A 111,709-nucleotide genomic window follows, 5' to 3' on the forward strand; every position below is an offset into this window, starting at 1 on the left:
AATATACATAGATACGTGTTTTTTAAAAGGAGAAACTTAAAATTTCATAAAGTGCTACTGAAAATTGATAAACATGAATTGCTTCCTATTTATGTATCCCTAAACAATTATCATAGTTGTAAAACAAACAAAAACGAAATAGGGTAAAGTAACAATAATTAAATAATTGATAAAATCATGAGTTATTTATCAATGATAATCAAACATATTCGTTGACTACCACCAAAAACACAAAAAGTCTGAATTAAATGTGTTGAGTGTTAACATTTGAGACTATTACATGTTTCATAATAATGATATCATGCAATATCACATTACTCACCAAATTCGCTTTCAACTAACAGTTCAAATCCCCCAATGTATGCTCCTCACACATACATAGAGTCATGCATTAACTTTGCATCATGTGATCATTTTATGTATAATTCAATTATAAATTAAAAAATACCTATCTCAATATTCATACTATATTCAACGAATATAATATTGTCTCCATGCTAATAACTATTTCTCATCACTCACTTAATTCAACGCCATCATATAATTTCATCATGCATTCTCCATGTTTAATACATAAACATAAAACAACTTATCGACCATAATAATTTATCATATTATATATCAAATAACATTCTTAAAAGTATGATTAATAAAAAATATTTGTATTTCCAATTTGAGTGTTAAGAAAATATTTAATATTCGTTTTATAACAAAAAAAAATCCTTTGCTATATATTTTACCATTTTAAAATATAAATATTGTATATTTGTTAATTAAAATTTAGGTCCCAAAGGCATTGCATCCTTGCACATTCTATAGCTTATCAATTCATCTTACATTACCAGACCCAATTCATCCATCTTTAAAAAAAAATCAATTTCATTACATATTATAAGAAAATCATTAAATAAAAACCAATTTTAAAGATGGATAAATTTTTTGAATTGATTCTCATTTTAAAACTTCAAAATAGGTAGATTTTTTATATATTATTTATCTCTGTTTTCTTCTCAACCAAATAAAATGTTACAGTCTCCATGAAAAGGGTATTATAATAAAATTATTGTTATTATTGAGAATCGAGTTAAAGGTCATTTTATATACTACTTTTTTTTCCAATTCATTGTAACGTTTAAGAACAAAATCAACGAATTCTTCCTAGACATCTTTTCCACAAACAGTATCACTGTTTCGACTTCAAATTCAAAAAATAGCATTACTAGAGTCAATCACCACATTCGAAGTATTGTTCGTTTTGGATATCAATGTTTCGTAACGATTTTGTGAAGAAAGTTAGATATGGTTATTTGAAAATTGAAAAATTGAATTGGAGAAAGGTGAATATTAAAATTGAAAAATTGAATTGGAGAAAGGTGAATATTTGAAAATTGAATTCCATAAATGGTTTGTGAAGTGGTAGAAACATTGGTTTGGCATATGGAAAGGGCAAAGGGAGTTTTTGTATGTGTAGTGGGAATGGACCACTTGGTCTCATAAAAACAGTGTTGGCAACTAGGGAAGACATGAAGAAGGAAGTGAACAAGTGGAAGAATTGTGAACAAAAAGAGAGAGATAACATAACATGACAATAATTTTGAGTTTAGCAAAACAAAGAGAAAAAGTGTTGTGAGTTTGTGAAAGGGATAGACGGTTGACTGAGAAAAGACAAGATGAACATGTGCATCAGATACATATGTGGTGAATGAATGAATGAATGAGGATGACTGACTTTGCACAATCATCATCATCATCATCACCTAAATCCAAGCAACCACTACCTAACACCATCATGCCCATCCATCCATCCATCCACCCATCATGCTCATTATCCACACCACACACACACTGCAATAATATCCTTTTTATTATTAATAGTATCTGCTTCTTCATGTGCCTATCTCATTATTTAATCATAGACATCTCACCAAACTTTGTGAACTTTTCCCACCCGCTACATTTTTGCTAACATGCGCACGGTGCTCTCTTCTTCCCCTGTCCCTGTCACGGTTTGGTACCCTTGAGGCCCACCTAGGGCCCAACCCAATTAAAACACCTGCTCCACCCCAAGACCTAACCAACCACTAATCAATAACCCTCACTCCTTGGCAATAAAGCCATTCACTTTTAACAACACAACACAAACTTCTCTCTCCCTTTATTTTTCCAACTATCACCTTATCATCACCCTCTGCCACCAAACCAAATTAATAACCTTCTCCTTTTCAACCTTCACATCCCAATCACAACCAACACAACACACACACACATCCATCTAATTTGGATTACCTCAAACGTCTAAAATGCTTTCAAACTGCACCTTTTCTCGCATTTAATTTTCATGACTCTACCAGGGAAGGGTTGGGATGTTCCTTTCTGTTCCTCACCAGTGCCCAGGTGTTGCAGCTGCACATTTCTTCACTGCATCACAAAACTTTAACACTCTTCATTTCTTTCCTCAGTAAAACAACACAAACACAAGGCTGCTACAATTTATTCAGACCTGTCACTTTGCCCAACCACAAATTGCCACAACCTCAACCATTTATCCAACTCTATCTACACTTGTAGGGACTTGTAGGGTAATAGGGTATTAGCTCTCTCTCTGCTTCTCCTACTAATGCCTCTGTCCCATGCATGTCTTCAAAATTACAACTCAAGAATATAACATGATTAAGGTTTTCTTACAGACCACACTTTTCTCTTGTATTATTAAAATTATCTTGAATCCCACATCGATTAAAATTTCAAAATTAAAATATTTTATAATATATAAATAGATAGAAAATGTGAAAGCATCATTGACTGTCGTTGAAAATAAAATAATGAAATATTGATATAATTCATACTTAAGATCTGAATGAGTGAAACATTTTTTTTTCTATGGACTTTTCTATGAATGTTTGATCATGATGCAGTGGTTTGTCTACTAGAGATTAGAGAGAAGAATTAAGGATTAAAGCATTGAATTAATAGGGAGATTTTCCTTAAACAATATTAAATTGATTATACGGAATTGAATTGAAGTGTGTGTTGACAAATGAGTATAAGAAGGTTTAGGGTTTGGTGGGACCATGGGTGATTGACGGTGGTTTAGAGAGGACCCACCGCTGCAGCAGCGCACATGTGCCTACGTCGGACGGCTACCAACTACCGCCCCAAAACATACTCGAGTTGGTAATGTTGAGGGTCCACACCATGGGTAGGTTATTCAACTCAATAATGCTATTTTTATTATTGGATTATAATATCTCTATATCATTACTAACTTCTAAATATATTTATGAAACTAATTTCACAACAATTTAATCACAACACATAAACATTATAAGTAGCTATTACGTTGTTATCTTATAATCATCAAAATTAATGCCAACCAACTTTCACCAAAAAAATATAAACTTTTTATAAACTAAATTATTTACTTTTTATGTTCCCGATTAATTAATTAATTTACTTTTATATCAATTGTCTTGATTTTTTTTACTATAGGTGATTTAGGATTAAATATCAGTATAAAACTTTTATGTATAGTATTTTTTTTTTCTTCTTGGTTTAACAATTTAAAAAATAGTAATTCATCTTTTTATCACAGGTATGAATTAATTTGGAGAAGGAAATGATGAATTAGAATATTGAGCATTTAATTTCAATATTAAAACAGTATTATATATTTGAATTGAGGTTTAATTCTTCATATTCTCTATCCATTAGTGCGATCAATCCTTATTTATAATATAATATTGAAATAACTTATTTTTATACACGAGGAAAATAATTGAGATATGTGATTTTTTTTCATTTAAACAAAAATATATCTTCTAAAATTATTATTTTTAAATATAAATTTAACTTTAGTTCTTTTGAATTCTATGATGTAAATTGTACCGTTCCAGATTTGATCGGACATATATCGATCAAAGTTTAAGTTGGATGTATTTTATTTCAACCTAAATCGTGAGGAAACTGAGCATGTCGACCTTCTCCATTTTCTGTACCGTCCTGGGACTGCTAGGAATTGGGTTGAGTAAACCGACCCATGTAGCTCAATGAGGCTGATCGAACAGGCTCAAAATACGATAAAGTGGGTATAGACCCAATTTGGTGATTTTGTTAAATTAATGTAAAAAATAAGCAATCTCGTCACAACATAATTAATGCGTTTTTAATCCACAAAATCTTGATTTTTTTGAAGTGCTCCCTTATAATATCACATAAATGCCCCGCGTAATATCCCTTATAATATCACATAAATATTCCACGTAATATCCTTGATTATATCACATAAATGCTCTACTTTACTAATATCCCTTATTACATAATAAAAATACTCTATGATATTCAAGATTTTGTGAAAAGATATGACAAACAACCGCTTTAACACTTGGAGAGACCAGGGTCAAAGATGAAAGCCCATGAAAGCTTATAAATACATGACCACTTGCAGGGAGTACTATGGACTCATACATGCATAGAAATTTATGCTCTTATTAACTTGAGCGTCAGAGTGTTTTCTACATATAAAATTCTCCTTTATTCCTAGGAAGTTATTCACTGAAATTTGAAGAAAAACTATCCGCAGAACTCATCTAGATTTCGACATAACAAACTCCTTACTAACTCAGTTAAGGATGAGATATTTAAATTATATTCAAGTTTCTAATTAGTACCTACATTTCGAAAACAAGGTTGAATTTTTATAAACCCCTTTTACGTAATCAATTCTTATAATATTAGGTGGATATTCAAAAGGACTATTAATGAATATCTATCGATTTTTTAGATAAATTTCTATATTAATATTTATATAACTAAAATAATTATTTTAAAAATTTAATTTGTAAAAAGATTATATAAATTTATTTAAAATTAATTTATATTTAGAAAAAAATCTACTTCTTACAGTTATGTATGGAGAAGTTTATTGTAACTGATCTATGTTATATGATGTGTCTGTTGAGAGAAGAAAGCTTATGTTGAAGATAAATTGTCAAAGCATTGACGACATAATTAGTTCCATGTCTTGAGTCCATGCCTGCAAAAAAAAAAAGACTAATCCTAATTTCAGTGGAAGGTGGTGAATGGAAACCCCAGTTATAGCAAACTATACCTTATACATGCCAAACTAACACGTTCATCTCATGTTAATTTCGAAAGGAATGTGTTCCTACTTTTTGGCTCAATTTGAAGGACCAATCCTCACATTTTGTCCAACTCCTTCCCCCACTACACAAATGCATATTTTTCCTCATCCCAATTATAAATATCCCTTATGCTTTTCTAATTTAGGTCTAACTATAGATTTTATTTCATGAACCGGTTAGGTCTATAGGTCCAAACATCGGGGGAATTAAGAAGTCGAAGTCAAGAATAACGGTAAGCATTAGTGAAAATATTACGTGAAAAAGTATACTTACTAAGTGTCAGTGTTAATAAGAGACATGCTTGAAAAATAAATAAAATTAATTAAATACAAAAATTAATTTATTGGAGAAAAAACAGAAGGATTAAAATGATGCGACATACTCAATAGACCCATTAACAAGTAGTATAAATAGATAGAATGTTTAATTTTTTAGTTTTTCTGGAGGGTAATTAACGCTAATACTGATTAAGCTTTAGAGTGTTCCTGCAGGTACCACACCAAATATCAAGAGATCGGAAAGTAGCTCCTGAAACACGAGGAACCGATAATAGAAGTACAAAAGAACAAGGAGAAACCAGAAGGACGAAGTGAAGGTGAATTCAAAATACACTTTCCTATAGATTTTGTACCTATAGATTTTGTACAAGTACATTACATGAATTTTACTAAGTTTTTGAACTTGTTTTATCGAATCATTAAATATAAAACAGTGTTCGTGTGCATAGCATGAAGTCTTTTTATAGCATCATTCTGTGAACACATAAGTGTTTCACAACTACATTTTAACCTCTCACTTACATTATTGAATGAAGTTCTAAAGTACAAAAGATTTCACATTTATATATTTTTGGAGTGTTTGTCTGTTGCTTACACTGTATTTGGACCTGCAGTTTCATAGATGAAAGACAGATTATGAAGAGAAAGTGGATGATGTTTCAAGTTGTTCAAGTTAAAAAGAATAAAAGTTTCTTCTTCTTCTTGTTCTTTGCTTTAGCTTTAAGAAAATGACTTCATCACTAGCAAGGAAATTTCTATCTCCAAAATAACAGTTATGACTTTTGTCTGATTATATTATGCAAGTGGCCTAGAAAAGGAGTACCAACAATTCAACCCTTCTCATTTTCTTAACATTATGCAATGGTAATTTGATTACTTTACATTAATTGGTCATGGCAGTGAAGAAACAGAGTTTGTCCAACATTAAGTGAAAATGAAAATTGTGGTAAAGTTGAGTGCATGAAGTGGGAAAGAAAAAGAGAAGCAATAATTGAGAAAGGAAGGCCCAGTTTTACCTATAAAGGAGCCCAGGGAATGGCCATAAAGTGTAGACATGTGTGGTGCCATTTATCAAGTTGGTTAAGGTACTATCAACATTATCATAATTAATAATATGATGAGATCCATATCTATATGCTACACATGCACATCCAAGAAACAGAATTGGATAAAGTACTTGCACCAAACAATGGCTTATGTAAGGCATCCTTGTCCATAATTTAGTAATCTCCAAGGTGATGCAGTGAGGATCTAGAGATGAATCAGAATGGACCCACTAGAAATGATGCATGTGATGTGGGTGCAGCTTCAACCAATTTAACATGTATCAAAGTGGAGTAGAGAAGGAACAATAAGTAAGTAGCAATTGCTATTTCACGGTCTCAGAAACAGAGCAATAAATTTAAATCACAAAAACTCCCTATCTATCTCGGGCCACTTCATGGCTGCGCAATCAAAACAACACCATCATTTTTGTGAGGCTACCTTGGCTTGGGAGCAGTGAAGAAGAAATAAATATAAATAAAAATATCTCATGGAACCTTCTAATGTCTCTACCTAACACTTTTGAAAAAGGAAAAAAGGGATGCTTTCAAAAGGGACGCTCCCACCACCTCTGTCCTTTCTCTTCGTACTTATCTGATAATCCCAACACTGCTAATCTGCACAATTTTACTAACAAATCACAAAACAAAACACTCATTAACGTAATTCAATTTCTTTGTAACAGACACGAATGTCACAATCTGGAAATGTTATTAGGTTGGGGAAAAACATCCCCATTAATCCAATGCACCCAGAACTGGGCAATCGAATCGAATTGGTCTCTGACAGACCCCATGACATGACCCTCAGTTAATGCGGCAGATAATATTTGAATGGTTGGTAGGATCAATTTACTGCAAATTTTATTTTTGTTGCTCCCACTTTTTAATGTGATTTATGCCATTTACCTATTCTAATACGCAATAATGTGGCTACTAGCTACCTAGCCAGTATTCAGAAAGCATACTCACACCAAGCAACTTTACAAACATAATCACGCAACTCCCATTTCATCACCCAAAACCACCACAAAACATTCTTTAAATAACTAACAATCAATATAGATGTGGACTGAAAACAACATCTAGTTTAGGATTGCTGGGGTTTCATTAACCTAACCAAACCAATTAACTACCTAATTAATTGTTCTGTACCATCCTTCTCAGTTTTACCTGTCTTTGGTTTCTCTCTAATTTGATATATCACCAAATCTAGAAGAGCAGAGTTTGGAGTGGATCTCTCTGTAAGGTAAAATAAATGAAGTATGGGAAAACCTAGGTATGTTCGCATCTATACACACCAAACTTCAGAAGTTGGTTGGAGCATGGCCTATATAATTAAATGTTAATGAGGTTGGTAGAAGGAACATGTGGTACTACGGATTCTGCGAGTTCATTCACGTGTTTTACATATTATTTTGTTTCTACCTCTACCCTCATATCATTTGTATCAGTATTTAGCTAGCTGTATTCAGTACAAATCAGATTTACTACTTTTTTTTTTCAATTCCTACCAAACAAGCCACATGTTTCAGTTTCCTCCACACAGGAGCATGAACATGTGATTAATTAGATTAAAGAATAAATATGAAATGATGTGTAGATGTAGGGAGCATTATTTTATTTAAACATGATTAGGTAGCAGTGTGGAATAGAAGCATTAATTCCATCCAAAAAACTTCTCCTCCAATCCCAGCTTATCCACTCACTGTTTGAGTATACATGGATGGATATATCTATCATCTCCCTTTTCCTTTTATTTTTCTCCATAAAAGACAAGCCCAAAAGCCTCCAAAAAGAATTTAAAGAGGAAGAAAAAGGGAAATAAAGATCCACACCCACAGCCTCACTGGTGCCTGTGCTCTGTGTATGACGCATGATATTTATTCACCATGGCATAAACCCAAAATCACAGGATTCAGATATACCGCAATTGTTCAATGCATCCATGTGAAACCTCGAATAATTATTATTCATACTGATATTAAAAATCAAGAATTAGGAAAGAAAAAAGATTAACTATGATGACCTGGGATGTGATGATGCAGATAAAGCATTGAATATGCAGTAAAATATGATTAAAAGAGCTGTCATTACTCATCCCAATCCGAAGAAAATAAAAATGAATATACTGGTATACCATTATGATGATTCCAGATTAGAGAAGAGTAACAAGAAAGGGAAAAGTGGGGAAGATGTTCAACTGTACTGGAACTATATATTATGCATCAGCGACTAATTAATTAATTAATTAATTAATTACAGAAATCAGAGAAGAGAAGAAAGGAATAAGGAGAGAAAATTCAAAACTAATGAATTTCATTCTCTCAGTTCTCTCCAACAACACTAACTAATAGGTATGGCTTGGATTCATTTCATTTCCAAGGTGGTGCAATCCCAAACACCGTTGGTTTTCAAGCCCAAGAAATCATAAGCAGAAGCAGAAGCAGGAGGAGCGGTGTTGTTGGCAGTGACTGCGTTGGCCACGTTGCAGCTGCAATCCTTGCTCTTGGGCAAACCCAAACTGCAAACGAAGCAAAGATTCTTCTGAGGCTGTTGTTGTTGATGTTGTTGGCGAGGAGGACTGATGGTTAACTCGAGGTTCAGGTCAGGGCAGCGTTCTAAGATGGACCCTTTAACCACGCTTCCGTTACTCGAACTTGTTGTCTCTTGTTCTTGTTTACCGAAAGATATATTACTGGCAGTTGCAACCGTTACAACTGTTGCAGAAGAAGCAGCTTCGTTCAGAGGTCTATGAGTTGCAGGGTCGATTCCTCTGTTCAAAAGCTTCCTTCTTATGTGAGTGTTCCAGTAGTTCTTTATTTCATTGTCCGTTCTCCCAGGCAATCTTCCAGCTATCAAAGACCACCTAAAACAGCAGCAGCAGCAGCAACAACGTCAACCAACAACGTTGTGGTCTTGTTTTGATTTAGACAAAAAGATAAGATTTTTTTTCATGTGATGAGAATACGAGAATATGGGATACAAGATATGAGATGAGTTTGCTTACTTGTTACCGAGGAGGCTGTGGAGTTTGATGATGAGTTCATCCTCTTCTTCGGTGAAGTTGCCACGCTTGAGGTCGGGGCGGAGGTAGTTGATCCAGCGGAGACGGCAGCTCTTGCCGCAGCGGAGGAGGCCGGCGGCTTTGGGGAGGGAGCGCCAGCAGCCCTCGCCGTGAGCTCGAATGTAAGATATAAGTCTGTCATCTTCTTCTTTGGTCCATGCACCTTTGTTTGTGTGAGCCTTCTCACAGCAAGGGGATCTTCCCATAATTAGCTCAGAATTGAATTGTGTTGTCAAATTTCTGTTTTTTGCTCACTTTAGAGATATGATATGATGCGTATGTAATGTGAGTAAGGGTAGGAATTAGGATTGGCTTGCAGCAACAAAGAAGCCGGTTTAAGAGGGAGTTGGGGTGTGGTTTTATAGGCTTTTGACTCCAAAAGAAAGGGGACAGAACACACACATACAGAGAGAGAGAGAGGGAGAGAGAGGACAGAGAAGGAAGACCCTAATTGGTGCTTCTAGACGCGTGTTGGTGAGACAGGTTAAGGAGAGTGGCTGTTGGCTCTTTCTCTCTCTCCTCTCCCTATCTGATGATATATTTATACTATATTTGCATCAATGATATAACTAGTTAAAAGACATTAACAATGGGTAACCTTCAGGTTGGTGTAAAGTAGAATGTATTAAAGTATGGGCAAGGCAGGACAAGATGTGATCTCTTACCCCCTTTTTGGAATAAAAAGAAACATTTTTTTATTTCTCATACGCTTTACCCCTAATATAAAAGTTAAAAACCCCACACTTGCCAATTCATCTTCTTCTTCTGCTGAGTAAAAATTCAGTTCCTAATTCCTTCTTCAATAGCTGCTCAATGTCAAGCTTCAAGCTCTGAGCTATCTGTTGTTTAATCGTCTAGGTTGAGGATTAAAAAAATGTACATGTGACAGTGGAATCAAATTCAAGTTATAGAGCCTTTTATTATTCCAAATTGACTTCATTAGGAGGATCTACCTACCTTAACGCAGCATTTCAGTTTGATTCTTATTATTATCTTGGAATGTTACAGCCTCTCATCTTTCTAAACCTTTTTTTTTAATAAACATGTGTGTACACGCAGAAGACGGAGCCATGTTTTTTCGATGGAGCACATGACTGCATCGGATGGCAGTTTAATTCTGCATATATATATATTTGATCATTGATGATTCTCATTTCTGACATCATGAAACATAATTCTAAAAGACTCTAACAATAGTTCGTTTTCCGGGTCTTCACAATCATTCACTTGTTTTATTGTGGACAGCAACTAACGTAAGGATACAGTAATATAAGCAGAATTTACATATGAAGAAGATTTATAATAACCAACCAATACTGTGTGTTAAACATAAGAGGGTGGTGTGGGCTTAATTTCCCTAAAAGAATAGTTTACTCGGGAAAGTTAGTTGCAATAGGCAAAAGAGAATAGCGTGGAAAAGCACAGAGATGGTAATGGTAGTTGTGGTTCTTTATTGTATTGGTGCATTATCATGCATGAGAGAGAGAGAGAGAGAGAGAGAGGGAGAGAGGGATCAAATAGACAAGTTTCTACTTTCTAGAAGTGTTGGAGGCTGAGTTGAAGGAAAGATGTTGAAATAAGAGAAGGGGAGAATTGGAAATCGAAATGAGTGAGAGTGTGGTTGTGGTTGTGGTTGTGTAGGGGCTTTGGTTTACCTTCCACTTTTGGTTTCTCTCTCCCCTCAAACCTTGTGTTGCAAGTTTAGGAAAAGGTTGGGATCGGGGGCATCGTTCATCTTTTTGTTGTCATCTTATTATAGTAGTTATCCACTACCACACATATATCCACTCTTTCTCTTTCCCTGAGAACGTAAAGTGGTTGGTAAGGGTTAATATTCATGGGTACAGGTTGCTTTCAAGGAGGAACGGCACGATTGTAGGGAAAAGATTCAGTCCACATGGGTGAAATTATTTGGGAGTATTTCACCCACCTATTCATCTCTTCTGACTGTACTTGCAATTCTAGACCAAATCCTTCCACTGTTCTATGTTCAACTATGCCACATAACACACCACTTCCTGTACCGCACCCCGAGTAACCAAATCAATTTGTGTGCACCTAAAAACACGCACAACTTTTAAAAATTCTATTCGCCAAAACGTCTCATCTCGTATTAACTGCATTGGCTTTTAATGCACACTATTTTAGTGCAAAAGAAATTGATCCTCTCTTTTTAAAGAGAATGAACAACTCAACCAAGACCATTAGCATTTAGTTGTGTTCATTGTTATATGATATGGTATGATAGTGGGAGATTTTATTGGGGGAGACAACAGCGGAAGGCAACTAAAATTTCGTTGGGTAGCCAAAAGATGCAATGTGCGTAGAATAGTAAAGTTACGAATAAATAATATATGATTGAAGAAAGGCGAAAGAAGAGAAGTGAATGAGTTGGGTATAATTATTAGATGAGATGAGGAAACATATGATATGATATGATGGGGGTTTTTAGCTAACCCAAAAAGGAGGAGCAAGCTAAGGGTTCTTCCCCTTGCTCCCCCCAATTGTAAACACTGGCCAAGTCACATGGGAGGGGAAATGTGAATGTTGAAAGGAAAAGGGAGTCGTCTAATATACTACTACTACTACATATAGAGGAAGAGACTGTGGCGTACGATTTGCATTTACATGATTGATCATAGCCAGCACAGCACATCAACACGAGTTTGTCATGTGCTTAGGTACTCGTGGGAGGTTCTCCTAACTTCCAAGAGCCCTTACCTACCTCTTTGGCTGTCCTCCACATGTGTCTTCCTCAACTTCAACCTTTTCCCCTCTCAATATACTACATTAAATAAATACATTTATAAATTAAATTATTAACAAACTTCCTCACCTTTTTCTGTGCATTCTTCCTTTTACCGCTCCTCCATCCTATACATTTTCTCTATTGGCATATATTAGAGATAGAGGAGGGCAGGAAGACTCCAATTTTAATTCCTAATTGCCATAACAAACACTTTTCCTTGTCGCACCGTTATCTACTATACCTTCCTTGTATTCAACACTTGATAAAAAAAATCTTAATTATTCACATTGATAGGATTTATTATACAATACAAAGTTAAAAAATATAAATATATATAATTTGTAAGGAAACAATTTAATAAATTGCTATGTTTGATGGTGTATATTCAATTTTATAACAATTATGAACTAATCATTTCTTTATTTTATACATACAAATCATTTGAATATGTAAATAATTCTGTCCAACACACGGTAATATATCTGATTATCACTTAAACTAGTATTCTCTATGCTAGTGCAGCCTAACTAAATGCATGATTTTCATAATTCTCAGCTAGTGCAGTACCAGTTTTCGTAATTCTGATCTCCTCGCACGAAACATGCACAACAAATTAGCCTCTTTGATTTGAGCAGATGGGCACGCCTACCCTCCTTTAACCTTTCAGTGAATAACACGTAACTGGGAATGTTAACTTTTGTATTTACGCATTATGACGTTGCTGTCAAATTGAGTATTCAGGATATTTTTAGTCTATTCATATAAAATTCAGAGTGGCTGTAGCATTATTCTTTATTGGTTCCAAGTAAACAGAAACTGAAGCTGCAAAAATGAACCCTATTTTGCACATAATGGGTCGGGGTCACGCAAACGTAATATCCAAGAGAGATGAACAGGTCCAAGTCTACTTCCCTCTTTTGCGAACTTCGTACAAGTAACTGAGAATCACCACTGCGGCAGTAACTACAACTCCAACAGCACCTTGTGCCAGTACGGTCCCATCCTTAACAGAAATCGCCTTTGAACTTGGCACGAAGCCTAGCTCTGAAAGTTTCTTATGCGATTCAGCATAATCCCTAAAGAATGCATCCTCGTCCTGCCAGAGCGACACAGTTTAAAAATATAAGACAGCGGACAGATTCAAGCAATTCAATGATGCATTAACAGCAATCACAACTTTGCTGCAAATAGCTATGCTCTTAATTTTCTTTAATGGAGCAAAACATAAACTTCGCATAAATGTCTAAAGTTATTCTAAAACTCTACATACAATACAAGCGCTAATAGCAGGGCCACCAATTAGAATGGACTGTGCACGTATAATGAAAAAAAAACATAATTCAAATAGAATACCACTCTTTCACAATAGTATTACTAGACCATCACCTTTTAAATGGGAGGCTGAATTATTAGACAGTTTTAGTATAATTATTAATTATTTATAGCGTGAATTATAATTTATATATTTTATGATTTAATCATATTTATGGACTGTCAAGGAAGTCTAGTTCAGTTGGTTAAACAAAATACATGAAATATCGTAAACTCCTTAAAATGTGTTCAATTCTTACTGATACAAAGAATCATATTCATGGGACTAACTCTCTCCCTGATCTTTTCAAAATCCTTTTTCTCTCTTATATGTCGTCTCATGCAGCGTGACCTTATTTGAAAGCACATAGGGAAGTTGCACAACCCTCAAATTTCAATCCCTTTCCCTAATTATTTCTCCCTGGGTAAGACTGTGCGTCTGTGACAGAAATAGAATGAGGGACCTGTAATTTAGGAAACATCGTTTTCTTCTTTTTCTTTACTCTATAATTCAACCATTGATTTATCATAACTTCTAAGTCTCTGACATGATTTAATCACAAATTCACACCTATGACCTAAATTATTCTAAGGTTTTAAGGAAATGACCGTACCCGTCTATATTGTACCAAAGCCATGGACCATGGAAAAATAAAATAATATTTTTTATAATAATTTCAAAATATTTCAATTAATTAGGTACTATAATTATTTTAAAAGTTGAATGTAATGAAGCAAAAATTCGTAAGGGGTGCAACTCATTAGACAATTAAATTATAATTGTAATTCTCTTCTAATTTATGTAAGTATGGAAACTTAGAATTATGTTTTTGTAAAACTGTTCTACGGTTGGCCATCCAATAATCTACGTCTAGCTCTGTTCCAGGCTAACAGGCATGTTATTTAGTTTAATGTACAAATTAGTTTCATCATTATAAAAAGAAAGAAAACGAACGCCAAGGTATGGTCAATTGCCGGAAAAGTAAGTAGTTTTATTTATACCTGACCAACCAATGGATAAAAGGTTGATGTCACATTAAATAAGTTAATTTGTTGGTTTTGCCACCCAACTAACACAAAGGGAAAAATAACATTTTAACTTAATGAAGTGCCAAGATAGCCTAGTAAACTCCAAAGCACAAGGCTTATGGGTATGAAGGGTCCTACTAATCAATCACTACTTAATGAGCTCAGGCCAGAAGATTTTATTGTGGACAACGGTGACAATGTCGCAATGAGAGTAGAACCACCTACTACCTTATGAATACGACACAAATCCCTCACCACTGGACCAGCCCTAGAGGTAACTCAGGACAAAAGATTGGTCTAATAATTAATGCAATTAGCTCACAGGCTTAATGGTGCTTATACTAAACAAACAGACCGATAAAACACTACAGAGAAACATTAATTGGTAATTTGGATACGGCACAAACACATTTCCTATGGTAGTTATTTGAATTAATCTCAATTACCTTCGCATATAGTTCAACGTAACGGCGAAATTCAGGATCCTCCAATAAAGCCTTGTCTGTTGGAAGTTTGAGCAGTCCAGCATAATCGCCTTTCAAAAGTTCCCTGGTCAATGGTGATATTCAGTAGTAGACAAAAATCAAACTCTTTCCGTTTTCCGTATTGCCAGGCACTAGTGAAGCTCTACAAAATGTTTTTGTAGAAAAGCAAAAATTAATAATATCGCATACAACACGAGTCTTACACAAAGTATGAGTTATCAAACTTCAGAGGGTCTTCTGTCCAAGGTCCATCAAACCCTGATCTCTCTGGATGTGCTCTCCCCTTATAAGACCACAGAAATTAAGATAAGTATATCTTACCATAAACACAGTAAGTAATAAAAGAGACAATACACGAAAGGAGAATTACCAGCGTATGCCCTCCAGACAGTGCCACAATATCTCGATCAGTCAAGCCCATTCGATGAAAGATATCACGGAGATGAGGGACACCTACAAACAGCATTGGCATATTCTTATGCTTTCATTAACATTCTTAACCCTGTCTATTGTGAAGGGAATACAAAATATATAACATATTTCACAGTCCAGGGAAAGAGAATAGTTCTACAACTGACAAATTTAAAAACACACCTAGTTTAGCATCAGGAAGCCGCCCTTCTTTAGGAGATACTTTTGAATCCTACAAGAATAGAAAATTACGTAAACTAAATAAGATTCGGTGATTTCATAAGAATAAATATTCCGACTTTGTATGGCATAACATACCTTTCTACCAGGAACAAAATCAACTGTGGGACCCCCGGTAACCTCAACTGCAACAACGCCAGCAAGCTGGAAGCACGTGAAGAAAGAAATGATTTTTTAGCAGATTGTATAATATATAAGGCAGTTAGTTTAATTCTCTACTTGAGAATGTGAGTCTTGTTTTATACAACGTATGCCCCATGAGTGATAATCTTCTGCCTCTCTGTTTCAACAGAATCTGAATTCATGCACTCATTGGATTTAATTGACTTGTGCGTCATATACACAATCAAGAAACGCTTGATTCTGATATAAACTATTACAGAAACGTTAAGGGAAACTTTGATATTCAGAATTCGAAATTGCTGACATTTTCTAACCTTAAACATTAGTACATAAGTGCATAAGAAAATCCAGTCAAATGGTGTTCAACTTCGTTGCAGAAATCTTAAGCACTAACGTTAAACTTGAAACGCATCCCATTAACTAACAGAGGAGCTTGAGCTTTAATTGTACTCCAGTAAGCTTTTTAACTAGAAAATCTAGGTGTAGTATAAGTATAGCTCTTAATCCAAAAATTGACATAGTTCCCCATAATTCTTGTTTTACTGATTTTTCCCCTTTCTTTTGAGAGGGAAACATTTGTGTGTAGTATGGAACACGCCGTAAATGCCTTTAAAATAATACCTTTCGTTCGTCAACTTGCCAACACCCTAAAACTCCCCAGCCTTCAAAATTTCATCTAAATCTACCAAGTAAAGAGAAAGAATGATGAAAAACTTGTTTGAGAACTTTGATTGCACTTATGTTGCAGATCATTTTGTGATTATCAACCATATCAAAAGGTGTGATGTGGTTGTGAACACAACCACTAACCACAATATCACAGCCGCATCAAGGGTTGTAAGTTGAAACCATAAGTAATCAGGGTTGTCAAACATTATGAGAGCATGAGCCTTAAGTGTAACAAGGCACTGCGTCACTGGACTAGATAAGTCTGTAACTTTATGATTCATTCATCCACCAGATTTGCGTAAAAAACAGCGGACAAAAAGAGTAAATTGAATTAAAAGCTGCAGAAAATGGAACCCTGAATCAATTATCATATACATCTCAGACAAATTTAGAAGTTCATTTACCCCATTCTACAATTTTCACTAAACGAATCAGTACCAAATCATCAGATTCACTACAGACTTTCATAACAAATAACTGAAAGAAAACAGAATGATCACCTGGTAAAGATCTGCGTATGTAATTTTAGGATGTTTTGCCTTCACTTCCTCTGTGACATCAGAAAATAAGCCAACTCTCAGAAAAATAAGGGGACCAGCACAGTTACAACCAGCGGTACTATTTTGCTAAAAATATCCTAGGCAAGTTAAACTGGAATAGGTTCGAATCTCGATTCAACACAAGGCAGGACCACGCCAATATAAAATCAAATTCAAGCCTATATGTCTCGTTATAAATTCAATACTCAAATAGCACAAAGCGCAAATAGATAAACACGGAGAATTTCAATTCCTAACCACAAATATGTTGCTACCTGCTACCTAGCTAGGAAAATGAAAACGAGGATTGAATGATAATTTTAGGAAAAGATAAAAGCGAACGAGACAAGAAAAAACATACCGCAGAAATCAATAGCCTTCTTCAAGCCATTGTTGGAGCCGTGAGAATACTCTTCCTCGGTCCGGATCGAACCGTTAGGTCCACCGGTCTTGGTTTTGGCATCGTAAGTGCCGGCATCGTGCCAGCTGCACCAGATTAAGCAATTTCATGAACGGAAAAACGAAATACAATTGCACGATCGCGGCGTTGACCGTGCAACAAGCGAAAACTCTAAACCTAAGTATCAGCATGAAACTGTTTGGTTGGAGAAAATAAACGAAATAGAGAAGAAGAACATACGCGAGACGAAGCATGAGAGGAGCGCAGTTCCTGTTAGCGATGAGTGCACGGAGATCGCGGCGAGCCTTGTCGACCTCCTTGAGGTACTCCGAGTCGACCACCACCGGCAACGCCATACTGAAGGGATAACGGAATCTGTTTGAAGGGAAAACCAAACGACAAAGAAGCAAACCTCACTGCACTGCTAACTGCAAACTGTTAACTGAGAATGAATGAATGAGTGAATGGATGGATAATTGTGCTGTATGTATGGGTGGTGCTCCCAGTACCATAGCATATTCCCATGCCTTCCCACTTCTCTATCGCCACGTCACGTTTCTTAATTGGCTCACTCCCTCGCTTCACCACAATTCATAATCAATCACCTAAAAACAAATCAAAATTAGGAAGGGACAAACTGCATTCACATTTTTTTATATTTCTAAATAAAACTATATATTTTTCATTGAATAATTTGAGTTTTTGTGTGAATAAAACCAGGTAATAAAAAGGTACTGTGGAAGTTTTCAGCATAAATATATGAGCAAGTTTCTTATGCAAGGCAATAATGTTCAATTTGTTTCGGACCAGAGATAAACTTTAAGATTTTCTTATCCATCTGTCCAAAAATTATTTAATTGTGTATTTAAATAAATCCATTCTTTTTCTGTGCATTTATTTTACTCAACTACAAGAAAATCATGAAATAAAAACCAATTTTTAGAGACGAAAATAATTAGTTGCAATAGTAACTAAATTAGAGACCATTTAAAAACTATTTAACAATAATAAAAACTTTGTTGTTAATTAGATATCAATTTAGAAACTACTTAACAATAATAAAAATTAATTTAGAAACCAATTTTTCTTTTAGTTTCTAAAATGATATCTAATTTAGTTACTGTTGCAACTAATTACTTTGGTCTCTAAAAATTAGTTTTTATTTCATGATTTTCTTGTAGTATTTCATAATTATAAAAATTTAATATATATACAAAAATAATAATGTTACATAAATACATAATTTTTTTGAAAACAAAAAATAACATGTAAAATAATTATAAATTAATTAAACAATCTTTTTTTTCAATTAGAGTCTCTTTTCTTTAAGTTTTTTCTTTTCTTCCACTGATTATTTTGGAATCGAATAGTATGATGATGTTCACTTTAAGGTTAGGATTAATTTGATGGTAGATACAAAAGAAAAATGATTTTATCAAAAAATATAGTTGCTTGAAATAAAGTGAAGAGAATGATTGAAAATTGAGGTTATTTTATCTGATATGTAAGATTTTGTGTGGAAACGTGTGAGAGTATTCTCTTTTAGTATTGTTGCCTTAAGGAAGAATGGAAAGCATCATATAAAAACTGTAAATTAATATTAATTTAAAAATTAAAAATAAATTTATTTTTCAAATAATTTATATGAAATGACAAAATATTTTATTGTACTAATAAAATAAGATATATTAAATAAAGATAAAATCAGAAAAAAATTGTGTATAAAAAAAACAAACTATTATAATTGAAAATTCCTATATATATAAAGACGTAGATTCAAACAAACAATCTTGAAAACTTGTTTACCTTCTGTTTATAATTTTCGTTTAAAACTTACACGTAAATAAACACAATAAAACGAAATAAAAAAATGTTATGATGACAGTTTCTCTTACAATTTTCTAACTTTTAAAATCTTTGTAACATAAGATTTAAGATTTTTTGGTTTTTATGAAATGAATTGTTTTTATTTATGTAAAATTATTATAATTGTTAGTAGTCCTTATAAAAGAGTGAGTGTCAAGTTTAGCTTATGTAAAATATAATTTTTTTATTTTCATCTCAATAAATAATATTTTTTTAGTAGATTCTATTTTTTAAATGTTAAATATTGATACTATATTAAAAAGGCTAAAGTGTCGCGTGATATTTTATTCAACATATATTTACGAGTATCATTGAGATACAAAACAATTATTTTTTAATTCTAGAGCAACATAAGAAGAATATTTTATCATAAAAGATAAAATTCAAAACTTCGTAGTTCTATATATACTATAAAAACGTATTCAAGTAATTTTTAAACTAAAGCTTAGAGTTTAATCCTATGGTCATATAATCCTTTGAGGGTCACCTTTATGTCCATTATCCATATAATTTGCTTTTAGACAAATACTTAAAAACTAAAAAATCTATATAAAAATAATTGAATTAATTATATATTTGAGTTTTTGTTATAACTATAGTGTTTCATTTTAAATTTTGAATAATTTTTTAAATGAATCTAATCTCAAATTTTAACTATTGCAACTAAGTTATTCCATCACTTTTGTAAAGGTTTTCTAAATAAACTTTTTTTTATAAACACCATTAAATATAAAGTAAAATCATTTTTATAAGTTACAATTAGTTTATAAAAATCTTTCAACACGACTTCTTTAAAATTTTATTTTAAATTTATGTATAAGTTAACTTAAACACTTTGAAAATTCTCATTTAACTTTGTTTTTTCTTAAAAACGTTAATTAAAAAAAAACCTTAAATAAAAATATTCACATTTTTCTCAAAGTTGATATGAAATTTTAAACATTATATTCTGTATAAAATGTATCTTCAATTTAAATATTTGCACAGAAATTAATATACACTAACAAACAATGGAGGGAGAGAGTGTTGACATCTAAGATTGAGATGTTTTGACAATTTTTTTTTTACTCAATTTTTACGAAAGTATGCTCTCTTAAAATAAGAAACAAGGAACTACTATACATTCATATTAATTTAAAAATTTTAAAAATAATTTTATTTTTTAAATAATTTATATAAAATGACAAAATATTTCCTTGTATTAATAAAATAAAATATATTAAATAAACGTACAATAGAAAAAAATTGTGTAAGACGGTTATAATAAGGAATCCCCTAAGGAGAATTTGAGGAATTTTTATCAAAACAATTTCCAAATGATGGAAGCCACGGGTAGGTTTTGATGAGATATTAGCTCTTGTAAACTGAATCTTTCAGACCAACATGAATGGCTGCTTACGACTACGTAAATTTCGTGAGTCAAAAGTACCAGATAACAAAATTCTTACTACATTTCATTGCCTCTAGATTCATGATATATTGGATTGGGGCTAGTCAATTAATCTGGGAAGAAACCAGAAAAAAAGAAACACGGGGCACAGATCAAGAGACCAAATGAAAGTCGGTTAAGCATCATATAAATAGGTGGTCTTCAAACAAATAATGTAAACGTATATTATACTCCAAACCAAATCGTATTTATGCTTTTGCTATTTCAAACCTTTTTCACAAACATGTACATGATTGACAAATAAAACCAATATATCTCACGAGACAATTTTAAAATGAAAGGAGGGCGGAGAAAGGAATCAGAAATACAAATTGATGGAGAATTATTTCATCATGCTTGTGAGGTTCTCCACTGCAACTCTACCTGGAGGCGACCATTCTTGGAGTCTATAAGATGGTACCTCTCGTTAATTCTTTTGTTGGCAACAACATCCCCAAGATTGATGTCGATATAACCCAAAGTTTCCTAATGCCAAAAGGAGCAGCGGATAACTCAGCTAAGTCAAGTAACACGAAAGGGGAAAAAAAAAACCATTGGGCTTAAAAGAACATGTTTATGCAATCCAGGAATCGTCTGAGTGTTAAAAACATAAAGTTGAAGGTGAGCATATAAATATGTATTTTAGCAATGAAGGGCAAAAACTAGTAAAGGCATGGCCAAAGATAGTCATGACAAAAAACTAATGCATGAGCATATAGTTTACCGCAGAACATATAAAATATCCTCTCTACCTTCCTATCTCCCAAAAAATTCAGAATGAACTACCGAAGACAATTTCACATGTATTCAATTCTACAAACACGAATACAGTCATCATTCCCAACGTATATAAACCTCCCTTGAACTTTAGACACATGTGATTTACTTTCTTTGCTTCCAATTAAAACAATCAACTTCATAAATATGTAAACTCATAAAGCTTCCGTTAAAATAGAAAATAGAAAACTCTGAGCATGTTGCGGTAAAATAAATGCTTTAATTGGAAGCACATGCAGGAAAATTGAACAAAACATCACCCAAAGCTAAAGGCACTTGTGTATAATGCAACCTAAATTTTTTATATTTGGATTTGGAATCATTAATAATGTGTAGATTCTGCAAGTACTTCAACTTCTTTCAACAATTTGAGGTTCCTAGTCTGGCGGGTTTAGTTTTTTAGTTTCTACAGTATATATTCGTAACACAAGACTTGATATGATCATGTACCTTTTCTACAGCATACCATCATATTAATAATATTACATTACATATTTGGAACAGACTTGCTATGATTATGTACCTTTTGGTGGAGAAGGTTTCGTGATGACGTGCTGAGAACCTCCACGTGTAATCTATCATTGGTGGGAGGCTCCTCCACCATAAAACTGAACTCGTCTTCCCATCTTGGATCTCTATTCTTTTTAATGCGCTGTGATTATGACCACAGTATCATTAGCATTCCATAAAAAAACTAATACCAATCCAAATAATGTACATGCTACCATCTTCTTGGTCTTCTCTACTTTTGGTATAGTTAAACAAAATCAATGAATTTGGAATTTGACTAAAGACGTGAATCCATTAGATCAAATCAGCAATGTCATTATACAGCCGTTGTTTTAGCAACCTATTAAACTCACAAACCAATACCACATGGTGGGTTGAATAGCTAAATTACAATATGTTTGATTAAAAGCTCTGACGCTATACTACATTCCAAAAGAGATTTACCAGATTAGACTTTGTACCCCACCCCTCCCAAGTAGGGTCTATTATCAACAGTCTACAGGGATTAGTTGAATGTAAAGAAGTCTAAAAACTCATTAAGGCATATTAAAACCTGAGCGTTTTAAGTGGTTTTTCCTATCTTCCACAGGAAAGTTTAGGAAACCTGCTATTTTATTTATTGCGGATAATTCAGAAGAAATAAAAAAATGCAAATATTTCTTAGGATTATCTACCTTAGTTTTTTTCTCCTCCCCTCTGAAAATAAGTCGTACATGTGGATTAGTGTGATACTTTCCTTCGACATCTTGAGCTTCATGGACTATAACTACAAGCAAACCTCCACCTTCCGGGGTACCTTCAGGAGCTTTTGGCACTGTCTGCGTCTCGTCAAACCCCTTGGCCAAATCCTCCTCCTTGAAGGGTTTATATGTCAATTCTACAACAATCTGCCCACGTGACTTCTCATTTTGGACATCATTGGGATCCATGGTTTTTAGGAGGTCAAGAGTAAAACTTTTAGGCTCTTCAGGGGAAACATCTTTTAAAGATACCACATTCATACCCATCTTGTCATGTTTCCCAACCTAAACAAGATATAAAACCAACATTCAGTTGAGATATCATAAGAAGAAACTAGAAAAAACACTCAAAAAGTTCAAGAGGTTTACCTGCTCCCAGTCATAAACATTAATCTCTAAAACCTGGGAATCTGGATCTTTAACAATCAAATTAAATTCTTCATTCCATTCAGGATTTAAGTTCTTGTGCTTCACACTAGTCTTTTTCGATGGCAATTTATCATCAGTAAGCTTTAGCTTCACATAAGGGTCAGATGCACCAAGAAGATCTTTCTTCTTTAGCTTCATTGCATGAAGAACCTTTACATGTAAAATTCCAACGGGCCTCCTCAAGGCTCTACGATTTCCCAATAACATTTGCAAGAAAAACAGAAAAGAGTTGAGGCAATATAAAAATATATTTTGAAAAATATTTATAGAAATGAAGAAGCATACTTTGACATATCTAAAATTGGAACTTCCAAGGTTTTGGGCCATAAATACATGTTTGCAACCTGATCTTTGATAAGATCCTGAAAAGAACACTCTTTAAATTAGTTTAAAAGCACCGAATACTTCAATAAACCAAAATAAGCTTAGTAAAAAAAAAAAAATAGGATGCTACAAAAGAATAAATCACAAATAGCCAAACTAGAAACTGGCTTCAATAAAAAATTATAACTGCACACCATTGAACCACTTTAGCTAATAAGACCTGATTATACCCTCAATGAACTGTAAGATAACACCTAACAAGTCCACAAACCATTAAATTTAAGACCTCCACACTACCTACTGTATTTCTTCATGTTCACATCCACATTATACAAGCAATTTCAATCACTAACACACAAGTTCCAATTTCCCAAGCAATCAAATTTCTATCTATCATGAACAAACACCAAACCAGCTTGATGCAAGAAATGGTTCCATGATAATTCTCCCTTCATTCTGCAAGCAAGATATTTTGTGCAAACACAAAATCAATGGTCAAGATTGATAATATCACTCATTCCAAAATAAAATCTATTTGAGCAAACAATTCTTCATATCTACCACAGGTGACATGGTCTACTATGCAGGCAGCAGCCATTCTGGCTTAAAGGGTGGAAAACAAATGTAAGCAAGTCTACCATGCAAACACAAATAAAAACAATGGCATTTTTTACCTGAACGATCCTATAGACGCCTGGAATAGACATAAGATCAGCCCCTATGAGCTTTAGCCCAAAGTCAACATGTGGCTACAAGATAATGTACACCGGAAACAAAGAGAAGATAAGTACATACCATATATAAAAAATAATCACTAGTTGATATATCAATTTTGGGAAGGAAGAAAACAAAACCAAAGTTCCCTCAAACATTAAAATAAAATCAAATAACAATTCAATTATCTATAAGGAAGAAAAAATGTTGGAATTTCAACATCATAGGTTATCATAAAATGGCAATAACAACTCCAGATATCATTATAATAAGCATTAACTAAAATATACATAAAATCAAAGAACATTTACATATGGAGGAAGTCCACCCTAATCAAAGAAAAGCAGTCACAATTATATTTAAAGTTGCTAAACTACTAACATGAAGCAAGTTATTTTTGACAAAAGCTGAGAGTTTGATAATTAATCGTCACTATAAAAGGGTCCATTTGGTAATTATATATATATATAAATATATATATATATATATATTCAAACATATATATATAGGATTGCATATGATAATTATATATATATATATATATATATATATATTCAAACATAAATTTAAATTATAATAGCAATTAGATTTAGAATATAAAAAAAATCATATTATTCAAATTCTTTTAAAAAAAATGCATCATAATATTAATTTAACAAAACTTTCATAATGCATTTACAATTTTAAGAAAAAGTACCTATATAAATAAAATAAAATTCTGTATAATTTTGATAATATTAATTTATATCATAATATATATGCTAATTATAATTTTAAAATCTTTTTAATTTCTTATTTTATAATAAATAGTTCTATAAATAAAATATAATTTAGTCAAAGTTATTATTTTTTTTGTAATTTTCATAATTTGTAACAAATTTAAATTGAAATTCGATTATTAGAAAATTATATATAATTTTAATGAAAATTTGTCATTTCAACATAATGTATATTATATGCTATCTTTATTTAGCTTATTGTCTTGTCTGTGTGCGCTAAACACTAAATATGATTATACTTTATCTTGTTATAATATCATATTCCCTTATCCCATCGTATCACATGCCCTTATCCCATCATATCACATTCCCTTATCCCATCATATCACGTTCACGGAACAAGTCCCAACTGTCCTAGAATTTCAAAATATGTTGAAAGTCACCTTTCAGTTGTAAGATGCATAAATATCAATGACTATGATTAGTTTTTTCATTCTTAACATCACAATTGCAAAGGTTATCTCATTTAGGCTTACATTGTAAGGGAGTTGTGATTGTGGTTTCTAGAAGATAGTGATCCTTAATAGATGTGTATTCTAAACAGTAAAAACAATTATAGCTCATTCTTTAAAAACTTTCAAAGACATTACGGGGACAACAAAACAATTCAAATATACAAGCAACAAAATAATCCAGAAATATATCCTAAATTTAAGCATTTTCAATAGGATGACCATGATATTTGCCCACAAGTAGATCAGAATGAAAGACCTATCCCTGCTCCTCCTTCCTAATATGAACATAATTTCCAACCATCCAGTAAGGGGTTTCTACCAGTGTTAATTCCAACAAGAAATCACTCCTCCAGAGACAGAATTTGCTATCGAATATAGCTACTACAGTTGACGAAAACTAGGAAACCCTATCAAATATTCGTTGTGTCTTCCATTAAATGTTCAAGTGTGTATAAAAAGTAGGTGGGGGAGTAATACAACAATCACCAACCTTTTCCATAAGGGAGACATTTATGTTGGCAAAGCAAGGAAAACTAGGAACCAAAGGCTTCAAAGTAACGCGAGGCAATAGGAAAACTTGCAAATCTACAACCTGATATAGAAATCAGAGATCTCAGTAAGAAGGGGAAAAATCATCTACCCATTTTCTACTAACACACAAAAACACAACAAATTACCTGCACAGTTGCTTTCAACCCAAATGCCTTAACAGAAACAGTGACATTAGGGTTTCCAGCCCATTTTACAGAAGGCTCCATAATTAACTCCTTCTCATCAGTGACATAAACTTTCATTCCTATCAATGTGCGTTCAAGAAAAGAAATATTATGAATATAAATACGACAAAAAAAAGGTTATCTAGACAGAATCAATTATAACATATAGAATAGCAAATAACCCTTTAATGCAAAGATGAAGACATAAAAGAGTCATCTTTAAGACTTTAACAACCGACTCACACAAGAAATAAAACTCAACAGAGGTCTTCCAGGGAAATGCATCATATAAAACAAGTTTTCTTCAATTCCAAGCTGAAAACTGTCCTCTCACTTGTTGGTTCCAGTTCAAGTACAGAGCAATCTCAATTTCAAACCTTGAATTTAATAGGGGAATTTTGATTCTAGACCAACAAAATCCATGACGTTGGAGTTGTGCATACAGTGACAAACGAGAAACTTGTGTGTAAATGTTGGTTACTCTTTCTCTATCAATCAATTTTTTTCTGATAATGTCTTGTGTGTCCCGAAAAGACATTATCATTGCCAGTGTCTAAAAATAGCCATATTTATGGACCTAGACAAGCTGCAGTCATATTTCAAACAGCCAAGGGTTCACTCATCATGATCTAACAGCTATTTTTTCTTCTTACAATAGATTAACTTTGTAAGTTAAAAATATAATTGAAGGTTAACATTCGAAATTACTTCTCTCCCAGACAGCAGGAAAACCTCTTCCTATATTATCCCTTTGCAAACAATAGAATAGTAACTCCACGAAACAAAAAATTGTCAGCACAAGTTGTCTATTTGGGTTCCTTAACCAATGTCTGGGATTAAACTCTCGGTTTGGGCATAAAGTCACATCTAAAAGTCTGATTCGGGTACCATTTTATCCAAAAAGAATGGAGCGACCCGGTGGGACTATATCTCTTAGTTATACCAAAAAAGAAAACTCGATAAAAATAGCTGACACAGTTCACAAAACATTGTCAAAACCCTAAGAATGTCCAGATCTACTAACCTTGAAAAGTTGGCGGCAGTGAACCCAGCGTGAGTGTTTCAAACTCAACAGAATCAATTTTATATTTAGGAATCTGCTCAGCAATTATGGGTTTTGCAATGTTCTTGGCAGTCTTGCAAATTGCCTAATAAATAATTAAAAACATCACTGCAGTCAAACAAGACAAGAAACAAGGAGGATCAAAAGTCCAGGCAAAGCACATAAAAACTACAAACCTTATCAAGATACGGCCACATATACTCCAAAAATTTGTTGAGCCAGTCAAGCTGGAGAAGAAACGGAGAAACTTATTAGTTCAGTGGCCATCCTAAAACCAGAAAAAGAAACAATCAAAGCAATTGAGTAGTTGGGTTACCCGATCGAAATCCGGACTTTTTACCCAGAGAGGAATCTCTGGAAACATCCGCTGCAAAGTCTCTTGCTCTTGCTCCACCAATGGTTTGATTTCAGGATCCTGTCAAAGCCACAAATCAAAGTGAAACACGAAGACAATGCTTAAAGAATCACAGTGTATGGTGCCACACGCATACATACCTCAACATCAGTGGGTTGAAAGTAGATGAAGAGAAAATAGCCGGCAACAAGACCAATCGAAATTCCAACCCCGAATCCGAAAAACCCCAAAATGGCACTGAAGAAACCCATCTGAACTCGATCCTTATTCTTTGAGCTACACCGTGTCCCAGATCGCGATTCCTCTCCTCTACTTCACCATTACTGCTACAACTACTAAGCTAACGCAAACAAAAATTTAGAAGAAATGAAGATGAAACGGTTGCGTTTCTGTCCTTATAGGAGAGGTGGGGCAGGTCAACGAAACGGTCCAAGACCATAGGCCAAGCAATTGAACGCCCAGAGACGATGCAGAAAGCAAAGCATCCATAAAATTAATTACGAAATTAAATGCAAATAAAAAAAATATTATTTGTACACGTGGCGTGCATGGGAAGTTGTCGGTATGGGTTTTCGGCCGTATCACCTCTCGGTGACCCTCACGCCCAATGCCTCTCAGCGTACACACGACACCTGGCTACTTTCCATATGAAATAAGACAATAAATTATCTTTCAAACTGCAAAAAAAATTATCCGTATCAAATTTTTATTCAAAAATATATATTATTTATAAGAAATTATAAGATAAGTAAAAGACTTGAAAAAATTAAAAAAATTGTTTCACTGTTTTGCTTGAGGAGGGTGTTATTAGAACATGAGATGGTGTTGGTAGCTATTGCAACTGCAATTGCAACTACAATTCAGCAGTTTGACCGGTTGACACTGTTGTAGTTTTGTACTGTGTTGTGTTTGTGAGAAGTTTGAGAGGAAATGTCACATCAAATAAATATTTAAATAGATACAAATATACCAATTATTTAACGATATCAGATAATATTATGGACAGTGAAAATTATTATTGAATACATTTCGAATATTCAAAAATATCAAACCAAGCAACATCCGAATAGAAAAATAAAAAGGTTTAAAACTAAATAGAAAGTATTTAAAATTAAATTATATAACAGAATATTTATGAAATAACGTTACTTCTTTTCATTGGTAATAATTTGATCCCATATCCGGTGTTGTTGGTTCTTCTCGTTTTCTATTCTTTGAATATTTGTCCGCTTTATTTACCACACAATATACTGTAAATAGTAAATGAATAAAAATACATATAAAACATTTTAATTTAAACTTAAATAAATATTTTTTATAATTTATTTGGACGTGGGTTTGCGAAGTAAAGTCCTGCGAGTAAAGGACTTTATACAATGCACCGACCTAAACATATTAGAAATGTTTTATTAAACTAAAACAAACTTTGTACGTAACAGTGTCTACCCAAAAACATGGACTGTGTACAATGCACCAACATCTTCTAGGCCTTGAAGGGACTATGAGTTATACATATCCATAGAAAATACATATGTGTATGAAAAAGGAAAAACTTTGCAATCTAATAGGGTAATATTTTAATTATATTCATTTTACTTCTAATTCAACGTACTAATATGTATTATTATATTATTAAAATAAGTTATATCCTCCATGAGAGAAAAATTGGATAAACAATAATATTATATTGGTAAATTTATCTTAAAATATTTAAATATTGTTTGGTTTTGGTGCTCTGTGTAAAGGGAAAGACGAGGAAGTTACGCATTTGTATCTATTGAATGTTACTGATTTACCAGCACAAAATCGCGAGATTCGTGATTTTTTTCTTTCCCATTTGAGGGCAAAGAAAGCATAAGAAAATCATATTGGCATATGCATTGTTCATAATGCCACCAACTTTATGTAAGGAATTTACATTGTTCATCTTGCATGCAAAGATTCCTAATCATGCACAACTTTGATTCCTTAACACGTGATTTTTTTACCGTTTGAATTTGGTGACCGGGTTATTGGTGGAGTTCTTAAATACTCATCAATGGAGGTAGATGAGTTCATTCACAATAATAAGTGTGATTGTTGTGAACTCTTAGGCTTTGTGTGTTGTTGTGTTGAAATTTTTTGGTTGTTAAGTTTGTGCTTTCCTGGGGCTTTGATCCATATTTCTCTATGCTTTTATGGTTTTGCAGAACATATTTAGTGGTTTGATGTTGGATAATTGATGTAAGAACAAAATTCCAATGATCATTTTTTAGACAAAAAACTTTGAAGGAACCATAACCGATTATATGTTTGATTATGTTGGTATTTCCAATTCATAATCGATGTTCAATTGCATTTGAATACTCACAACATCGATTACGAGGTGTTTTTTAAGTGAACATCAAATCTTTGGTGTCTATAATCGATGTTGGTGTTTTTTTCACTCGCATAATCGATGTTCTCGTGCCTTTGTAGAGATAGATAGTCAATTACCTTTCGCTTTTTCAGTGAAATTAACTACCTATGTTTTTTAAATGGATAATCGACCCATGTAATCGATTATGGTTTTCACTTTCTATGAATCCAATTTGGTTCATTTGTTGCATGATTGGATGCTTTCAAAGTTCACAAGGTTATTTCTTAGGTGCAGGTTGAATTATGTGGTTTTGTTTGCATGAAGTGGTGTTTTTTTCTTTGGGTGGTTGGTTATCCTCCTCATACTTGGTCCAAACATGGTGGATTTGTGGTGGTGGTGGTAGTGTCTATGTTGGTGTGGAAACAAGTTGATGGTCTTAAAAAATCACATTTGAGGAGTTTAATACCCCTATCATGTGTGTAAGCCTTTAACTTTCATGGGATGAAATTGGCATTAATTTTTTGTATGTTCTTATATGTTATGATGATGAAGTCATTTTGAAATGTAATTTTGTTTTCTTTTGGTTTAGTAAAACATGTTAAGTTACTCATTTCATTGTTTAGAAATTGAGAAAGTTACAGAAAAAAATATGTTAAAAGATGTGAGCAGTATTTTTCTTATTCCTAAGAGTAAGATTATGTGGTTGAATTGAGTTATGTTTTACATTATTTTTAATTTGTGATTTAATAGTCTTGTATAATTAGTTATAACTTGATCATATAAGTTTTGGGTAAAAAAACATATTATATTGGTAAAATTATTCTAAAACATTTAGGGACTGTTTACTTTTATGAATGTACTGTTCACAAACAATTATGTGAAAGAATATCAATTATCCGGATGTATGGTTTTGTGGGGGAAGAGATGAGAGGATATTAGTGTGAAGAATAAATATCATCTCCCCTTAAAATGAAGGTAAACAAATGAAAAGTCATGTCATAGTGTTATTTCCAAATTTATCCTTATTAAATAAATTTAACTAGCATAAATATATTAATAAAATGAAATAATAATAATTAATAATAAAATAATTTTTTAATACAAACATATATACTTATTTATGATAAAAAAATATATAATAATTATTATATATAATAATACTATTTATATTTAATTCAAAATAATGTTATAATTACAATTCTTAAATTTATGAATATTTAAATTATTTATTTCTATATAACAATTGACAATTTTTACAAGTATTCAAAATTTTACGTGTAAATTATTTGTTCATCAAGAAACTCGTTTTTTTCATAAATTAATTATTGAATTATATTGGATTATATTACTAATAATTTTAATTCTTCCAAATTTACACAAAAATATATAGTATTTGATTATTCTATTTTTTTAAAGACAATGGTAAATTTACAATCTTATATTACACCTTTTAAAAAAATATTCTCACAAACTTCAATCATTTTTTCTCACAAATTCACTCTAACATACCTCAATCCAAACACATTAATTTTCTTCACATTTCCATTTCAAATACTCACACATCTACTCGCTCAAATCATCACATTTCTACTCCTCAATCCAAACACAACCTTATGGTGTTTGGATTATGAAGTGAATTTAGATGACAAAAAAAAAAAAAGCTAAGAGAAAAAAAATAAAAAAATGCTTGGATTAATTGATGTAATGTAAAATTAAATAAAATATTTTTTATATTAAAATTTATATTTATTCATTCTCTCTTATCAACACTTGTTCCTCTAAAATCTCATGTTTTAATAAAGGAGAGTGCACATCTCTTCCATCTTGCCATTTCTTTTAAATCATTGGAAACAAACCACAAATCCATCCATTTTCATCCAAAACATCACTACATCAACGAAAACAAAGAGGGACGTAGTCCTTTATAAATACATTTTGTGTCTTACATCTTGTGTTTTTCCTTCCCTTTTCCTTACGGATCAAGTGTTATATGATTTTGTAGTGTAACTAATTTTTCTTCTATTTCCAACTCGACATTTCCTATGCTATCATTTTTTTTACATTACATGATTAAAATATATATAAAAAAATTACAATATTCTCAACAATAGAACTATTGTATTCTTTATTTTTCAAAAACATTTTTGTTTAACATTATATTTTCTAAATCTTTCCGAACTATATTAACTTTTGGTCATCAAAGCATATTAGTATTTCAAATAAATTGCATTCCATCCATGAGATGTATTTTATAAGAATAGAATCATGAAAGCAAAGATATGAAATTTTTGAAAGACTATGTTTTATTTTTGTATATTGAAAACTTTTCAAAATAGTCCAATTAACAAGGTGAGTGAAAACTTTGATTCAAATGAGTTAATACCTCAAAGACGAGTTTCAAAAACATATAAGTATGGTTTTAGAACAATTTAAGAACACATAGATTGAGTTTAGAAACTCCCTAACACAATAAACCGCCTATTGTGAGAACGAAGACTATATCATTTATTGTAAAGACAATGTCCAAACTGTCTAATGTGTGTTCAGTTTAAATGTTATCTAACATGTTGTAATCCATGAAAACGTATAGTAAGTCTAACATGTTTAACTTTGCGAGATCATTCGTCATGTTGTTGTACTCTAAAACCATCTAACAAATTTAACCAGTTTGAGACAATATAAAAGGTTAATATTTTAGATTGTTTATTGGATTAAAATTTATACCTGCACACTAATAAGTTTGGCTATATCTTTAACACATATTATAGTGTTTGTTATCATAAAAAATCATATACTCCCTTATCATAATATCATCTAACAAGTATTAGATATTCTAGTAGTGTCTATATTGTATAACGTCTTAACGAATCCCCCTTATTACAAGGGCATCTCCAATATTTGACTTCATGTCAATTTTTTCGTTCAACTCCTTTGAATTTAGAGTAGTCTAAACCTTCTTAAGTTTGTGTTTGGATTGGAGAGGGGATGTGTGAGAATTTGAGGGAGTGGATGTGTGAGGATTTGAGAAAAAGTGTAAAAAAAGTGAGTGCAATTGGATTGTGGTATGTTAAAGTGAATTTGTAAGAAAAGTCTATTGAAGTTCGGGAGTGATGTAATGGTTGAGAGAAATTTTCTAATTTTTTTAAAAGTTGTAAAATGTAAGTTTACAAATTTACCATTATATCTAAAAATATTTAAATAATTAAATATGAGGTATTTTTGTGTAGATTTGAGTTAATTAAAATATTGTAAATTATTTTCGATACTGTTGAATAATTATTTTTGAAAAAATACAAGTTATTTAACATTGTCGAAACATGAAAATAATCATAAAAATAATATTATATAAGAATATACAAATTTACCGTTATATTTATTTATACATTTTGAAAGATTTTCCCATTCATTGAAATGGATTATATGTAAATACACAATCATGTAGATATTTTATACGACATTTTATAATGAAAAATATTATATGTGAAGTGAAATGTAAAATAAATTTATTTATAAAGAGAAAATATATAGAACAAAATATGAAATATCACACAATATGATGGAAAAATAATATAAATAAAAGATATCATGATATATATTATTGCATTAATTAGTCGTTGTTGTGTCATCCTAATCTAATATATTATTATATTAGTTATTGATAATTAATACAACTTTTTTTTAACCTTCCAATTAGTTTAAACATTTCCTTCTCAAATAGTCACCACTCTCTATCATCCAACGATTCAAAATCACTAAGATCCAAATCTGGTCCCTAAACTTGTTCCATGCGAAACCAAAAACAAAGGGAAAATGGTAAAACACCATTATCCTACATGACTTTCCCCTCCAATCTTTCTTTGCATCTGAGGAGGGGGAAGAGAATTCACTGTTCATGCGGATCCACTCTCCCCCCTTCCCTGCACATCTATTGATCCAAACCATGTATATTTCCCCCACATCCTTCCTTTATAACAGGGGAACCCTTGAAGCAAACAGAGCCTAAGAGATAGTCTTTCTTCCATACAATAAGGTTTCCTTCAAATGATCATGTATCTTAGGCAAAGAACACACAATGAGTGATTAATCTTTATCATCATTGTGAATGTCGATATTTTTAAGATCAGTAATCAACTTATTGAATCGATTCAACTATTCGCTAAATGTCTTTTTCACTACTCGTCTTGTACGAGTACAATGCTTGCTTCATATAGGACTTAGTTATGTACAACCTTTCAAGCTTTATCCATGGTCTCACTACGATCTTCTCCTTGGATACTTGGCTTAACATTTTGTTCAAAAGACACAAAACAATCGCGTTACGAGTCTTCTCCGACAATGTTTTCTCGTCTTTCTCATACATGGTTACATCAAGCTTGGAATCAACTTTCAAAGCTTCAAAGAGACCTCGTTGAACTAAAAAAGCACCAATCTTCAACCATTGCAACCCAAAATCATTAAAGCTATTGAATTTGTCATCCTTGTAGTATGTGAAAGTCATGATAATTAAGTTTCAATGCCCACTACATTAGTTTGTTGAGGAATAACTCACAAACTCACTATGTCATCTACCAACACAAACGAATACCAAACAATAATAAAGAAACCCAGAATAATACTTAAACAATTAAACAAGAAAGAGTAACAAATAAAAGACATAGAGAAATTTAACGTGATTCAATTGAAGTGTTAACTAACTTCAATATACATCTATGATCATAAATCCATTCTAAGAGGTATTATAACCTGAAGTTTCTCTCAGTGAACACTCAACTCTAGGTTGGTTACAACAGTTCATACACGGTCCTATTTATAAAAAATATAACTTCCATAAATCACACAAAAATTGTTGAAGAAGACACATGAACATACATTGTTTCATTAGCTAAACCTCAACTAGAAATACTATACGATATCATACAAAGGAAGTTACAATTAATGTAGAATAAATAATTTAATACCCTCTAATGCTCCAATGACATATGCATGAAAAAAAGACAAACGAATTAATTAAGACAAAAATCTTGTACTATAAAGCGATGTACTGCATTAGACACTTTAACCAATATTTTACTAAATCAATATTCACAACTTATTTTTAATTATAAAAACATAGCAAACTTTAAAAATTTACAAGACTACAAACTAATATAAAATATTTATGTTTGTTTCATAAGTTTTTTTTTATCAAGAAGTTATCCATCTTTTAACATGTTTTTAAAAGCAAAATGAAGTGCTTAGAAAATAAAATCATAATACACAATTCTACTGTTTTTTCTTATAACTAACTATTTTGAATGATAATGTTTAAAAATGTTATTGCTCCCACATGTATTTAAATTGATTTACATTATATTAATGTCGTTTTTTTTAAATGAGAATAACCATGTTTTAATAAAGGTATTTATAAGAACAACATATTCACTTTTAATTTGTTTTCTTAACATTTGCAGATTAAATATTATTTCTTAAAATAATCATCAATAGTTAAAAATAATCTTAAATTAGATACAAAGAATTGTATTATAAAATGTACTTTATATTACAAACTATTTTTTTTTCTATACATTTTAATTATAACATATTTATATACTTGGAGCTTTTATTTATCATATATTTAGTTATATCTAATAAATAGTTACATGTACATTGCCCATGTTAAAATAAAAAAATATATCTTTGTTATTTTATAATATTTATTTTAGATGAATGTTTTATTATTTATATTGTTGATTACTAAATATCGAAAACACCTCGTTACGTGGTCTAATAATCTTTGGTGTTTTTTGGCTATCTCGTCTGTATGGAATACCGTTCGACTTCTCAATAAGGCGAACAAATCTATTAATCAAGGATCATAATGATAGACTTTCGCAGGTTATAACTATAATTTTGATTCTCAAATAATATTAGAAGGTTTTGGTGTCGTCGTGGAGATTATATTTTTTCTACAATTATTTATCTATTCCTTAAGGGGATTAGAAAGCGTAAAATCTTATAAAAATTTACAATCAATTCATTTCATTTTTCCCTTTTTCGAAGATAAACTGATATATTTAAGTCATAAGTGAGATATACAAATACCTTATCCTATCCATATGGAAATCTTGGTTCAAATCCTTCGATATTAGATAAAAGATGTGTCTTTCTTTCATTTAATAAGGTTTTTTTAATTACTATTCTAATTGGAATAGTCTTTTTCTTAAAAAAAAGGGATTTATATTTTTTTTTTCAAAAAAGAATCTAAGAATTTTACTGTTCTTATATAATTTATTTGTATAAGAATATTAATATAACTTTCTTTTTTCTACGTAACAAGCTCCCTCGACAGAATAAGTTAATCTTAAGGAGATTAATTATAGTTAAAACATGATTAAGACCTAATAACACAATTAGACATATATTGGGCTTGGATAATCTATGTCTACATAAAAGGGTCTAAGACAAAACTATAAATAGGAGAAACACATAAGGAGAAAAATAATGAAAATTTTAACCCCGAACTAATCATCTGACTTGACTGTTAGAATGTCTTTACACACCAAAACCACCTATAAAAAGAGAGGACGAGAGACAAAGTAACGAAGACAAACTGAAAAATCTAACGAAACTAAGAACCTGGCAAAAGATATTCAACCTTAAGAACTTGACAAAAATATTCAACCTTATAAAAATATTAATAATCTATCATTAAAATTGAACAATATAAATATTATTAAGATAATTGTTTTTCTCTTATGGCAGCATAAAATTGTTATTATGTAGAGTTATGTTTTTACATACAAACAAAGTTGTGTTATATAAATAAAGTATAATTTCAACAAGCTTTCAGGTAAAAGTTATAATTTGCATTCGAGTTTTAACTAAACACAATTCAGCAATTTTATTATAAATTTATCGTTACCAGCAAATATTTTTATCTACGATTTTTACAATCAAACTTTTCTAACGTTCGTTTTTTATTATGTAAAATGAAAAAAAAAACTCACTCAATCTATTATTTGACATAAACAATCTAAAATGAGATTTGAGGAATTTTATATTTAAAGTTTTATGTTTGAGCTGATTACAATTATTGTAAATAACATTCAGACGCAATTTTTGTAAATAAATATTTTTAACGGAATATCAAATTTTTATTATAAATTGCAATTATTTACAATTTTTTAAAAATAAATAAAGTTTAATATTTTTTTTGAAATAATGCAAAGTTTTTAATTTTCAGAATTCAAAGACGAAATCAAAAGTGATTTCATATTCCAAAAGTATTTAAATTGACCTTTTGTTAAAGAATAATTAATCTAAAACAATAATTCATAATGTTATTTAATGAAGTTTTTTCTTATATCGTTAAGGTGAAATTCTAAATCTAATTAAATAACCACTTAAAAAAGATTTAAAGTATTATATTTACATGTAAGCTTTATTTCATTATTTATTACTTTTTTTATTATTAACGTTAGACGGTTTTAAGATATGCTCGTATTATTAAGATGAATTTTAATTATTACCAATAAACAAATAAATAATATTAAGATACTGTCTCTGGGTTTCGTTCTTAAAGTGTCTTTTTATAATATGTAGATTGTTAATTTTTGTGTGGTTAAAAGGTCATTTTGATTTCTTTATTTATTTTTATTTCATATATCAAAATAGTATATTCTGTGAGAACAAAGTATTGGCTGAAATGATATTTAATGATGAATATTAAAGTTGATGATATAAATTAAGAATAAACTATTTAATCATTTATTTTATAAGAAAAATGATTTTTTATTCAATTTCACGGTTTTGGTAAATATTAAGGTTGGCGAAATTACTTAAAATTTCATGATATTTTCTTTACAACATGATTCACTTTAAAAAAAATAATTTATGGGTAAATGAAATTAACTCAAAATTTTAATTATAATTGGTGTGAAATTGAAAATTATAGGTTACAGATATCTCCATGATTTGGCAGAATATCAAATATATTTGAGTAATAACAAAATTTGAAGAAAAATAAATAAATATAATCCTTGAGTTTTGTGTTGATTACTGAGTTATGACAATCGAAGTGTTGTTGAATTTAGTTAATGGATTTAAAACTTTGATTTATGCACAATGTGAATATTTAAATTGATATTAATAAGTACTTTAGGAATAGAATATATTGAGCTTTATACGGAAATAAATTATATTGAATTAATATGAAAATATCAAATAAAATCAAGTGTCTGTAATATATTTAAGATATGAATTAATTCACAAAACTTACCGGTGTTAATTTATTATATGACAAATATGATTATACATGGTCGAAATGACATAATATGGCATAATTTTGTTTTATTACCAATTTTTCTTTTATATAAAGATAATTTATTGAGAGTCATATGTTAAATAGTATAATTATATGGAATAATGGGATGATAAATATTTTTTTTTCCAATTTTTAGATCCTTCCCCTTAATTATCTGCGTCTACTTTTAAATATGTTTTAATCTTACATTTTATTTAAATTTTTATACAATATTTTGATTTACAAATATGCATAATATTATTTTCATTATTTATGGTAACTTGTGTGGGGTTGGATGAAACGACGTCGCGAGAGTGGTGTGTACGCGCCACACTGCGACAGTGCCACAGAGGAGGATGGCTAGTTCAGTTCTGTTGGACGAACGAAAGTGACCACCATCAAATAATTTATTTATTTATTTTAATATAAAGAAAAGGCAAAGAAAGTTACATATAAAAGCCTGATTCTGTTCTGTCCCTTTATTCTTCCTTTTCTTTCTTTGTTCTTCTCTTACCCATTTTTCCCTGGCTTAGGGTTTTCCGGCAACAACCCTATTTCGTTATTACCTCAGAATCTGTCTCCGTTGATTACACTCCTCCGAAATCTCACTCAAGGCCTTGTTCGGAAACTGTGCAATTCCCTCATCGGCAATTTCTAGGGTTTCAAATTGTGGAGCAGATTCGTTCCGCCAACAAAGATTCGATCCATGGTAGGGATTATAGGGCGGATGAAAGCGTGATTGACGCTCGGAGGCGAGCGAGTTGATAGACTGCGGGTTGGGTGGATTTTGTATGGAAACACGGAGCCGGAAGCGGGCGGAGGCTTCCTCAGCTGCCCCTTCATCCCCTTCCTCTGGTCCCACAACCCGTTCAAGCAAGCGCGCGCGTCTCTCTTCTTCTTCCTCTGCTTCTGCCGCCGCCACCGCCACCGCATCTCTTTCTTCTGTCAACACTCGCTCCCGTGGATCCAGAACTAAGGAACAACCCTTACCTCCGAAGAATCCTCCTCCCATGGACTCTGCCAATGAATCATCAGGTTCTCGACGTGATCGCCGCAGCAAGGACAACTCCGACAAGGGTAAGGAGAAAGAACACGATGTTAGGATTAGGGACAGAGATGCTGACAGAGGGCTGTCATTGAACATGGATGGTGGTGCGGAAGATGACGATAATGACAGTGAAGGTGGTGTGGGGATTTTGCATCAAAATCTGACCTCTGCGAGTAGTGCACTTCAGGGGCTTCTTCGGAAGCTTGGTGCTGGGTTGGATGATCTTCTCCCATCCTCTGCCATGGGTTCTGCATCTTCCTCTCACCAGAACGGGAGGCTGAAAAAGATCCTTTTTGGATTGCGAGCGGACGGCGAAGAAGGGCGGCAGGTTGAAGCGTTGACGCAACTCTGTGAAATGCTTTCAATTGGGACCGAAGAGTCGCTTAGTACATTCTCAGTTGATTCGTTTGTTCCTGTGCTTGTGGGTTTGTTGAATCACGAGAACAATCCCGACATCATGCTTCTTGCTGCAAGAGCATTAACCCATCTCTGCGACGTGCTACCTTCATCTTGTGCTGCGGTTGTTCATTATGGTGCAGTTTCAATCTTCTGCGCGAGGTTGCTCACCATAGAATACATGGACTTGGCTGAGCAGGTTGTTCCTTAGTTCATGACTGTTGTGGGACTTCAAAACTTGTAAAACAAATATTATATGCTTCGATGTTGAACTCTGGTGCTGCCTAATTGTTTTTAAAATTTTACATTACAATCTCCCTGGGTCATATTTTCAGTTTGAGAATAAATTTTCATTTTTTTATCGGCGACATAGCATTTTGAAAATGAAATTCTTATAGTTTGATTACTGTGTTTGATGGCATGAACAGTCCCTTCAAGCTCTGAAGAAGATATCTCAGGAGCATCCCACTGCCTGCCTACGAGCAGGTGCTCTTATGGCCGTGCTTTCTTATTTGGACTTCTTTTCTACTGGAGTTCAGGTAAATTGTCAGTGAAGGACCTACATTCAGTGGTTGATTATAGTTTTGTCCCTTTGGACTGTCATAATTCATTTGGCCTCAGGTGCCTTAAGTGAGCAAGTGTAAGTTGACATTATTCTTTGTTTCAGCGGGTTGCATTGTCCACTGCTGCAAATATGTGCAAGAAACTTCCTTCAGATGCATCTGATTTTGTGATGGAAGCTGTTCCGCTTCTGACAAACCTTCTTCATTATCACGATGCCAAGGTACGGTCATGTTTTGTTGTCGGTCTTGTCACGTAATGGAATCTGTATTTTCTATTTTGCGTCCATAAAATTTATCTTTTTAAGGAAGTTTACCTCGAGAGGTGGGAAATTTTGATAATTATATTCTCTAGTATAAATTATTTATATATACCTTCACGTTTTGCTTTATAAATTTTTGTAGGTTCTAGAGCACGCCTCTGTTTGTTTGACTCGAATAGCTGAAGCGTTTGCGTCATCTCCTGACAAACTAGATGAATTGTGCAACCATGGACTGGTAACACAAGCTGCCTCCCTCATCTCTAACAGCAGTTCTGGAGGGGGTCAAGCTTCTCTCAGCACACCAACATATACCGTAAGTGTAATTTTTGCTTCAAGTCTTTGATGCATTTTGCCTGCAGTTTTTGTTCCTTGACTTGGGCATATGCAGGGTTTAATCCGACTTCTTTCAACTTGTGCGAGTGGATCCCCTCTTGGAGCTAAAACTTTACTGCTACTCGGAATTAGTGGTATTCTTAAAGATATTCTATCTGGTTCTGGAGTATCTTCTAATGCCTCTGTTTCTCCTGCATTAAGTAGGCCCCCGGAGCAGGTATGGTTTAACTTCAGAACTCTTCTTTTGGTCATTCACGTGTAGTTTTATCTCGTAATGGTTCGTTTATCAAACATTCACCTGACCTTAATGCACCATTTTTTAGAGCCTTGATATTTCCAGTTCTGTTATATTTTTTAAGAGATGAATGTTTTCTAATTATTTGTTCTATATATAGATATTTGAGATTGTAAACCTGGCAAATGAGCTCCTTCCCCCATTGCCACAAGGAACAATTTCTCTCCCTATCATCTCCAACATGTTTTTGAAAGGGCCCATTGTAAGGAAGTCTCCCGCTGGTAGCTCTGGGAAACAAGAAGATTCAAATGGAACTGTTCCTGAGATATCAGCCCGTGAGAAATTATTAAATGACCAGCCTGAACTACTTAGGCAATTTGCCATGGATCTTCTCCCAGTTTTAATACAGGTTGACATTTGTTGCATTGATCAATTGCTTAAATTTTGCTTCATAGATTTGTGAAATTGAAAACTAGTTATGAGAAATTGCTACATTGCTTCCTTATTTGTGTTTTGGTTTAATTGATGGTACTGGCTTGCCTTTAATACAGATATATGGTTCTAGTGTCAATGGTCCTGTTCGGCACAAATGTCTTTCTGTCATTGGAAAATTGATGTATTTCAGCACAGCAGAGATGATCCAGTCTTTATTGAGTGTGACCAATATATCAAGGTATGTAGAAATTTAATGGGATTGATATTACTTGATATTCTAACTGATTTTATGTGTTCAAAGTATTTATGCATTTTCTATTTGATTTATAGTTTCTTAGCTGGGGTCCTAGCATGGAAAGATCCACATGTGCTGGTACCTGCCTTGAAAATTGCTGAAATTCTTATGGAAAAGCTTCCTGGGACATTCTCCAAGATGTTCATTAGAGAAGGTGTTGTGCATGCAGTGGACCAACTTATTTTACCGGGAAATTCAACCAATATCTCTACTCAGGCATCTTCTGCTGAGAAGGATAATGATTCTATATCTGGAGCATCATCTCGCTCTAGGCGTTATCGGCGACGCAGTGGAAGTTCCAATCCTGATGGAAATCCTTTGGACGATTTGAAGGCTCCTGTTTCAGTAAATGTTGGTTCGCCTCCAAGTTCTGTGGAGATTCCAACAGTAAATTCCAGTATTCGTTTGTCTGTTAGTACAGCTGCAAAAGCTTTTAAAGATAAGTACTTTCCTTCGGATCCTGGGGCTTCGGAAGTGGGTATTACTGATGATCTTTTGAATCTGAAAAATCTTTGCATGAAGTTAAATGCTGGTGCGGATGAACAAGGGACCATTGGAAAGGGGAAATCTAAATCTTCTGGATTTGTTCTGGAAGAGTATTTAATCGGGGTCATAGCTGACATGCTAAAGGAACTTGGCAAAGGTGATGGTGTATCTACTTTTGAATTTATTGGTAGTGGTGTTGTTGCAGCTTTGTTGAATTACTTTTCTTGTGGGTACTTCTCTAAAGATAAATCTTTAGAAACCCACCTTCCAAACCTTCGCCAACAAGCACTTACAAGGTTTAAGTTATTTATAGCTGTTGCTCTACCTTCCTCAACTGAGGTTGGGACTGTGACTCCTATGACTGTCTTGGTCCAGAAGCTTCAAAATGCCTTGTCCTCTTTGGAGCGTTTCCCTGTTGTGCTGAGTCATTCATCCAGGTCATCAAGTGGGAGTGCACGCCTCTCCTCTGGACTAAGTGCATTATCTCATCCCTTCAAGTTGCGGCTTTGTCGAGCTCAGGGTGAAAAGTCACTTAGGGATTATTCATCAAATGTTGTTTTGGTTGATCCGTTAGCAAGTTTAGCAGCCATTGAGGAATTTCTTTGGTCTCGTATCCAGCGAAGTGAATCTGGTCAGAAGTTCACTGTACCTGCTGGTCATTCTGAATCAGGGACAACTCCTGCAGGAGGTGGTGTATCCTCTCCTTCCACCACCCGTCGTCATTCTACTAGATCCAGATCATCTGTTAATATAGGTGACACATCTAGAAAGGAAATACTTCAAGATAAAAGCACTAGCTCTTCTAAGGGTAAGGGAAAAGCTGTATTAAAGCCCGCGCAAGCGGAGTCAAGAGGACCTCAAACAAGGAATGCTACTCGCAGAAGAGCAGCTCTTGATAAAGAGGCTCAAGCAAAGCCTGTAAACGGTGACTCTACTTCTGAGGTATAATGATGGAAACTTCTCTAGAAACAGAACTCAAATAACTCTTTTAGAAAACAATAATGTATTAAACTGTAGGATGGTAGCCATGCGTAGAAAATAACTGCTGGTAGTTATGTATTAGGAATTTAGGAGTATACATCTGATGGTAGGTTGTGTAATTAGGCGACGTGAAGTCATGTTTAGTTTGTGGATAGAGAATACTTTCTGTTGGAGATTTCTGTCTATGGGACAGCAAGTGTATTGGTGATTTTGTTTGTGATATAGGAGACTTTTGTTTCTGATACAGCAAGTGCATTCCGTATTAGAGACTTGTCTCTGGGACAGCATGTGTATTGATGTTTGTGTGATTTCAGTGTTACACATTATATTTATTACTCCATGAATTGGTGTTATATCATATACTGTGAAATCCTAGGTTAGAGTTTGCAATGCTTCAGTTTTTTTCATCTGTCAATCTATAATTTACAATTATTAAGTTTTTGTTGGATGGTGTTCTGTTTTTTCCTCTTCGGTTCCTTCTGGCTATGTATGACCTGACTATGGATTTTGCATGGGTACTATATATATGCTGATCCGCATCCTTTATTCGTAAAAGTGCATGTCAGGATTTGTTGCCTGGTGCCTCTCAAGTGAAAAATGAAATGTTTTATACAGTTTATATTTGATTATTTATTCTGACATTAAACTTGTCAATATCGAAGTGTAGTTCTATTATATGCCTGTTTTATTGGGAAATGTTTTAGACTACTTTTGGAGGTCTTATTTTCTTGTTTTGTTTTCCTATGACAGTGTTTGCATGCATGCTAAGCTTTGGTCTAAATCATGAACCTAATTCAACTTGCAGGATGAAGATTTGGATATATCTCCTGTTGAGATTGATGAGGCATTGGTGATTGAAGATGATGAGATTTCTGATGATGAAGATGATGACCATGAAGATGTATGTTATCTACTGTTATTTGGCTAAAATTTTCTTCCTTCCTTAGTTATGATTATCTGATTGAAGTAGAGTGGTTACTGTGCTACTGTCATTTTTTGCTTTCTGACATCATTCCTTTTTTTTTTCTTACATGTTCAACATTACTTTTTGATATGTTAAAATCTGTGTGCATCTTTGTTTTTACTTCCAGCGCTGGTGTCCCTCTACGTTGTTTGCAATATTTTCAAACTGAAATGCTGCTCTCTTTCTACCTTTTTGTTTTTTATTTTTTCCGTGGGTATAATGGTGGCAATGAAGATTGTTGAGTTCATGACCTTGTTCCAACTGTCTGAGCCACTCACTACTAACTCAATCCTAGTCTTTTTATTTGCAATTTTTTAATTTTGTCTATCGGCAATATATTTATTATTTTAAGGATTGCTTGAAATTGTGTGCTGTGTACACACAAGATATTCTTATTTATAAGGAACAAAATAAATATTTAATGATGGGAAATATTAGATAAGATATTTCCCTATCAAATCAAGCCATATCGTATCTCTAACATAATCAAATCATATCTATGACATTTATCAAGATTCAATGTTTGAATTGAATTCAGTTGTATATATTTTTAACTTTTACATATTTTGTGTTTTTTATTTTTTCTTATCGCAGGTTCTGAGGGATGATTCTCTTCCGTTGGTATGCTCTCCTGACAAAGTACATGATGTGAAATTGGGAGACTTGGCTGAGGAGAGTACTGTTGCTCCTGCAACAAGTGATGGCCAGGCTAATGCTGCCTCAGGTTCTAGCAGCAAAGCTGGTACAGTGAGGGGATCAGACTCTGCAGATTTTAGGAGTGGCTATACATCAAGTTCAAGAGGCGCAATGTCATTTGCTGCTGCTGCCATGGCTGGACTTGGATCTGTCAATAACAGAGGTATCAGGGGTGGAAGAGACAGACTAGGTCGTCCATTGTTTGGTAGTTCTAATGATCCTCCTAAGTTGATCTTTACTGCTGGTGGGAAGCAGCTTAATAGGCATTTGACTATATATCAGGCAATTCAAAGACAGCTTGTGCATGATGAAGATGATGACGAGAGATTTGCTGGCAGTAATGACTATGTATCCAGTGATGGAAGCAGGTTGTGGGGTGATATTTATACTATAACTTATCAGAAGTCAGAGAACCAAACAGATAGAGCTACCCCTGGAGGTTCAAGCTCTAATGCGTCAAAATCTGGCAAATCTGCATCAAATTCTGGATCTGAAGCCAAGCTACATCAGACATCTGTATTAGATAGCATCTTGCAGGGTGAATTGCCCTGTGAATTGGAGAAATCTAATCCTACGTACAATATATTGGCATTATTGAGGGTGCTAGAGGGTTTGAACCAACTTGCGTCTCGTTTGAGGGCCCAAGTGGTTACTGATAACTTTGCAGAGGGAAAAATTTTGGATTTAGATGAGCTAAGTATTACCGTTGGTGCTAGGGTTCCTGCAGAGGAATTTATAAGCAGCAAACTTACTCCGAAATTAGCTAGGCAAATACAAGATGCCCTTGCCTTATGCAGTGGGAGTCTTCCTTCATGGTGTTACCAGCTATCTAAAGCATGCCCTTTCTTGTTTCCTTTTGAGACCCGGAGACAGTACTTCTATTCAACTGCATTTGGGTTGTCTCGTGCACTGTATCGCCTTCAGCAGCAACAGGGTGCTGATGGTCATGGATCAACAAATGAAAGAGAGATCAGGGTTGGGAGATTGCAGCGTCAAAAGGTTCGTGTATCTCGAAATCGCATTTTGGATTCTGCTGCCAAAGTGATGGAGTTGTATTCTAGTCAAAAGGCTGTGCTTGAAGTAGAATATTTTGGCGAAGTTGGCACTGGTCTGGGTCCCACCTTGGAGTTCTACACACTTCTCAGTCATGACATACAAAGAGTTGCACTTCGAATGTGGAGATCAGGTTTTTCAGAGAAATATCCAATGGAAATTGATGGAAATGAAAGGAAAATGAAAAGTAGCGAAGGCTCTTTTGCTGGAGATGGAGAACTTGTTCACTCTCCTCTTGGACTTTTTCCTCGACCTTGGCCTGCAAATGCTGATGCATCAGAGGGTACCCAATTTTCTAAAGTTATTGAATATTTCCGGCTATTAGGTCGTGTAATGGCTAAAGCCCTCCAAGATGGACGCCTATTGGATTTACCACTATCAGCGGCATTTTATAAGCTTGTTCTCGGTCAAGTAAGTTGTGGAATGTTGATGTCTTGTCAGTTCACTGATTTCATGTTTATACTTGATCTTTAGGATGATTTGTAGTTTATATATATTTACCCTTTCATATATTGCAGGAGCTTGATTTGCATGACATTCTTTTCATTGATGCGGAGCTTGGGAAAACTTTGCAAGAGTTAAATGCCCTTGTTTCCCGGAAACGTTATATCGAATCTTTTGGTGGTTGCTATACTGATACAATTGGTAATTTACATTTTCGTGGGGCTCCAATTGAAGATCTCTGCTTGGACTTTACACTTCCTGGTTATCCAGAGTACATCTTGAAACCTGGAGATGAAATTGTATGTATTCAGTCTGCTTCTTTTTCCTTTTTTTTTGTTTGGTTCTGATTCTCTGTTATGAAAATTTCTTTCAACTCACTGTCTAACTTTCAGGTTGACATCAATAATCTAGAGGAGTACATATCCATGGTGGTCGAGGCAACTGTTAAGGCTGGAGTCATGCGTCAGATGGAAGCATTTAGAGCAGGGTTCAATCAGGTATAATTGCTGATTTCAGTTATTTCTTTTAAATTTGACCATGTACCTTGTTTAAGGATGCTGTGTGAGTTCTTATCTAGTATTTAATGTATTTGTTATGAATGTGAATAGGAACTTTTTCAATTTCATCGTTGTCTGTCTTTTATTATACATGGTCCATTCTTTTTCCTTATCTTGTTTCTCCCAAACAATTTTATTGAAAAGTTAAGTTGACTGGTTTTTAATTTGGTATTGGACATTAATCTTTTCAGCTTTTAGATTTTGATGTTTAGATTCTGAGGTATTTTTTTCTAGTGAAAATTACTACTTTTGTTTGTCCTAGCCTTTTACTTAAGTTTGCTATCTTCCTTGTGTTGTGTCCTGACCGGAGCTTGGGTATTATGGGGTGCCCAAGTCTTACATTCAGTAGTATGGGATGCTCGGTGGAGTATAGTGTTTGGTTCGCCCTCTTAATAGCTAGCCTTTTGAGGGTGGGTTCCCCAAGTGCTTGGGTACCTATCAATTGGTATCAGTGCTAATTGTTGGGGTCTCAGAAAGGGCTTCCTGTGAAGGGTTTTGATCAGTGGGGTTCTGACCAACAAGAGATTTAGGTAGTGTGTCACCGAGAGAAGTATAGTAAAAGCTTCGAGACATTGACTCCTGTAAAGAGCGATAGTAACTTGGATACTATGGGGTGCCCAAGTCCCACAGTGAAGTAAACTGAGATGTTCAGTGGAGTATTTGGTTCTCACTCCTTAATAGTTAGCTTTTGAGGGTGGGTTCCCCAAGTGTTTGGGTACTTATCATGCCCCCATTACCTTTTCATATCAAGAAAGGAAGATTGAAAATAAATAACCGTATATCTAAGTTATTCAATTTCAAATTTTGACAACTGAAATTAGCTGCTTGCTCCTCTTGTGTTTGAGAGATCGGCTGAACAATAGTTGGAACATGAAAAAACTGGTTGGATATTATATTCATATACTGAAGTTGAAAAACTAAACATTTTCAGGTTTTTGAAATCTCATCTTTGCAAATTTTTACTCCCCAAGAACTGGACTACCTGCTTTGCGGCCGTAGAGAATTGTGGAAGGTATTTCTTTTTACTCAAATGTATTGCTGCTTCTTACAACAATATTTGAACTGTTACAATGATCATTATAGTAAAAAAATTGTTTCTTTTCTGCAGACTGAAACACTTGCTGATCATATAAAATTTGACCATGGTTATACTGCCAAGAGCCCAGCCATAGTTAATGTATGATTCTTGTTCCTATAGAAGGGCAATTGTGATTGAAAAAAATTTAGGCTTTTATATTTGGAGCTCATTCTGTATGATGCTATTTTCAGTTACTAGAAATCATGGGAGAATTCACGCCAGAACAGCAGAGAGGTTTCTGTCAATTTGTTACTGGTGCACCTAGATTGCCACCTGGTGGACTGGCAGTTCTAAATCCAAAACTAACAATTGTGAGAAAGGTATTAGAAAAATAAATTTTGATAACTTGCAACCTGTCTGCTAGTTCATTAATTATGCCTTCATGTTATTTTTTACTTGAAATCTTGAATGTTACAAGTGTCTTTATTATGTGAGGTGGGGATGATCCTCCGTTTGTGCTATTTGAAATCTGGTCATTACCAGTGTTACTGCAGATCTTTCTGAAGTAACATGATGTGTCGGGAAATCTGAATTTTCTCATACAGAATAGTTGTAACATGATAAGCAGAAGATTTACTGTGTACAGTGAAATTAAAGAAATGAATACATTGCTTTATTTTTCCTCTTTACATCTCGAAGCAGGGATACACAAAATACAATGCTAACAAGTGATTACATTTACATGTCTTGGTGCAGCTTTCGTCAAGTGCAGCTAATGCTTCATCTAATGGGAACGGGCCTTCAGAATCAGCGGATGATGACTTGCCTAGTGTGATGACGTGTGCAAATTACCTGAAACTTCCTCCTTATTCTAGCAAGGTAGAAACACTGCAAATCATTGTTGATTTTATGATCATGCATGTCAAAGCATCTCTCGGTGCTAATCTTTGATTTCCATTTTAAAACAGGAAATTATGTACAAGAAGCTACTCTATGCAATCAGTGAAGGCCAGGGATCCTTTGATCTATCGTGACCTTCCGGAACTAACCTACCCAACCCTGCATGTTAATATGATGAATCAGGGTTTAATCTCGAGGCTTAATTATTTTTTGGTTGCGTGTACTTTCTTCCTTGCTTCTCAAATAATGGCTTCAGTTGGGTCACGTTCGTCAAAGGTGGGCATGGTTTGGGTGAGTTTACCATTGTGAAACCTTACGGTTGATTCTTTATATATTACCAGATCAATCATAATCTTAACTGCAGCATCTGCAGAATTTGTCGATTATTTTAATCAATTTAACCAAGAGCCTCTTGTCGTTTTGTTCGTTGTCATTTGTTGATTATCTAATTCGTCTGAATTCCTTGATTACTGGCAGTTGAATTGGATTGCCTGATTTTCAAGGTGTAAAGGAATTTGCGGAGCTCATTTTAGCTGTTACAACATGTAAATAGAGTAGGAATGTTGAGTAACTACCCTCCTAAATTTTTCATCGTTCTGTTTTCAAGTCAAATTATTGGCAGTTAGTTATATACATGTATGGAAGATGGTAAAAGGAATAGAAATATCAAATACTATGCTTTATGATTTTATCGTTTCCCGTTATATCTCTTGTTCAGATCATCTTACTGCTAAAATACCAATATGATTCTAAGCTTGTTTGACATGATCGTCCCAAAAAAATGTTTTCTTACAATAAATATCTGGTACAAGCCCTGTAGCCACGTTATTATTCATAGTGTGAATTTCAAAGCACTTTCAACACAAAGCGATCATTTTGCAAAGAATCTGGGAGACAGTTTGTACTACATCTGAAATTTCAACTTAATTTTTAAACTCAAAACACTACGGAAGGTTCATAATTTTTAAACTCGGATTGGACCGGCTGATAGATCAATTTGTCAGATGATGATAAATCTTTGAAACCATTAACTCAATCATTATTATCATATTTTCATGAGGTCAAAAGAGCCTATAACTTTCTGAGCCTTTTTTTATTTCCTAAATTCAGCACATTGCAATATAGCAACATCAACAGCAAATATATATATTCTATTGAATTTAAATTATGGTTGAATTAATTTACTTGTTTTTCAATTATTTTACTTTTCAGTTTCCGCAAAAACAGTTCATTAAAAATAAATAATTCCTGGAGTGATATATGTATAATATTGTAGAGAATTTAACTTTGATGGTGTGTTGATATAAATCAAACAAAATTACTTCAAGAATAATATGAACATGCTCCTCATGATGACGCACATGTTTTAATTTTGAGGAGATAATTTTCCATTGATTTGAATCTAGTTTTACAGCATGCATATTAAAGTGCATTTTTCGTGTTGAAAACTTAGTTTGAAATATAAACTATTCATTAATTTTCTTCTAAACTTTACAAGAGTAAGTTCAACCGAGTACATTTGATCCTAAATTTCTCAAGTTTCATATTCATGATTTATATTGTCTTGATATTGTAAGTGTTTGATCATTTTCACTAAGAAAACGAGAAGGAAAAGTTGGATTTATAACAAACTCTGGTAACTTGTGTGACTTAATACTAGTTCAATATATTGTCTTCAATAGAGATAATTTGTATCATTAAGTTTCTCAGCAATTGAGGTAGGGAAGGATTGCGAAGTGGAAGCCACAGTAACAGATACATTATTATTAGAGAACACCTAAATAAAATGAAACCACAATTTCTAAACGCGACACGAACATCAAAATTAAAAAGCCCAATTTCAATTTATAGAAAAATCGCAATCAAATAATGTTTCTTGATCACAAATCACACATTAAATTGACGAAACCAAACAAAACGCAATTTCAAAACAGCAAGAACTATCACTGAATCACGAGAACAAAGAACAAGAGAAAAATAATAAGCGCAATGGACAATCACATTTGAATGATGAAGAAATTGAATAGTTAAAAATAAACTCTAGATACCATCTTAGAGAAACTAAACGAAATAAATTTTTATTAGTTATTAAACAACACAATAAAATGAACATTACAAGTATTTAAAATATTTCCACCATTCAGCAACTATGTGGTACCCGTCTAGCACCTATGTGTTGGCTTAAAACTATATGAACTTTACAAGTATATACTAAGTTTTAATCTAGGTGTACATTAACATAGAAGCAAGTAGTTAAGCAACTATGCACTAACATACAAACAAACATTTGGACAACCGTATACTAACAGGAAAAAGAAAAACAATTGTAGATTAAAAATTCTTGCTAACAAACTTTAACATAGTCTTACACCCAGTGAAATTTTAATGGGTTTGAATTTAAAAAAAATCTTTAGTTTTTTTAATTAACTTTTAGGAGTTTAGTTTAAAATGGGTCACACAGCACTTCACATCTTCTGGTTCAATTTTTTTTGTGATATAGCGTAAATCAATAAAATAAACCGCATTTCGTCTTAACTTGCCAATTTCCAATTCTTAAATGGAATAAAATTACTTCCTTTTAGTTGCTTTAATCAACTCAGTAATGTAATGATAGTTGATAAGTCTAAACCTTATTATTACTGTATATAAGAAATTAGTTCTTTGGGACTAAGCAGCATTTTGGACATCTTATATGATAAAATATTTGTACTGCATGAACATTTAAGAATACTTCAGAAAGTGAAAATGTAAGAATATCGGATAAAACTTAATCTTATCGAACTTGTATTTAAATGTTTTTCTACATTCTTAATGTAATTGAGAACAAACAAAAATGGTGTTTGTTAAGTAAAGACACTGTTTCTACAAAACAAAACAAACTGAAATCTGAGTTTATGGAGTAGACTTCAGCAATGAAATAACTAACGCAAACTCAGCTCTACTTCTCCTAGTGGCAGGTTTCTAGTAGTCACACTTGGCTTGGACTGCAAGTGACTTGATCACATCTGGGCAAGCATCTTTGCCCTTGATGAAGGTTGCTGCATCAACTGGAATCGTGCATGACTGTTTTCCCAGGCAATGCTGCACAAAGTCACAAACAGAAAACAAAAGGTTGAGCTTGGATAAGATAAAAAAAAGAGTTAGTTGGTAATTTGTCTATTTTGCAGAGAAAGAAATGAGAGGTTTGTTTGCCTGTTCAACAATCTGCTTTGTGGCAGGTGCATCACATTTTCCCATAACAAAGGCTCCACAGATACCCGTAGGATCACCAAAGCTTGCAAACTCCACAGCCTTAATGGTTTTGTAGGTTGGACATGTGATTGTTGCTGCTGGCGCTAGTTTGTCCACAACAGAGAGGAACTTCCCAGCCTTACATGCCCATGAATTGATGTTGGGGGGCTGATTCTCTGTGATGAAACTGCATACTGTATCTCTGTCAACAGTTTCGATCTCAATCTTTTCTGGGTTTGCTCTCTCTTCCTCAAATATAACAAGCAAGTTGTCTTTTGGATTGAGGTAAATTCGTGGGATGTGGTACCTGATACAACACAAGTAGCAAATTTGAGATGGTTCGTTTTCTTCTCCTTTGGATTTCTTGGCCAGATATTTGTTTATCAGTGATTTACTTACTCTAACTGAGTAGGAGTTCCGAGGGGAGAGAGGAAGCTCATCCAATGACGACCAATGCTTTTACCATTGATCCATATCATTCCCTTCCCCATACCAGTCATCCTTATGGCAACAGGATCTCTTCCATCTGGCGTTGCAAAATTTGTCTGCAAAACATGTTTGATTTTATTGAGTCCCCTAACAAAAAACTTGCCAAAATTTTAATCCAGTAACCATTACCTTGTACCACGAGAGAACACTTCCAGTTCCCTTGACTTCTTTCCATTCTACTTTCTTTGATCCCTGCTCAGTGAAAATGGCAAGTTCCTCACCTCGGATACCAGCCTGCAAAACGGCACCAATTCAGTTGTACTATCTCACCTGTTCAACTGTGATTTAAACAGATTGGTTAATTAATTAATACCTTAGCACCCCAACCATTAGAAGTGAGATCAATTTTTCCGGAGTTAAGACCAAGGATGAGTATAGACTTGGGTCCAGCATACCTGTGCTCCATGTATGCTCCACTGTCCTGTATATCAAAGGGGATACAATACAAGAATACAATGATATTATTATCCTCCTTGAAACAAACAAAGTGGTGAAAATGGGGGAGAAGGGAAAAGTTGAGCCTCTTACAGGTAGTCCAACAGTGCAAGCCAATATAGATATGTAGTTAACTCCAACCTTAAAGGTTACAGGTTTCTGGAATTCAAAACCTTTTTCTTCATGGGTACCATGATTTGTTCCTTAAAACCATCAAGACAATTCATTCATTAACACCCCTCATGAGTTTGTCTTAGAGAATAAATCCAAATATATTGGACTTGATCCACTTCCTCTTATAAGGCAAATGATCATTAGTCAAATTTCTGCATTCTTACCAATATATTCTCCATTTATAAAGGCATGTAGTGCATGGCCTAGACTCATGATACGAAGAACAGGGGATATCTCATCCTTCCTTGGCAAGTCTCCAGGACCCAATTCCACGCTTCATTAAATATGTTGAGATTGATGAAATATTATGCATAATAAGGCAAAAATATAGAAAGAACCATATCCTCAGTTGTTGCAGGAACTCACTCACCTGGTGGTGTACCATGCATAGTCGGTGACGTCTCTAAGCAAGCTATAAAGCTCCGTGGGAACATTTAAAACAACTGGTATATCCTTGGCGTTTGGAATGGCCTCAGTAAACACCTCCCACTTGAGATTGTTTGAATTTTTTGTCTTCCTGAAGTTCCTTGAATTATGTTCTGAAGCAACCTGATTGAGGAGGCAATGTAAATTAAGATACATGGACTAATCAAGGAGCAAAACAAAAACTTCAAAGCCTTGTAAAAAGCAAGGGCAAAAGAAGCTACATGTTGGGTGTTGAAGACCACAGTCTTGCAGTCAGGGAGGATACTAATGGAACGTGGTGGCAGATGATAAGTGGAACCTCTGAATTTTATGTCGATTGGTGTTTTGGTGTGGTTGTTGGTGATGAAAGCAGCACATAAGTCACTACCTGGCTTCTCGTAAACTATAATCTGCGTATTTTAAACTTGCAGCATTATGGCTTAAACTGTGTTATGGGAATGTGAATCACGAGAAGGATGATGAGATGATGCTGACCTCATGATGATGGGTTAGTTTTGTGATTACTGATTGACCCCCGAACAGGGCCTTCCTGCATAGGTTCAATGCCTTGTGCACGTCCCTCAGGTGAGACCATTTTGGATTTCTCTGCAAACCGAACTCATCAAGAGGAGCTTCATCGTAATATCGGGTTGTACTGAAGGCAGAGCTTGTTCTACCAAAATTTGTTCCACCATGGTACTACACACAAGTTTCAGATTGACTTGAGTGAGAAGAGAAACTGTGTCCATAACTTCATTTCATAAAACAAGATGAAGTTATTTCTTACCATATAGTAGTTCACCAAAGACCCATTCTTAGAGAAGAAGCGGGCAACAGAAAAGGCAATGTCTTCTGCTGATCTTTGGGATGGTGGATCTCCAAACACCCTATACCTGTACTTGCAAATGGGGTAATGTAAGCCAAAACTAGAACACTGTTTGAATATACTATTGAGTTAATTGATGTTGATTAAACATTATAAATGAATATACTTACTGAGCAGTCCAGTTTTCAGTCCACAGGTAAGGCTTGTGAGGTTTGTTGGGGCCTGAAAAGGTATCACCACAGTGCCTTCCATTGCATGCATTAATCTGGAAATTGAAGTAGAATCGGTGAGGTCAGAGATAAGACGCGTGCATTATTATTCGTCACTTCTCTCCTCAGTGGAAGGACAGTTATGTTATGAGCTTACCACTGGATCAGGAGCATCCGTTTGCTTGCACATGATCCATGGAACTCCAACATCCATTGCCACTGCCATTTTTGCGGCCCATTGGACGTAATTAGTTCCTTCCTCTCTAAAAGCACGTTGGATATGGTTGTACTCATTCTCGATCTGTATAAATAAAATGTTGTGAACACAACTTTGTTTGTACTATATATTGTGCACCCTGCAGAAACTAAGTAGCGTTACGAGACTTGTTATGTCGATGATCAGAACCTGTGCCAAGATGATGGGGCCTCCTTGGGGAGCAAAGAGCTTCGCGTCTTGCAATACTTTTATAACATTTGATGTATACTCTTTCATGTGCATCTGCAAATTACAAATCATTTTAATAATCTTCCATCGTATTTCCAGGAACTAGATCAACCTCAGGTAAGCTTCATTCATACCTTAAAGGGTTCATTGTTAGAGCGGAATATGATCTCAGGGACCTCTCTTAGCCAATACGGAAGTCCTCTGATGCATCAACATTGAACCAAATAAGAGAGACAAAGAGGTATTATTTATTTGTAGTTCAGAACATACATTTCATATGGATTCTCTCTCATTTCAGAAATAACATACCCGTGATTCCATTCAGCTTGGATGAAAGGCCCAAGCCTGAGGGTAACATACATTCCTTTCTCATGGCAGATCTGCATGAACCTTACGAAATCATACTCCGGATCCATTTTGAACTGCAAAATTAGAGAACAAACCACCAGTTAGTGAAGCTACAATATTCATTAACGATTCGTGCAAGTAGTAGTTCGATCTAGTTCCAGAAATGATTTTACCTTGCCTTTCTCAGTCTCATGAATGTTCCAGAAGATGTAAGTTTGAATCACGTTTATGCCTCCACGTCTTGCTTTGTCAATAAGCATTGGCCATGACTGAAAACGTACACACCCACCCAACAAACAAAACCATTAATTAGCTTATCTACACAGGAAATCATTGCATGGTTTGGAATCCTCACGTTCACACGTAGCAATGAGTTGAATATTTCATATTACAACAAAATTTATAAAGTTGAACTGCATGTTACATTGAGATACAGTGAGATGACATAGCATGCATGCAATAGCATGTTACTTGATGAAGAAAGTACCTCAGGGGGACTTCTAGGGTAATGGACGGAACCGGAGAAGAGAAGCTCCCGTTTTCCATTGATAATGAGTGACCTGCCATCGTAGGTGACTTCCCTCTTCTGGCCTCCATCATCTGCGCTAGAATCATTCTTCTTCTTGTCTCCCTTGACACCGGACGCAAAGCTCAGTGAAACAGTGATGAAAAGCAAGGTAATCAAAGCAAATTTGATCGTTGACATGTTGAGATTGTGTGAGGGGAAAGTAGCTAGAAATGAATCAGATGCAACAGTGGCCCAGAAACTGTTTCCACAATTCCATCAGTGACACTGAGGTTCATGATGTGTATATAAGGTGTCGGAGAAAACCTCGGTTTCCCACTCTCAAATTTCTGTTAGGAATCATTGGTCGTGGTTAAGCTTTTTCCTATTACCACTACGTGTCGCATAACTATGTTGCTTTCTCCTTCTTTCACTGCTAGCTACACAGTACTTTCCTTTTCTTTCTAAGCTATACTATTGTTTTGCCACTTGTTTTCGATTTTGTTTCTATTTCTTACATTTATAAGAACTGTCGTGTTACAATCTTTTCTTAAAAACTGCAAACACCAGATAATGTAAGCTTGTAATTATTTATAAACAAATAAAATCAATGGAATTATAAAGAATATTTTCTCAGGTTGTTAAATTTCTTATAAATTCTAATAGAATATATTCTCTTTATTTTGTTTTGAAATTGTAACACCTAGTGTAATTATAACATGCAATCTATAATATGTTTTAATATTTCTCCATTTGGAAAATTAAAACTATATATTTTAAAAGAATGTTTATAAACTTCTTTCCTTTTTATATATTCAATATTCTATCTACTCATATATCAAATACAATTATAGCATATTTCAAACAGTCACATAAAAAGTGAATTATTTAATATTAGAGTCAACATGCAATACAATCATATTTATCATAAATTGAACAAAATATAATTTAGATACCATTTCTACACACTGAAAATCTACTATAGACTTAACTATAAATGGACAAAAAAAAAACATGAAAGTCATTTATCAAAAACTTACATTAAGTATGATCTACAAGACTAACACACCTAACATATTACAAGCACTTAAAGTATACAACTATAGGAAAAGATGAATTCATTGCACAAAATTATTATTTCATTAACTTCTAATAATAAATGGTCTCTAAATCTATATGACTTATATCATCATTAATTATTTATTAATTAATTTTAAATGTAGATTTACTCAATATATTCTAATTTTCTGGCATGAGAATCTACCAACCGGATCAAGATTAATAAGAGCAAAATTCACTCCTGAATAAAATTTGATGAACGAAATATACAACTTTGTTAGTTCTGCAAAATTTTCTCAAAACTAGTTTCACTCCAAAACAAACAATTTACTCAATACAATAAGTCTAATATATAAAAAAAACACATATAACATAAACATCTATTAACTAATATTAACTAATGTCACTCAAATTGAACATATCACACCAAAGTTCACATGCAAAATCAATAATGCACACACCAAAATTTAATAACCAATTTTAATTCTCTTAACAAGTTTTAAGACTCAATTTAAATTGTTTTATTCTCCAAATCAAATTATTTATATACCAAATCAACTGAATATGATTGTCAAAAGGTCAAATTTATCCATTCAAAGATTAAAATCTATACATACCATGGAATCATAATACAAATAAATCTAACCTTACAAAACGTTTCATCACCAACTAATCTAAAAGATTCTAATCCACTATTTCAAAAATGCTTTTAGAATAACTTCCCTTACCTTATTGGTGAGTTCTTTAAATAATTACTTCAAAAACTTATAAAAATGAAGAAAAATCCTAACTTGCTCATATAATGTCTGATTCGCAAATAAACTATATCTTTATTGTAAATATAGTCTAGAAGGAATTTATCTATTTGATTGATCTCACATACTATAATTAACAAAACTCTACATAAACAAACAAGAAAGAGGAAACTTCATAACTAATTAAGAGGGAGAAAACTTATAAAAATATTTAAATATCTTATGAGTATAAATTGATGCAAAGACACACTAACACTCTTTAAACAAGAAAATAATGAGAATAAAAAATTATACAGAATTAATTAAATAATTAAAATTTAATTTATATACTCAACTCAACTAAGAATTTCAATCTTTATTTTGTTTTAAAATAATCTATTAAATAGAAAATTAGGTCTCACAAATAATTTACATTTTAATGTTTTTTGTTTTATATTTTAGTTTTACATGACTTGTGCATAAACAATATTAACTTTAATTTTTAACAAGTAAACACCCAATTGTGATTCTTTGCAGTTTTTTTTACTTCTTGAAATTCCTTGAATTGTGTTTATTACATGGGACAAAGGGTATGGAAGAGAAGAAGCAAAGTCACTTCAAACGTTCATTTATATTTTTATTAAATTAAGATTAAAACAGTCTAATGTTTTTAAGTGTGCTAAGTTAATATTTCCACTTGCTAATACATCCAATATCTAATGTTTTTTTTTTAGATTTGGTAAAGGGTCTAGATATTAGCTCCGGTTACCGGTTCTAGATACTACCTTCTATAACCGGTTGGACAATTGATTCTTTTGATCATTCGATCGTACTTTCTTTTCTTTCTTTATTATTGTGTCTATGTTTTGGCTTTCATTGAATATATCAACAGACATTCAAGTAAATATTTAGTATTTAACTGCTTTTAGTGTCTTATTTATTGTGCTTATTTATACAATTTAGAATAAATTATGTCATTGATGAGTCGTGTTTAATGTTTATAATCATAAAAATAAAATAAAATAATTTGATTCACTAATCTCTATTTACTTTAAAGTTAAAAAATCACTCTATAAGAAAAAAAAATTAGAATTGTTTGAAGAAATAAGTGGACTTTGGAATATGAACCAAAAATTGATTATGACCCATAGATGGTGGTGGTTGCTTAAAATGAGGTGGTGGAAGGTTGATTGACATAGGTTTAGGTGTAGATTAGATAGTGGTAAATTAGTATTTATAGGGAAATTTAGAATAAAATTCCAAGAGATACGTGCCGTGTCTTACACAGAGAGAGGAATGAATATATAAAATTGGTTGACTTTACCCATGCAATTGATTAGTAGGGGTTAATCTTTGAAGTGTGACGAATAATTGATAACACTCCATGTGCTTAATCAGTGGCAGATGAACCTGAAACTACCTGTCTCCACTCTCCACACTCGTTCCGTAAAACGTCACAATTCTTCATCTCTCATCATCCAACTAATCTTATTAGGTGGGGAATGTACTACTATCCACACTCAACAACCATTCATCATCAAATTTCATGCAATTTTCTGCAAATCAAATTCAAATTTAAGCATATATGTTTCTAGGACTGTGATGGAGCAAGAAGGATCAAAGAAGTTGGTGGCGTGATAACATTTATATATGCATCATCATTCATTCTCATTAGTACCATTTTTTCTGCTTTAATTACACATAATTAATTAAAAGCATGGCTTCCTAATGAAGGAAGATTAAAAGCAAGGTCCATTCTCAATATCGTGCCTTTTCTTTCACATCATTCCCACACTTGTCACCATCTTCCACGTGGGTTTAATGGAGGATGCATTACCCATCCCTATCATACATATACATAATTCATAGATAGTTTAAGTATGAGATTAAGAGTTTCTTGTCTCAGAATGATCCTATGTTAAACTTTTGTTGAATTCAGGATGAACACGTATTCTGATTCGATTAATGACGTGGAGTACAATTTGGGTTGGGGTTCTGGGAGAAATCTGGAATCATGGTATTATTTTCAATAGGACTGTGGCTAACACGTCTGAAGTGTGTTCTCTAATGCAAGCAAATGTTTGGTTTTGGATCTCTGTAAAATCTAACTCTGCTTTGGTTCCCTTTTTCAGTTAGTGTTTGGAACCTTTAGAATGTATGTGATTGGTTGTTTGAAGTATTTTAGGTAGTTAGTATGGGTAATGGTTTGATTGTAGGTTTGACGATTTTTAGTAGATGTTGGTTACTGTATTTCTTGTATAAGGGTTGATTCATCCCTGAAATAATTCACATTTATTTATTTGTTATTATTCATAAAAAAAAAATTAGCAGTTTGATTATTCCTAACTGTAGAAAGAAAGTGTTGCAGTAGTTTTTGTTTGCTGGTTTAACTTGTAATTTGGCCTTGTTATTATAATCAAATTGCTGAGAAGATAATTATTAATTTTTGTCCTTGTTAATGGTAGCAGTTGCTGTGTTCTTCCATGTAGTGGACGGCAACCTGCGTTGATTTGACTTGGCATATTATGATCACATGATCTGTGAGGATTGAGGAAGATAATAATGTAAGGACAAACAATAAGTCGCCACAAATTAAAAAATGGATACTGTTTCTCTGTTTTTCTCTTTGTCAGAATTATGCGACAATTGCTCAAGGTCTTTTATGACAGAGCGTGATTCTTTTTAACATGCAATAAATTTACTCATGCAAAATACTGAACTAAACTAGAACTGTTATGGGCATTATTAATATATAATATTAAAGTTTATATTATAAAATTAGTTTATAAATGAGGTTTTTCCATGTTATCTTATTACCAGTTTCAAATCTTTTTAGAGTTGAGGTTAAATTTCAATTCATCAAGATCTTTTTTAAGGACAAAACTGTGATGAAATACTTATATTTGTACTAATTATGTGAGAGAGAGTGTTTCCAGAATTTGTCTTCACTTCATCCTTTTTGTTCCTTCTTTCTTCCGTTCGTCTCTCTTCTCTCGGTCACTTGTGTTTTACAATTACGTTTCGGTCTCTCGATATTTAGGATGGAAACACTCTAAAGATTAAGTCAGTATATATGTTAATTAACTCCTAAAAAAGTTAAAAAACTGAACTAAACATTCTATCTATTTATACTACTTGTTAATGGGTTTATTGGATATGTTACATCATTTTAATCCTTCTATTTATCTTTTATTAATTATTTTTTGTACTTAATTTTCATTTTTATTTCATGTGTGTCCCGTTCCTTACTAATACCGACACTTATATGTCATTTCATGTAATATTTTCACTAACGTTTACACTTGTCTTTATCTTTTTTAGATATCTCGACTTCTCGATTTGTTTACTTTTGATATGTTCGTTTTAGTATCTATTTTTAAAACGGACAGTATATAATGATTGAACCTAATAATTCTATCTTTCAAATTTGAGGTTAAATATATAATATAAAATATTTTTATCATAATATCCGAAATATAATACATGTAAGAAAGGTTAAAGAGAATTGTTAATCCGTTAGGTGAGGACAAGAGAGATAGTGTGAGACGGCTAATCAGAATTAAGAAAATGAATATTTTCTTTATTCACACTAAACGACGAACATTTTACAAATATTTTCACATGCTATTCCTAGGTATTAACTTTTTTCATATAAACGAGAGATTCTTAACAAGTGCATCACACTTAATATATTTTTTAAAAATTAACCTAAAAGTCTAATTTACGTCGTCGACTTTACCTTTGTATATATTAAAACAGGTACGTATATAAAAGACAAAAAGAATGATTTTGATTTGCAGGAAGCTCTATGAACAATGAAACATGGCTCACACTAAAGGCAATCGCAGTTGCAGCAAGAGTGGATGTCCTCTAATAATGCCTCTTTTGCATAACAAAATCTTTATTTTTATCTCTATTTTGGCTATAAATAAAATTATTAAATAAAAAATCAATTTAAAAAATAAAAATAATTAATTATTATAATAACTAAATTAAAAATTATTTTAAAAATTAAAAAAAAAATATTAATTTCTAAATTAGTTTTTATTATTGATAAAAAAAAATTAAATTAGTATCTAAATGATCATCTAACTGAGATATCGTGTTGCATAGTGATAGTTAACATGAAAAATTTTATAAAATAAAAATAAAAATATATACCTACATAATTTTTTTATATCAAATCATTATTATTTTAAAAAGTATATTTTTTAATTTTAAATTAAACTGAAATGATATAATATATTCGTGAATGTTTGTATGGAATAAAAATTAATTAAAGCTTTATACATGAATCCGACAAATAGGTGTTAAGTAGGATTGGTTGAAAAGTGGGTGTGAGTGGTTTATTTCTTCAACTTGAAAATCATTCTCACAACATTTTTAATATTTTTCTCTAAATTTTATAATTTTAATAAATTTTAAATAATAACAATAATGAATTTTTTTAATTTCTTTTACCTTCAAAAACATTAATAAATTCCTGTTTTCTTTTACCTTCTAACATCAGAGTTCAAAATAACAAATAAAACTCTTTCTTATACAGAGATAGAGATAGATAACTAGTATCCTAAGAAACACAGGTTAATATTTGCCAAACACTATTCATATCACACTTACTTTTATTTAAAAGAGTTATTCTTAAGGTAAGATATTTCTAATATAGTCTTGTAAATTAGTATAATTAATTGATACTATTTACTTAATTATTTATTAATGCAAGACTCCCATATGTATAATATGTAATGGGAATTTAAGGATTTATGTAAATGTTAAAATATCTTATAAAAGCTTATTTATTTAGTTTGGATTAGTTAATTTGATAAAGGCATTGGGGTGAAGGTGAGGGGAGTTGGTGGGGGCATATTAAAATTTGGTAGTCTAAGATATGAAAGATGATGAATTTGTGGCATAACAAAAACAATAGCTGGCAACTACAACATGCAGGCCCAGCTCCAGCAGTACACAAAATTCAATTCTTTTCCCCTTTCTCTAATACCCTTTTCTCCTTTCTTCTCTCTCCCTTCTTCTTCTTCCTCCTCTCCTTGAACATGCACAATTCCACTCACCATTGCCACATGAACCATTAGTCTTTATCCTCCCTCCAACAATCATACCAATGAGTGCCTCCAGGTTCATCAAGTGTGTCACCGTCGGTGATGGTGCCGTCGGCAAGACTTGCATGCTTATCTCCTACACCAGCAACACTTTCCCAACGGTCAGTGCCATTTCTGTTTTTACTTCTCTCACCCCAAAGAAAAAGCTCCACATTTTATGTGCTCTTCGGGTTCTAACTTACTGGGTTTTCAGACAATGACAAAATATGGGTTGGGGATACTTCTGACCTATTTGTTCTTGCTTTGTAAGAAATGGGTTTGCTTGTGTTCTTCGTAATTCATTTCCTTTTTGGGTGTTTTTGTTCCTAGGGTTTTATTGGTTCTGTTGTCCTTATCTTTCGTTTAGAGTTGCTGATGTTAAGGTTTCTTTTAAACAGACTAAACATGGATTTTTTTTTTCGCTTTTTTTCTCTAGTCAATTTCGTATGCCCTTCTTAGAGAGGACCGTTGAAATAGGCCTGTTTGTAATTTGGGTGAAATGAGGAAAAAAAAAAATCTTTGGTTATATCTTGGATGTTGATTTCAATTCCTAGATGCTGTCCTTTTGCTTTATATGACTCCACGGCGGTACAATGTATCCTCTCACATGCTTTGCTGAAATTGGTATCTCGTGACTTAGATCTTTGTTTTTGGGATTGATGTAAGGATCTTTAAAACGATTTTCTTTATGCTGTTTGACTTGCAATTGACTGAATCATGGGGATGACTTTGGGATGCAGTAATTGTGACATCTTGTGTTTCTTTGTGATTCATTGCAACAGGACTATGTGCCGACTGTCTTTGACAATTTCAGTGCAAATGTAGTGGTGGATGGAAGCACTGTGAATCTTGGGTTGTGGGATACTGCTGGTAAGTATAGTTTCCGTGTTCTACTTACTGTATTTTGGGGAGTGTCTTGTCATGGTTATAATGTTTTAAACTCATGGAACAGGCCAAGAAGATTACAACAGATTAAGACCCTTAAGCTATCGTGGAGCAGATGTTTTCCTGCTTGCTTTCTCTCTCATAAGCAGGGCCAGTTATGAAAATGTTGCCAAAAAGGTAAGCTTGGTATTTCTCTTTCTCTTATTTCTTTTTTTCCTCTCTTATCTGGACTAAAATTTTGCTTCCTTCTTTTCCAGTGGATTCCTGAGTTGAGGCATTATGCTCCCGGTGTTCCAATTATTCTTGTTGGAACAAAACTTGGTTAGATTCTTGTCCTTTCGTTACTTTCTCTAATTTTGTGACACTGTTAATGGTGCTCCTTATGTGGTAGATAACATTCAGCATAACTGTAGTTCCATGATAAACCCATGATATTTTGAAGTTTCTACATTTAATGATGAATTGCCTTCTTAAACTCACGTTGTGTATCACTCACTGTTTTATAGTGAAGAATTTACTTGTTCAATAAACCCAACCTCTAATTATACCTTAATTCTATCATCTGAAGCTATCGCGGTTACTTGATTGGTTGTTATTCAGTAGAGAAGGAAATAATGAAGTTCCTTCCTGTATTACAAACCTACCCCAGTTGTGAGTTGTGACTTAACAAATAATTGGTTAGCATAAGGCAATTGCAATGGTTGTTCTAAACTCTGCATGAGTGGTTACTTACTAATAAAAGCTTGAGAAGTCTGGAGTTTTGAAGTGTATTAGGGAGTGTAGGAGGAAAGAGTGCGCATAGTTAGTACACAAGTGGCTTCATGATTTATCAGAATCTCAATTTCATGACAACCAAATCATTGTCTTATAGATCTTCGGGATGATAAGCAGTTCTTCCAAGATCATCCTAGCGCAGTGCCCATCACCACAGGACAGGTGCTTGTTATTTGCCAGTACTTCCTTCAATTTGTTTTCGCATTTTCTTTTACTGTTTATTTCTTTTAGCCTTTATTTGTTGTCCACACTACGGGCATGAACTTAGTGGTCTGATTTACTTTATTTTCTGAAGGGTGAGGAACTGAGAAAGCTCATCGGTGCTCCAGTTTATATTGAATGTAGTTCAAAAACACAACAGGTTTGCATATATGTTCTCTGAATCTTTAAAAGTTCTGAGGTTAAAGGAAGTCAACCTTATTGATGTTGGCCTTTGAATACAGAATGTGAAGGCTGTTTTTGATGCGGCCATCAAGGTAGTTCTCCAGCCCCCAAAGCAGAAGAAAAAGAAGAGAAAGGGGCAAAAGGCATGTTCCATTTTGTGATATTCAAATCTTAATATAGTAGTTTGCGAAGGATGACATGACTTTAGTCTTTGCCATTCTATATCTTATACTATTTCCAACCTAGATGAAGGAATCACCGCCTCCAACTGACCACATCAAGGTTCGCTCAAAAGCATCAAGCTATTTGTCTAATTGTCTCTGGCTGTAGGATCTGTACAGTCATAATTTCAATATGTTTGGCGTGCGCATATGTTGGCTGTTTTCCTGTTGTATTGATTGTTATTAGATGGACATTTCCAGCAGTGGACACGGGTTCTATTCATGTTGTAATCTAATCTAGGAAGTGCTTGCATGCATACGTGGCTTTGAATATGAACTAAGTATATGTAATTAATTATGTTAGCTGCTTTAACAGCCTGGATATAGTTGGTTTGATTAAGGTTTCATTCTTCCATTTGTTTGTTCCTATTAGGGTGACTTAGCGAACTAGAATGCTGTGACAATTGCAGCCTCAGGCTGGTAAAACGAATTTTCAAATGCTATCTTAACTGATAAGCAATGAAAGGAATATTATTGGAGCTGTCAACAAATTTGTGCTTGCACCGTTGCGCAGGAATATACGTTATTTTGAAGGATTCACAAAACAAGACCAAATTTATCTTTGACTTGTCACCAGCTTTATCAGATACTCAACGTGTGGACTGTGACCATCGACTACCAAAGTGTGGATCTAATTTCTTCTTTTTGGACGTGGTTTGTCCAATAACTATTTGTTTTGGCATCGATGCATTTGACAGGGGAAGTGGTACCAGAAGCTAAAATAAAGTCTTAATTTACAAAATAGTAAACTAAACTATAATTATGTCTATGTAGATTCAACATTTAGCTTTGATATAATACCTTAATGAAGAATCTTATGGTGTGAACCATTCTTCCAAAGATAATTTGATTGACAGCAGGAGGTTGCAAAATACTATGTAATGTGGCAAACAGCTTTGGTTCATTCATTTCTCCCATCTCTAAAAGTTGAATGATCATTAGAATCTTATCTTTTTTTTCGTGAGGAATATATACTGTGCCCACTTCCGTTGGTGAATGGAACTCTTGATTCTGTTCAATCTCCCTACTCTAGCCATTAAATAGCCTGCAACATGCTTTGTTTCTTGTAGTGTTCTAATCATTTTGGCTTCCCAATCCTCCCTGCTTCCTCTTCTACGATTCTAAAATCACGTGAATGGCATCCAAGAGAATACTGAAGGAGCTCAAGGACTTGCAGAGAGATCCACCAACTTCATGCAGTGCAGGTAAGGAGGTTGAATGAAAGTTGAATTGCGTTATTAGCTGCAACCATACTGCAGTGTAGTGTGACATGCTTGTTATGGCGGATTTCAGGGCCTGTGGGCGAGGACATGTTCAACTGGCAAGCAACCATCATAGGTCCAAATGACAGTCCTTATGCTGGTGGCGTTTTCCTCGTCATCATCCATTTCCCTCCCGATTATCCCTTCAAACCTCCCAAGGTATACACCAAAAACTGTTACTACTGTTTCTGACACCAATTCTCTTTATTTCAGCTAAACTTTCATGTACAAATGACTATGGATAAGCAAAGAGTCTCTTCCTTTGCCATATTTGAAGGTGGAAAATCTGTTTTTCTAGAGCAATACACATAAGCAGCCATATATATGGGCATAGATTTATATATAAACATATAGTAGCAAAATCATTAACAAAATCATATTTTCTTCAGTTCAGAATTCTAGTAACTGGTATTTATTGTGAAGGGCTGGATCTGATTGCTGCTTAGTATTAAAAACTATTTTCAGGTGGCATTCAGGACCAAGGTGTTCCATCCCAACATTAACAGCAATGGCAATATTTGCCTGGACATACTCAAAGAACAATGGAGTCCTGCTCTCACCATATCGAAGGTCATTTTGGGAGACCTTTACTCGTTGATGTCATTATTATTTTGTTTCTGTGTGTTGTAAATGCTGACTGGTTGTCAAAAATCATGATGCAGGTGCTGCTCTCTATTTGTTCTCTGCTAACGGATCCAAATCCTGATGACCCTTTGATGCCTGAAATTGCTCACATGTGCAAGAGCGACAAAGTCAAGTATGAGTCCACTGCTAGAAGCTGGACCCAGAAGTATGCCATGGGCTAAAGATCTCTGCCCTCTTGCCTCCTCCAAACGTTTTGGAATTATCTTTTTGCTCTTCAAAAACCTTCTCTTTTATAGTATCATTATTCATTAATATATAGATATGACCGTGAAGTTGGTATTGTTGAACAACTTGTATACATATGAGAATTGTTCCCAAAGGCTTTACCTTTGTGATTGCAGCTTTGCTCTCTATGAATAAATGCTACTCTAATTTGGAGCTTTTCTATATATTCCCATTAAAAATATACCAAGGCTTAACAGTCTTGTATTATATTTCAAATGATGCATCTGACTTGAAAAACAATATGTATTATATTTAAATAAAGGTAGCAATTATTGCATAATATATGCGATTAATGTTCTGATAGACAGTGTCTCCTTTTAATAAATGCAACATGCAATATGAGCATCTTTAAGAGCAAACATTATTAGCACGCAAATGAAATTCGAAATTAGACATTAGTGAGGGCATGTCAAGCACGTAAAGCTACATGGAATGTCCTAATGACAGGATTTGATGGTATGTTTATGGTTGGCGTTATTGCATAAAGAATAAGGCTTACACCATCATATTCTTGGACCAAATAATTCTCTTGCATCGTTACAAAGTTGCAGTTGAGTATGCCACAACACCTTTCCCATATGTGATAGCTACCAAAACCCTCACCATTATCAGGCCTCAACTGCTTCCATCTTCTTTCTTTCCATTCAACCTCCATAACTTTTTTATTCATATGCAAACTTCTACTGTCTTTTTTTCTCGATTGATCGTTACATTTTACCAATCTGTTTTCTAATTTCATTGTTCAATTTTACACAATTTTAATGAGAGGCTCTAAACTAATTACTGACAGACACTTATCCTATGTAATTTTCTGTCGATAAATCTAAAATTGTTTGTAATAATAAATAAAATTTTAGGTAAATAAAAGATTGTGATTTTCTTCGTTAGTCATATAAATATATATATATATATATATATATATATATATATATTACAAAAATTAGGGGATTTTTTCTGGGGTTATCTTGTTATTAGTTAAAAATATTTATTTATTTTGTTAATAATTAATTTTTTCACTATAAACAGATCTCTCCTATTTACATTTTTTCCATGCACATGACTTGAATCTAGTGATCTTGTTTATGAGATTTGAGCTCTATTAAGATGACATGGTCGTAAACTAAGATACTCTTTTTTTTTTCTTTTTTTTTTAAAATTAAGTTAATGCTAGTTTCTTTGTTTTAATTAAAATACATTTAAGATTTATAGTTTACGTTTAGGGTAAAATACATAAATTAGATATTTGGGAAAAAAACTTTTTTTTTTTACGTTTTCTTGTAATTTTCAAAAACAAATTCTAAGAAAATATATCATAGAAATGTTTTTCTTCCAAACTTATTCAAATATACTCTTAAATAAAAAATACATATAGTAAAAAATTTGAATCCTAATAACATCACTTTGAATAAAAAAACTACGCAGCCTATTATATATATATATATATATATATATATTGGTATATAAAAACAAAATAAAATATAACATACTTTTAGTAATAGAAATCTATAAAGAAAGTATTTCAAATACTATTACAATGGCTATATATTTTATCTCTTGTAAATCTGACACCTATATTCTCATTTGTTCTCGTATTAAACTATGATGATTACACTCTAAGGCAAACACACATATAAAGGGTAATTTAACAAAAGAGAAAAAGCACATTATACTATTTCAAAAATTAATACCAGAATATTACATAGATGTATCATTTAGATAAATAAATCAATTACGTTAATTAACTAGTAAAGTCCTCAGATAAATATTTGAACCTTAATGATTTCCGAAAAGTTATATTCAACATTATGATTTGATACTAATACCTGAAGTATAATTCAAGGTATATTTGATAATTAAATTGTTCACTTTTAGATATTATAAATATTATTATATATTATAGATATTGTTATATATTTCTACATATGTAATGAGTTTACTCCCTATTTTTTATTTCTTTTCCATGTATTTTTTTTTATATAAATATAATCTTATGTATTTATGTGCATAAGGATTTATTCTATTTTTCTTTTTTTATTTTAATATGGTATTTAGAGCATAGGGTTAGAATTTAAAAAAAACTTTAAGAAACACGTTTCCTAATGACGGTTTAGCGAGGGAAACTGCAACCCTGGATAAATGACTTAATAAAAGTTTTAACCCTGTATAATGTAAAAATAAACTCCCGTTAAAACAATTTTTTCTTCTAATGTTACTTCCCACCTCCACTTTTTCTTAAGAACTAGAGCAAAGATCCATGTTCTTCATGTTATTGGGTTTACATGGCCTTCCTGATGATTATTCTCATATCCGCGCTCAAATTTTGAAATCTTCTGTTGTGTCCAATTTCTCTTCCACTTGTTCCACCATTTTGCGTGTGTCAGCACTACTAATATATCTTCTCCTGTTGTTGACTATTCTGCTTTAATCTCTCGGCGTAATGATTGTACTCGCTCTCACAAGCCGGGAAAAGGGTGTCACATGTGTGACCATTGTGACAAACTTGGCCACAAACTTTCCCTGGTAGTGTCTCATAACATATTTCGTCTCCTTTTGCCTTAGTTTCACTCTAACATTTGGAAACCAAATTGTACTAAGTCTAATTTAGGATTTTAGTATATTTTTATTGATGAGGTATTTTTAATAAAAAAAATCGTTATTGATTTGTTTTTTATATTTCAAATCTTTTACCATGAAATTAAAAATCAATTTGAAATTTTCATTTGAATTTTGAGTGTTGATAATGGGTCTGAGTATCTTTCTCATTCTTTTAAAAATTTTATGGCTTCTCATGATATTCTCCATCAAACTTCATGTGCTTATATATCCCAACAAAATGGAGTAGTTGAGTCAAGAATAAACATCTTGTTGAAACAACTCATACTATTTTAATCTATGGTGAGATTTCTCAGTCTTTTTTTAGTGATGTTATTCTTAATGTATTTTATTTCTAAAAAAAAAATATTTAATGATTTTTTTTTACTGAAATTATTAAAGACGAGGATGAGATATAACATAAAAAGGAACTTCCTTTTATTATTTCCAAAAACTCATCAAATCCTTGTGCAAGCAAATTTCCAAAAAAAAAGATAGAAATTTGAAGACAAGTAAAAATGAACTTCCTTAAGAAAACCGTCAAGTTTGATATGTTTATTGTCTTGTAGCCTCAAATTGGATGAGAGAGAAATAGTGTTTGACCTCATATGTTTTGGAGAGTAGAAAGAAGAAAAATGGAAGAACAATATTAGTTTTTACTCTAAAGCCATCTCCAATAAAAAAAGTCATATATTCACAATTATAAGTTTAACCTCAGTCTTATAAAATACACCATTAAAACATGTTTATGCAGTATAAAGAATTTTATTTTTTTTAAGTTTTGAAAAATGTAAATTCTAAATAAAAAAACTTCTAAAGTGTCAATTTCATTAAACTCACGCATATTAAAACAAAAGTTGTAAACAAAATCTTAAAAATTATATAAAATAAAATCTTATAGTATGAAATTCATATTATAGATGACCTAATAAACTAGTTGCCAAATAAAATATTAAAGGTAAATTAGTTAAAGGAAAGAATATGGATTTGATTTTAATTTTTAAAAGCAAGGAAGAAGGACCTTGTTCGTCCTTTTAAATTTGTTTGGTCAATAATCGTTTCAGTTGGTCATGCATCTTTTCAAAAAAATATAATAATTTCCCTTGATAAATTATTGTAGATGATTTTGTATTGGCTTTTAAACTTTGGTCTCTTTAATTTAATAATGAGTAGTTGTACTTTTTATAATTTTAATTTGTTTACATAAAAATATATAATTTTTTTGTAACTTTAATAGATCGATTTCGGTTCACATATTAAAAAAATGGCAATTATAATTCTATAGTTAATTTGTTATTGAATTTTTACAGCATTATAAATCCACAAAAGCATATAAGTACTAGTAATTATTTAATCTGTAAAAGTGAAACAGTTTAATATATAATATTAAATAAATAATAAATTATAGACGTTCATTATTCAAATGTTTAATACAGAATAAAATATACTGAATAATTAAAACTATACAAACTATATATTTTTTTAAAATCTATGCACTAAAATTTAACAATGAAAACTATAAACATCAAAGCCACTGATACTAAACTAAAAGGCCAAAAATATAAGTTTTAATGATTCTATATGTTTAACAAAAGAAAGTTATAATAGTTTTTCCTTTCTTGTAAAACATTATTCGCAGACAGTTTAGACCTCTAACTTTCACCAAACATTCTTAATCCCTCTCCATTAGAAAACTGTTAAAATGTTTTCACGTCTGCTTTCTTTTTCCAATAATTAAATTTGCTTTCTTTTCCTTTTATTCGTTCCTACCTCCATACTTATGTAGCATAAATACTGATATAGAGACTGATATGTATAATTTCTAAAATGTAGGACACGGAGACACATATCTATATACTTTATACTATATAATTATGAATTATATAATTTGAAAATAAAGATTTATGTGCACTAATTATGTTTCAGTATTTTTAGTAAAAAAATATTTTTTATAACTGGTTCAAAAAAATTTGTTCTTTATTTTTATAATCGTAATAAAATTTTATATAATAAATTTGAGTTTTTAGAAAGTTAATGTATTTTTCATTTTTAAAATTGTGTTACACCCGTGCTAAAATTGTCAGAAATCTAACAAATATTTTTTGAATTGTATACTTCACCGATACGTGTCTTACGAGTGTCATACAAATATCAGTGTTTAATACATATGTTTAACACGGATACATTATTTAAAAAGAGTGTCCGGACTTTATAAACTATATTATATAAATGATTTGAAATTGAAACATTGTATCATTTGTGAGTGTGATGAGATTTTAAAAGCAAATTCTTATTGAAGTTTGGTATGATATATTTAATAATCTCATATCATTTAACAATCGAAATCAATGATATTTTAAGTACTCCTTCATAAAAAAAATGAGTTTTTAAAAATAAAACTGTTACATCTTAAAATGAAAATAACTTATGAACGATGATTCTACATATCTCATCTTAACTGATTTGAAGTCTAAATAGTATGTTTAATCTATTATAGAGTAAATGCCTTTTCTTTTTGGTTGTTATGAAGAGGAAATGACAACTTAATTATGACACCAAAATGGACAGAAAAAGTGATAAAGAAAAGGTGAAAGTCCAGTTAGAAGAAACCAAACCACACCACACCAATTTCTGTTGTACCTAATATCAGATAAGGCAGAAGATTTGTGAGCTCATTTCTCACCAAAGAACAACCTCGCCTGACACAACAATACGTCAAATGTATTGATGTTGAAAGTTGAAAGGTTGTGCTTTAGACTTTGAATTTGTGGGGCCTGTTAAACAATCAGAATTTTAACGTGTTCAACTTTTATTTCATTCTCAACTTCAATTTCACCTTCTTAAGCAATTCATACATTAAAATATACTACGTCTTCTTCATTGTTCTTCAGTTAGGGCTGCTATTATATATTCTTCTAAGGGGAATACTGTGAGGTGCTGAAAAGAGAACAGTGAAAAAAAATTCAATAAAAAACGTGGGCTCCCAAATAGTCAAGTGTAAAAGCTGCTCGAATATCAAATTTATAACACAAAAATATGGATATACTTAGTGGTAAATTATAATTAATCTTGAACACAAAATATATATATATATATTACTTACAAAATTATATACAAAATAAAAAATTGAAATCTTGATAAAAAATGATTTTTTTAATAATTTTGTTTTTTTATAAAACTCTTATGTTAACCTCGAAACTTCACGAAACATCTTAAATAACAACAATAATTTGTCACATTACATAAAAAAATAAAATAACTACACTAAAATCTATATATTAATAAAAACGGTACATTATTAATATATATATATTAATAAAAAACTTTAAAAAAAAATAGATAAAAATCATACTAATGAAAATATTCTTTATAAATAAAGTCTAAGTTAGCAAGCTTATGAGCACGTACATTCCATTGTTAGAAACTCTAAACCTGATTTTTCAAAGTAATTAAGACAAGTGTTTCACATTCAAGTAACATTAGTCCTAGAGTAAATGCAACACAAATCAAAACAAAATTCAAACCATAAACCAGTAAAATTCATCTTTTCAATATAAAATTAAAAATCTACATAATCATAAAAAGAAAAATATTTTAAACTCTTTTTCAAATACTGATAGAGAAAATTTACTATTATAGACCTATAAAGAATTACTTAAAATAACATATGCTACTAAAATAAAAACTAAATAACATATTGGAAAATCTTGTATCTTACATTACAGACTAAAAAACAATTTAACATCACAAAATAAGTAATTGGGAGAGTTTATGGTATGTTTGAGAGAGTTACCCAAATTTCTCAACACAAAAATATAAGGGTTTAGGGTTTTTCTATTTAAGATATTTTCTTTCGCAAATTAGGGTTTTACATGGAGTGGTTAACCAATCGATTTCTTAAGATTCTAAAGAGAAGGAAGGAGACAAAATGGATTTTGTAGGCACAACACTGCCTGCACGTAATATCATTTGGTTGTGTTTATCTCCTTTGGACGATATTAATTATTACATAATTATGAATCATCTTTCTTTACCAATTATGTCATGAGAAGAAGTGATGATTAGGTATTCATGTTAAATCATCCTAACTCCTTAGAAAATAGAATGGAATATTTTTTTTTTATTTCAGTATTTTTGTTATAGAAAATTATTTTTTTACCAAATACTCTACTTCTTTTTATAATATTCATTATTAATAAAATATTTTTTTCTCTTTTTAAACAAAAATATCACATTCTTTTCTAAATCTTTATTGAAAAAATTATTATTTTCATAAATAGAGTATCTTGGTCTTGTTTACTTATTTTTTATACTTTATTCTATATTTTAATGTTATTTTAAATAATATATATAACTAGGTTCATAAATATTAAATGACTAATAATTATTGTGAACTCATTAGTCATTTAATAAATATGTAGATAGCTAAGTTCATAAATATTAAATGACTAATAATTTGAATTGCTTATTAGTATTTATGATTTGAAATGTAATTGTTATTAACTTTTTTATAACTTATCCTTTATTAATATATATATATATATATATATTTATTTTAGGATATGTTATGTACATATTTTCCATTGTAATTATTCTGAATTTTGTAAATTTTTCCTAATACAAAATATTATAAATTTACAGAGTGTCTCTTTAACTAAGGATTTAACCATATATTTCTATCAAATGTTATTTACAAAAACATTTTCGTAATAGATTAAACTTGAGAATATTATATAAGAAAAAAAATAGAAAATAGTTTTTGTTAGACAATATTTACGGTTATGATGATAAATTTTCCTTTTCTTTTTTTAATATGAAAATAAACTATTCTTTGATGTTTGTTTGTTACATTGAAAATACAAAAAAAAATAGACAATACTAAAAATTACATACTTCGTTTTGGTTTAGGAATTTCTCAGGATATAATAAATAGCTTTTAAAATATAATTAATAAAACTGATTATTGAGGTTTATGATTTTAGATGTTGAAAAGTATTTAATTTTTGTTGCGTAAATACATTTTCTATTCCAGTTTGCTAACATCTACGGCGCAATAATCGTGGAACAGTGTTTGATCTTCATCGGACCAAGTAACAGAACCGGATATTAAGGGTTTCCCGCGAAAACTCCTTTTTAGGACTAAAATTTTTCAGGTGCATATATCATCGTTCCTTAAAACACAACCTTTTATCCGTACTTTTCGCATCATTGTTTTTTCCTTAGCAACACCCTCTGAATCTTTTACTGCTTCTTTCCAATTTTATGAACCCCTTTCGTTCAAGAACACTTTTTTCCACATCTCAATCATCTGCATGTCTCTTCTTTCATTCCATTCTTCCACAATACCTAAATGCACATTCATTCGTCTTTGAAATTTTAGGTGGAGTTGGTAATCCAGTTAAAATAAACATGGCTGCTTACAACAATATTTAGGTACACAGTTTTTTCGCCTAATCTTGTTTTGTCCCACATATTTTTAATGCCATCTTCTTGTTTTACGAGGATATTATATTAATTCTGAGTCATGTGGTTTTGAATGTTTTATTCTTCTTCTCTCTCGCCATAGATTTAAATATTTTTTTAATGGGGCGCCGTCTTTGTCAATAGGTGCTGCTATTTAATATTCAACTCTGGTATATGCTGGTGTGCCAAGGTTTGATCATCAGGTTGAAGTCCCAACCATGAAAGTAACAGTTGCTCTGTTTTGGAGAGGATGAGATGGTTCACTCAACAAGGAAGGTGAGGTGATTGATGTAAAGGCAAAACGCAATGGCAGTTGAAAAGAGGTTTGTTTTGGTTGGGATTAGAATTGATTGCCATTGTAGACAGCTTCTCAACTGGGCCCTTGTCAAAGTTGCTGAACCAGGGGATTGTGTTGTAGCAATCCATGTTGTTAAAAATCCAGGTAAAAAACTTCAAAGCTTCCACGCATGTTATAGCATATATATTTTTTTTCACGCATGAAGTTGTTGAAAAGGTTAATTTAATGCAGATCATGTTTCCAAAAGCAATAATCTGATAGATGACTATTTAGAAGTTTATGAAGGGCTATGTGGTGTTAAGAAGGTACATGGACTTTTCTGTACTTTTTTCCCTTTCTTTCACGTTGTTGGTAAATGTCATAGATTTTATTGACGGGCATGGTTGGATTTCAGGTAGATCTCAGTGGTCAAATCTTCTATGGAAGATCCGTTCGAAACATTCTTGTTAGAGAAGCAAAAAAACATGATGCTCTGGCTCTAGTGGTAGGGTATGTGGAGATTAAAGAAGAAAATAAAATCTGTGATATTTCTTGTTATGAGTTTAGTTTATCTGACTTCATATGCCTTCTCTGATTGGTTAAAAGACTAAAACAGATTTCAATTGCAGGGGTCGAGCTGGCTTAGCTAAATATTGCGCCAAACAACTACCACTCACCACCAATGTTCTAGCCATCCAAGGCTCAAGGATTGTCTATAGGAATTGCACCAACGAACAACAACCAGGTTCACATATGTGCTCCAATAACTTTCTTTCATAGAGCAAACCATGGTTTTGTCTCAAAAGAATACCATAAGTCAGTGAAAAAGCGAAATAGAATGAAGATTGTTTCCTCTTGTGGCAGGTGGTCTTATAATGGATCCAAGACCAAGCTTAAAAACCATAGGAAAAAACTTGAGTGACAAAGTAAACCAGTCTACATTTGGTGACTCCACCCTGGAGATTGAGAAATCAGCAACCAAAAATTCCTTAGAATTGAAGGAAGAAGCATTTAACGGAGTGGGAAAGGCCAAGTCAAGGTCAATATCCATGTTTGCAGGTGATTCAGCTGAGCAGAAGAAGCTCGGGTGGCCTCTACTCCGAGGAGCCAACTCGGGAACGTCACAAACCCATAATGCAAGGGATATGCCAGTAGTACAATGGGTAATGACCTTACCAGATCGTTCACCGTGTAAAAGTCCCTGGTCTTCTTCCTCTGAGGAAAATCCATTTGAAAGGAGCATCAGCGATATTGATGATGAGAGCTCCAAATTTTCTTCAGCTCCATCTGTTGAGCTACCAAATGGCCTAGAGGAGATGCTACGCGTAAATTCAATCGACTGCAAATGGTTCAGCCTTGAAGTTCTGCAGTCTTGCACTAGACAATTTTCTTCAGGTTGGACCACTATTGCTTACAATACTAATTGTTACCATTTCTTTTGTTTCTAAATAAATAAAATATAATTATATAACTTTGTATTCGTGTTGGAGATCCACATCAACTAGTGATTAAAGCATTTCATAGTATATAAGTGAGTTTAAATCTATAAGTTAGTTTTATGAGGTTGAGTTAGGCTTAAAGTTCACTTTTTAATATGATATCAAAGTTCTTTTTGAGTCTATCCTAGCGAGTTTGTTGAACTTATCATGTTACCCACTATCGGACTGTTATCAGGTCACTCATAATATATTATTTCACACACAAGTTGTCACTTTCGACGTGAGAGGGGTGCATTGAAGATCTTACATCAACTAGAGATTAGAATATTTCATAGGTTGAGTTAGGCTAAGTCCACTTCTTAATAATTTCATTGCAGAAAACTTGGTTGGAAAAGGAGGGAGCAATCGTGTGTACAAAGGAGTCCTGCCTGATGGAAAGCCTGTGGCAGTTAAAGTATTGCATTCATCAAAAGAAGCCTGGAAAGATTTTGCCCTTGAGGTGGAAATAATATCCCCATTGAGGCACAAAAACATTACCCCTCTACTTGGGATTTGCACAGAGAACAATACTTTAATCTCAGTTTATGATTATTTGCCCCAGGGCAGCTTAGAGGAAAATCTGCATGGTAAAGTTTCTATCTATTTTTTGTTTTACTTTTCATCCATCATTTCAATTGTTGGAAGATGTAAATGATGCTGATATGAATTTGAAAATGGATATATAGGAAAGAGCAAATTGTCATGGGAAATGAGATTTAATGTGGCAGTTAGGATCGCTGAAGCCCTCGATTACATACACAGGGAAGCTTTGAAGCCTGTTATACATAGAGATGTCAAGTCTTCTAACATTCTTCTTACCCAAGGGTTTGAACCTCTGGTAATCACAAGTTTTGAGACTACTACTATTGAAAAGAACATGTAGTACTATTAGTATTCAATTGAAGTAACATTTTTTGAGAAATTCATTGTCACCCACGATTGTCCTTGATGCAGTTATCTGATTTCGGACTTGCAACATGGGGACCAACAACTTCATCCTTTTTGACTCAAGATGTAGTAGGAACATTTGGTTATCTTGCTCCTGAATACTTCATGTATGGAAAGGTCAGTGACAAGATAGATGTTTATGCCTTTGGTATAGTTCTACTTGAACTAATATCAGGAAGGGAACCAATCAGCTCAGCAGCTTGCAAAGGACAGGAGAGCTTGATCGTGTGGGTAAGACCTACCCCCATTTACAATAATGGATTTTAACTTCCCTTAATCGTATAAAAAAAATGTAAGAATGGAAAGAGAAGCATAAAAGAAGATAAATGATTTGACTCAAAAAAAGAATTGTTGAAAAGTATAGCCACTCAAAGTATATATCTTGATAGTTTATAAATCTGAGAATCATAAACAACTATTTCATTTTCAGGCAAAACCAATAATAGATAGTGGGGACATTAAAGGCTTATTGGACCCAGAATTAGAAGGGAAATATGATGAGGTACAATTGCAGAGAATGGTTATGGCAGCATCTTTATGCATCACACGGGCTGCTCGACTTCGTCCTAAACTGAATCAGGTAATACCAAATCACACCCAAGTTGTCATGTTCTTAATGAAAATCACATTTTCAATTGAGGTGTGAAAAAGAGAGAAGCTTTTTGAGAAAAATGAAACCGAATCACTTTAGAAAAGTGATTTAATTAACTGAACTGTTTTTATAAAGTTCATTCTGGTTTTTTAAATTGAACTGTGCATTAGTATGACAGGTTAAAAAAAACATTCATTTTGAAAAAAGACCAAACCAATTCACTTTAAAAATGGCTTGATTCGATTTTCATGGAGGGCTATATTAGTTTTTAGTTATGGGGATATTATGCTCTTGGAAAAAATATATGCTTTTTGATCTTAAACTTTGTGGTGTACAGATACTGAAGATCCTAAAAGGGGATGAGAAAGTTGAATATTTGCTGAACTCGCATGGGAACAATGAGGAGGATTCAGAAAATGGAGAAAACATTGATGATGAAGTGTATCCAAGTTCAAGTGCAGAGTTACACCTGAGTCTTGCTTTACTTGGTGTGGACGAAGACAATACGTCACAAACTAGCACTGAGCTCAGCTATAGTGAGCACTTGAAAGAACAATGGAGCAGGTCATCAAGTTTCAATTAGTTTTGTTGAATTCTAAGTTCCTAACTCTTGTACTTGTCATTAGTTTATGGATGTACAGTTACGTTAAAAAAAGCACAGAACACTAAGGATCAGCACCCTTGATGAGGTGGTTTGTAGATGTAGAATGGCGATTTTTGTTTTGAATTTATCCCGAGAATAATGTAATAAATTTTGGTTTTATGAATGCATCTTAGGTAATGGTTGAAATATGCTATGATTATTGTGCTTGTTCAGTTATATATGCTTTGACCGAAACCGACCTTAGTTCATAATATATATAAATTTCAGCCAACCATACCTTATGTGATATGATCATTATGTTTGAAATTTCAACTAACAAGAGTATGACAGAGAATCCGAAACAAATTAATCTCTCACTCCTAACCAATCAAGGTTTGATTTCTCTTTATTTACGAATAATTTTAAATATTATATATTTTATTATTACTATATCTTAATACACACCTCATTTTTAGGTAATAAGTTGTCCCTTATCGATGGAAAACGCTCTAACGATAGATTTCTTTGGATGAAAGATGAAGGAAAATTGAGAAGCAAAAACATTCTTGAAAATTCAAGAGGAGTTTCAATAGATTGAAGTATACTTAGAAATTTATGAGAATTTAGGGTTTAGTGTTTAAGATTTAGGGTAGGTAAGTTAAGTTTTGAAGAAGACTAACCTAAAGATGACTGAAGAAAATAGAATGACAAAAAATAGATATCATTTTAGTACTAATTTTAAGTTAAAAATGACAAAAGATGAGCTCTCATATTTATAGGAGACTTGTCATCTCATATTTCATGCTTATAATACTCTTAAATGAGAGGTTGATAAATGTTATTTATTAATTGATACGGATTCATCTGATTAATAAAGAGTGGTGTGAAAGTTCATATTTTTCATGCCACATTTTTTCATAGTAAAGTTAAATTATACATAAATTAATTTATAAAACCTCTTTTTAAAATTTCAAAGAGGTTTCTTAACTTCTATTTATTTTCTTATCATGCTGATATAAAAACTTATTTTCTTATTATAAAAGAGTTTCCTTGTGATGAAACTTATGTAATTTATTATTATTATTATTTTTGTTTGAAAAGTGCTTCTAGAAAAACTAATTTAAATAAATCTTAGATATACGTTTAAAAAATAATTTTAAAACATTATGCAAAAAATTATACAAATTAATATATATATATATATATATATATATATTAAGTTTAACTTACGAAAATAATATTTTATTTCATTTTCAAATCTCTTAAAAATATTTCCACTGAAGTTAATCCAAACACATATATTCTTATTTCTTCCTTTACGGTTTCATTTTCATCACACGCAAAACTCTTAAATTACTACCAGAAACTTCAAATGTCAACGATGGAACATCGTCATTGAAAAGAATATTTGAAAACAACGATAAGAAAAAAATGTTGATGACAACAAATTATTTCGTCACCGAAAAAATAATATAAGAATTTAATTAAAATGAGAAAATAAAAAAGTCGATATAAAATTACATATGATTAAAATAAATTAAAACATGAACAAAACTTAAAAGTTAATAATTTTTAGGTAAAACCAATGTACTAATAATGCGAGTATGATATTCTGGCCAATGTATTTGAAAGGGATTGAAAGCGAAAGTAAAAGAGAAAATACGCTAAAGTCAAAATACTTTTGATGTTTTGATTTTGTAATTTCCAATTTTAATTTATTCACGTTTTTACTTGTCCTGCTTTATCTTATTTTTCTATTAAAAAATAATTAAATTTTGTAGGATAATCATTGCATCTAAATTATTATTATTTTAAAAATTTAAAACTCTGAAACGTATTTGTTCTTAAAAATTGTTTTAATGGATTAAAAAAGAAATGTGCTTTTAAATTATTATGAAAATATATTGGAAAAAAAAAATTGAAATGTAATTTATAAAATAATTTAAAGAAACAAAACAAAATCATGGTCATAACTTCATAAGTGATGGAATCATTAGCGTAATCGTGGGTGCGAGGTACTGTGTGGAATCTACACACATGAAGATATGTTAGTGGAAAAGGAATATAGGTATTTGTTGGTGGAAAACAAGGTAATAGATAAGAATCTTAAGTAGATTAAATTAAAGTAACCTCGATTATTTTAGTCCAAGATTGAGGATTAAGTTTGAAATGGTGTTCAATTAAAACAAAGAATAAAAACTAAACAGAAAAAGTTTTACATAATCACGTTCTCATAACATCATAAGATTCCTTCTGTCTCGTATAAATAAATGTTAAAAAGGAAACTAACAATAGTATTAGTGAGTATTTTTTGCTGTTTTTAATTATTTTAAAAACACTTGACTAAATTGATTGATTATTATATTTTCATCGCCTAAAAACTAGTCATTTTTTAACGGTATAAATTGATATAACTGTTCTTCTTAATTCTTAAAAAAAAAATTAAATTGGGAAAAAAGAAGAGAATTTTATTATTATGATATTTAGGAGGCATTAATCTGAAATAGGGTTTGGAAGAGAGAGAGAGAGAGAGGGGAAGAGGCAGGTACCAATTATTTATTGTTCTAAGAATCTGAATTTACAGTGAGAGGGTAATAGGTATAAATTTGAAGCCATTGAAATTGCAGAGAGAGAGAGAGAGAAAAGCGACAAAGAAAAAGTGGAGGGTGGAATCTGTGAAGCTATCGCTTCTTCCTGGTACGTCCATTTTTGCTTTTTCTTTCTGTTCCCAAATCCTGTTAGGTTTTCCGCACAATTCGATTTAATCCTGCGTATGCACAATTCCAAGTTCAGTTCAATTCAATTGAAATAGCACATTTTTTTATTAGGTCTGATTTGGGGATTAGAGTTGAAATGGACGACGGCGAGCTTGATTTCTCGACGCATGAAGTGTTTTCGAGTCCGAACATGGGGGAGCTTCCAAGCAGTGGTTCCATGGACAGTTTTTTCGACGAGCTTCTCAAGGACACGCACGCCTGCACGCACACCCACACATGCAACCCTCCCGGGCCCGATTTTTCGCACACTCATACATGCTACCACGTGCACACCAAAATCGTGCCTGCACCTGCTGAGGACCAGGTGGCCACCGATGACACTGCGGAGTCCGCGGAGAAGAAGTCGAAGAAGCGGCCCCTTGGGAACAAAGAGGCGGTTCGGAAGTATCGGGAGAAGAAGAAGGCTCGCGCGGCCTCACTGGAGGACGAGGTTGTGAAATTGAGGGCTCTCAACCAGCATTTGATGAAGAAGTTGCAGAGCCAGGCTGGTTTGGAAGCTGAAATCGCGAGGCTGAAGTGCTTGCTGGTGGACATAAGGGGCCGGATTGAAGGGGAAATTGGGTCCTTTCCGTATCAGAAATCGCCGAACGCGAACCCTCCGGCGGTTAACCTGCCTGGTTCTTATGTGATGAACCCTTGCAACATGCAGTGTGATGATAGGGTGTATTGCGGAGCTGATGGGAGGATCGTGGAGAATGTGTCGTTAGATGGGGAAGAGTTTGGTGGTTGTGAATTTGAGAACTTGCAGTGTCTAGCAAACCAGAATTTGGGGCTCAAGGAGCTTCGTGCATGTGGAGCTGGACAGGCAGGGTCTAATGTAAATTCTTCTGCGTCAAAAAGAAAAGGTTGGACTGCGTCACATGCACTGTCTTATACTAGGGATTAAATATTTGATTTGTTGCTTAATTTGTGTTTATTCTTATTTATATTTGAATTGATGGCTGATGGTATGATCTATTAGAATAGAAAATTTGAGAGAATGAAAGAAAGGATATTGAGATTTGAGCATTTAGAGTGAAAGCATTGGAGACGCACTGCATTTTTTTTTCTGTGAGTGATGCATTGTTGGGAATTCTGATTTCGGATGGTCACGCCGAAACAACCTTTTTGTTTTTATTTGGTATTGTGTTTGTTTGTTAAGATTCGTTGTTGTTGCACTCATATTTAGGGCTGAATAAATTTTGGATAGGATTATAATTAGCTTCTATGATAGTGCCAGGTTTTGCAAGGGTAGTTATTTATTACTATTTACTAAGTATTAGAGATCTTGTAAGATGTTGTAAGTGAACTAAAATTCGCCCATATGCACGCATGAGTTAGCAAATGATGCCATATTATTATGACTAGATCTCCATCCGGAAGATTAAGCAACTGAAATTTAAAGATTCAAAATACCAAATTATTTCATTGAGTATTTCTTAGACTCTACCAAGAGTGTTGAAACTAGATTTTTTTTTTTCAGTTTTGTTATTTAAATCTGTTTCTCCCCGTTTCCCAATGAATTCTCGAGTCCAGTATGATAACTTCGATGTTTATTTTTAGGGGGATCTCGTGCAGCAACAGCCAGTTGAAGACTTGTAGAATGGTGGTTTTCATCCTTGCCATGGTAATATCTCCTTCCAATATCTCGTTACCAGTTGCAGCATCAGCTATCCGTCAAGTCATTTTTTAAAATCATTCTCTTTTTGACCCTCTGCTGCATTATCGTGGTTCGAATGGCTGTTCTACTATGGAAGATTCGTCATAAATCAATGTTTCTTCTAAAAGATTATAGTTGATCTGTAGACAGCATAGCTTATGGCTGAGACAGATTTGGTTCTTCTCTACCCAATGAATTTTCCTGTTTTTTAATGCATGGAACTAGTTAAATTTTCATCATAAATGTTTCTATGCTCAGTTACTTTTACATTTGTCAGTATGTGAGTATTTGTTGCTTTGTTCAACAATAAGAGGACTTTTAGTGGCGATTCATGTTTTCTAAATTCGCAAGTTTTTCCTTGCTGGATTACAGAACTTAGGGCAGATGGTGGTGTGTTTCATCTTTCGGTACTTAGTGCTGTGGACAGGTGAGACACCAATGTCACTTTGTGTAATATAAAATCTTGTGTGGGTGAAATAATAAATTTGGCTTGTTTGGTTGCCGGCGTTGTTCTTTTTCAATTTTTGTTTATCTTTATAATATGAGAGGTTTACTTCTGTGTTTAGCATTTGTACTGGACAAGCGTTGGCTAATATGTATCCAGAAGGAACTGTAGTCCTCTAACTGAAGATTTTGCATGTGGGCTTGTCTTCTACAAGTTAAGACATACAAGTTACTTGTTTTGTATTTGAGAACGCAAGTAGCTGTAGCTGATTCAATGATGGGAAGCATATCTGCCTTTCTGCACTTAGAGAACAAGTCTTCACTGGATTTTGGTAATTAAAAAGGCCCTTCGTGACCTCTTTTTGGCATGAGATGATTAATAAAACATCACATCATTGTATCTTCTACTTCGATTGTCATTTCTGGACAAAATTTATCATAATTAACCTCGCATTAGTTTCTCGTTCATCGTATTATATACCACATACATCAGGATTTCAAGACAAAAAAACAAAATTTGTTTAAGTGCTTTAAATGTGAGTAATATGATGAAAACTTGTGTTAATTCATCTGTTAATAATAAACTTATGTTTTTACTTCCTGCGAGTTCTGTTATTAGTTCTCATAAAAGAAGTTCATAGTTCTTCATTTCTGTAGACGTTTTAAATACTTTTAAATGTGTCAATTTGGGTTAGAGTTATTGCATTATTAATTGTTTTTAAAGTGCATAATAGGATTTAAACGAAAGGCTCTCTCTAAGAAAAAGGCAATAATATATATTGCATTCCTCTCTCTGAAAAGTTTCAAAAAGATAAGGTTGATGGTGTAGCTTTTACCTTTCCAATAACAAGGAAGGAAACGGTGCTATAATGTTACAACATGTGGAAAAGCAACGCCTCTACCATTTTTCTATTGAACCCATAAAACTTCGTTGTTCTAGTTTGTTGTATACAATAGTATGCAATTTGCTGGCGTGAGAATAATCGCATGAGTGCGCAGTAGTCATCATGAGGATTTTCATACGCGCTTCCGAGAATTCATGTTTGACAAAGATACATGTTTTCTTCAGTGTTTTAGGACATTCACAAAAAACCGACAGGCGATTGTAGTAAAAATCGAATAGTAAAAGATTCCACTAAAACAACACAAAGCATTTGATCATATGCTGGTTAGTTAATCACTGGCCGTCCACATGTTGTCATCGTCTCCATCATTGTAAATGCTCTCTCCCATTTGCCATACATGGAAAGAATTGTCCTCAGCTACACTTGAGATAACCCATGGCTGATTTATGTTCCATGAAAAATCTGATATTTTCGCTTTGTGACCCCCGTGAGAGAAGAGTAGTTCAGGAGGGCCACCCTCACCATCTCCCTCTATCTGCTCATCTCCGACCCTGAGCCAACATGAAAGTAAAGCGACAAGGGAATATTTAAACTCATGTTTGTAATTATTATGCCTTTATAAAGTTTGCAGTTTGCAACCAAATAACCCTAATCGTAGCAATTAGAAGAACTAAGATCCATGATATGAATCATATGATTGAATATGAGATGCTTACTAATTGGATTTGTATTATAAGATGAAACTGTGGTGACTTTTTGAATCTTATACAATTCATAATGTATCGGTACGATTTCGTAACATGATTATGAATCAAGTGATTCAACGATTTAATACTCTTTTTTTTTTCTATTTTTCACTTTTCTTTCACCAGATTCCGTAAAAGAAAATGATAAGTTTGTGTAAAAAGAAAGAACCTACGTTGTTAATAAAAAGGAATTAAAAGAACACTTCTAAACTTAAGTTATTTTTATGCACTCAATTTGGCTTTTCATTGCATTGTTTCATTCTTGTAAATAAAGGCTTCACACAATCCAATATAACTGATCCTTTTGGTTTTAAGAGATAGGGTTAAGTGGGTTTATCTATTTCCAGTTCAAAAGCATTACATTTAACCCTACCATCTATTCAAAAATTAACCAGGCAATTATTGATTTGGTAACCTTGAGAAAATTGCTTCCTAGCAACATATGTCAGTAAAGAAAAAGAAACAAAGCACTCTGCCCTTACCTATTAAGGTCCCAAACCATCAGCCGTCTGTCAGCGCCAGATGATGCCAACACAGTCTCGTGATTAGGATCCCACTCAACCTGGAATACTTCATCGCTATGCACATTAAAAACAAAAATCAGTGAGTAAAGAACATTCGAACCTTCTAAACTAACGACTAATCCGTCATCATATTGAAATTATATCAACAAAAAACAATAATTTTACCTATGGATCAAGCCATTGTTTATTTTTTACTATGATGCTAATAGTAGATTAGGTGTAGTATTAAGGAAAATACACAGGATGGTAGACTAACGACGCACCTGTGGCTACTTAAAACATGTAGTGGAATTTCCAGCTTCCGAGTATCAAAGAGACCAACAGTTGTATCTGAAGATGCTGTGGCCAAAATCCATTCATTATATGGACTAAATGAAAGAAAGTTAACCTGATTCAAACAAAAAACAGATACAAGTTACAAACAAATACTATTCGGTCAAGAAAGCAACAAGAGTCAGAGACTTTGGGACCATATTTCAGTTTAACACAATGATGACAATTAAACAACAACAACAAAAAGGAACATAAACATACTGCACAAAAAACAGTGTGCTACAACGGTCCAAAAGAATCAGCAGTTTTTAGCAATGTCATTATACACACAGCCGTAATGTGGTGATTCTCATAACCTGAGGCTCTGAGTAACAATGCCGTTCAGTTAAATCCAGGACTTCCTGACTTTGGCGACCTTTAAAATAGTAAGTGTCTCTCTTCTCAGTTCTCACCCCAATCATTTCTTCACAACACCCTCTACCCACAAAAACAAATCAAAAGAACAGACAGAACTATCATCCACCCTTTTTCTTTATCGGAAACCGCTATAGTTCATACTACCTGCAAACAGAAGACCCTGCAAACATATTACCTCATTTTCATGTGGCTTGACTGATTGTTGGGGTTTGTTAGTCCGTAAGTCCCAAATGACCAATTTACAGTCATCTCCAACAGATCCAAACAGATTCTCATCCTTCATACTCCAGGACACATCTTCAACCGCACTCTCATGACCCTGACAAGACAATCAAAAGTACAATTCAATCATCAAAGTGACAGGCAACCTAGCAAGAAAAACAATTGTCATCAATAATTCGCAACATTACCTCGTAAACATGAATTGCATCAAGCACACTCTCTTGAGAAGCAGCAGGCACATCCCACAAGCAAATCTTATGGTCATGCGAACCACTCAAAAGATACCCACTCTTAAAAGGGCTCCAAGACAAGCCATAGCCCTCTTTATCATGACCCCTTAACCTCAAATCAGGGGCAAACTCGCTCCCGCGCTGCTTGTTGAAATCAAACACATAAACCTCGGAATTACATGTCTTTGCAGCTACAATAGAAGGGTTCTGCGGCATAGAACGCGCTCGATTCACCTCCCCATCAACAGCAACCCTTTGAGAAATTTCTACCTACAAAAAACAAGAACAATAAAACTGAGAAATTCCATCGAACAGTTGGTGCCCACAAGGTAACGGTGCAAAAAGATGGGTCAGAGAAAAAACAAACCTTGGGGAGAACCAGGTGGTCAGGGTCGGTGGCAACTATGGGTTGTGAGGTGTCGATGGGGAGAGATGCGTCGGCGAGCATGAGGAAATTGGGATCGCCCTGGGCAGTGTGAGTGGCAAGGAGGAGTTTGTGGATATTGAAGGAAGGATGGAAGTGGGATTGGGGAGAGGAAGGAAGCCAGTGAACGGTGAGAGAGGGCCATTGAAGGGGCTGAGAAATGAACAAATCGTACAACAGAGGAGTGTTCTTCTTCCAAACGGAGAACTCTTCTTCGACTTCACCTTCATTGTACTCTTCCGCCATTTTTTTCTGCGCCAAAACTTCAAACCCTCGCGCGCAAATGCTACTATCGGAGGGAAACACGGCTTTAAATAGTCCACCTGTACAGTTAAGATGGGCTTGGGCTAGGCTACACAACTTCCCAGGCCCATTTTAAAGTTCGAAAAACTGAATATAAAAGTTTGAAGGCAACATCTTCCTGCACCCCTACATTTTTTTTCCTGCACCCCCACAATTTTGTTAATTCCGAAACTGATCCCCACAATTTCGGGATCTGGGAGTGTGCTACGGATTCATCAATCCGGAAGTGAATCATGTTGCATTCCGGATGAAGGGGTGTTCCGAAAGCCAAGTTTGCATAAATTATTGATTTCTGGATTGCTGAATCCAGAAGCCTAATTCCTATTACGGAATGATTTTTTTCAATTATGGATTTCTGAATCCGGAATGAATTACGAATTGGCGGATCCATAATGGTTCTTTCAATTATGAATGTTTTGCATTTTTTTATTTTGGATTAACACTATCATTCATGTACAACCGAAAGTATCAATCCGGGAGATTATCAGATGCACCAATCTGAAAATTTACTGGAAGCCCCAATCCGAAAATTTACGGACTTTCATAATCCAGAATACAAAAGAAAATAAATGTACAATTTATATAGGGACAATTTTATCTTTGCATAAGGGGTGCAGGAAGAAAAATGTAGGGGTGCATGAAGAAACTGCCATGAATAAACTATCAAAGTTAAGATAAGGGTGGGGAGCACACTGAATGGTCTTCCGAATTGTCTAGATCAGTATTACTCTCAGTTGTCAACTTAAATTATATGAAATTTGGATTGAAATGTAATTTACGTTTCGGGATCCATATACATATCTTAAATATTAAAATGAATGAAAAAACTTAAAATTATCACAATTAAATATTGAAATGAATAAAAACAATTACAGTTATTAAAATAGGTCAATCTTTCAAGATTATATAATTTAACGGTGAATAAATTATTTCATAACTCATATATTTGACTATAACTAAATTTTACTTAAAATAGTGTTAACAATTTTTTTAATTATAATCACATCAAGATATTTTTATAATTTTTAAAATATTTATCCAAATAATTTAGAAATAAAATTATGTAACATTACTAAAAATTCCTAAATCCATATATATATTATGGATCATTCCCCACTAACACCGCCAAAGAAACAAGTTTTGAACAAGTACAAAAAGTAACTATAAGGAATCATCTAAATCTCACGTCAATCCGTAAGAAACTAGTATTTGTATGTACGAAATTTATTTTAAAAATATAATGTACTTATTATATAATTTGATCCGACAAAAATAAAAGGATTTAAAATAATAATAAATAATATTATAATATAATATATGTAAAAATTTATTATTCTATAATTTTTAAAATAATAATAAAGAATATAAGTAATAATTATTATTACAATAAATGATATAAGTAGTAATAATATTATAAAAAAAAATTAAATAAAGTAACATATATTATCGTAATTTTATTATTTAAAATATATTTGTTTATTAATCAATATTGTTTTTTTATATTATTATATTTAATTTAATTTTTAGAATTCTTCATTAGACACAACGTAAGAGTTTAAAATTTAACTAAAAAATATTATATTATTAATCATAAATTTATAATATTGTTTAATCTTACTGTAACGAATCTCGGTACTCAAAATATATTTTTGACATTTTAGTAAATTAGCTACACTATTCAAAAAAAAAATTAATTTCTAATAAAATCAAACACAAAATCATAAATAAATAGTAATAAAAACAATTATAATAATAATTAAAAATACAATATAATAAAATAATTTAAACAATTAAATAATTGATTAAAAAACACTAATTTATCAATTTTTTAAGATAATATTAATAACAAATTATAACGACATTTCAGAACGGTTTTTTTTAATCAAAACATTTAAACCATGTGGAGATTTAATTACCATGTGTGTGATTATATATATTGTTTCCTCAAATTAAACCAAAAAAAACATCACTCTCTTTTTCGAAGCATATTAGTCACGATATGAGTGTGATCTTTCTTGAATATAATAAGAAAGCATCTTTCTTATTTCTTTTTTATATTATAGTTTGCCACCAATCACTTTCTATATGAAAAAATAAACCACGCTTATATACAAATCAAACCAGTACTACCATAAATAGGTAGCAATTAGTTAATGCCTATAAGATAATAAATATGTGATAAGAAAAAAAATACGTGATAAAAAAATAATATTAAATAAGTCAAAAAATAATAATATTAAATAAATCAAAGCACGTCCCGATATTACCTATAATATAAAAATCACTACATATATCCCGATATTATCTATAATATAAAAATCATTACATATATCTTTGTCAATATAGTAGACCACTACGCATATCTTGTCTATCAATCGATATCGTAGACCACTACACATTTCTTGTTAATCGATATTGTAATCTTACTACGCATATCTTGTCTATCAATCGATATCGTAGATCACTACACATTTATTATTTCTTGTTAATCGATATTGTAATCTTACTACGCATATCTATCCATCGATATCGTCACTACACATTTATTATTAATCGTACACATATCTTGTCTGTAGACATCTTATCAATCGGTACAGTAATCTATACACGACCTTAAGACCACATGTGAAATTACTTAAGAAATTAAGTAAGACCAGATCACGCGAGTATGCGAGTATGAAGATTTTAAATCAATATAGCGCTAGATTGTTGGCATTAAAACTCAAGAACAAAAAACAGAGCAATTGTTTTAACAAAACATTATGAAAAAAATGCGAACATCACTCTAATGATGCATACATTGTGCCAAAAGCATTTTAAAGTAACCTATTTTACTTTTGTCTTTTCCTTTGCTACTATGATACAATACAAGAAAAGAAAAGTAAGAAAAGACAGTTATAGACATCACATAACGACACACGCGGCGGGGTTGTCGTCGCTGAAGGCGGTGGTGTACCGGACCTCGGTGGAGCTGGCACGTGCGAGGTTAGACAGACGAGGGTCAACGTCGGCGTTTCGCACGTACCCGGAGGGCGCTTTCTTGTCGTAGACACCAGGCGCGTAAGGGTGCGCAACGACGTCGTACGGGACGTAAGGCCATAGCTCCGCTCTCTTTCCGGTACGGTGAGCGATGTGGGACACAACCTTAGAGGGTTCAACGTAGCCGGAAACAGTGACCTTGCTGGCCTTGCGATCCACCTCCACCTGAGTGACCCCTTTCATTCCCTCCACCGATTTCTTCACCTTCCTCTCGCACCCTTCACAGTCCATCTTCACTTTCACCTCCACCGTCTGATGCACACACGCATCAAACCATCAATATTTTCACTGCAAATGGATATCATATGTGATGTGATTCGTTACCTGAAATTGTTTCCGCTTCTTCTTCAGTTTGGAGCTGGTGTGGGAGCAGTCAAAGAGGTCAGAGATGTGATCCAGAGCACCCATTTTTGCTACTATCTTCTCTTTTGTCTTTTGCCTTTTCCTCTTCTGTTACTCCTTACACTCTTATTTATAGCCATGAGCATGACCTAAAACCTGGTAAATATCCGAAACAGGAGAAGGTAGAAACACGCCGACATAAAACTAACTGTCCCTCGTCGGTTGGTTTTGTCTTTCTGCCACGTGTCCAACTGCTGATTGGACAGACAGATACACGTGTCCATCACTCGGTTGATGGAAGTTTGGTCAGAAGAAGTAATGAGCAAATATGGGTATCCATCCATGCTATCTCTTTCATTTAAGACTTTCAGCTCCATTATTTGTAAAAGGAAATAAATGAAATTATCATTTACTTCATTTTAGCTACGATTTATCTAATTTTAAAATATATTTTTTTATCTATTTTAAAAAATATTAAATGAAATTATAACATTTAGTTAATTTTAGCTCCGACATTTATCTGCTTACCTCCACATCAGTGGTCCACACGCTACTACAGAATCTGATTAATTGAATATTCACTTAAAAACTGTGTTTATTAATTATTTAATATGTATTCCGTGTGTTCAGGGTGATGACTCGTGATTTAACTTGTTGTTAGTGTTTTCCAAGGATTTGGTATTTCAACATATTCCCTTCTTCTCAGTTATTTGTGGTGGTAAACAAATGTTTAATGTGCTTTCAATTTGATTTTGATCGTTACATGAACCCTGGCCGACCGAGAAGTTGACGTGGCTCGGTTTTTTTATGTTGATCGAAATATTTAGGGAGAGTCTGGTCGACCGACATATATAACTATTAAGGTTCGTGAAACTAAATTATTATTAAAAATTAGGTAATGTAACTATAAGTGTAATTCATTTCACTAATCAGGTTCAATAAGGTAAGCTCATTAAAATAATACAAATAACACACATTTCAAGGAACAAGGTACATCATTATTATTGTACACCTATCCGAGTGCCGAACACCCTCTTTACTGACTTGAACGTCGGAGTGTCTTCTGCAGGTACCTCTCCATTTGACATTCACCCAAGACTGACAGTCGAATGAGCAACTCGAAGTCAAGAAAGATTCAAACAAAATCCTAACAGTCTGCTCAAAGGAAGAAAGAAGACGAAGACTTCAATAATTCTATAGGTTCATCTCCCTGACACAAACACTACAATTTCGTATTAAATATTTTGTGATTTAATATATATAGCCCATGACTCTTTGATTGATATATTTTATGGGCACATAGCTCCGGAGACTTTTGTCCATGTGAAACCAATAATACTTTTAACGTTCATGCACATCATTAACAATAAAATGTATATATATTGCTGTCTAGGAATTTTTGGATGCCATGATAAAACAAATTAATTAACAAGTAAACGTGAGGAATTAGATTCGGTGAGATAAGTAAAGTTAAAGACCAAACAATTTATTAATTTATTTTGCTTAACCTGTCACGTTCTTATTCTATCTGTACAAGTAAATCTCCCCGTGTGAACATAAGACTAAAATTATGAGATGTGTAAAGATACTAAAATATCCAAACAAATAAACAAAACTTTGATGGACCAATCTATCTGTTCCTCCATGTTTCTATTCAATAATCCATTTCTGTTTGGATTATTGAGCTAAAGTCTACTGTGTGATCATGTTTCGCCAAGTCCAATAAGATTAAGACAGTTGTTTATTAAATAATCACATCAAATTTTTGTCTGACATGATGGGATACATGTGGTGACTGAGGCATAATATGTAGACAAAATGCTTTACTTTTATAAAATAAATAAACACATTATCCCTTCACTTCTCTCATATTATAGAGTCTTCTTAAACTTAATCTTTCATTTTGTGAAAATGTTTTTACTAAACTCCTTTTAAAACAAAAGTCCATGTCAAATTATAAAATAATTACCTTTTCTAATACTGTGAAAACATGTTTTATATACATAAAAAAACATATTTTTTATTATTTTACGGGGTTTCTGTTAACAACAGAAAGGAAGTTTCTATTGTGAAAAGCGAGACGAGACAAATAATACCTATCTGTTGGGAGGTTTAAATAGCAATGAGGGGGTGCTCATATGAACTATCTTAATTAACCTTTCTTCGACTTTACGCCCATGTTAGTGGGCCTCAATTTGATTACTCCGAGCACAGGAAGGATTTGCTAGGAGATATTATACTCAAGCCTGTTATGCAGTACATTGGGCCATGCCTATTCATTTGAAAATTAAATTGGGGTTTTTCTTCCTGCACCTCAACAGTTTTTTACAGCACCTCATTCTTCTTAAAATATCAAACATACCCTGTTTTTGATTGATTTTTTTTATTTATTTCGAAAATACCTTTTAGATTATAGAATTAGAATACATATATTTTATTATTATTTTGGATTTAGAATTTAGAATATGTTTTTTAAAAAAATATTGTAAAATCCAAAATTTATTTTTTAAAAATAAAATAGTCTTTTGGTTTTACTAATATAGTGCTAAAAAATAGTAAAAAATATACAGAAAGAAAACGCTTATAATTGTACTTATTTCATGGAAGAATAATGGGCTCCGACTGAAGAAACAAAAGCCTAAATTAATGTTATTACCAAAGTAAAGTTGAATTAATGTACTGGATTACCTAATAATTTGGGTTTGAATGTGTTGATAAAAGATACACAGTAAAAAATATTCCTACAAACATAAACATCGAAATACATTTGTTTTTCACCTAAAATGTATAATCATTACTAGCTTATTTAGTTACACGTTGATCCACAGTACTGAATTTTTTTAAAAAAATAACTGTATGTTTTGATTAAGTGATATGCTCTCCATTTTTTCCTCACTTCAGAAAATTTATAAACACAAATTTGAGTCAAAGTATCAGTGATCTGAATTTGATACAAAAAAGCATTATATTATAACATGGTATAAGTTCAAATGTCTGTTTTTCAAAGGCATTGATAAAATAAATTCTGTCTGCACAATACTAATCAGAAGTATCTTTACTTCATGGTCTACAAAAATGAGAAAAAAAAAACTTTGATTTAAAAACAATGTTGATGTTACATTTAAGTGTAAGTGACAAACTTGGATGAGAAAATACTTTGAGAAACAGTCAAACATGACAAGAAACCAAAATTATTGTTGAAGGTGCTAGAAAATGATAATATACATTACATGGTCTTGGTTGGTAGATGAGATATGTATTGATTTGGTGCAGTATATATATCAGTATCTTTAAAGCTTTTGTAATTAATATTAATTAGAAAGAAGTGAATTTGGTAAAAGTGATTGGCATATGGTCAAAGTCGGTACCGTTCCTATGTCCCCTGGCTCCATCACTTATGGGTCAAGGACAATTATTAGTGATATCTATGCTTATTTTGAAAAGTCCTTCTTTTCTGCTTTTTTGTTCTTCACACTTTTGTTAAGAAATGAGTTTAAGGTGATTTATTTCCACAAGATGTTGAAGAAATTTGAATACGAAAATGCTTGTGAATGAGAAAGAAAAGAGTCTGCAGAATTTGTTTAAAGGAAAGGTATATCAGAGACTAAAAAGGCAAAAAGGAATTAGGTAGCTAGGGGCTATAGGGGATAGAAACATTGGTTCAAACTTCAAAGACTGAATCAATCATCCATATATATCCGCTTCCAGCTTTCTACACATGCTTTTCTGACTCACTCAACCAGTGCTAAAAACAGCATGCAATGTTGCAACGTTGTAGTCAAACTTGCACGAGAACCACTCAAAAGTTCTCCTCTTACGGCTTTCTTTCACTGTTATGGGGGCATTGGAAAGCTACCTCATAGAACAACATCTACATGCAAGTAAAGCATGCATGGGATTGGGATTGGGATTGAGATTGGGGTTGGGATTAGGATTGGGATTGAGATGGGTCCTTCCCCCCACAAAAAGACAATTTCCTAGTTCACATGATTTGCGTGTGTCGGTCTCCAATGTAGAAAGAAAGAATATATATCAGAATTCAAACCCACACATGATCTTACATACATACATTTATATGCACACAATTTCATATTTCACAACCACTCAAGAACATGTGTGCCGTCCTTAACTTGTTTATTCATGAGGATTCCATTCTCATTTTTCATCTTAAAATATTCGGCTCCCTATAGCTATAATCTACCTTGTATTTGCTTGCAATCTGCAACCAAACAATATTAACAACAAAGAAGAAAATCTGATACGATTGAGGAACTGTTGATGTTAATTATGATTAGTTTTTTTATCAACTAGATTCTAAACACGATGACATCACAGATTGGCCTCAGTATAATGTGACAGATTAGGTTTTAGTCGGAGCTGTGTGCTGATAATTATTATTTATTATTTATTATGAACCAGATTTGTTAACCGACCAAAAAAATATACCTGTTCAATCCATCTATCGTTTTCCTCTGCTGCAGTAGATTAAGCTGCCACCTAATGAACCTAGCTAATAGCTATGTACTACCCAGTAACCCAAATATAAAAAAAATGTATACAGTGTTTACCTTAATATTAGATAATGATGTTACATGCATATCAGTAATAATAATATAATTTGCAGTCTCTGATAATTTTGTCAAAAAAAAATATAATATTTATATTTGGTAATTCTTTTGATTTTGTGTTTGAAAAAGTAAGTTAGTAATAAGTCTATAAAGAAGTATTATTCATTTTTTTTTGTGCGATTTTGTACTGTATTGAATCATCCAGAAAGTAGTTTTTGGTAAATGAAGTCAGTATTTTTTTCTCTTGAATGATTCCACCAATAGAACACACTGTGATTGCTGTGAACGGAAGAACACGCAATTTTTATAATTGGCCAATTTCACACGGGAACTTTTATGCAGTGGTGCGTGGTCCTGTGATTACCCCAAAGCATAATGAAGCATCTGCTTTAACCCATCCAAGTCAAATCTTTGATATCACCCAAAACCTAACAAAAATTAAATGCTTCTTAATTATAATATCTTTTCTACATAAATAGATTGGTACATGATGGAGTACATGTAATAGGACAAAGCTTTGATGGGAACAGATTTGGTAGTGATGAGTACGTTCGGTGCTTAATTGGTGATCTCTCTTGTCCACGAGTTACATACATACAGATCAAGCAAAATACTCAATTACATCATCATAGTATTTCTCAGATCATACCTTTGATCATGTATTTCTAAATTACTAAATATGTTAATTAACCGACCACATCCTTAAACCCCTCATGCACATAAGATATTGTAACCTGAGTTAGTTAGGTTTGCTTGATAGTGACTGGCCAAGTTCTTTCATAGATAAGAGACCAAGAGAGTATTAGCTTCCAAATACTTATCTCTGCATAAGATTAATTATTGTACCATGTTTAGACCAGAACTATGAGCTACCATATTTAAATACAGAGCTAGTTGACTCTTTGCATGTTTATACATGCAAGAATGTGAGTGTCTGAGTTGCTATTTTCATTGATGTTTAATTACTTACAAATTGGAACTTCTTAGCTAAAAAGTTGTGCTCTGACCTGTCATTTCAACTTCAAATGCTTTGCTACATTAGTTTACCTTCACGGCAATGTGACAAGTATATACAGAAGCTGATTAATAATGCATGGTAGAACAGAATCACACTCTATGAAGGATTCAAAAGGGATTACCCTGATTCCACGACATTTCCCTATGTTTAATGATTGCGCCAAATCAAAGTGTTGGAAGTTAAAAACCAGGAAGGTGAAGGAGTACATTTTTTTGACAATTTATTACAAATTTAAAATCTCAATAAAGCATTAGGGTATTGGGAATGACTTTTACGGGCACAAGTTCCATCTTGTATATGCACACACTGCTTTGTTCAATGTTGAAAAAAAAGATAAGTAGTTGGGAAGTTACCCCGAAGACTTTTTGCATCAAAAACGAGAAAAAAAAAAGCAAATGAAAGGGCAATAGCCAGAAGAGAGAAAGCGAAAGATAAGGTGTTCTTGAGAATATTATTATGAGGACTTTAACCTTGGTCGCATTTGCACAAGTATCACCCAAGGTTCATGTGGGTGGCCAACACATGGGTCCATCACCACCACAACCATTACTCCTCACTCTTCGCCACACCTTAATATATTCTATTCAATTCAATTATTCAATATGCATCATCATCATGAACAAAAATAGGGTTTTGCAGAGAGAAAAAATGAGTAAAATAAAAGAGTTGATGAGTTTTTGATCCAACACGTATAGATTTGTTGGTGTGTGCGTGCATGTGTCAATTCATGGTGTTGGCTTGACACATAAACTACTTTAATCAATGTTCCGTGATTTGGGATTCCACCAGAAGCGTCAATAAGTTGTGTTGTTGTGGGTCATCATCATGTGTGTCTCCAAGAAGATAGGTCCAATGTAATGTCCAAACTTCAAAGGAATATCGTGACCATCTTATGTGGATCTTCACTATTTCATTTCTTTATCCATTTCCTTCAACATCATATTTTTCTTTCAGTCAAAATTTTATTTTCAGAATCACTTTCTCTTAACCTAATTAAATCCTTAACTCCCAAACAATGCCTTACGTATTCCTTTTGGCTTTTTGCCTTTTGCTTTTTTTATGGACGGTAAGCTATGTGAAATACACGTTTTCAACCACTGAACCACCACACAAGTGGGGAGCGTTTGTTTGGAAATTTAATTTAAGCTTATTTAGTTTAAAAGTAAATATAATGAATTCAAGTCAAACCATGTATATTTTTAAAAAATATATTAGTTTTCTAAAGCCATGAAGTATCTATCACAGAGTGAGTTTTGCTAAATTTTAGTTCCTCAACCTTATCCTTTTTGCTTTGTTTTGATCGAAGATGTGTAATATAGTTTCTCATGATTTGTTTATTCTAAATATATGAATTTTAATATAATTAAGTTGCCTTCCTTCAATATTTAAATTTCTGATAATTAGATAATGTGAAACTTTGTTTTTTTTTTTAGTTTTCTCTTAAAGGATAATTAGAGTAAATGGGGTAAAATAAATTTTAGAATTTTTTTTTAAAAAGGATGCATTCAAAACTTCTTATATAATATCCTCACATATCACTATGTAATATTTTTTTTTTTTTTAAAAAAAAAAGTATGATTGTGACATTTAATATAAGATAAATTCAAATGTTATAGGACTAGCCAAATTCAAAACTTACCTAATATAAGACAAATTCAATAGTTCGAAATGACAGATCATAGAACTTACTAAAATAAAGAACAAAATCTAATCGGGTTTTATTATCCAACTTTAGATAATAATGCTAATTGTTTTTTCCATAACATATTCTCGATAAATTGTTATATATAGAGGATTTTTCCTAAATGTCAATGAAATATGCTTCTTGTGTTAAAGATGTATGTATCTATAAAGAATTGTAACCCTAAAGTAGGAATTTGGTAGTGATAAATAAATATTAAATATTTGAATATTTGTTGATGATTGCTATGAGATACTGTAGAATAAGTAAATAATATATAAGACCATTCTTCATCACCCCTTTCCATACCTATTCACTAGTTCAAATTATACTCAAATGTGATTAAAAAATAATTATTTAGAGAATGTTAATAATTTATTTTAGAATATATTCTCAATAGGCAGATTATGTTAATGTGTTAGGAACTAAATATTAAAAAAGAAAAATATTTTTTTATTTTTTTTATTTTTTAAATAGTTGCTTAAATTATTATTGATATTTTTTATATTTTTCTTTTCATATGTTTAGTCTAGTTTCCAAATTTTTTTTAGTTTTATGCTATTTTTCAATGACACCAACTGTCTAATAAAAAAAAAGTTTATGTCCTATATGATAAAAAGTATTTGAATGGTCAGTTATCGAGTAAGATGATTATTATTATTAATGTTTTGAAACATAATAAAACTAATTAATGAATAAATCAAAATTTGATTATCCATTGTAACCCACTAAATCATTAATGTAAACTTTTAAATATTATTTCAAAATAATTATGAAATTTTCAAGACTTTTTTAATTAATTCATTTAGTTTGGTAACAAATAACGAAAGAAAAAGGAAGAAACAATTAAAACTGGAAAATATTGATTGCTTGATATAACATAAGTGAATTATTTAAAAATATTACAAAAAAATTATTAAATAATAATTAAATTTATAAATAAAAATAATTAATCATTATATTAATTAATTTAGAATTTTCTATTATTTATATATTAACTAAAAATTATTTGTAACTTATGTGTAACTAACTAAAATTTTGGTAACTTATAATTAAATATGAGTATATAATTTATTTTATAAATTTTTATTAATAATAAAATTTATTTTAGATATCAATAAATTTTTTTAGTTTGTAAAATATTATTTTTTAATTTAATCAAATAATAACTAATTATTTTGATATTTAAAATTAATTTTTATTTAATTATTTTTTTAGTAAAAATAATAATAGATAAACAAATTTATGTACAAAATAAAAAAGAAAAATGTGAAATTTGATTATATATTTTCATCAACAAATATCTTTAACTAAAACAACTTTCATAAGTTAATTATGGAACATGACTGTTTTCCTTTTTACCACAAACTATTCTTCTTCTTATCATTATAAATAATATGTTCAGTTGTCTTCTTCTGTTACAAACCCTATTCTTATCATAAAAAATGGAGTTATATTTAAAATTAAGTAACTGAAAATATTAATGTAAAATAAAAAATACTAATAACTAATTAAAAATATCTTTAACAAAGTAAATTCTCTCTTTTTTTTCTGACTTTTGCGTTTAATAATGTCTATTTCTATTTTTATTTTTATTTTTAAAAATATTATTTTCCTTTCAGGTGACTCTCTATTAACAAGCACCAACTTTTTAATAATAACACGAGAGGAGAAATCACTTATTAATATTAAATATTCTTCTAGAATTAGGTAACTATATTATTAAAAAGCAATAAAAATATTTTATTAATATTAAAATTGCAATATTTGTTAAAAATATGAAATATGAAAGTACGAGATAATAATGCATGATAACAGTAACTTATGTGGAGAATTTGGAGAGGTGAAAAAAAATATAAACAAGGTGGAACTTAAAGAGTGAATTATGATTTGGTTCTAATTTGTTACTTCCTATTATTGTGTGTGAGAAATGAGGAAAAGGAAAGGTTTTATGTTATGGTAAGTTTTATTGAATCCATTCGTTTTGAAAAGAGAGAACTGACAAATCTGTGCGAGTATTGTTCAATAAAATCTGACCCTTTCACAGCTTCCTGTAACTTTCTCACTTGCCACCTACTTCAAAATTCGAATTGAATTCCTTTATTTATTTATTTATTCAAAGCAGAACAAACGCCTCTGAAATCTCTGACCCGATAGTTTAGTCACAAAATATGCATGTGGTACGTTGTTGCTTACCACATCTTGCACCTATTTCTTAAATGCTTATAGGACAGGTAAGAAATAAAGAACAAACAAAGTTAAAAAAAGAAAAAGCTAAAGAGAGACTCCACCACACCCTATACCTTCTTTCTCTCATTTCCTTTCCAAGTTTTTCAGTTACTTTTTCTCCTCAATCAAAATCTATCCATTAATTGAGCCTCATTAATGTCAATTTTATGTTCCTATTATTTTAATCACATATAAACTTCAACTGTTAATTTATTCCTGTCCTCAACTTTCTTTCCTTACTACTTTTTCTGTGCAACCAAATTTTGTTTTTATTCAACCAGTTTTATTATAAGTATATGTATCTTTGCACACCACCTCTAGCCACCACTACCACAACACAAATGCATCTCTTTCCGCTTCCTGCCATGCCGAATATCCTGCTGTGAAAACGTGGGAAAAAAACTATTTTCATCTTCCAACCTTCAGCTTTCACCTAATATATACATATCAACATCTCAGCATGCGTTACTGAAGAGATTTAAGGGGAAAAAGGTTCAGGTTTTGATCACTTTTAAAGGTTGGCCTTGGTTTTGGAATGATTGGTGCTGAGATTATGGCTATTCAAGCACAGTGGTATCCAAATAATTCTGCTTCTCCATTCTGGAACAATGGTCATTGTGCTGCTGCTGGCTTCATGGACTCTGGCATCAGTTTTCAGCATAAACATCAACAACAACAACAGCTAGCAGAACAGCATTTGGGAGAGTTGTGCAATGGGACTCAGGGAACTGTTGATCCAAATATCCGTGCCTGCAGTTCAGAAGTGTTGAATTCTCCTATGTTTGCTATTCAGTTTGAGAAACAATGGGAAGAGATTGATCAGTATATCAAATCTGAGGTTAGAATTCATACACAACTTTATGATGTTTGGTTTGGTTTGGCTATTATCATCAACATCATTGTATTGTAGGACTATATTATTATTGTTGTTGTTATTTATGATTTTAAGTTAAGATTATAATTGTTGTTTTTTGAATGGGGTAGGATGAAAAATTGAGATATATGATAAAAGAGCATGGGAAACAACAGGTGATAGCATTATTGAAAAAACTGGAAACTCGTTCAGTTCATGTGCTGAGGGGAAAAGATGAAGAAATTGCACAAGCCATGAAGAGAAGGGTAGAGTTAGAAGAGTATTTAAGAAGGTTAGAGGCGGAAAACAGCAGGTGGCAGAGGTTGGCTCAGGAGAAGGAAAACATGGCATTGTCCCTCTACAAAACTCTGGAAGAAATGACAGAAAGTGGCAATTTTTTGAACAATGGGGCAGTGGCAAATGATGCAGTGTCCTGTTGTGGCGAAACTGGAGGAATAGAAGAGACGGAAGAGGAAGCAATGGCAGAAAAAGGTTTAGAATGTGGTGGGGTGAATGAACTTGAACAGATTACGAGAAGAGGAGGAGTAATGCTTTGTAAAAGCTGTCATTCTAGGAGGTCGTGCTTTCTGTTTCTCCCATGCAGGCACCTTTCTTCCTGCAAAGTTTGTAACACTTTCCTCGAGGCTTGTCCAGTTTGCAGTACACCAAAGAAGGCTACCATTGAGTTGAGACTTTGATTTTCTAGGCTGATATGAGTACAGGCTTTGATTTTCTAGACTGATATTCCCGGAAAAAGTAAATAGAACAGATAGATTGCTTAGCTGTGATGGATGGATCTGTCAAAATACATGGACATTACTCATTTTCAGTGAGTTCAATGTTTATAGACTCGAGACTTAACTATAGTTCCAATGCTTTAATTCAAATGTCTGGTTTACTTTCCTTAGGACCTTTATGTCTTTAGATCTAATTTGTAGAAGACCAAACCAAAGAATTTGCCAAATACAATATGTTCACCTTTCTACTATATCTATGGTCAATTAGTCCTTTTTGTTTTTCCTATTTTAACTTTGAAAATTCATCCACCACCATATATCTATACAGTGATGGTTTCTGTGACATACCTGATATGGAACAACTTTATAGGCCTAATTTGGTTTCCTTGAATTGTTCATTGGTCACTAAGATTTGTGAAATGTGATGACAGCACTTTTCATGAAAGAATGGTTTGCAATTTGAGCCGGTGATGGTGGACATTGAGTGGTATAGTCTATTCATCTTTGGGAGCTACCATTCATATTTTTGTAGTGATGGTGTCTGCACAATTGCTGGTTTGTGAATAGATGGATCAAATCAAACACTCTGATTAGATTGAGTAAAATAAAAATCTCATTATTTTAGTTGTTTGAAAAGTTAAGCTAAACCATGTGAACAATAAACAAATATATTGACACTTCAGTTTGATATCAGAAAATCAGATTTGATTAGCAGTTGGGGAAAAAAAGTTAAACCATGTGATCAGAAAACAGATACATATCAATAGTTCAGTTTAACCAATGATTTTGAAAGAGTGAACATAATAAAGGTCTTTAATTTGACATTACACTACAGTAGAAAGTTTTTCTCTATAATATTAATACTATTAAAGGGATCAATCCAAATTAATGTTACTTTTTGAGTATGGAAATTCTCTATCTATATTTTAGATAACTTATATTTCAACCCTTCATCTTTTTTTGCAAGAATAAATATTGTACCGGTATGGCCGAGAGGCCGAGACCTGAGAAGACTTGGCCGAGAAGCTGAGACCTTAGAAGACTTGGCCGAGAGGCCGAGACCCGAGGAGACTTGGCCGAGAGGCCGAGGGGCCGAGACCTTAGAAGGCTTGGCCGAGAGGCCGAGACCTTGGAAGGCTTGGCCGAGATGGCCGAGGGGTCGAGACCTTAGAAGACTTGCCCGAGGGGCCGAGACCTTAGAAGACTTGGCCGAGAGGCCGAGACGACCGAGAGGCCGAGACCTTAGAAGACTTGGCCGAGACGACCGAGACCACTGAAACATGGCCGATGGCCGACCCATGCCATGATGATTTGGCCGATGGCCGACCCCTATTACAGTTAACGCTCAAACCAAGATCAGTGAAGTTAATCTATCATTAAGAATTAGGTAATGCAAACCTAAGAGGTGTCCACCTCGATAAATGGGCCCAACAAGGTAGGCCCACTAGAATAATATAAATAGTACGCATCCCAAGGAGTAAGGTATGTCATTTTATCACTCTGAGAGCTGACCACCCGCTTTACTGACTTGAGCGTCGGAGTGCCTTCGCAGGTACCCCCCATCCGGTGTTCAGTCGAGGCCGAGGGCCGAAGGAGAAGCAAGAGGACGAAGAGAACCTCAGTTCACTACCCAGTCACCTGACCGACCGAAGGAAGGAGAAGAAGACTTCAACAGTTCTCTAGGTCCCATCTCCCTAGCAGGAACAAATATGAAAAAAAAAACTCTTAAAACTTTGTAACTATTTGATTATAACGGCACTGCATTAACTAGATTGCAAGCAAAATCTAGGTAACAGAAGTTGAAATTTTTCTTTAAGCTTAAATTTCAGATTTTAGAAGGATAATCTGTCTTGGTTTTAGAGAGTTGAGATATTTATTTGATTAATTTTGTTATTAGGATTTTGATACTATTTAATAAGTGTACAGAGAATTATACATGAGTAGTGTTAAATTCTTGTAATTCGGTTTTATAAATGGTTATAAAATGAATGAATTAAAAAGTATTGAACCAATATTTTGAATTGATGTGAATAATTGTTTACTTGATTGAAAATTGGATGTAATGGTATATTATGTTTTTTTTTATGGAAATGAAATTAATTAATGTGGTTGAGCTTGATTTTAGAACAAAAGTGCATGATATTTAACTTACATAGTTGAATATCAAGTTGTTTAGAAATAATGTATTTATAATATGATGGTTTTCTTGTTTTGTTTTATGCAAATTTTAACAACATATTTTTGCATAATTTGTTGTGGATATCTCAAATTGCTGAGACATTGTTTTAAGGAAAAAATTGTGGAGAAATTCACTTAAGAGTATCTTTCTTTTAAGATTATTCCTAGAAAAAATCCTGAAAAAATATTCATTTTTCATGTTAACAGAATAAATGTTTATTTAAAATTGTTTTGCCATTTCACGTTGAATCGGTCGTTTTTAATTCGTTAAGCAGAAAATAAACCGTGTATTATAGTAAATAGATATTTGAAAGATTCATTTTTAGACTAATAATGTTTAAAGATATATATTTTAAATTAAATGTCTAAATTTTTTATTTTATTTTTCAAGTCTAATTTAAATAATGGTTTTTGTACCGCCCTGGTGGTCGGGTGCGATGACGTGGCACCCTGCTACAGTGTAGGCGTGTTGACAAGGCGCCAGGTTGGCAGTTAGGAAGGAAGTCGGGAGGCACGTGTGGTCGCCGATTGTTGAGTCGGCGTGTTCCGATTTCCAGTTTACCAGAATAGGCGATCGCCAGGTTGAAGATGAAGTCGCCAGATGTAGACTCAGGCGACCAGGCACTCGGAGATCGCCAGAATGATCACATCGCCGAAGACGAAGGAGAAGCAGATTATGAAGGCGGCCGGCGAGACCACAGGGAAGGTGTATGAAGGCCCTAACTCGTCAGTTTCAGTAGAGATCGCACTCCTAAAGTTAGCTATGCACTGGGCAGTACCATGCATAAATAACTTAGCCAAAATAAGAGTAGAAGTAGCGCCAAGTCAGTGAGCCTCCAGATGATGGCACGTGTAGAGACGGATGCGAGCCACGTGTCCAGGTCTGTAACTGCCAGAAGAGAGAAAACCACCAGGTATATAAGAGTTCCTAACAGATTTTCTAAGGTACGCACGTTCAGTTCATACACTTTACGCTTGCGAGTGACAGAGCTGTTTGTGAGAGAGATTTGCACGGTTCCAGTTCTTAGTATTTGGTGATACCGTCACTGACTTGAGCGTCGGAGTGCGATCGGCCGCAGCGGCGCCGTATCGTTTCTTTGCAGGTTCTTGAGATAGATCCAGAGGAGGAACGGAGGTGAGAAGCGGCGCGCACGTCGATCCTTTGACGAGGCATTCTCCAGCGCTCCGGTCAACAGGCAGGATCATCAGGCGCCCACCGTGGGGCCGTGTAAAACGTGCTCCCATCCACAGCGTGAGTTCGTGGAGTTTTTCGAGGTTTTCTGCGCGGTTGTGTGCTGGTGCAACCGTCGTTGGCAGTTTCTTTGAGTTTCGTTCGGTGAGTTTGTGTTTGTGCCGTTTGTTTGTCTTTCAATCGGTGGAGTGAGGTCTTTGTTGCTTGCGCGCAATTTGTCTGGTGGAGGTTCGAGTTCTTTGGTGGTTCTCTGCGAAGGTCTGCGGTGTTTTTGGGATCTTGCGCGGTTTCTTGAGTTTTCCCCGATTGATCGCTGGTTCGTTCGTGGTTGAAGTGTTATTTGCTGTATTTCTGTGGTTCGCTGAAGTTGATGAGAAAGATGAGGAGCAATCGTTCCAGTCCCGTGGCTCCCGTCGCAGCTGAAGGCGACGCCGCCATGACCATGGCGCAGATGGCAGAAATGATGCGCTCGTTGCAGGCGATTGTGGAGGCCTCGCGCGTCGAGCAGGCAAGGATACATGAAGACCTGGTCGCCTCTCGCGCCAGGAACGAAGAGCTCAGCAAGGTAGCTGAGGAGCTACGTCGAGCTCTTCAGGAGCAGCAGGGTCGTTCTTCAGCTGAAGAGGTGGCACCGTCGACGTCGCCTCGTGTGTTCCCAATGCCTTTCATTCAAGCGATTACCGACACGCCAATTCCCACGAGCGTGGTTTCGGTTAAAGCTGTGTTTACTGGCGTGGAGGATCCAGAGGCTCATCTGACCACGTTCCACACGCAGATGATGCTGTCGGGAGGGTCGGACGCTGTCTACTGTAAGATGTTCGTGAGCACGCTCCAGGGAACGGCGATGGAGTGGTTTGTGAGCCTGCCCAACGGCCACATAACTAACTTTCAACAATTCTCGAAAATCTTTGTCGAGCAGTATATTGTGAACAAGGCACCGCCCAGGGTGTCCTATGATCTGTTTGACATAAGGCAGTACCATGGGGAGTCCCTCAGAGACTACCTCAATCGCTTCGGAGCGCAGATGGTCAGATCGCCGGCCAAGGATGAAGAGATGCTGGTCTATGCCTTCAAGAAGGGCGTGCAGCCAGGGCCATTCTGCGAGGCCTTGATCAGGGCTCATCCAGCGACGTTTGCTGAAGTTAGGCGACTTGCGGTGGCCCATATCGCCGACGAGAGTGAAGTCGCCGAGAAGAGAGGCAGCGTGGCTCCCGCCAGGCCGCGCGCCCAGACCAGGATCCAGCCGCAGAGGGTGCTGGAAACGGCGGCGGCGGCTAGAAAGGACCAAAGTACTCGCTATCCTTACGATAGGAGAAATAAGGGAAGAAGCCAAGCGCGCCAACCGCCAGCACGCCAACAACCAGCACGCCGGGAATATAATCGCCCACCTAAGCACAAATTCGTCATGGGACTGGCGGACCTGATCGCTATCCCTAACATATCTGCTAGGTTGAAGGTGCCCGAGAAGGTGGGCGACAAGGTGCTAGGGTCGAAGCCGGACGTCTGGTGCGAGTTCCACCAGTGCTTTGGCCACAACCTGGACTCGTGTTTGTCTTTAGGATACCAGCTCGACGATCTGGTTAAGAGCGGGTTCCTAAACGACTATCTGCTGGACAGAAGGACCGGAGGAGCGTCGAGTGCCCAGCCGGCAGGTGGAGAAGCCCAGCAACACGAGATGCCTATCCATGGGGAGATCCACACCATTGTAGGGGGTTTCTCAGGTGGTGGATGCACCGCGTCGCAGAGGAAAAAGTACGCGCGATCGGTGATGTCAGTAGACATGTTTGAAGATCACTCGCCCGAAGTGGACATTACGTTCACCAAGCAGGATCTTCGGGACGTTGTGCCTCATGACAACGATCCCATTGTTATTTCGTTGATCACGGCGGGGAGGAAGGTCCACCGAGTTCTGGTGGACCAAGGAAGTTCGGCAGACGTGATGTTCTGGCCGACTTTCACGCAGTTGGTATTGCCCCTTGACCAGCTGAGGCCCTATGGAGGGTGCTTGTATGGGTTCGCTGGCGACCAGGTGGAGGTCAGGGGGTATATTGAGCTGAGAACCACGTTTACCGATGAGGCTGGGTCGAGGACGGAGAAAATCAAGTACCTCATCGTAAACGCCCCTTCAGCATATAACATCCTGCTGGGAAGGCCCACCCTTAACAGGATAGGCGCAATTCCATCGACTCGGCACATGAAGGTGAAGCTGCCGTCCATGGAAGGGGTGGTGATCACGATAAAGTCTGATCAGAAGGAAGCGAAAAAGTGCTATGAAAATAGCCTGAAAAATAAAAGATCAGTTAGCTATGTTACAACCACCCCACCTTCCGGTGTGAAGCCCAGACCGCCGGTGATGGAGGAGGCCGCCGGAAGGGACGTAGAGATGGTAGATGCTGAGCTGGGGGAGAGGAATGCTGGCCTGGAGGAAGAAGAGGCGCGGAATCGCCCGGAGGAAGCGAGGGAGCTGGGAATCGCCAAGGCGGTGGCCGCCAGAGAATCCAGGCCCAAACCCGTCGAGCAGTGGCTCGAGAAGGAGATCGGGGGGAAGGTTTTCAAGCTCGGAAGATCTCTGGAGGTCGATCTCCAGGACCAGATCGCCAAGGTGATTGAACGGCATCTGGACGCGTTTGCCTGGTTCGCTTCGGACATGCCCGGAATCGATCCCGACTTCTTGTGCCATCATCTGGCGATGGACAACACGGTGAGACCGGTGCGGCAAAGAAGGAGGAAATTTAATGAAGAAAGGAGGCAGGCGATCAAGGACGAGACCCAGAAACTCCTCGCTGCAGGCCACATCAGGGAAGTCCAGTACCCTGAGTGGTTGGCAAATGTTGTGCTGGTGAAGAAGAGCAACGGGAAATGGCGCATGTGCGTCGATTTCACCGATCTGAATAAGGCTTGCCCAAAGGATTCGTATCCTTTACCAAGCATTGATGCCCTGGTTGATAGTGCTGCAGGGTGCAAGCTGCTGAGTTTCCTGGATGCCTTCTCGGGCTACAATCAGATCAAGATGCATCCCATGGATGAAGAAAAAACAGCCTTTATGACGGAGAGGTCGTGCTACTACTATAAGGTGATGCCGTTCGGGCTAAAGAACGCGGGGGTCACGTACCAGAGGCTGATGGATCGAGTACTTGCACCGATGCTGGGAAGGAACGTGCAAGCCTACGTTGATGACATGGTCGTGACCTCGTAGGAGAAGAGCAGGCACGTAGCAGACTTGGAAGAATTGTTCGCGACGATCGCCAAATACAAGTTGAAGCTCAACTCGGAGAAGTGCATTTTCGGCGTGGAGGCTGGGAAGTTCTTGGGTTTTCTTTTAACTGAAAGAGGAATAGAGGCCAACCCGGACAAGTGTGCCGCCATCTTGGCGATGAGAAGCCCGGCTACAGTGAAAGAAGTCCAGCAGCTGACGGGTCGGATGGCGGCTCTATCCCGCTTCGTGTCAGCGAGCGGAGAAAAGGGACATCCCTATTTCCAGTGTCTGCGGCGCAATAACAAGTTCGTTTGGACGAAAGAGTGCGAGGAAGCTTTCGTCAAGCTGAAGGAATATCTGGCGAGCCCGCCGATTCTGTGCAAACCACTGGCGGGAATCCCTCTCAGGTTGTATTTCGCTGTGACTGAGAGGGCGGTGAGTGCGGTGCTCGCCCAGGACCAGGATCAGGCTCAGAAGCCTATTTATTTCGTGAGTAAAGTGTTGCAGGGCCCAGAAACGAGATATCAGGCCCTGGAGAAGGCTGCATTGGCTGTGGTGTTTTCGGCGAGGAGGTTGCGCCACTACTTCCACAGTTTCACAATACTGGTGATGACTGACCTGCCCATCCAGAAGGTCTTGAAGAAACCTGACATTGCAGGAAGAATGGTGAAGTGGGCAGTCGAATTGTCAGAATTTGACATTAGATATGAGCCCCGAGGCCCGATCAAGGGGCAAGTCTTCGCTGATTTCATAGTTGAGCTCTCTTCAGAGGCGACGCGGGTTGAAGGAGACGATTTCCGTTGGGTGCTCTCGGTGGATGGATCGTCAAACCAGCAGGGTAGCGGTGCTGGAGTCATATTGGAAGGACCCAACGGCGTGCTGATCGAACAATCGTTGAGATTCGCCTTCAAAGCCAGCAACAATCAAGCAGAGTATGAGGCGCTGATCGCCGGGATTCTGCTGGCTAAGGAAATGGGAGCCAGAGTGCTGATGGCTAAGAGTGACTCGCTGCTGGTCACAGGGCAAGTAACAGGCGAGTTCCAGGCCAAAGATCCACAAATGGCGGCTTACTTGGCGTATGTGCAGGAATTGAAGAGTTCCTTTGCCTCTTTTGAAGTGGTGCATGTGCCCCGAGAACAGAATGCCCGAGTTGACTTGCTCGCTAAGCTCGCCAGCTCAGGCAAGGGGGGTAGGCAGAGGACAGTGATCCAAGAAACTCTGAAGACGCCGAGGGCATTCGTAGCAGATCACCTGGTCCTCCAGATAAGCAAGTCGACGGAGAGGGCAGCGAGGAGCCATAAGTCTTTGACGCAAGAAACTTTGAGATCGCCAAGAGTTAGAGCATGTTGAGGAGAGAAGGTGGATGTGATGCAGGTCCGCGCCACCCATGTGCCAGACACTTGGATAACACAGTACAAGCGGTGCTTGGCAGATGGTCTCCTCCCGTTGGATCCAACAGAAGCTAGGAAGGTAAAGAAAAATTCCAGCAAGTACACACTGATTGATGGCGATCTGTACAGATTTGGGTTCACTCACCCACTCCTGGAGTGCATACACGGCGAGAAGTGCACGAGAATTATGGCAGAGCTCCACGAAGGAATATGTGGAAGTCACGTCGGGGGTCGAGCTCTGGCCGTTAGGACTCTCCGTGCAGGCTACTATTGGCCATCCATGAGAGAAGATTGCAAGAAGTATGCCCAGTGCTGCAAACAATGCCAGCAGCACGCCGATTGGCATAAGGCACCTCCCGAGGAGTTGAAGTCGATCTATAGCCCTTGGCCGTTTCATACTTGGGGAATCGACATCCTGGGACCTTTTCCACTGGCGATCAGGCAGATGAAGTACTTGGTGGTGGCGATCGAGTATTTCACCAAGTGGATTGAAGCAGAACCAGTGGCCCAGATCACCGCGCACAAGATCGAAGGTTTTGTATGGAAGAACATCGTGTGCCGGTTTGGAGTGCCTAAGCGCCTGGTATCAGATAATGGGACGCAGTTTGCAAGCCACCTGTTGAAGAAGCTCTGCGAAGGGGTGGGAATTCAGCAAGTGTTTGCATCCGTCGAGCACCCTCAAACAAATGGCCAGGTGGAATTAGCTAATCGGGTGTTGCTGAGAGGTTTGAAAAGAAGGCTCGAGAAAGCCAAGGGAGGTTGGGCTGAGGAGGTACCCCGTATAGTTTGGGCGTACCACACCACCGAGCAGTCAGGGACCCACGAGACCCCGTTCAGTTTGGTCTACGGGTGTGATGCCATGATTCCAGTAGAGATCCAGGAGAGCTCGCCGAGATTCCAGAACTTTGTAGAGGAAGACTCGAATGAAGAGAGAAGGCTAAACCTGGATCTGCTGGATGAAGTCAGGGAGGAGGCAAGGCTGAAGGCTGAGGCGGTGAAGAGAAGGGTCGAGCGAAGGTACAATTCTAAGGTGATGCCAAGGCAGTTTAGGGAAGGCGATCTGGTGATGAGGAAGGCCCACCAGTACGAGATGGAGAATAAACTCTCACCCAAGTGGACTGGACCGTTCAGAATAACCGAGGCACTCGGGAACGGAGCCTACCGCTTAGAGACGCTGGAAGAAGGGGCGATCCCTCGTACCTGGAACGCCACACACTTGAAGTTGTACTAC

The 111,709-nt window shown here is 33.9% G+C and overlaps 12 protein-coding genes across 20 annotated transcripts; 6 read left to right on the top strand and 6 right to left on the bottom strand.

Annotated features, from left to right (window-relative positions):
* Positions 1 to 8,655: 8,655 nt before the first annotated feature.
* Positions 8,656 to 10,247, bottom strand: LOC137820356 (myb-related protein 308). The gene is made up of 2 exons (XM_068624406.2): positions 9,473 to 10,247; positions 8,656 to 9,331 (listed from the first exon to the last, which is right to left on the bottom strand). Exons 1-2 carry the CDS (start codon positions 9,733 to 9,735, stop codon positions 8,833 to 8,835), a joined length of 762 nt encoding a protein of 253 aa, XP_068480507.1. The 5' UTR covers positions 9,736 to 10,247; the 3' UTR covers positions 8,656 to 8,832.
* A 2,709-nt stretch (positions 10,248 to 12,956) lies between these two features.
* Positions 12,957 to 18,091, bottom strand: APX3 (ascorbate peroxidase 3). The gene is made up of 9 exons (XM_068624394.1): positions 17,726 to 18,091; positions 17,447 to 17,571; positions 17,047 to 17,096; positions 15,833 to 15,898; positions 15,698 to 15,746; positions 15,474 to 15,556; positions 15,307 to 15,386; positions 15,065 to 15,167; positions 12,957 to 13,374 (listed from the first exon to the last, which is right to left on the bottom strand). Exons 1-9 carry the CDS (start codon positions 17,839 to 17,841, stop codon positions 13,183 to 13,185), a joined length of 864 nt encoding a protein of 287 aa, XP_068480495.1. The 5' UTR covers positions 17,842 to 18,091; the 3' UTR covers positions 12,957 to 13,182.
* Positions 18,092 to 20,941: 2,850 nt separating this feature from the next.
* Positions 20,942 to 28,507, bottom strand: LOC137820363 (synaptotagmin-2). Its single transcript, XM_068624418.1, has 12 exons — positions 27,783 to 28,507; positions 27,604 to 27,702; positions 27,464 to 27,514; positions 27,249 to 27,372; positions 26,186 to 26,304; positions 25,999 to 26,100; positions 24,235 to 24,309; positions 23,522 to 23,598; positions 23,177 to 23,423; positions 22,742 to 23,092; positions 22,081 to 22,209; positions 20,942 to 21,266 (listed from the first exon to the last, which is right to left on the bottom strand). The coding sequence occupies exons 1-12, from the start codon at positions 27,891 to 27,893 to the stop codon at positions 21,132 to 21,134; spliced, it is 1,620 nt and encodes a 539-aa protein (XP_068480519.1). The 5' UTR covers positions 27,894 to 28,507; the 3' UTR covers positions 20,942 to 21,131.
* Positions 28,508 to 38,742: 10,235 nt separating this feature from the next.
* Positions 38,743 to 49,629, top strand: KAK (HECT ubiquitin protein ligase family protein KAK). Of its 3 annotated transcripts, none has more exons than XR_016517421.1 (18): positions 38,743 to 39,904; positions 40,134 to 40,244; positions 40,373 to 40,489; positions 40,671 to 40,841; positions 40,917 to 41,078; positions 41,257 to 41,505; positions 41,648 to 41,769; positions 41,862 to 43,254; positions 44,099 to 44,194; positions 44,852 to 46,417; positions 46,525 to 46,749; positions 46,843 to 46,947; positions 47,939 to 48,019; positions 48,116 to 48,184; positions 48,277 to 48,405; positions 48,782 to 48,904; positions 48,994 to 49,216; positions 49,403 to 49,629. XR_016517421.1 is itself a non-coding variant. In XM_090297396.1 (17 exons), exons 1-17 carry the CDS (start codon positions 39,053 to 39,055, stop codon positions 49,057 to 49,059), a joined length of 5,637 nt encoding a protein of 1,878 aa, XP_090153522.1. In that variant the 5' UTR covers positions 38,743 to 39,052; the 3' UTR covers positions 49,060 to 49,346. The 3 variants fall into 3 exon arrangements, 1 of the variants encoding a protein (XP_090153522.1); XR_016517423.1 differs by having other exon boundaries at positions 48,994 to 49,201; XM_090297396.1 differs by lacking the exon at positions 49,403 to 49,629 and having other exon boundaries at positions 48,994 to 49,346.
* A 2,057-nt stretch (positions 49,630 to 51,686) lies between these two features.
* On the bottom strand, positions 51,687 to 56,267 carry LOC137822398 (beta-galactosidase 13). Its single transcript, XM_068627288.1, has 18 exons — positions 55,975 to 56,267; positions 55,661 to 55,756; positions 55,449 to 55,561; positions 55,274 to 55,340; positions 55,101 to 55,193; positions 54,852 to 54,995; positions 54,656 to 54,750; positions 54,447 to 54,552; positions 54,155 to 54,358; positions 53,902 to 54,069; positions 53,625 to 53,803; positions 53,419 to 53,528; positions 53,174 to 53,283; positions 52,959 to 53,066; positions 52,775 to 52,879; positions 52,556 to 52,701; positions 52,118 to 52,463; positions 51,687 to 52,006 (listed from the first exon to the last, which is right to left on the bottom strand). Exons 1-18 carry the CDS (start codon positions 56,191 to 56,193, stop codon positions 51,887 to 51,889), a joined length of 2,529 nt encoding a protein of 842 aa, XP_068483389.1. The 5' UTR covers positions 56,194 to 56,267; the 3' UTR covers positions 51,687 to 51,886.
* A 6,342-nt stretch (positions 56,268 to 62,609) lies between these two features.
* Positions 62,610 to 65,500, top strand: LOC137833277 (rac-like GTP-binding protein RAC1). The gene is made up of 7 exons (XM_068641638.1): positions 62,610 to 63,003; positions 63,664 to 63,751; positions 63,834 to 63,943; positions 64,024 to 64,087; positions 64,638 to 64,702; positions 64,836 to 64,901; positions 64,984 to 65,500. Exons 1-7 carry the CDS (start codon positions 62,905 to 62,907, stop codon positions 65,083 to 65,085), a joined length of 594 nt encoding a protein of 197 aa, XP_068497739.1. The 5' UTR covers positions 62,610 to 62,904; the 3' UTR covers positions 65,086 to 65,500.
* An 18-nt stretch (positions 65,501 to 65,518) lies between these two features.
* On the top strand, positions 65,519 to 67,441 carry LOC137833281 (ubiquitin-conjugating enzyme E2 28). 2 transcript variants are annotated; one of them, XM_068641643.1, is made up of 4 exons: positions 65,519 to 66,350; positions 66,439 to 66,566; positions 66,873 to 66,977; positions 67,070 to 67,441. In XM_068641643.1, the coding sequence occupies exons 1-4, from the start codon at positions 66,281 to 66,283 to the stop codon at positions 67,211 to 67,213; spliced, it is 447 nt and encodes a 148-aa protein (XP_068497744.1). In that variant the 5' UTR covers positions 65,519 to 66,280; the 3' UTR covers positions 67,214 to 67,441. The 2 variants fall into 2 exon arrangements, with proteins under 2 accessions (XP_068497744.1, XP_090153523.1); XM_090297397.1 differs by having other exon boundaries at positions 65,843 to 66,350; positions 66,854 to 66,977.
* A 7,453-nt stretch (positions 67,442 to 74,894) lies between these two features.
* Positions 74,895 to 79,417, top strand: LOC137831065 (kinase with adenine nucleotide alpha hydrolases-like domain-containing protein). Of its 3 annotated transcripts, XM_068638590.2 has the most exons (12): positions 74,939 to 75,022; positions 75,250 to 75,302; positions 75,477 to 75,774; positions 75,862 to 75,935; positions 76,025 to 76,119; positions 76,239 to 76,354; positions 76,474 to 77,004; positions 77,426 to 77,674; positions 77,774 to 77,925; positions 78,042 to 78,266; positions 78,466 to 78,615; positions 78,965 to 79,417. In XM_068638590.2, exons 3-12 carry the CDS (start codon positions 75,639 to 75,641, stop codon positions 79,208 to 79,210), a joined length of 1,974 nt encoding a protein of 657 aa, XP_068494691.1. In that variant the 5' UTR covers positions 74,939 to 75,022; positions 75,250 to 75,302; positions 75,477 to 75,638; the 3' UTR covers positions 79,211 to 79,417. The 3 variants fall into 3 exon arrangements, with proteins under 3 accessions (XP_068494700.1, XP_068494691.1, XP_068494684.1); XM_068638599.2 differs by lacking the exon at positions 75,250 to 75,302 and having other exon boundaries at positions 74,895 to 75,022; XM_068638583.2 differs by lacking the exon at positions 74,939 to 75,022 and having other exon boundaries at positions 75,059 to 75,302.
* Positions 79,418 to 81,707: 2,290 nt separating this feature from the next.
* LOC137831090 (basic leucine zipper 23) lies at positions 81,708 to 84,538 on the top strand. 4 transcript variants are annotated; one of them, XR_011084335.2, is made up of 5 exons: positions 81,708 to 81,907; positions 82,039 to 82,832; positions 83,530 to 83,593; positions 83,999 to 84,053; positions 84,193 to 84,538. XR_011084335.2 is itself a non-coding variant. In XM_068638631.2 (4 exons), the coding sequence occupies exons 2-3, from the start codon at positions 82,064 to 82,066 to the stop codon at positions 83,556 to 83,558; spliced, it is 798 nt and encodes a 265-aa protein (XP_068494732.1). In that variant the 5' UTR covers positions 81,708 to 81,907; positions 82,039 to 82,063; the 3' UTR covers positions 83,559 to 83,593; positions 83,999 to 84,126. The 4 variants fall into 4 exon arrangements, 2 of the variants coding, with proteins under 2 accessions (XP_068494732.1, XP_068494722.1); XR_016517669.1 differs by having other exon boundaries at positions 83,530 to 84,053; XM_068638631.2 differs by lacking the exon at positions 84,193 to 84,538 and having other exon boundaries at positions 83,999 to 84,126.
* Positions 84,539 to 84,954: 416 nt separating this feature from the next.
* Positions 84,955 to 88,054, bottom strand: LOC137831082 (WD-40 repeat-containing protein MSI2). The gene is made up of 6 exons (XM_068638612.2): positions 87,695 to 88,054; positions 87,286 to 87,597; positions 87,051 to 87,194; positions 86,449 to 86,573; positions 86,144 to 86,239; positions 84,955 to 85,466 (listed from the first exon to the last, which is right to left on the bottom strand). The coding sequence occupies exons 1-6, from the start codon at positions 87,995 to 87,997 to the stop codon at positions 85,244 to 85,246; spliced, it is 1,203 nt and encodes a 400-aa protein (XP_068494713.1). The 5' UTR covers positions 87,998 to 88,054; the 3' UTR covers positions 84,955 to 85,243.
* A 2,683-nt stretch (positions 88,055 to 90,737) lies between these two features.
* On the bottom strand, positions 90,738 to 91,839 carry LOC137818489 (heavy metal-associated isoprenylated plant protein 26). Its single transcript, XM_068621949.1, has 2 exons — positions 91,418 to 91,839; positions 90,738 to 91,345 (listed from the first exon to the last, which is right to left on the bottom strand). Exons 1-2 carry the CDS (start codon positions 91,499 to 91,501, stop codon positions 90,959 to 90,961), a joined length of 471 nt encoding a protein of 156 aa, XP_068478050.1. The 5' UTR covers positions 91,502 to 91,839; the 3' UTR covers positions 90,738 to 90,958.
* Positions 91,840 to 101,008: 9,169 nt separating this feature from the next.
* LOC137829127 (putative BOI-related E3 ubiquitin-protein ligase 3) lies at positions 101,009 to 102,772 on the top strand. The gene is made up of 2 exons (XM_068635924.1): positions 101,009 to 101,769; positions 101,916 to 102,772. Exons 1-2 carry the CDS (start codon positions 101,467 to 101,469, stop codon positions 102,480 to 102,482), a joined length of 870 nt encoding a protein of 289 aa, XP_068492025.1. The 5' UTR covers positions 101,009 to 101,466; the 3' UTR covers positions 102,483 to 102,772.
* Positions 102,773 to 111,709: the final 8,937 nt, after the last annotated feature.

This window comes from Phaseolus vulgaris, chromosome 11 (assembly GCF_051622355.1).
Source record: "Phaseolus vulgaris cultivar YP4 chromosome 11, ASM5162235v1, whole genome shotgun sequence".
Taxonomy (NCBI): domain Eukaryota; kingdom Viridiplantae; phylum Streptophyta; class Magnoliopsida; order Fabales; family Fabaceae; genus Phaseolus; species Phaseolus vulgaris.

Excerpts from the sequence above, each read along its gene's own strand:
- LOC137822398 (XM_068627288.1), bottom strand. The coding sequence starts at position 56,193 with ATGTCAACGATCAAATTTGCTTTGATTACCTTGCTTTTCATCACTGTT. Across the intron at positions 54,359-54,446 it reads CTTTGGTGAACTACTATATG|TACCATGGTGGAACAAATTT; the intron begins GTAAGAAATAAC and ends ACTTGTGTGTAG. Across the intron at positions 53,804-53,901 it reads TGGTCTTCAACACCCAACAT|GTTGCTTCAGAACATAATTC; the intron begins GTAGCTTCTTTT and ends CTCCTCAATCAG.
- LOC137820356 (XM_068624406.2), bottom strand. The coding sequence starts at position 9,735 with ATGGGAAGATCCCCTTGCTGTGAGAAGGCTCACACAAACAAAGGTGCA. Across the intron at positions 9,332-9,472 it reads CACAGCCTCCTCGGTAACAA|GTGGTCTTTGATAGCTGGAA; the intron begins GTAAGCAAACTC and ends CTGCTGTTTTAG.
- LOC137831090 (XM_068638621.2), top strand. The coding sequence starts at position 82,064 with ATGGACGACGGCGAGCTTGATTTCTCGACGCATGAAGTGTTTTCGAGT. Across the intron at positions 82,833-83,529 it reads TTCTGCGTCAAAAAGAAAAG|GGGGATCTCGTGCAGCAACA; the intron begins GTTGGACTGCGT and ends GTTTATTTTTAG.
- LOC137831082 (XM_068638612.2), bottom strand. The coding sequence starts at position 87,997 with ATGGCGGAAGAGTACAATGAAGGTGAAGTCGAAGAAGAGTTCTCCGTT. Across the intron at positions 86,574-87,050 it reads TCAAGCCACATGAAAATGAG|GTTAACTTTCTTTCATTTAG; the intron begins GTAATATGTTTG and ends TGTTTGAATCAG. Across the intron at positions 85,467-86,143 it reads ATGGTTTGGGACCTTAATAG|GGTCGGAGATGAGCAGATAG; the intron begins GTAAGGGCAGAG and ends ATGTTGGCTCAG.
- LOC137831065 (XM_068638599.2), top strand. The coding sequence starts at position 75,639 with ATGGCAGTTGAAAAGAGGTTTGTTTTGGTTGGGATTAGAATTGATTGC. Across the intron at positions 77,005-77,425 it reads CACTAGACAATTTTCTTCAG|AAAACTTGGTTGGAAAAGGA; the intron begins GTTGGACCACTA and ends ATTTCATTGCAG. Across the intron at positions 77,675-77,773 it reads CTTAGAGGAAAATCTGCATG|GAAAGAGCAAATTGTCATGG; the intron begins GTAAAGTTTCTA and ends ATGGATATATAG.
- APX3 (XM_068624394.1), bottom strand. The coding sequence starts at position 17,841 with ATGGCGTTGCCGGTGGTGGTCGACTCGGAGTACCTCAAGGAGGTCGAC. Across the intron at positions 17,572-17,725 it reads CCTCTCATGCTTCGTCTCGC|CTGGCACGATGCCGGCACTT; the intron begins GTATGTTCTTCT and ends AATCTGGTGCAG. Across the intron at positions 17,097-17,446 it reads GAAGGCTATTGATTTCTGCG|AGGAAGTGAAGGCAAAACAT; the intron begins GTATGTTTTTTC and ends CTGATGTCACAG.
- LOC137818489 (XM_068621949.1), bottom strand. The coding sequence starts at position 91,501 with ATGGGTGCTCTGGATCACATCTCTGACCTCTTTGACTGCTCCCACACC. Across the intron at positions 91,346-91,417 it reads AGAAGCGGAAACAATTTCAG|ACGGTGGAGGTGAAAGTGAA; the intron begins GTAACGAATCAC and ends TGTGTGCATCAG.
- LOC137829127 (XM_068635924.1), top strand. The coding sequence starts at position 101,467 with ATGATTGGTGCTGAGATTATGGCTATTCAAGCACAGTGGTATCCAAAT. Across the intron at positions 101,770-101,915 it reads ATCAGTATATCAAATCTGAG|GATGAAAAATTGAGATATAT; the intron begins GTTAGAATTCAT and ends TGAATGGGGTAG.
- KAK (XM_090297396.1), top strand. The coding sequence starts at position 39,053 with ATGGAAACACGGAGCCGGAAGCGGGCGGAGGCTTCCTCAGCTGCCCCT. Across the intron at positions 40,490-40,670 it reads TTCATTATCACGATGCCAAG|GTTCTAGAGCACGCCTCTGT; the intron begins GTACGGTCATGT and ends AAATTTTTGTAG. Across the intron at positions 40,842-40,916 it reads TCAGCACACCAACATATACC|GGTTTAATCCGACTTCTTTC; the intron begins GTAAGTGTAATT and ends GGGCATATGCAG.
- LOC137820363 (XM_068624418.1), bottom strand. The coding sequence starts at position 27,893 with ATGGGTTTCTTCAGTGCCATTTTGGGGTTTTTCGGATTCGGGGTTGGA. Across the intron at positions 26,305-27,248 it reads ACTGCCGCCAACTTTTCAAG|GAATGAAAGTTTATGTCACT; the intron begins GTTAGTAGATCT and ends GCACATTGATAG. Across the intron at positions 21,267-22,080 it reads GAAACCTTCTCCACCAAAAG|GAAACTTTGGGTTATATCGA; the intron begins GTACATAATCAT and ends TTTTGGCATTAG.
- LOC137833277 (XM_068641638.1), top strand. The coding sequence starts at position 62,905 with ATGAGTGCCTCCAGGTTCATCAAGTGTGTCACCGTCGGTGATGGTGCC. Across the intron at positions 63,752-63,833 it reads TGGGTTGTGGGATACTGCTG|GCCAAGAAGATTACAACAGA; the intron begins GTAAGTATAGTT and ends CTCATGGAACAG. Across the intron at positions 64,902-64,983 it reads GTAGTTCAAAAACACAACAG|AATGTGAAGGCTGTTTTTGA; the intron begins GTTTGCATATAT and ends CTTTGAATACAG.
- LOC137833281 (XM_068641643.1), top strand. The coding sequence starts at position 66,281 with ATGGCATCCAAGAGAATACTGAAGGAGCTCAAGGACTTGCAGAGAGAT. Across the intron at positions 66,567-66,872 it reads ATCCCTTCAAACCTCCCAAG|GTGGCATTCAGGACCAAGGT; the intron begins GTATACACCAAA and ends AACTATTTTCAG. Across the intron at positions 66,978-67,069 it reads CTGCTCTCACCATATCGAAG|GTGCTGCTCTCTATTTGTTC; the intron begins GTCATTTTGGGA and ends ATCATGATGCAG.